This window comes from Lepus europaeus, chromosome 7 (genome assembly GCF_033115175.1).
Source record: "Lepus europaeus isolate LE1 chromosome 7, mLepTim1.pri, whole genome shotgun sequence".
Lineage (NCBI taxonomy): Eukaryota > Metazoa > Chordata > Mammalia > Lagomorpha > Leporidae > Lepus > Lepus europaeus.
The window spans coordinates 119,777,147-119,890,480 of NC_084833.1; the positions used below are offsets into that span (position 1 = coordinate 119,777,147).

At 47.7% G+C, this 113,334-nt stretch overlaps 1 protein-coding gene across 3 annotated transcripts; it reads left to right on the forward strand.

Annotated features, from left to right (window-relative positions):
• Positions 1-22,580: 22,580 nt before the first annotated feature.
• APLP2 (amyloid beta precursor like protein 2) lies at positions 22,581-95,238 on the forward strand. 3 transcript variants are annotated; one of them, XM_062197358.1, is made up of 18 exons: positions 22,581-22,764; positions 58,820-58,993; positions 60,187-60,310; positions 72,015-72,127; positions 73,146-73,312; positions 73,695-73,909; positions 74,859-75,026; positions 77,691-77,821; positions 79,019-79,093; positions 80,182-80,340; positions 81,444-81,572; positions 83,955-84,054; positions 85,701-85,853; positions 87,298-87,333; positions 90,353-90,438; positions 91,762-91,836; positions 92,192-92,347; positions 93,891-95,238. In XM_062197358.1, the coding sequence occupies exons 1-18, from the start codon at positions 22,666-22,668 to the stop codon at positions 93,990-93,992; spliced, it is 2,262 nt and encodes a 753-aa protein (XP_062053342.1). In that variant the 5' UTR covers positions 22,581-22,665; the 3' UTR covers positions 93,993-95,238. The 3 variants fall into 3 exon arrangements, with proteins under 3 accessions (XP_062053342.1, XP_062053340.1, XP_062053341.1); XM_062197356.1 differs by lacking the exon at positions 87,298-87,333 and having other exon boundaries at positions 22,582-22,764; XM_062197357.1 differs by lacking the exons at positions 74,859-75,026; positions 87,298-87,333 and having other exon boundaries at positions 22,583-22,764.
• Positions 95,239-113,334: the final 18,096 nt, after the last annotated feature.

Consider the following 113,334-nt stretch of genomic DNA (forward strand, 5'->3'; position numbering starts at 1 on the left):
ACCTATAAAGTATTTATTATTTCAATTAATAAAAGCATGTCCTTTGCAATAATTGCCATGGGCCATAAATACAAAGTTAGAAACATTCTGTAAGTTATGTAAAACTATAAAAGCCTTCAGCAATGACAAATGTGTTCTTTAGGTTTTAAACCATTTTAAATTATTTTAAAGTAGCTTTCATAAAATTCTCCTATGGAGAGGCAAGCTGAAGAAAGGTAAATGTTGGCCCAATCCTGAAAGAAGCTTAGCAAGAGTTAAAGATTTATTTATTTGAAAGGCAGAGAGAGAAAGAAAAATATATTCCGTCTACTGGTTCTCTCTTCAAATGTCCATAACAGCCAGGGCTGGGTGAGGCCAAACTCAGCAGCCAAGAACTCCATCCAGGTCTCCCATGTGGGTGCAGGGGCCCCAAGCCCTTGAGCCATAGTTGCTGTCTCCCAGGATGCATTAATGGGAAACTGGATAGGAAGTGGAGGAGCCAGGACTGAAACTGGCACTCTGGTATGGGATGCTGGCATCATAAGCAGCAGCTTAACCCCTGCACCCCAATGCCCACCGCTACCATTTTTGTTTTATTTAATTTTTAATGTGAGAGGCACCGAGACACAGAACCGCTACCTGCTGGTTCACCCCCGCCCCTCCCATATGCTCACAGTGGCAAGCGGGCTGGAGCTGGGGGACCAGATCTCTGCTGTTTTTTATTGTTGTTGTGCTCGCTTCTGTGGAGGGAGCTGGGGACCTGGAAGTCACTGTACCAGGTCTCTAATGGCTACAGCATGGCAGAGGGAGAAGGCAGTCACTAGGTGACCAAATCTCAAACCACCTGAGTCTTTAATAGACAAGGTCAACACTTGAACTTCTCCTTGGACGCAAATAGGCAGCTGTTCAGGCTCCCCTCCCCAAAGACACATTTAATCTCACGCTTTCAGAGTGTCAGAGGTAAAGGACATAAATCTGATTCGTTGAAATTTAATTGTATATCTTCTTCTGGATGCCAGGCAAATAAATACAGCAGGGTGTGCCGTCCTCTCTGGCTTCCCCTCACTCACTAGGGGCTAATCATTGCTCTCAGCTCCGTGTCTTGGCCTCTTTGTACTAACAATAATGAGCCTGAAAAATAGGTTCTGAGAAGACTGATTTAATCAACCTCACAGAATTACTGGTTACAAATGATCTCATTTGTTGTTGAACATATGAAGGCACTTCAAAAAGTTCATAGAAAAATGAAATAGAAAGATAAATTGGGTGCAAAATATTTTGAAATCCATGCACGGAAGTGGTCTTTAAAAGGTTCCTGGAAAATGCATATTATGACAACACTTTGCAAGAATTACAAATTTTTTTCAAAATAAGCTTACCTTTATTTCCATTTTCCATGAACTTTTTGAACTCTCCTTGTATTTTTTAATGTTTGCCTTATTTGTTTTTAATTGTTTGAAAGGCAGAGTGACAGAGGATGAGAGAGATGGCATCAGGGAGAGAGGTCTGGGGGAATCTTCCATCTGCTGGTCAGTCCCCAAATGCCTACAACAGTAGAGGATGGGACAGGTCAAAGCCAAGAGACAAGAACTAAATCTAGGTCACCCACATGTGTGGCAGTGACCCAAGTACTTGGGTCATCATCTCTTGCCTCCAAGGGTGTGCAATGGAAGGAAGCCGGACCAGGAGTGTAGATGAGACTCAAACCCAGACACTCTAGTATGAGATGTGGATGTCTCACGTGGCTCATTAAACTCTATCACAATGCTGGCCACCCTCCCTATCATTTAGGCAGTGCTCAGATAGCCTGTCAAAGAACAGCTCCACAAAAAAACAAATAGCCATATGCTCATAAAAAGGGATATTTCTAGGCTCCATCTAAGACCCAGTGAATCCAGATCTTTAGAGATGTGCCAGGAGGGGGCTGGCACTGTGGCATAATGGATAAAGCTGCTGCCTGTGGCACCTGTTGCCCATATGGGTGCCAGTTCAGGTCCAGGATGCTCCACTTCTGATCCAGCTCTCTGCTATGGCCTGGGAAAGCAGTAGAGCATGTCCCTCGGGCCCCTGCATGTATGTGGGAGACCTGGAGGAAGCTCCTGGCTCCTGGCTTTGGATCTGTCCAGCTCCAGCTGTTGCGGCCATTTGGGGGAGTGAACCAGCAGATGGAAGACTTCTCTCTCTCTCTCGTAACTCTCCCTTTCAAATAAATAAATCAATCTTTTTTTTTTTAAAGAGAAATGTGCCAGGAATCTGCATGTTAATATTTGTGATTCTTACACACATTGAAATTTAAGATTGGGGCAGGGTAGGCATTTGGCCTAGTGGTTAAGCTACCTGTTGGATGTCTCCATTCCACATTAGAGGACCTGGGTTCAATTCCCATCTCCAGCACCTGACTCCAGTTTCCTGCTAATGCAGACCCTGGGAAGCTTCGGTGGTGACTTAAGTAACGGGTTCCTGCCACCCACATGGGAGACCTGGATTGCATTCCAGGCTCCCAGCTTTGGCCCCAGCTGTTGTAGGCCTTTGGGGAGTGAGTCAATGATGGAAGTTCTCTCCCCTAGCTCCTCTTAATTTTTTTTTAAAGTTTTTTTCTTTGATTTAGGATTGAACGAATGGAAGGTACAAAAAGGTTTTATATGCCTTTTACTATGAAGAAACAAGGTAAGTCAGAAATTCAGCTAAAGCTTTGGACCAGAATACAGAAAAATTAACAATTGAGAAAGAAGTAAGGCAAAGAGCAGAAGCGGATGACTTAACACAGGGACGTTCCTCTAGGAGCGCAGTGACTCAGCGAGCCTTTGCAATCACAATGCCTTTCACTTCTCAAGCCAGCTCCAGCGTCAAATCCTGAGTTCTGGAGGCCTGAAATGTTCATCTTCTCTTTATCTCCCTTTCTCCCTTTGAAATGCAAACCGAAGTTTTTGTCCTGTCTACCACGTTTTGATCAGGATGCATCTAATGAGTTTATATGAGTGTGTGTGAAAGCCGTGTGCAGCTCTGAAGTGCTCTGTAACCACTATGAAGTCTGAGGATTAGTGAATTCTATCCTTCTTTCATGGACTCATTCTTTGTCATGTCGGGGGAAAATTAAAACAAAAACAAAAACAAAAACAAAAAAAACCAGCTACTAATTCAATCTTCAGTTTTGTGAGTTAGGGCTGTGTCTTTGAATGGTGAGTGAATTACACTGTGGCACAACCGGTTTGTTCATTGTTTGCCTTTGCAGGTATTGTCTACTGATTGTGGAGATACTCAGATAAGATGCTTAAGCTAGGGCTCCTCATAAGTAGGGGTGCAATTTAAATCCTCATCCCTCTCACCATTCTTCTTCATTTTACTTTTCTTTCTGGTGTTCATTTAAAGTTATTTCATTCAAAAATATTGTTTATTTATTTGAAGTCAAGGAAACAGAGAGAGACAAAAAGAGTACATGGCAATCAAACCTACCCACTTTGATACAGGGTGCAGGCATCCCAGCCAATGTCTTAACTGCTGTGCCAAATGCCTACCCCATTATTTGTTTTTCTTTTTAAGATTTCTTTATTTATTTGGAAGTCAGAATTACACATAGAGAGAAGGAGAGGCAGAGACAAAGAGAGAGGTCTTCCATCCATGGGTTCACTCCCCATTTGGCCGTAACGGCCAGAGCTGCACCGATCCAAAGCCAGGAGCCAGGAGCTTCTTCCGGGTCTCCCACGTGGGTGCAGGGGCCCAAGGGTCATCTTCTACTGCTTTCCCAGGCCACAGCAGAGAGCTGGATGGGAAGTGGAGCAGCTGGGACTAGAACCGGCACCCATATGGGATGCAGGCATTGCAGGTGGCAGCTTTTGGTTTTTAAAATAGGGAAGATATTTAAAAGAGTAAGAGATGTGCATTGCAGTGCAGCGGGTTAAGCTACGGCTTGGCACGCCTGCACCCTTATTGGAGCGCCTGGGATCTAGTCCCACCTTCACTTCCAAGCCAGCTTCTTGCTAATGCACAACGGGAGGCAGCAGGTGATGGGTCCCTGCCACTTTTGTCGGCAACCCAGATTGAGTTCTGGGCTCCTGGCTTCAGCTTGGCCAGATCCTGGCTGTTGTATTTGGGAGTGAGCCAGTGGATGAAGGATTCTCTCTCTCTCTCTCTCTCTCTCTCTCTCTCTCTCTCTCTCTTTGTGCTTTTCAAATAAAATGAAAGTCAACAATTTTTTTAAATAAAAAAATGAAAATTTTAAAAATAAGTGTCAGGGCCGGTGCTTTGGTGGATTGGGTAAAGTTGCCGCCTGCAGTGCCGGCATCCCATATGGGCACCAGTTCAAGTCTTGGCTGCTCCACTTCCTATCCAGCTCTCTGCTGTGGACTGAGAAGGCAGTAGAAGATGGCCCAGGTCCTTGGGCCCTGGCACCCACATGGGAGACCCGGAAGAAGCTCCTGGCTCCTGGCTTCGAATGACTGCAGCTCCAGCCGTTGCAGCCAATTGGGGAGTGAACCGGCAGATGGAAGACCTCTCTCTTTGTCTCTACCTCTCCTTTTCTCTCTGTTTAACTCTGACTTTCAAATAAAGAAATGTTTAAAAAATAAATAATAAAAATAAGTCTCTTTACCCTCCATCACTGAGTCACATTGTGACCCCCTACCCTTTATAGGCAATCTCTGCTGCTGACTTCATAATGCAGGGATTATTTTCATTTATATGAAGCATATATAAGCGTGTAAAACTCCTCTTTTACTTTTTATTTTTTAAGATTTATTTATTTATTTGAAAGTGCTTGGGCTCCTGCAACCCACATGAGAGTCCCTGACCTGGCCCAACTTTGGCCTTTGAGACCATCTGGGGGATAAACCAGAGGATGGAAGCCTCACCCTGTCTCTCCTTCTCCCTCTGCAACTCTCACTTTCAAATAAATAAATAAATCTTGGGGGAAAAAAGAAACCTATGCATTTCTTCATGATCTGCATTTTCCACACATCATGAAAAAATTACACTAAAATAAACATACTTTCAATTCCATTTTTCCACAAAATTCAAGGTACCCTTGAATTATTTATAATAGCAAAACATTGGAATCCATCCAAAATTTCATTAATATGAGACTTGCTAAATGAACATTTAGCATCTTCTGCTGCTTTTCCCAGACCATTAGCAGCGAGCTGGATCAGAAGTGGAGCAGCCGGGACATGAACCAGGGTTCATATGGGACATTTACATTGCAGGCAGTGGCTTCACCCCCTATGCCACAACACTGGCCTCAAGGCATGAAATTCAAACAATTTTTGCACCAAAACTCATATTTTTTGAAGAAACACCGTCCTCTCATAATGAATAAACTTAAGCGTTCATTGTTTCCTGTTTGTATATCTGTAGGATAAATTCCATATGGCTTATTTTCTAGCCTCTGAATGTTTCGGTTGATTTTTTCGGGGACTATTCCAAAGTTGTGCACATCTTGCTTCAATTAGGGAAACCAACATTGTACACAGTACTCTAAGAATAATCTTCCCAGAGTTGAAAAGAGCAGAAATTGCTCTTCGCTCTTTTTGTTCTTGCAATTCAGATCTGCCTGAATTGTAAACCATTTTTTTTCAAAATGCCTAATAACTGTTCTAAAAAATGCAATGTATTAAAAATAATATTGCTAAAACTGCTGAAGAACATTAAATATCTCAGCACCATGGTTTCCACATTATTTTACTGCTATTTAACTTTAGACTTTTAAAAAAAGATTTTATTTATGTATTTATTGTTTAAAGATTTATTTATTTATTTGAAAGGCAGAGTTACAGAGAGGCAGAGGCAGAGGCAGAGAGAGAGAGAGAGAGAGGTCTTCCACCTGCTGGTTCACTCCACAGTTGGCTGCAACGGCTAGAGCTATGAGGGTCAGAAGCCAGGAGCCAGGAGCTTCTTTTAGGTCTCCCATGTGAGTGCAGGGGCCCAAGGATTTGGACCATCCTCTATTGCTTTCCCAGACTACAGCAGGGAGCTGGATCAGAAGTGGTGCAGCTGGGACTCGAACCAGCGCCCGCATAGGATGCCAGCGCTGAAGGTGGAGGCTTTACCTGCTATACCACAGCTCCAGCCCCTTAGACTTCTTTTCCTCTGTAACATGTTATCTGCTTTGGTCCCATCTTTTTTAATGGAAATATATCCTTGCTCTGCTAATTATCCTTATTTTGAGTATTCAGAGAGTGAAACAGTGGATGCAATCTCTCTCTCTCTCTCTCTCTCTCTCTCTCTCTCTCTCTTTCTCCCTCTTTCTTTGTCTCTGCCTTTCAAATGGATAAATAAATAAATCAACTTAAAAGTGGAACTTAAATTAACCAATTGTCTCCCCAAGATCTTTTCCTCCCTCTCAAATATCCTTTGGCCAGAAATTACTCAAGCAGGAATAGCAGGAATTTAAGAAAAAAAAAAATCTTTCTTTGTATTTCCTCAAGGGAATGGCTCAACTGAGGGTTAGCAGTTTGAGAAACTAAGACAGAGTTCTTGGGCAAGTAGATGGTTGGTGGAGAGCTGCCTTTGGTTTTCATCAGACTCATCTTAAGGTTCATTAGAATGGACATATAGCATAGCTGAGTGATCGAAAACAAAACTGAGAATTGAATACCCAAAACATTTTGTCGAGGACTAAGCAAACTGGAGTGCAGGAAGAATCAGATGAAAGTTGTTTACCTCCTGCGGAAGGCAGAAATCCTTAGCTCTGCCTGCATTGCACCCTTTATCACTGTAAATTCAACCTCATAGATCCTGAAAGCTTCAACCTCAATCTATCTGGGGCAGCAGCCAAGTGCAAAAGATTAAAAAAAAAATCACTGCAAGAATCACTTCTTGCAAGGAAAGGTTATTGCCCTATACATCAGTCCTTATGAGCTGAAACGGTTGCTACCTCGTAGTTTGTGCCGGTAACTTGGTCTTGTGATATTTGGTGTCACTAACCCTTACCTAACCTGTCAGTTCTTGATCCAGGTGCCTTAGCAGTTTACCCTTACAGTCCTTTGTGCACGTCAGTGGAAATGGCTTCTGTCAGACCTCAAACACTGACCATGTAGTCAAATCTCAGTGCTTCAAGTAAGAGGTATGCATTGTTAATTACTTGTGTCACTATTCATTTCTACCTGCCTGTCAAAGTCTTCTCCTTTATTTATTTGAAAGACTGACACAGAGAGATCTTCCACCTGCTGGTTCTCTCCCCCAAAAGGCCACAATGGCTGGGGCTGCACCAGGCCAAAACCAGGAAGCTGGAACTCCATCTAAATGTCCCATGTGGGTAACAGGGCCCAAGTACCTGGGCCATCATCAGTCCTCTTCCCAGACACATTAGCAGGGAGCAGCAGGGGCTTGAACTGGTGTTCATATGGGATGCTGGCGTCATATAAGGCAGCCTAACCCACTGTATGACAATATAGGCCCCTCAGAGTCTGCCCCTATAGAAGCAACCTCTTACTCTTCAGTTTTGTCTCTAAGTGCTTTTTAAGTATGACTCCTAACACAGTTTGTCCCCCAAGGGGTCATGTGCCGGAGCCTTGGTCTGCAGGGTGGCCACATGAGAAGTGGTGGGACAGTTAGGACATTTGGGGACAGTAGGAGTTGGTTGGGTCACTGGGGGTGCTGTGCTCAGAAGGGATTAAGGTAGTTCCTGTGGGACCCTGAGTGTTATAAAGGGTCCCTCTCCTCACTTTGGCTGCCTGTCACCCCATGTGATCCCTCTTGCTCTCGTGATGCCATCTGCACAAAGCCAAGGAGACATCAGTGCCATGACCTTGAACCTCCAGAACTGTGAGCTAAATAAGCCTCCTTTCTTTATGAACTTACCCAGCTTCAGGTGTTTCATTATAGTAACAGAAAACAGATTAATACAGATCCCCATGGACAAAAAGGCTATTTTATCACCTAGCAACAACATATTCTCATGTCTAACAAATTCGATAAAAATTCTCAAGATGAGTCATAATCCCATAATATTTCACCACGGCTGTATAATGTACAGTGTGAACACTGGCAAGGTGCAGCGGCAACCACTCTGCTTTTCTGGAAAGATAGTCAGCAGCTCTGGCCATTCCATCAGCAGCGACATCTGAAGGCATTACGGTGGCGTTAGTCACCACATTGTGACGAATGCCTTGTCTAATCTGCAACTCCCCAAACAGGAGGGAAACACAGCTTTCCTGTAGTGGATCTGGAAGCAACTCAAATATTCAGCAGCCTTCATCATGTAAAATGTAACAAGGGATTTAAGAGCTGATGTTAGAATATGTTTCTGGGCTGCTGGAAGCAGAACCCTTTTTATCTCAAAATAGTACAGACATCATCAAAAGTCCCTGTAGGGCAGGCATCCAGGGGCTGCTTTGATTGCCGCTGACTGTGCTTTTAAAGAGGTGTGCCAGAAAATGTGATGCAAGAAGCAGGCAGGGGAGAGCGAGCCACAGAGGGGGCCTGCGGAGCTGGAGGCTCTCGCTGTTCTGAGAGCGGAGCTGCTGAGAGTGAGCACATGGTTTTTTCAAGTAGTCATCTGTGGAAGTAATTATTTCCAACAAATGGACAGTAGATAGTGGGCGGTGTTTGAGCAGTACGTGTCTAGTCCTGTAGGGAAGAAAGGCCGTCTGGAAAGGGGCGGACCTGGGCTCAGATCTTTTTGTCTCCACCTACTTTCTATGGAAAGTGGAGCAAAGTACTCGGGCTTGCCAAACCCCAGAGTTGTTGACAAGCATGAAATGAAATCAAGTAATTTAATCAGTTGCTTTGATATTGGCAAGGATGTTCCCCAAATAGCTAGTATGAGTATTTTGGTCTCCTGAAATTGACAATTCCATTGTTAATTGATCAATTCCTTTAGCTCTGCACGGCAATCTCTCCTGATTTTGGCTACGTTGACTTAGCAAGATTTCCCACTTGCAAAACAGAGGACAACCAGAAATTCCACTTTTATATGCTCACAAGAGAAGTAAACACGTTTTGCCATACAACAACTCTTGCACAAATATCCGCAATAGAATTATCTCTAATAGCCAAAAAATGGAAACAATCCAAACATCCCTCATCTGCTGAATGGATAAATAACATGTGATACAGTATTTGGCAATAAAAAAAGGAATTAAATACTGATATATGCTGCGACATGGTTGAATCTTAAAAATTGTATGCATAAGGAAAGAAGTCAGGGGCCAGCACCACGGCTCACTAGGCCAATCCTCTGCCTGCGGCGCCGGCACACTGGGTTCTAGTCCCGATCGGGGCGCCGGATTCTATCCCGGTTGTTCCTCTTCCAGTCCAGCTCTCTGCTGTGGCCCGAGAAGGCAGTGGAGGATGGCCCAAGTGCTTGGTCCCTGCACCCGCATGGGAGACCAAGAGAAGCACCTGGCTCCTGGCTTTGGATCAGTGCGGTGCGCCGGCCGCAGTGGCCATTGTGAGGTGAACCAACGGCAAAGGAAGACCTTTCTCTCTGTCTCTCTCTCTCACTGTCCACTCTGTCAAAAAAAAAAAAAAAAAAAAGTCAGGTGCAAAGACCATATGTTCTACAATTCTGTTTATATGAAATGTCACGAGATGACATGACTATAGATCCGGAGTAAGTCAGTGGTTACCTACCACTAGGAGTGACTCCCACTGGGTGTGACACTCTTTTTTTGGTGTAATTAAAATATTCTAAAATTGAGGTGGTGATGGTTACACAACTCTTTGTATTAAAACTCTTGAGGGGCTGGCACTGTGGTATAGCGGGTTGTCACCTGTAGTATTAGCATCCCATATGAGTACCAGTTCGAGTCCTGGAGGCTCCACTTTTGATCCAGCTGCCTGCTAATGGCCTGGGAAAGCAGTGGAAGATAGCCCAAGTCCTTGGGCACCTGCACCTGAGTGGGAGCCCTGGAAGAAGCTCCTGGCTCCTGGCTTTGGATTGAGCTCAGCTCTGGCCAAGCAGATGGGAGGTCTCCCTCTCTCTGACTTCTCTCTCTCTCTCTGTAACTCTATCTTTCAAATAAATAGATCTTTTTTTAAAAAAAGCCCTTCAATTATACACTCCAAACATGTGAATTCTATGTGAACTATATCTCAATAAGGCTGTTATTTTAAAAATAAACAACAAACCGGAAATAAACCCTTGGGTTCCCCTTCCCTCTCTTATTCTGGGAGGTTCTGAGAAGCTAGTTGGTTTCTCTCTCTCTCTCTCTCTCTCTTTCTCTCTCTCTCTCTTTAAGAGACAGAGACAGATAGAGCTCCCTTCTGTTGGTTCACTCTCCCCAAGTGCTCAAAAGAGCTGGAACTGTGGCTGAGAGCAGGGAACGCAATCCAGGTCTCTGAGATATGTGGCAGGACCTCAATTTCTTGAGTCATCCCCACGGCCTCCTGGGGTGTGCATTATCCGGAAGCTGAAGTCAGGAGCCAGAGCTGGTGGGATGTTGGCATTTTAACTGCTAGACCAAATGCCTGCTCCCTCTGATACTTTTTAATTAAAACAACAAACACTGTCATTGTAAGCCAAAGGAAAATCCGACCTATTAGCTTGTTCTGCATCTTACCTTCAGCTCGAAGCTTTCAAATGTATTTCTAATTTCAAAATGATTTAAAGCTGAGAGGTTTCATTGACTACTTTATCAGTATACATTTAATGAAGCAGAGGGTAACAAATATAGAGAACCAAAAACTAAGGGCACCAGGAAGGACCTTCGGGAAGCAGGAAAGATGAAACTCTGGGCTTGCCTGGCAGTAAGACCCGAATTCAACTGAATGTTGAGAAATAGAACAGGGAATACTATCTGTTGTCTACTTAGCATCCTTTCCTCAATACCCTCGTCCTGGGGCTGGTGTTTGGTGCAACAGGTTAAGGTACTGCTTGTGATGCCTGCATCCCAATTCAAGCACTGATTCGAGTCCCAGCTGCTCGTTTCCTATCCAGCGCCCTGCTAATGTTCCTGGGAAAGCAGTTGACAACGGTCCGAGTGCTTGGGTCCCTGCCTCCCACGTAGGATACCCAGATGGAGTTCCAGGCAGGCCCAACCCTGGTCATGCAGCCATTTAGGGAGTGAACCAGCGGATAGAGGATCTTTTTCTGTCACTGACTTTCAAATACATAAATAAGTCAATAAATAAATAAATCTTAAAAAAAAAAAAAACTACCCTCTTCCCCTTGGATGTTCATTCAGTTATCCACCCCTCTCCCACACTGCCCCTAACTCCACGTCCTTGGCTTCAGACAGGCACACATTTTATTGGCACCCTCGCCTTCCAGCACATTCCCTAGTGACTGCTTCAGGGGTGGGGATGTGACCTCAGCTGTTCCAGCAGTTGATAGAACTGGGCAGATGCTACCTTTTCTTCTGGGCAATTTCCTGTGCAGATGTAGGATAAGACCGAGAACTGTCACAAAGGATGGCCCTGCCAGCCTGCAAATGAGGCTGCCCTGTGAGGAGCACCAGGAGAATCAGAGTCAGGAAGTGAGATCCTGATCAGAACTGTGCCTCATCTCCACCCCTTCACCTCCACACCGTCCAGTCGTCTAAGTCAATCAATAGTATTTTTGTTTAAGTTGCTTTCGGTAGGCATTTCTATTATTTATGGCCAAAAGAATCCTAACGAGACAAGGACCATCTATAATTCTATCAAATTCATTGTAAGTGAGTTAACACTGCCTAAGACACTTAGGACAACGCCTCACATGTAGGAACTGTTAGTAAGAGTGGGTTGTGGTTGTTATTATGGATAGAAGTGTTAGTATTGTAAGATGGAGAGAGCAGGCAGGCCACAGCAATTTTCCCCCATTTAGTGTACATCTGAAAACAACCACAGGAGAAGTGTTTGAAGGAAATTAAAATGCTGATTACCCTACTTTGATGTTACACATGGTATACATACATGGAATTATCATATTGTTCCTCATAAATATCATAAAGCAATTTGAAAATTGAAAAAAAATCTTACATAGAGATAATAATGACTACCCTGTCTGCTTAACAAGACATTATAAATAAGACAAAGAAAAACATGAGGCCGGCACTGTGGCATAATAGGTTAAGCCTCCGCCTACGGCACCAGCATCCCATATCCAGCTCGCTGCTAATGGCCTGGGACAGCAGCAGAAGATGCCTCAAGTGCTGGGACCCCTGCACCCACGTGGGAGACCTGGAAGAAGCTCCTGGCTTCTGGTTTCTAATCGGCCCAGTTCTGACTGTTGTAGCCATTTGGGAGTGAACCAGAGGATGGTAGATCTCTCTCTTGTCTCTCCCTCTCTCTGTAGCTCTGTCTTTCAAATAAATAAATAAATCTTTAAAAAAGAAGGAAAACAAAAGCTAAGTGGACCATTTCTCCCTTCATTACAAAAGTAATACATATTCATTAGAGAAAATTCAAAAACACAGAAATGTGGTAAACAGAATAAAGCAACTATTTATAATCCTACAATCCTGAAAAAAAAATAATTTGTTGGTTTATTTTCTTCCAGTTGGCTTTAAAAGGGATCATTAAAATTATTCTATCTATGCAATTTGTATTGTGTTTTTTAGAAAACTATCATCTCATACACATTTTCCATGATTTAGTCTCACTTTGGATAATTTTCCTAGTTTGGAGTCCTGGAAATACAGTAAGTGAGACTTACACTCATGTTTTGAATATGAAATGAGAGAAGGGAAACAAGAAATTTGAAAACTGAAAACTGTAGAGTGTGAGCTCCTGTTGTGACATCCTCACATCTTCTCCTCAATAAACCACCACCACCATACACCACTGAGCAGCTGCGCCGTGCTGACCGCTTATCACCTGCTGCGCTCAACAGGTGAGCACTTTACCCGTGCGTCCTCCCAGTCTTTACCAGAGCCCCTCCGAAACAGTTGTCTCCTCTGGCTTCACACAGGGTCTACAGTAGGGCAGCTAAGGCTACACAGCTGGGGCTGGTACCCAGGGATTCTAACTCTGAACTGCCTTAACCACCATGATATTTGTCCCCCTTCTTTGCTTTCCTCGAGTGTGCTTGTCTTCTGTGTCCCTAACCACGAGGAGTGGGGCAGTCTTGAGGTTCTGATTCCTCTGTCCTGGTGCAGGCTCTCCTGGGGTTACTGCAGCCATCTCTTCATCTGTCCTCCTGCTCGCAAGATCACTGTGTCTGGCCACTGCTTAGTGTTACCATAGCGGTCAAGATCACTGTGTCTGGCCATCACTTAGTGTTACCATAGCGGTCAAGATCACTGTGTCTGGCCATCACTTAGTGTTCCCATAGCGGTCAAGATCACTGTGTCTGGCCACCGCTTAGTGTTCCCATAGCAGTCAAGATCACTGTGTCTGGCCATCACTTAGTGTTCCCATAGCGGTCAAGATCACTGTGTCTGGCCATCGCTTAGTGTTCCCATAGTGGTCAAGATGAAGGGAAAGAGCCCTTGTCCCTCAAGGTTGTTCTTTTCCCTTGTCGTCCCCATATGGTTATCATGCTGCTCCATCGTCCGTGTCGACACTCAGGTGCCACTGTTTGGCTGAACACCTGCTAGTTAGAGCCACCTTCTTTGTCCAGGCGACTCATATCTTTTCAAGCTCAGAGCATTTGCTCCATGGGGGAATGTTCCCTATTATCTTTTAAACTTTGAACTTGGAGCCTTTCTTTATTTAACAAATTGAGAACAAAGATATATCTTAATTAACTTCATACCCCAAGCAAAGTACCTGGTCCATTGTTGGTGCTAAATAAATATCTGCTGAGTGAATTCCTGGGTGGCTTTGCTGCAGCTGTCTCTTCATGAAGTGCTGGTTGCTCTGCTAATAAAATACAGACTGTCCAGAGAAAGGACCTGTTTTCTGGACACTATGTTTTTAGCATGCAAAGTACTGTGCTTAGTTTTCTTTCTTTTTTTAAACAGCTTCAATTTGCTTTATTTTCTTGTGTAAAGCCTTATATCGTAGCCACAGCTGGAGCCTGGGTCGTCTTGTGCTTGGCTCTGAATTCTTCATTTTCAGAGGCTGATTGGTAAGGCGGAGTCTATACAGAGATGTAAGGATGGTAGGATGTCTGGACACATCACAAGTAGAATTGATAAGGAAATGAGTCTGTCTGCAGCACGGAAAAGACTTGTGGGTTTACCACTGTGGCGCAGTGGGTTAAGCCACTGCTCGCCAAGCCGGCATCGATATTGTGTTGTTGTGCTGGTTTGAGTCCTGCTTCTAATCCAACCCTCTGCTAACGCACTTGGGAGGCAGCAGCTGCTGACGCAAGTACTTGGGTCCCTGCCACCCATGTGGGAGACTAGGATAGAGTTCCTGGCTCCTAGTTTTGGCCTGGCACTCTCTGGCTGTTGCAAGCATTTGGAGAGTGAAACAGCAGATGGAAGATCTCTCTCCCCACCCACTTCCCCAACCCCCAGCACGACTCTGCCTTTCAAACAAATGCATCTTTGAAAAAAGAAAAAAATGTGTGGGGAGCAGTGTGGGGCATGACAGCCATCTTCAAATATGTGATAAAAATTAGCTCAACAAAAAGACAAAATTCCTATCCAATAAAGCTGTACATCTCTCCATCCTTCAATTCCATTGTCCTAGAAAGGGCTTCTTCTCAGGGCAGAAAGATGACTCAAATACTGCAGGCTCTTGTTTTGGGATGCCTCAAGTTGAATAGTTTCACACCAGCTTTTTGGAAAAGCAAATACCATATAGAAATCACCAGCAATACAATCTTTCAGTGTAGGCAGCTCCCAGCATGGAGTAGTTTTTAGTTTTTTATTATCATTTTATATTTCCTGCACTGAAGGCAGAGGAAATCATTCCAAAAAAAAAAAAAAAAAGACCAAGCAAGAGCCCTAAAAAATGTGGCATCACGCACCATGGGCAGCTGAGACAGCGGCCGCAGCATAGAGGCAGAATAAACCAACCGACGTACAAGGAATGGAATGGCTTCTTTCAAATAAGACTCAGGAACAACAATAAATTAAAAAAGCAAAATTGGCAGGGACACATACTATTGCAGCCTCTCCAAAAGTGATCTGTAGCCAGAGGCAGATTTTCTGCAGAGCTAATGAAGATTAAGCTTCAAGGCCACTCTCGCCCCAGGATTTCACAGCCCTGGTAGGTACCCTAGCATCTTAAGCAGGAACCTAAGGTTGCTTAAGTTTTAAGCCTTGGAAAACCTCTTTGCATCAAGTCTGCAAACCTGTCTTATGGCAAAACAAAACTTAGAATATACCTGGTGTGCTTGAAAGGTTGTTTTTTTTTTTTTCCCCCTCAAGCATTTGATTCCAGACAGGCCTAAATTATGAGCAGTTTAATCAATATTGTCTTTAAAAACAAAGATATTTGCATGCATACTCTAGGGTCAGATTCTCCCCTCTATCTAGACCCAGCTTTAGAATTAAATGGGGAGGTTGTTTATTGATTTGAAATACTTAGTATTTTTTTTTACTTGACTTGTTCAATAAAACCAGATCTTTGTTTTTAGTGTGGAAGACCATGAGAGGTCAAAGAAAGTCTTTATAAGTTAAAATGTTTAAATCTTAATTACCTGTTCAGGTGGTAAAAGTGCCGATCATGGAAGGTCATCGCTCTTCTGCTTGGAGCAACTGAGCGGTTTCCCTCTGAGACGTCATTCCACCTGCTGAGCATCAGTGACGGACAGAACACAGGCTGGAAGCGAGCTGAGCAGGAAACAAAGATGTGACAGGTAGATAACTCTCTGACTCAGCTGCAGTCATGTTTTGTTTTTAATTTTCGTCCTATTTATTTGAAGGAGACAGAGAGAAACAGAGACAGGCAGAGATCTTCTACCCGCTGGTCCACTCCCGGAATGCCTGCAATAGATGGGGCTGAGCCAGGACCTCAGTCTGAGCCTGCCACATGGGTGGCAGGGATCTAAGTACTTGAAGCATCACTGCTGCCTCTCAGGGTTTGCATTAGCAGGAAGCTGGAATCAGAAGCAGATCCAGGGGGCCGGCATCATGGTACAGTGGGTAAAGCCGCCTGCTGTGCCTGCATTGCTTATGGGCACCGTTTTGAGTCCTAGCTGCTTCCACTTCTGATTCAGCTCCCTGCTAATGTACCTGGGAAAACAGTGAAAGATGGCCAAAGTTCATGGGCTCCTGCACCCATGTGAGACATTTGGAAGAAGTTCCTATCTTCTGGCTTCAGATTGGCCTAGCTCCAGCTGTTGGGGTCATTTGGGGAGTGTTTGAGGAGATGGTCATATGTATATACTTTGGAACATTACACAATGTATAGATGTGTTACTTTTCATTACTATAATGAACTATCTGAGCAGGCTTCTCCTGAAGGGAAGAGGTTTATTTTGCACATGGTTCTGGAGTTCTGGAGGTTCCCTGTCCAAGACTGAGTGGCCTCATTAGTTGATCATCTGGTGCCGGTGTTCCTGTTGGCAGCCTAGAGCATCAAATGACAAGGGAGCAGGTGTGTCTGCAGGGGCTCTTATGAAGCCACATGGATTGCATAATGGGGTCTCCATGCTAAATGTCCAGTCGAATCCAATCGCCTTCTAAAGGCCCCATCTACAAACAATGTAAATAGATTAAGTTACCACTTTAGGGACTGGTGCTGTGGCACAGTGAGTTAAGCTGCTGTCTGCCATGCTGACATCCCCTGTGGCGCTGATTTGAGTCCCGGCTGCTCCACTTCCAATCCAGCTCCCTGCAGATGGCTTGGGAAGGCACCACAAGATGGCCCAGGTCCTTGGGCCCCTTCACCTATGCGGGAGACCCAGAAGAAGCTCCTGGCTCCAGAGTTCGGGGCCCGGCTCTGACCATTGTGGCCATTTAGGAAGTGAACCAGTGGATGGAAGATCTCTCTCCCTCTCTCCTCTCTCTTTATATCTCTGACTTTCAAGTAAAAAATATACATATATTTTTAAGATTTATTTATTTATTTGAAAGCCAGAGTTACACAGAGAGGAGAGGCAGAGAGAGAGAGGTCTTCCATCCTCTGGTTCACTCCCCAATTGGCAATGGCCATAGCTGTGCTGATCTGAAGCCAGGAGCCAGGAGCCTTTTCCGGGTCTCCCACATGGATACAGGGGCCCAAGGACGTGAGCCATCTTCCACAGCTTTCCCAGACCATAGCAGAGAGCTGGATCGGAAGAGGAGCTGCTGGGACTAGAACCGGAGCCCATATGGGATGCCGGCACTCCAGGCCAGGGCATTAACCTGCTGTGCCACAGCACCGGACCCAATAAAAAATACTTTTTAAAGAAGTTACCACCCTCTTAGTATTGTTAACATAATACTTTGGGGACCAAACTTTTAATATATGGATCTTTAGGGGGCATTCAGCATCCAAATTAATACACAAAACATAGCAATACATGTAGCAAAAAGAACTACATAAATATGTACAATTTTTATGTATGAGTTAATACATACATAATTAATAAAGTTAAAAATGTTTTGGTGATTTAAAATTTTATTAATTTATTTTCATTTTATTTGAAAGGAAGAGAGAGAAATAAGTAGAGAAAGAGAGAGCGATATCTTCAATTTACTGCTTTATTCCCCAAATGCTTATAACAACCAAGGCTGAGCTGGGCCAAAGCCAGGAGCCCGGAACTCTCTGTGGGTCTCTCAGAAGTATGGCAGGGACCCAAGCACTTGAGCCGTCATCTGCTGCCTCCCTGGATGTGCCCTCAAGGAGGCTGGATATCATACGGTTTACAGGCATCCCAAGTGGCAAGGCTCTAAGGAATTCTAGTGGACTACACAGTTCTCCTAGGAGAGCTTTAAAAAATGTACACAGTTGTCGCTCAGTGTGTGCGGTAGCTACTACATCACCTGGCAGATACCACAATCTGCCAGTGCTCAAGTGCCTGATAGAGGATGGTGTAGTGTTCCCAAATCACCCACATACATCCTCTGTACATGTCAGATCATCTCTAGGTTACTCACACTACAGAACACAATGTAAATGCTATATAAATAGTTATTATACTGTTTTATTTAGGGAGTAATGCCAAGAAGAAAATGTCTGTATACATGCACTAAAGGCATAGTTTGTCTTTGATTTTTTTTTCTTTCAATAATATTTTGGCCCACAGTTGATTAAACTCAAGGATGCAGAACCCACAAATGTGGGCAGTCAACTGTACTGATCCTCTTGGGTCCCTGTTGCTTTACAGATTTAGAATTTCTTTTTCTTTTTTTTAAAGATTTATTTTATTTATTTCAAAGACAGAGTTACAGAAAGAGGTAGAGACAGAGAGAGAGGTCTTCCATTCACTGGTTCACACCCAAATGGCTGCAACGGCTGGAGCCAAGCCAATCTGAAGTCAGGAGCCAGGAGCTTCTTCTGGGTCTCCTATGCAAGTGCAGGGGCCCAAGGACTTGGGCCATCTTCTACTGCTTTCCTGGCCCATAGCAGTGAGCTGGATCGAAGAAGAGCAGCTGGGACTAGAACTGGTGCCCATGTGGGATGCTGGCGCTTCAGGCCAGGACTTTATAACCCACTGTGCCACAGCATCGACCCCCTAGAATTTCTGAGGTTGAGGCTTAAGAGTTTGCTTTACAAAAAATAAACTTCCTTGTTGCTTCTGAAAAGCATCTTGATTTGGGAGCAATTATCCTTACCCAGTTTTCCCCACCGCCAAATAGGTGTTAGATAAATGAACATCATATGAATGAGAGGATTTAGCTTGTGTTAGTTTACATTGAGGAATATAAACTTTGCTTTTTTTCCAACAGAGAAATGCGCATTTTTTACAAAAGATTTTTTTTTTATTTGAAAGGCATAGTGACAACGAGGGAGTGTGTGTGTGTGTGTGAGAGAGAGAGAGAGAGAGAGAGAGAGAGAGAGGGCTTCCATTTGCTAGTTTACTTCCCAAAGGCTGGGGCCTTGGCTTCCCAGGCCAAGGCCAGAAGTCTGGAACTCCATCCAGGTCTCCCACATAGTTGATAAGGGCCCAAGCACTCGGGCCATCTTCCACTGCTTTCCCAGGCACATTACCAGGGAGCTGCATTGGAAGCTGAAGATCTGGGACTTGAATCAAACCCGTGCTCAACTATGAGATGCCAGCATCTCAGGTAGTGGTCCAACCCATAGCACCACATGGTGGCCCCCAGGGCCTTCTACTTCTGTGCACACAAGATTAAAAAAAAAAAAAAAAAAAGGCATATCACTCTCAACGTTGGTCGCTGACATGAGCATAATTGGCCTGAAAAATTATCGAGAATTGCAAAGTATGTTTTCGACAGTGTCATTTAATAAACAGAGTTCCAGAACACTGATGAATGGGGCAACCCAGTCTTACTGGTGCCCTGAAAATATAAGTAAAATTCTTTGAGGATTTAATTGTAGATTGAAGATTCTCTAAAGCATTTTCCAAAATGTCCTTGTCCTACCCCATGTTATATCTTAGTCTTTATTTTCATATATACAGTTTTTTTTTAAAGATTTATTTATTTATTTGAAAGTCAGAGTTTCGCAGAGAGAGAAAGAGAGGCAGAGAGAGATAGAGAGACGTCTTCCATCCATTGGTTCACTCCCTAAATAGTCGCAATGGCCGAAGCTGGGCTGATCCAAAGCCAGGAGCCACGAGCTTCTTCTGGGTCTCCCATGCGGGTGCAGGGCCCAAGCACTTGGGCCATCCTCCACTGCCTTCCAGCTCTCTGGGCTGGAAGCGGAGCAGCCAAGACATGAACCGGCGCCCATATGGGATGCCGGCACTGCAGGCGGCTTTACCCGCTATGCCACAGCACAGGCTCCATATGTTAGTCTTGAACATGCAGTCCCCAAAGCAGGAAGATCCAGGCCACTGCTCTGAACTCAGATAATTTCACTCATTTTTCTGTGAACACTGACATTCTAATAAATTGAGCAACCCCCAAGTTCAAGTTCCTAATTTTATGGGCAAGAAAACAGGCCTAAGAGGGCCTTTCACAAGGTTTTAAACAGAACTGGAACTTATGCAGTCACTTGACCATTCTTTCATAAACACTGTACTTTAAGAAATAAAAAAGTATGCACTTATTTGAAAGGCAGAATGACAGAGAGGGAGAGACAGAGAGAGATCTTCCATCTGCTGATTCACTCCCCTTATGGCCACAATGGCCATGTTTGGGCCAGGCTAATGCTAGGAGCCTGGAACCCCATCTGGGTCTCCTATGTGGGTAGCAGGGGCAGAAGTAGTTGGTCATTTTTCCACTGCTTTCCCAGGCACATTAGCAGGGAGCTGGATTGAAAGTGGAGCGGCAGTGGGACTGGAATTGGTGTGCATATGGAATGCCGGCTTTGCAAAAGGCAGTTTATTCCACCGCACCACAACACTGTACTCAACAACTCACACTTTGTAATAGGTTGCTTTACCTGCCTTCTGCTCCTGTATTTAAGATTCTTCATGCGTTTCCTTGTGGAACAGTCATATTTCACGGAATACCAGAAGCTGGTAGACCAAGACAGATTTTTAACATTCACTCTTGACAAAGAAAAACAACAACAACAACAAAGAGTCGGGCGCCGTGGCGCACTTGGTTAATCCTCTACCTGCGGCACTGGCAGCCCCTATGGGGGTCGGTTCTAGTCCCGGTTGCTCCTCTTCCAGGTCAGCTCTCTGCTGTGGCCCGGGAAGGCAGTGGAGGATGGCCCAAGTGCTTGGGCCCTGCACCTGCATGGGAGACCAGGAGGAAGCACCTGGCTCCTGGCTTCGGATTGGCACCGTGCTGGCCTCGGCGGCCATTAGGGGGGTGAACCAATGAAAGGAAGACCTTTCTCTCTGTCTCTCTCTCTCTCTCACTGTCTAACTCTGCCTGTCAAAAAAATAAATAAAAGAGTCCCAAGGGGTGAAGAAACTTTCTCTTGATCACACAGCTGTTAGCAGACCTTCAATGGCAGGAATTCCTCTGTCCCAGTGCTGGAGGTTGTGCAGGGTGCTGACTGGGTTCTGAGCTTACCTCGAAGGAACAGATTGAAAGAAAGGTGGGGGAGAGTGGGGAGGGAGCAAGATTTCTGGGGTCTTTTTGGTAAGGGCACTAATCCCACCATGAGACTCCCCATCTAGATCTAAGCACACCCCAAAGGCTCATTCACAAATACCATCACACTGGTGTTGAGGATTTCAACAGAGGGATTTGAGGGCTAGGGGGACAAAATGCAGCCCATAGCCAGAGCCAGATTTATGGCAGTTCCAGAACCGGAACCAGCACCCGGGATAACTGGGTTCAGTAACACTGGCCATTCATATACTGAGGTCACCACCCCCACCCAAGTCTCGCCAGTGGCCCAGGAGAGGTATGGGGTATGGAAATACACGATGAGGGTGCTTCAGAGAGTTTGCAGAAACAGGAAACTCAAATATAAGTTTCTTTTGGAACACATTTGTTTTTGAAACGCATGCATACTGTTTTCATGATTTGCATTTTCCACGAACTTTTTGAAGGCCCCTGGTAACTAGGGGAGCTAAAGTCGCAGCGGGAAGCAGCCCTCTGAGCATCCAGTTGAGCAGAGAAAGAGTGAACAGGCTTCCAGCCGGCAGACATCAGAGAGGATCCTGCAGGCACGGGAACAGGAGGGCAGGGCTCCCTGACGAAAGGGGAAGGCGCCGGTTGTCTTTGGGGACTGGGGCAGAGCCAGAGCAACGGGGAACTGGGCACGCAGGGAGCCGCACGGAACAAAGCTGCAAAGTCCAGGCTCTGTCCGCTTTGTGGATGTTGTCTGCCTTTCTCTGAGTTTCCTGGGAGTGGGGACCCCGCTCTACACTGAAATACTTGAATCTAAGGGGACTTGGTCCAGGTCTCCGCAGGAGGTGGTACATAAATCACAGAGCACTTAGAGGACACAAAGCCAAGCCGAGCCCCCGCGGTGCCGGTGGTGAAATGGGACAGTAGCAGGCTTTCCCAGGCAAATGGGAACGCCGTGGAGGACGAAGGCAGAGGAGAGCAGGTCTCCTGCCAGCGACGCGAACAAGAAAGCAACATCTTTTCTTAGACCCCGCAAGGGAGCGGGCCTGGTCTCTGAGGTCGGCGTGGTCCCCAAGGGTCTGGGGCGCCCCTGGGAAACCAGGGCAGGGATGAGGCCTAAGGACCAGGGGTCGCAGGGATGAGGCCTAAGGACCAGGGGTCGCGGCCGCTTTCGGAGGCGGGGGGTTGGCAGCAGCGCGCGCGCGCTAAGGGCGCGCCCTGCACCGGGGCTCGCGGGTGGAGGCGGGCTGCCTCGCTGAGTCCTTCCCCGAGCCTTGCGGGGCGGCCCTCGGCACCCCAGGACTCCCGACGATTCATCCCGTTCGTGCCAAAACCCATTTCCAGAACCAAAGAGGGCGGTACCCGCAGGAATCTAAAAAATACCCCGCAGGGGCGGGGGAGCACGGCAGAGCGGCGAGCTCTCAGCGGGAGGCTGCAGGCCGCCCGGGCAGCGCAGCGCGATCCGAGGCGCGCAGGGTGCCGGAGGCCCGAGGGAGTCCCACCCCCGCCGAGTTGCGGCCCCCGACCCACCCCGCGCACACCCGCGCGCCTCCCGGCCACAGGGTCTGCACGGGGGCGGGGAGAGCAGGCTGGGGGCGGGGCCTGGCGCGGGCTGTTCCGTGCCTTGATTGGGTGTGGGCGCAGCAGGGGGCGGTACCTTGGGAGGTTCCTAGGACCGCCATTGGGCGCCGCGGGAGGAGGCGTGGTCTGTTGAAGTCAGTTCCGGTCGGGGTAAAACCCCCGGGGCGGCGGCGAACGGGGCTCAGATGCTTCTGGGTCGCGGCGGCTGGAGCAGTGTGGTCCGTGCGTTTCAGCTTGAGCGCCTAGAGCCGGAGCACCCCGACGAGGGATGGCGGCCACCGGGACCGCCGCGGCCACGGGCAGGCTCCTCATCCTGCTGTTGCTCGGGCTCACGGCGCCCGCCGCGGCGTTAGCCGGCTACATCGAGGTAGGGACCGGGCGGGCGCCCGAGCGCCGTGTCGCGCTCCCGGGAGGCGCGGCCTTGGGGGCGGGCGGCGGGGCTGGGGGCGCGGCGCGGGGGTTCCGGCGCTGCGGCGGGGCTGGCGCGTCCTCCCCCGCCCGGCCCTGCTTGGCGCAGTACTCGGCGCTGGAGGTCGGGCCGCCGCCGCAGAGGCCAGATGAAAGGCGGCGGGGGGCGGCGGGCCGCCCCATCCTGCGGGGGACCCCCGCGCCGGGCAGCCGCCCGCCCGGCCCTCCCCCGGGGCGGTGCGACGCCTCCCGTGCGTCCTGCCGGCCCGGCCCTCGGTGCAGCTGGGGCCCCTCCGCGGACCCCGCTCGCTGGCCGGGTGCGGCGGCGGGCGCAGGCTCGGACGAGCGGGTGCCCTTGCCCGTGGGGATGCGGCTCGGGGCCGCGGCCGCGCGCGGGGAGCGGGGTGCCGGCTGCTGCGCCCCGGGGGCTCAGTCCAGCTCTCCGCCCGAGTGGAGGGGAGTCGGGGGGAGCCCTCCGGGCGGGGTCCCCACTGCCTCCTCTCCGGGGGCTTCGGCCCCGAGGGGAGGGTACCCGTGAATCGGTGTGGAAACTCCTCCACACCGTACTTTCTGGCGCCAGGATCTCGGTGGTCGGGCCCGGGGGGACCCCGCGCGCATCCGTGTGCGGCCCCGGGGCGCTTGGCGGGAGCTGAGGCGGCTGGGGGAGGCGAGCGGGCCCGGGGTCGCCCCGCCGCCCTGCGGGGACCCGTGTGCCGCCGAGGGAGTCGTGGGGCACCGGCAGGAGTGTTTCTGCCGTAGTTAAATTCTTATCCCCGATCGCCGCTTTAAAAACTACAACTGGTTTTCTGCGTTATTTAGCTCATTGAGGGAGGGAGACCCGAGACTGGATTTGACTAAAAAGGCATGGAGAGAGCTTACTGATAATGATTTTTAAAATAAAAATACAGAACAATCCGAAGAATGCATTCGCTTCCACAGGATGTTGCGGCCGCAAACCTCGTATTCATCCTGCTTGGAGCTGTGACTCTGGGAGAGAGAGAAAAAAGCTAAGCCTTCCGTAGGAACTGTTTATACACACAGGCTCTTAAATTACGGTGTTAGTCCCCACACCACGGTAGAGCCGTCCATCTGTGATCCCCAGGAAGATGTCGCCTGAGGCCGGGCTGGGGCAGTGGGCTGGGAGGAGGAGAGCGCGGGTTTTCTGTGGAGGACGGGGCTTCCGTGGGCCGCGGTGTCAGAGCCTGGCTGCAGATCCGTGTGGCATGGGTCCCTGCGGGCGCCGGTGAATTCCGGAGACAGGGTTCCCAGCTGTCAACAGTGTGGAATCCGCACGCCCGCCCTGCGGGGCTCACGCTGCGGGAGAAGACAGTAGCAGAGTTAGGACTGGGTCTGATTGTTAGCCAGAACATTGTTCAGTTGGAAAGGGGAACAGAAAGTAGGAGTGGAGCGTTTCTGCGGGGTGGATTTTAAATGCTGTTATGGTAACTCCTGTTCTTTGTCCGTGTATTTTTTTTTTCCCTACACCTAATAAAATTCCCTTTCAGGCGGGCTTCCTTTTTATCAAGCTGTCAGAATTTTATTCACAGGTGCAGAATTTGACTTCTGTGTATCTGCCGTCAGACGATTGCGGCAGAAGCCTTAATTGAGACAAGAATGGCCTCAATCAAAATGTCTGTGGGTAGGCCCTGACTGCGATTAGCCGAAGGGATTCTGGCCAAATCCCTGATCAAGTTGCTTGGCACAGGGTTATTGATTGGCGAATTTTTAGTGTTGCTTGGTGTTGACTGAATTAATCTCTTGCACCTGTTCAGAAGAACAAGGCCCACCTCTGTTGGCGGGGTCACTTCCTCTCTGGAACCCGAGATAAGTCCTCAGTGTGTGCGTACTGCGTCTGAGAATCAGGACGGCACAGATTTGCGTGGAATCCCTGGACCCCGTCAATGCATGTTTGCGTTTTTGAGAGCCAGAACTTGAGTTCATTCGGCCGCATTTGAAAGTAAGCGGCTCACTTGGGTGCCGATTTTCAGGACACTGGACCCGCATTAAAATATGACAACCGAGGCACAGGAGAGAAGGCTTTGTGTGGGTCCTTCTGGAAGGCAGGGTGGGAGTTTCTGACTATTTTAGGGAGATCCATTGGTGGTGCTTCTGTTAGGGAATCCATCGTTATTTCTTCTTAACTGCTAAAAAAAAAAAAAAAAAAAAAAAAAAAAAACAACCCTCAGTTTCATAAACAGTGAATCGTGTTCTCAATTCCTTCTTTTGGGGAGGGCATTGGCTATGTTTGCATTCAAAGCTGGACTGTGCCTTAAGTCTAGTCACACGTGGCCATTGAGTTTGCAGTGTGACTGAGAGATGAATTTTTCGTTTTTAATTGAGTTTACATCTAAAAACTGATCCAGTAATTAGAAATCTTTTAACTGGAAACAACTTGGTTTTGTGAATCTCCTGTTTTAACTGCACATTTTATGAAATCTAAATGCAGATCAAGTATTTCCTCTGAAAATTTAGCTTCTGAATTGAGATGTACCGGTAGCGTAAAGTACACATCAGCTTTTGAAGAGTTTGTGTATTTGTAATATGTTGACTTTTTTATTGATTCCATTGAAATGACAGTATTTCAGACATTAGGCTAAGTAGGTTGTGCTAAAATCAATTTCATCTATTTTTTTTTTTAAGGGTGGCTACGAGAAAATTTAATACCAGGTGTGTGGCTTACATTCTGTTTCAGTTGGATAGTGCTGATTTAAAGGCTTGCTTTAAGTTGATTGTGCTTGTTTTTATTAGCACAACGTTTGACTACTTATGTTTCCTAATAAAGTCTTACATGAAGTTGATCTAGCATGATCTTGTTAGGACAATTTTGAGTATGTTAATTTTTTGTTACCTTTTTTGGTTACTTTAATTTTTTGTTACTTTATTCAATTAAAAATTTTTGTCTTGAAATAACTTCAAGCTTAAAAACCACAAGCATTGTAGACAACTCTTGTACCCTTTACCCAGAGTCAGCGATTGTTAACAGCTCCCCTGCTCAGCTTGCTTTATCACTTATTCTGTTATCATTATTGTGGGTTTTTTGCTGAAGTACTTGAGAGTAAGTGGGAGACTTCCTCCCCTTTACCCCGAGTAAACTCAAGAGTGTGTTTCCTAGGAACCCAAGGTGTTCTCTCACATAATATCAGGACAGTTGTCACCTTAAAGAAATTTAACATTGACACAACACTTGAATTAAATCTGTCAGATGACTACTTAGTGTATTTTATGTCATTTGAAAATGTGATTTTTTTAAACCAAAGAGCTTGTTGGCAGTAGTAGACGATAGGTTAATTTTTTTTCCCCAAATATAAGATTCTTATCTGATGTTGTTTGGACTTTGGAAAAGCATAAGACAACTTACCAAAATTCTTTGTTCTTTACCTTTACTGAATTCTCAGGCTTTTGTATATTTTATGTATATAAAAGGTGGCACATATTATTTTGTGCATGTAGGTGGCACATATTATTTGTGAAAAGTAAGAAAAAAAAAGTGCAAATAAACAATAAGAAATGGAGCATCCCCTGAAGTCGTATCCTCCAGGGAAATGTCCCTGCAGGCATTTTGGTCATATATGTGAGTTTTATTAAGTGAGCAAATACTGCACGCTGAAGCTGGTGTGCAGCAGTTATGGTTTTGAATTGTCCTACAAGGAACCACTGAAAGAAGATAATATGTTCTGTGTGACAGGAAGTAGGAGTCAATCTTTGTACTGAAATTGTAGTTGCTATGGAGGGGCTAGTAGAGAGAATTCTAAATTGCCTGTAATTCAATTTTGAAGCGTTGTTTTTTTAGTGAGATAAACTAGATTACCTTGGAGTTTAATTAAATTTAGTATATTGCACCTTGATTTATGGCCTATGATGGAAAGTGGACCATGTAAGGTGCATTCAAATAGAAATGGGTTCCAGTCCTTTGTATCAAGTACAACTGATTATTACTTTTGCTAAGGTGATTTTTCTTATGTGAGCATCATGTAATCTTTTTTTAGGTCATTTTAAACATAATGTAATCTATATTTTGAAATATGAAGATTGGAAAACTCGCCGACGTTTCATTTGTTACTCATCCTAGTATGTGTTGAACCCCATATGTAGTAGATCCTAACAATGCATTAGTAAAAACAGATGTGGCAAGGGCTTTTCACTGCACAGAAATGCTTGCTTTGAACTTCAGGCCCCACCCCTGGACATTCTCATTGAGTACATCTGGGATGCTCAGTATTACAAGCTCCCCAGGTGATCTGATATGCAGGTAAGAAAATACCACACTCATTTGGTCCGTTATGTGCACACGCCCCCAGCAGTCTGGTGGAGTGACGGTTCCTATTCCCACCTGAAAAGGGAGGGGTTGGAGGGCACACAGCTTGGCCAGAGAGTGACTCTGTCCATCTGTTCCTAAGTCATCTACGCTTTATTTCCTCTCTGCCACGATGTTTTATGTTTCCCTTTTGGTTGAAGATTTCTTTCTTCTTCTTTTTTTTTTTTTTTTTTGGACAGGCAGAGTTAGACAGAGAGAAACAGAGAGAAAGGTCTTACTTTTTCCGTTGGTTTACCCCCAAAATGGCCGCTATGGCTGGCATGCTGTGCCAATCCGAAGCCAGGAGCCAGGTGCTTCCTCCTGGTCTCCGATGCGGGTGCAGGGCCCAAGCACTTGGGCCATCCTCCACTGCCTTCCCAGGCCACAGCAGAGAGCTGGACTGGAAGAGGAGCAACCGGGACTAGAACCCAGGGTGCCGGCGCCACAGGTGGAGGATTAGCCAAATGAGCCATGGCGAGGATTAGCCAAATGAGCCATGGCGCTGGCTCATTTTTCATTTTTAAAGATTTATTTATTTATTTGATAGGCAGAGTTACAAAGAGAAGTGGGGGAGAGAGAGAGAGAGGGAGGGAGGGAGGGAGGGAGGGAGAGAGAAAGCAAGCGCACAGGTGCGAATGAGCACTTCCATCTGCTGGTTCACTCCTCAAATGGCCACAATAGCTGGGACTGGGCTAGGCTGAAGCCAGGAGCCCCATTTGGGTCTCACATGGCTGACAGGGGCCCAAGCTCTTGCTTCCTCAAGTGCATTAGCAGGGAGCTGAATTGGAAGTGCAGCAGCTGGGACTCATTGGATGCTGGTGTTGCAGGCAATGGCTGGCCCCATGGATTTCTTTCTACTTTTGTCTGCCTGTCTTTACCACTACCCAAAACCTGATAGGAATATTTTCTTTAAAAGGAACTAATTTCACACAGGTTACAGTATGTCATGATCCAGTAAGATATGAAAATGTTAAGTGACTCTTTGAAGGATTTAATTACAGAGGACCTTGCCTATTTATTTTTCATTTAAAAAAAACTTGCGCCTTCTATATAATGTGCAAGTTCTCTCTGTCTGTCTGTCTGTCGCTCTCTCTTTCTGGTAGTTAGTTGTTTCATCCTTGCCAGAATACAGAAAAGATAAGAAATTAGGAGGCAGGGGGGTATTTGGAAGAGAAAGGCTGCTGGCTCCCGATTCGCAGTCACCGCAGCCACTGGCTCGTGAGCGGTGTGCCTGGGTGAGGCTGTGGTCAGTGAGAAAAGCTGCCGAGTGTGTGAGTGGGGTACCTGTAAGCGTGAGTTCCGCAGCTCACCACAGCCTTTCCCGGGCTGCCTCTCCCGTGGTCGCAGAGGACATGGTCTACTCCGACAGTGTGCACAGGAAGAAGACACCGTTCTCAGGCCACGGCACAAGATTCCTGGTGTTCACTGGACGAAATGGTCAGCTGCTGTAGCCACAGGAAGCCTCGGCAGGGGTGACGGTTCCACCGGGAAAGGCTTAGACTCCTCGGGACCTGCGTTCTGTGGTTGGGCCTGTCTGGGAAGTGATGGCTGTGTTAGTAACTACTCAGGGTGTACTACAGGCTGTTCTCCATGTCGGAAGTCGATAGCTGAGCTGGCTGAAAGAGGAAGAGGTGACTCCTTCCTACCTGAGGCACCTGTGGGTTACAAGCCAGCTGGTGAAATGGAGATGATGTAGAAAGCTCTCTCACCGTGCGTGAGAGTGTGTGAGGTACTGGTACTTCATTTTGGAGGGATGATGCCATCTGGAACAGAATGGCTGGAAGTTTGCCATGACACATGGCAAACATGGATACAGTAACGGAGATACGCAGCCCCGGCAAGAAGATGGGGGATTTCACCGTGGTAAAGAACATAAATATTTTCAAAACGGTCATGTTTAATGATGGGGATCCAAGAAACACGTCCTTAGGCAGTTTTGTCTGGTGGACATGCTTAGACAACGTGGACTAGGTGATGCAGTTGTGTGGCGCTGCTGTTGTGTATGTGATCTGTAGTTGGCCCGAACATCCTTACACAGTGCCTGGCCGTATCGTGTTCTGTGTCTGAACAGATGACATGGCGAGGCTGAAGCGGGGCTTTGCCTGATGAGATGTGCTGTCAGGATCCTCTTTTGTTTTACCACCTTTAATCGCATTTGCAACACAGTGTAGCTAAATATGTAAAACACAACACCCTCTACCCCTTCTTATGCCATCTTCACACTTCTCACGTTTGCTTTACCCTTAAAAACACACATACCACAGACCCAAGATATTACAAATAAAGGCCTCATTTACATGTTCCGGAAGTAACAATTATCTTCAGTTGGGAATTTGGCATTCTCATTTGTAATTTTCATGAAACTTGCTCAGGCTCTTTTTATATTTGAAATAGATATTTACTATAGGCAGTGTTGTTTGAGCATGTGTGGATACTTTAAAAAGTTTATGAAAAACAATTTAAAAATTTGGTGAAAAAAATTATGAAATCCACACATATGAAGGTCTGTAAAAAGTCATGGAAAATGTGTACTATGAAAAAACTATGCACAGATTTCAAGGTTTTTTGAACTAAAGCCAGTTTATCTTTAAGGTTCATTTTTCCACAAACTTCTAGAGTACCCTCATATCATGTTGATATTAGAAGGTGTATATGGGAGCTAAAATTGGAAAACTTCAGTGTGAATACAGAGTGTTGATTACTAGAGGCTGGGAGGGGTGGAGTAATAAAAAGAGTTTGGCAAAAAAAACATATATAGGGGAAGCTGGGTGTGGTTCATTAATTGTGATAAATACTAATATGGGATGTTAGTAGGGAATGGGAGGAGGGTATGTATTACTATCTTACACTTTTGTAGATTTAAAACTGTTCTGAAAATAGAATGTTATTAATAAAAGGCAAATATTTGAACTGACATTAAGGATAACCCCATACTCATGGAGATACTAAGCACCCTTGCTGCCCTTCCTAACATTGAAAACTCTTACTTGCTTGAGCCTTAAAAATTTTTTTTTGAGCTTTTTAAAACTTAAAAGTACATAAAAGGAAATAGCTCAGTGTATTTCCATAAATCAGCTCTTGTGTGACCACCACCAAGGCTGAGATTGGGAACATCGCCAGCATTCCCCTTCTCTCCCCCAGGAGTAACTGTTACCCTGACTTTCATGCTAACCACTTCTTGCCCTTTTTTTGTCGTTCTGCTGCCTAAATATTTGCTCATGAGCACAATATAGGTTTTCAGCTTTGTCTGCATGGTTTCCTTCAATATGTATTACTATGTATTTGGTGTCTAAGTATGTGTCTGAGAGTCATTTGTATTGAGTACAGTTGTGGTTCATTCATTTTCTTTGCTGTATGGTGTTCCATTGTATGAATAAGCCAGTTTGTTAGTGATTATTTGAGCTGTTTCCATTTTGAGGTTATTCAGATAATGGTGTTCTTGGATGTGGCTTACCTTTTCACTCTCAGTGATGTCTTTTGAAGATGTTCTTGATTTAAATGTCTATTCTTTTCATTTTTTCCTTTGTTTAAAGAAAAACCTTCGGTGCTTTTTGTGTCCTGTTCCAGAAGTCCTTTCCTACCCTGAGGACATAAAGATATCCTCTGTATGTCTTATTAGGAGCTGCATTGCCTTCCTTTTCACATTTGGAACTGTAGTTCATGTGGAACTGGTTTTTGTGAAGAGTAGGAGTCTTTTTAAGATTTATTTATTTTAAAAGAGTTGGAGAGGAGAGGGATCTTCCATTCACTGGTTCAGTCTTCAGATGGCCACAATGGCTGGCGCTGGGCCAGGCTAAAGCCAGGACCTGGGAGCTTCATCTAGGTCTCCCATGTGGGTGGCAGGGCCCCAGATACTTGGGCCATCCTCTACTGCCTTTCCCAGGCCCTTAGCAGCGAGCTGGATTGGAAGTGGAGCAGCCGGGACACAAACCGGCGCCCGTTTGGGATGCTGGCGTTGCAGGTGGCAACTTTACCTACTGTGCCACAGTGCTGCCCAGGAGTCTTTGTTTCTGTTTTTTCCATATGAGGATCCAGCGGCACCATTTACTGCCCAGGTCGTCCTTTCCCTCTGTTCTGCAGCTGCTTTTATGAACCACATATCACTAAATGGTGGATCTGTGTCTGGCCTCTCTATTGCATTGATCTTCATACTTAAAAGGCAGAGCGACACAGAGAGAGAGAGAGACAGACAGACGTATATCCATCTTCCATCCGCTGGTTCACTCCCCAAATGTCTGCAACAGGTGGGGCTGGGCCTGAAACACATCTGGGTCTCTCACATGGGTAGCAGGGACAGAAGTACTTGAACCATCAGTTTCTGCCTCCTAGGTGCGTTCTTGGGAAGTTGGATTGGAGGTGAAGTTAACAAGGACTGGAACCAGGCATTTGGACATGAGTTGCAGGTGTCCCAAGTGGTGGTCTAACCTGTTGTGCCTCAATTCTTGCTCCAACCACTGGGTTTTTTAAAATAAGATTTTAAATAAGGTGTTTAAATAAGGTTAGTAGAACAAGCCATTCTATTTTGGTTGTTTTGAATAGTGTATTGGTTATTTCTTAATCCTTTTTTTTTTTAAAGATTCATTTATTTAAAAGACAGAGAAATTGAGGTATCTTCCATCTGCTGATTTACACCCCAACTGATCTCAATGGCCAGGGCTGGACCAGGCTGAAGCCAGGAGCCAGGAGCCAGGAGCTTCATCTGTCTCCCTTGTGGGTGGCAGGGGCCCAGGCATTTGGCCATCTGCTGCTGCTTTTCCCAGGCATATTAGCAGGGAGCTGGATCAGAAGTGGAATCAAACCAGAGCCTATATGGGATGCTGGTGTTGCAGGTGGCAGCTTAACTTGTTAGGCCACAACACTGGCCCCAATCTTTTTTATTCAAAATAAATTTGCCACGTTTCACCAGAAACAACTACCTTTTGGAATTTTGACTGGGAATGCATTAAGTCTGTAGTGCAGTTGGAGGGAAACTGACATTTTTGTAAGGTTGAGTCTTCAAACCAGGAACAGGGCATTGATCTTTATTTGGGTCCTGTCTGGCTGGCGGAGGACTCGAGTCAGGAGCTGGAGTGGGCATTGAACCTGAGATCCTCTGGTACAGCAGGCAGGCATCTTCGCTGCTAGGCCAGACGTTTGCCCCAGTTCACAAGTTTTGATATACAACGTTTTCATCATCATTCATTGAAAAATTGGTTTTCTGTTGTGATTCTGAGGTTTTGACCCATTAATTACATAAACGTACATTTCTTAATTTCCAAATATGTGGACATTTTTTGTGTTTTTGTTATTTATTTCAAGCTTAATTACTGTGTGGTCTGAGAATTAGTCTGTGTGACTGTTCTTTTGAAGTTAAAACATACATGGCCAAGTTGACGGCAGAATTTTCCTGTGTCCCCGAAATGTACATTATGCAGTTGTTTCTGTTTATATTTGTTCTGATCATAATGCCTTCATGTTATGTTAATTACTGAGAAAGGAGTGTTTGACATCCCACTGTGATTTTAGTTTTTTCTCCTTGTTTATTTCGATGAGGCTACGTTATCTCGTGTATAAAAACTTAGATTTCTGTTTCCCTGAAGCAGTCAACCTTGTAGAATTAAAATTTCTTTATCCTAAGTAATATTTTTAGTTTTATCAACACTTTGTATAAAATTTCCATTTTTGTATTTTCATTTTTTAAAAAGTACAGTCTTTGTCTTTTAATTGGAATATTTGATCTATTTCCATTTAATCTGACTACTGATACTATTCGGTTTTTATCTACTTTTTAAAGATTTATTTATTTATCTGAGAGACAAAGTTACAGACAGAGGGAGAGACAGAGAGAGAGGTCTTCCATCTGCTGGTTTGCTCCCCAAATGGCCGCAACGGCCAGAGCTAGGCCAATCCATAACCAGGAGCCAGGAGTTTCCTCTGGGTTTCCCACACAAGTGCAGAGGCCCAAGGACTTGAGCCATCTTCCACTGCTTTCCCAGGCCATAAGCAGAGAGCTGGATCAGAAGAGGAATGCGACATGAACCAGCACCCACCATGGATGCTGGCACCTCAGGCAGAGGCTTAGCCTACTATGCCACAGTGCCAGCCCCTCTTTCATCATGTTAAAGATTCCATTCCTGATCTTGAATGTTGTTGATATTTTGATAGTGAATATCATCATTAGTTAATGGAGTTCGTTATCAGTATAATTTTTCTTGTGAAGATGTCCCTTTTCTGTTGGCTACTTTTAAGCTTTTCTTGTTGAATCTAGTTTTCAGGAATTTTATGTAACTAGGCGTGAGTTTTTAAAGATGCATTTTCCTTGTAAAACTCCTTGAATGACTTGCAGTCTTTCATTTGTTTCAGAAAGTCCTTAGTCACTATCTCTTTAGATATTTAAGTGTCTATTTAAATATTACTTCTGCCTAGTTCTTTCCTTCTGGTGTTCCAAAAAAGAACATCGTAGACATTGTCACGGCACCCTGTCTCCTTGCCTCCTTTGATTGCTGTCTTCTGATCCATCTTCCTGCTTACTGATACTTTCTTCAGCTATATCTAATCTACCATTAAATCAGACCAGTATATTCTTAATTTCATGATTGAAGTTTTCAGTTTCATAATTTAAAATTGGTTATTTTCATTCTCTACAGATCATAGCTGAAATTCTCAACCTGTTTTTTCTTTTTCTTTTTTATATCGTTGAACATGAAGAATAGTTAGAAAATCTGTGTCTTGGGGCTGGTGCTGTGGTGCAGTGGGTTAAGCACAGCCTGCGCCACCAACATCCCGTATGAGCACTGGTTCGAGTCCCAGTTGTCCCAGTTGCTCCACTTCTGATCCAGCTCCCAGCTAATGCGCCTGGGAAAGCAGTGGAGGATGGCGCAAGTGCTTGGACCCCTGCACCCATGTGGGAAACAAAATGGAAACTCCCAGCTGCCGTCTGGCCCAGCCCCAGTTGTTACGGCCATTTGGGGAGTAAACCATCAGATGGAAGATCTCTGTCTCTGTAACTCTGCCTTTCAAATAAATAAACAAATCTTTAAAAAAAAAATAAGATTCTGTATTCCTGGCTAGCATATGGCTGGCAGTTGAGACACTGGCTGAGATGTCTGTGCCCCATCTCAGAGTGAATTTGATACCTGGCTCTGGCTCCTGGAGCCCACTTCCTGATACTGTAGTCCCAGGAAGGGAGCGGGGATGGCTCACGTACCAGAGGTTCTGCCACCTGCACTGGAGACATGGATTGTGAACCAGCTGAGGGGAGAGCCCTCTTTCTCATTCTCTTCCTCTCCCTCTCAGATGAATACAGAAAAATATATCTTAAAAATCTGTGTCTTAGTAATTCTAGTGTCTGCTGTCCCTGTGAATATTTTCCTGTTTTCTTTTTCTGCTGATTTTCATTCAGGTTACTTTTGTCTCCTTGTTTGCCAAATTATTTTTTATTATGTGCAAGGCATTTTATTTATTCAGCTGCTGATGGAGTCATTGGAAGCCTAGGCTCATGTTCTGCCCCGGGGACTGGTTTTCATTTGCTTCCGACTGGAGTTTGAGGACACTGGCAGTGCGGCTCTCCTTCCGCTCACCTGGACTGAGATGCCTGGAAGCTGAGCCGCCTTCCCTTGCACTCCTGTCAGTGTCTGCTGTGCCTCAGTAGGGGTCAGTCCGATCTGGGGCGGCAACTCTAAACCTTAACATTTTTCAGCTATGCTCCCCTTAGCCCTGTCTCCAGGCTGCTTCCCCTTAAGGACTGCTGGGCTGCTGTCTTCAGAATCTTTAGCATTGCCAAAGAAAAAAGCCCTGTAAGTTGTTCTCATCCCTTACAGGTGTCATTAAAAATCACCTTGAGATTCTATCTTGGATTTTTACAAATGATTTTTTTTTTTTTTGTAGTTCTTAACTGTGCATCCTGTGTTAAACAGACATATTTGATCATTGTGAAAAATTTAGAAAATGTAGGGGCCAGTGCTGTGGCGCAGTGGGTTAAAGCTCTAGCCTGCAGTACCGGCATCCCATATGGGCACTGGTTTGAATCCTGGCTGCTCCACTTCTGATCCAGGCCCCTGCTAATGTGCCTGGAAAAGCAGTGGGGGATGACCCAAGTGCTTGGGACCCTGCACCCATGAGGGAGACCAGGAAGAACCTCCTGGCTCCTGGCTTCAGATCAGTTCATCTCCAGCCATTGCAGCCATTTGGGGAGTGAACTAGTGGATGGCCTGCCTCTCTCTCTCTCTCTTTCTCTTAAAAAAAAAAAAATTAGAAAATATAGATAGCAAAAAATAATTAACTGTAATTTACTGTTCAGATAAATATTTTTTGTGTCTTTACTTTTCAAAGGGTAGATTCATTCTTAAATGTTTATAGCCCATTTTCCCTCCGTTTAACATAATAAATTTGTAGGCCATTAAATATTTTATAACATCACTTTTAATTGAATTATCCTTCATGGTTTTGACTTTTGAACTCTCTACAATTTTAAATCCACAGAATCCACCCCTCCAAATATCCCTTCATACCCTGAATTTGGATCTGGGAACTTACACTATTGACTAAACATTTTGAGCTACTGAACGAGGATATTGCCTGACAGCCAGTGGTTGGATGTGCAGCATATTGAAACTGTTATTTGAATATTGTACTGCATGGTGCCCTCATTTTATAAGAGTGAGTGAAAAACCTGGGAGGGAAGTTCTTAGTTTATTGATAAGCACATGGTTTGATAGTGTATTTATTAATATGGTGCTTCTCGGTAATAGGTTCTTTGAGCTTAAGTGAATGCTCAGTGGACTCAATTATGTGGGAATGTTTTTAAAAGGGTGGAAATAAATTTTTAAGTATTTTTTTCCTCTATACCATTGGAAGTAATTGAGATTTGATAAATGTTAGTGTGCTGGTAGCAAGCTCCCCAGATAACATGCATATCTTTATAACTTGCCTGTGTTTACAGAAATTTCGTTATGTGTAGATGCAGGGGACTGCGTGGTCTATAATTTATTTGATTCCTTTATAATTGGACATGTGTATGTCTGATTTTTCTCTAATGGTAACAGCATGCAGTCAATACATTTAGAAAAAAATCCTTTAGCCATATCCCAAAGTGATATTTAAGAGAATCTCAAGGTGAAGCTTGTTTAAAATCTAGGACTTGATCATTGGAGTTCTTTGTAGTCGTCATCACTAGCAGATGGGCTCTGTGACCGAACAAATAGCCCTGTGACCGAAGGTGCTAGCTCGTTCCAAAGCCGATAAGTGAACGGCGCTTTGTAGGTTGTTGGGAACGTGGCCGTCAGTACTTGTGCAGTCTTGTGATGTAGATTATTTTCATCTACCTTGTCTGTTTTCTTCACCAGTGTACAGGGCTTGCTTCCAGATCATTTACGTTATGTCAGCCACATGATACAAAACTTTTCTAAATTGTGCAACTCCAGATTCACAGATTTTTCTTGTGTGTATATGGTAAAATATACAAATCATTTAATTTACCATTTTAGCTATTTAAAAAAATGTGAAATCTAGCCTGTAAAATTTTTAAGTGCACTACACACTGTTATAACTGCGGGAACGGGGTTGCACAGCAGATCCCTAGACTGACTTGTCTGTGTCATGGAACTTCCATACCCGACCCACAGCGATGCCCCTCTCCCCGGCTCCCTGCTCCTGGCAGCCTCGGCTCTGTGGGCTTGACTGTGGATTTGGCTGTTTTGGACGCCCTGTGCGAGGCGACCTGTGCAGATGAGCCTTTGTCCTCTGTGCCTGACTCATTTTCTGAGCGCGGTGTCCTTCAGACGGCAGAGTTTCCATCTCCTTTAAGGCTGAACAATACTCCATTTTTATTTAATAAGTATCATTTATTCATCGGTTGGTGACATTTAGGTTGTTCTCATAATCTTTGCTATCCTGAGGAATTTTGTAATAAACATGGGTGTGCAGGTGTCTCCTTGAGGTCAAGATCTCAGTTCTTTTGCATACATACCAAGAAGTAAGATTGCTGGGTTACATAGTAATTCTGATTTTTTGAGGAACCTCTCTGCTGTTTACAGAGATTATACCACAGCAGTTTACATTCCTGCTAACAATTGTACTGAGGTTCTGTATCCTTGCCAACACTTCTTAAAAAATATGGGACTGGGATTGTGGTGCATAGGGTTAAGCTGTGGCTTATGATGTCAGCATCCCAATCCGAGTGCCAGTTGAAGTCCCAGCTACTCTGCTTCTAATGTAGCTTTCTACTCATGTGCCTAGGAAGGCAACGAAGGTGATCCAAGTGTTTGGGCTCCTGCCACACCCATGTGGGAGGCCAGGATGGGATTTCTTTTTTTTTTTTTTTTTAAGATTTATTTAATTTATTTAAAAGACAGTTACAGAGAGGTGGAGCTGGAGAGAGAGATGTCTTCCATTCCGCTGGTTCACTCCCCAAATGACCGCAGCAGCCAGAGTTGAGCTGTTCCGAAGCTTCTTCCGGTTTTCCCTTGTGGGTGCAGGGGCCCAAGGATTTGAGCCATCTTCCACTGCTTTCCCAGGCCATAGCAGAGAGCTGGGTCGTAAGTGGAGCAGCCCAGACTAGAACCAGCACCCATATGGGATGCCAGTGCTGCAGGCTGGGGCTTTAACCCCCTGCACCACAGCACCAGCCCCTGAATGGAATTTCTGGCTCCTGGCTTCTTCAGTCTGGCCCAGACTTGGTTGTTTTGGTCATTTGGGGGGTGAACCCTTGCTCCCTCCCTCCTCCTGCCTTTCCCTCTGTCTCCCCCTCCCTCTGACACTCTGCCTTTCAAATAAGTCGATAAATAAAAAGTATAGGCATCTTCGTAGTTGTGAGAAGATACCTCATGATTTTAATTTGCAGTTCCCTCTCATGAGTGATGTTGAACGTCTCTGCTCTTGTTGGTCATTGCTATGTCTTATTTGTAGCAATGTCTAGTCAAGTCCTTTGCTCATTTCTAAAATTAGACTATGCATATATTTATTAAGCTTTTGAGCTACAGGCGTTCTTTGCATATTATTTTTCAGGTGTTAACTCCTTATCAGCTAAGGGCTGGGAAATATTTTCTCATGCTGTGAGTCGCCTTTTCATCCTGTTGACCATTTCCTTCGCTGTGTTTCAGTTTGATGTCACACTATTTGCTTTTGCTTTGTTTCCTTGTGTTTTTAATATCATCTCAAGAAACCACTGCCAGATAACCCAAAAACGTGGTGCTTCTGCTTTTCATCTAGCACCTTCACAGTTTGAGGTCTTACGTGTAAGTATTTATTGATTTATTTGAGAGACAGAAGGACAGAGAGCGCGAGACACAGAGAGTGAGTCCCCATCCACTGGTTCACTCCCTTGACAGCTGGGGCTGGGAACCAGGAACTCAATCCAGCTCTCCTAAATGGTATCAGAAACCATTAGCAAGAGGACACGGAACCCAGGCACACTGGTAAGGGATGTGGGTGTCTTGATTTTTTAGGTTCACTTATTTACTTGTTTGAAAGGCAAAGTAACACACAGGGAGAGGTATCTTCCACCAGCAGGTTGTTCCTCAAATGCCCACAATAGTCGGCTATGGCCAGGCTGAAGCCCAGGAGTCTGGAACTCTATCCAGGTTCCCGAGAGAGAGAGAGAGAGAGAGAGAGAGAGAGAGAGAGAGAGAGAGAGAGGGAGAGAGAGGGAGGGAGAGAGAGAGAGCGAGCGAGCCAGAGCTCCTTCCGCGAGCGAGCCAGAGCTCCTTCCGGCTCTCCCCCATGAGTGCAGGGGCCTAAGCACTTGGGCCATCCTCTGCTGCTTTCCCAGGCCATCAGCAGGGAGCTGGATCAGAAGTGGAGCAGGCGGCAGGCACTAGAACCGGCACTCATATGGGATGCCAGTGCCGCCGGCAGTGGCTTTACCTGCTTTGCCACAGTGCTGGCCTGGATTTTATTGCATTTTAAATTCAAAGTTAGCATATCCATTTCCAAACAGTATGAGTTTCAGTGTAAAAATCCTCTCCCGGTTTTGAAGAAACTGGAAGATAGGAAGTAGAGGAAAGGCAGCGAAAGGCCCCCTCTGGTTGGTGAGAGACCCTGTCGTGTCCCTGAGGAAGGCTGAGTGCGCCGTGCCAGCTCTGTCTTGTGCGCCCATCTGCTCCTGTTCCTGTCTGTTACGTGTGTGCAGTGGACTCTTCAACTTTATTGAAAAGGAGGAAAAGAGAGTTGAATTGAAATGATCTCTTGAATTTTTATTACCCAGGGCAGATTTTAGGTGAACTAAAATTCACATTTTGTAACAGTCTGGTTGGGTTGGTACGATTCTGCCCTGCCCCCATCCTTATTTGAAGAGGATTTCTGCTTATTGCTCTGTGAATATTTTGCCTTTTATAGCAACTCTTCCTTCCCCTCCCCTACAGCAGCTATTAGGAAAATGATGGAGGGTTGATTAGCTTTTGGATTAATCAGATATCCTGCCGGGCTATCATTTGAAAGGTTAATCTTATGAATTGATAGAAGTCGTTGAAACTGGATGTTTATTAGTGTTGTTTTTAAACAGTCAGATAGTATTCAAGACAGATTAAAATCAGATTAAAATATTTTAACTATTGTTCTTAAAAGCTTAAATACAAAGCATGGATTCTGACCTCAGAAGCTCCTAGCTGCGCAGTACTTGGGGTTTTGCTTACCTCTAGGTGGTGAGCGAAGCCGCCCAAGCTGGCGCAGAGTGTGGATGTAAAATGTTGCTGTGGTCGTCTGCTTTTTCTTCTCTCATTTTCTCTGAAAGGAGGAGAGGGAGAGAGGAATCTTTCACCCACTGACCCACTCCGAGTGTCTGCAGCAGACAAGGCGGGGCCACACGGAAGCAGGTGGCCAGAACACCGTCTGGGTCTCCCGCGGGAGTGACAGGGACCAAGTACTCATCAGCTGCCTCGCAGGGTGTGCATTGGCAGGAAGCTGGCTCAGAAGCACGGAGGAGCCAGGACTTGAACCAGGCACTCTTACATGCTGTGCCAGATACCTGCTTTATTGGAAGCAGCTTCTGTAATTGATTGAGGTAATGATGGCTATCTCAGTACCAGTGGAAGGAGGTAGTATTAGGTGTGTATCAACCTTTCTTGTTTTTTTTTTTTTCTTTATAATTTATGAAGGTGAATTATTTTCTTTTTTATGGATAGCATAACAGTTCTGCATCAGTGCTTATTTCATTTTTGGGTTTTATGGGATTAAATTTTTCAGAAGAAAATAAACTTATATATAGACCAGCAAGTGGTCAGAAAGGTAAACAATGTCATGAAAATCTAAGTTACGATTACATCATTTTATGCTAGGGTAGGAAGAGTTTATTGTTGGTCAGGTAAAATTTTATTGTGTGAAATATTACTGAGATACAGCTTTTGTGAAGCTGTGTAGGGTAACCAAGAGTCACATGTACTCCTGGAAATATTCGAAAAACACTGTTTTCATAGGGCCAAAAGAATTATTTTAACCTCATATGAACAATTGGTTATTTTTTTTAATAAATTGAGAGTGTTTTCCTTCTGACATTAAATACTAGAAATGAGTTGCAAACATTTTTCCAAGGGTGGGTGTTTGGCACACTGGTTAAGACCCTGCTTGGACGCTGGTGTAGTGGCATTGCAGGTTAAGTCACCATCTGCAGCACCAGCATCCCGTATGTGTGCTGGTTCAAGTCCTGGCTGCTCCACTTCTGGTCCAGATCCCTTCTGATGTGCCTGGGAAATCGGTGGAAGGGCTCCTGCATCCAGGAGGGAGACCCAGTTGGAGTTCCAGGCTCCTAGCTTCAATCTGGCCTGGCTTCGACCTGACCCAGACCTCACTGTTGCAGCCATTTGGGAAGTGAACCAGTGGATGGAAGATCTCACTTTCTCTCAAGTAAATTAAAAAAATAAATAAATAATAAATACTGACCTCACTTCTTGAATGACTAAACTGGAAACTTAAAAAAAAAGACCCTGCTTGGGGACACTCAGCTTCCTATACAGAGTCTGAGTTCAAATCCTAGCTCCTCTTCTGACTCCAGCTTCCTGCTACTGTGCATCCTGGGAGGGAGACGTGGATTCAGTTTCCAGCTCCTGGCTTCCACTTGGTCCAGCCCTGGGAGGCATTTGGGGAGTGAACCAGTGAGAGATACCTATTTCTCTCTCTCCCTCTCCCTCCCTCCCCCTCCCTCTCTCCCTCCCTCTCCCCCCCCCCCTTTCCCCTTCTCCCCTTTCCCCCCTACTCCTCCTCCTCCCTCTCTCTCTCTCTGCCTTTCAAATAATTTTTTTTTTTTTACTTCTTCCACTGAAGTGGCTTCCTAATTGACCTCTGTCTCTATATCTACTTTCCAAACCCCACCGCCTAAAGTATGCCTAACAAGGCCCTGCACGTGCTGGGAGAGAGCCCAAGCCCTCTTCCTCTAATAGCTGTTTGTCATCTGTGCCAAGCCTCGTGCAGGCCTCTGTTACAGCCCTTCTTGTATTACAGTACGGTTTCTGTTTCTGCTTCTCACCTCTCATGGTGTATGCACTGTTCTGTAATTTCTGTGAGTCGGGGGTGACAGCTTTCCTCTCTCAAAACAACAAAAACCCAAAACCAGCCAGTCATACTGGATTAGAGGCCCTTGCCACTCCAATATGACCTCATCTTAACTAATTATATTTCCAGTGAACTTTTCCCAAATAGTCATATTTGGAGGCAGTTAGGACTTTGGTATTCACATTTTGGAGCCATATTCACCCATAAAATCCAGTAACTACTATGTTGACTATAGCATAATTATAAAACGATCAAATAATCTTTGAGTAAAGGATCAGAACTGTTTTCTTTTTTAAGGTTTATTTATTTTGAAAGGCCGGGTTACTGGGAGAGAGAAAGAGGTCTTCCGTCTGCTGGTTCACTCTCCAGATGGCCTCAGTAGCCAGCATTGGGCTAGGTGGAAGCCAGGAGCATCATCTGGGTCTCCCACCGGGTGGCAGGGGTCCAAGAACCTGGGCCATCTTCTTCTGCTTTTCCCAGGCCATTAGCAGGAAGCGGGATTGGAAGTGGAGCAGCTGGAACAGGAACCAGTGCCCATAAATGGGATGCATGTGTCACAGGTGGTGGTCTTACCTGCTGTGCCACAACACCCGCCCTGGGATCAGAATTTGAAGAGGAGTATTTCAGTGATCAAAAATAAACCTTTTGATCATGTGACTACTTTCCCATTTTTTTGCTTTGTATTATGTTCATAGCAGCTCTCAAGTTACTGCGTCTCAAAAAATGCTGGTTGAGGGTTTTAATTGTTGTAGCTCTGTCCTGTTGAGACGGTGCCACTTCGTTTTTGATACACTGAATATGTGAATAGACCAACACAGGGCAGAAAGGCAGATCCTGTATAATCTTGAAGATAAGAAGCAGATGGACCTGGAACTGAGCCAGAAAATCAGGAACAGCTGAGGCTTCGGCTGGGCTGGGGATGGGGTTGGTTTAGCAGTGACTCCCACGTCCCCTGTTGGAGTGCCTGGGCTTTCTACCTGACTCTGGCTCCTGACTCCAGCTTCCTGCTGCTGTGCACCTGCGAGGCAGCGGTGATGGCTCAAGTAATTGAGGTCCTGCTACCCCGTGTGGGAGGCCTGGATTTAGTTCCTGGCTCCCAGCTTAGGCTCTGACTGGGCCATTTGGGAAGTGAACCAGGGAATGGGAGCTCACCTGCTTTCTCTTGTCTCTTAAACAAAAAGCCTTGAGGGAGGAGGCAACTGGAAGCAAACTGATGGGACAGCAGGACAGGGTGAGACCAGGTCCTCAGTCCCCTCCACTCTTGACACGTCCTTCCCATGTACAGAAAATGTCCGGCCAGCCTTTCAGTCTTCCCATCTTCAGTAGGGGGCTGATAGCGTAGGACCACCAGCATTTCAGGAGAGCCTTGGGTGGGATCAAGAAGAAAACACAAAAGCAACTTGGAAACAGCGCAGGGATAGCAAGTGACCTCATTTCTTAATATTCACCTCAGGGAACATTAAGAGGGCGTTACACCTATGCAATAATAGTTTGAGAGCCTAGAGACATTCAGAGGACAAGGAAGAGTTCTTGGGAATTAGAAAAATGATAGCAGAATTTTAAAAATCCAATAGGAGGCCGGCGCCGTGGCTCAATAGGCTAATCCTCCACCTTGCAGCGCCGGCACACCTGGTTCTAGTCCTGGTCAGGGCGCTGGATTCTGTCCCGGTTGCCCCTCTTCCAGGCCAGCTCTCTGCTGTGGCCCGGGAGTGCAGTGGAGGATGGCCCAAGTGCTTGGGCGCTGCACCCGCATGGGAGACCAGGAGAAGCACCTGGCTCCTGGCTTTGGATCAGCGCAGTGCGCCGGGCTGCAGCGCGCCGGCCGCGGTGGCCATTGGAGGGTGAACCAACGGCAAAGGAAGACCTTTCTCTCTGTCTCTCTCTCTCTCTCACTGTCCACTCTGCCTGTCAAAAAAAAAAAAAAAAAATCCAATGGAATCTTTCAGATGGAGAGAACATAAAGAAGCTAGTAAGGAGAACAGGTGAGAAAAATGGAGGATCAATTTAGGAAATCCAACATGCAACTAACAGGAATTCCTGCAAGAACAGTAGAAACACAGGCCTGTGGCCAACTGAGCACTTAGGCCACTGAGTGACAGAAAGACCCACCAAGGCACGTTTTGTTGGAAATTTCCAAATACCGGCTTTTGGAAAGGTCTTGGAATTTACTTCTGCGTGGAGAAAAACCAGGTCTGCAGGAAGGGTTAGCAATCACACTGGCTCTAGATTTGTCAGCCGCAGTACTGGAAGCAGAAGACCTTCAGTTTTGAGGGCAGGTTATTTCCAGCCCACAGTTTATCCTCATCTAAATTCTCCATAAAGCATGCACGTAAAATAAAACTTTTTTGGAGACCCGTCATTTTTTAAGTTTACCATTCATACATCCTTTCTCAGGAAGCTGTGGGAAGCCATGAGCCCCTAAAACAGGAAGTAAATCAAGGAGGAGGAAACCTGAGGGGGGGGGGGGGGAGGAATTTTCAGGACAGATGACAGCTGTGCGCAGGCCGAGAACATAATGGGTCCTGATGAAGAGGAGCGGAGGGCGGGAGGAGGGAAATCTTCACGAAGGAGAGAAAAACCAGTGAGTCCCCTAGAGCGACTCACTGCTTCCGCGATCAGATCAGATGAGAGCGGGTGCGTTCAGGGTGGTGTGGCCGGAGACCAGAGCACCTAACTGCATGCAAGGGAGCTTTATGCAGATCATTTCGACAGTCCGGGAGAGTTAGTGAGCAGTCCATGTGAGACTAAGCGTGTCAAGGAAAAGACACAGTTGCTCACTCTAAGGGGGGAAGAGGTGTCTAAGACAGGAATTGCAATCACAGTACACATTTATGTTATAATGGAAATAGAGAGTATTTGGTTTGAGTAAGGGGGCAAGTGAGTGCATGGGTGTCAGGTGTGATCATTTAAGAGTTTAAACCCGCTTAATGGGAAGTTGATGGACATTGTCTGTACTGAACAGCTACAGAAGTGCAGCCTGTTGTTTAGAAGAGCGGTGGGAACCAGCAGGTAGGTCTCACAGCCCCTTTCAGAAACATGCTGGCGCTGGCTGAAGAGCTGTCCTGGCACCTCGTATATATTCCAGCCTCATGCCTTGTGGCTGTTCAAACTGTATGTGGAGTCACTTGGCAAACACACTGTAGCTCATAAGTACATGCAATTATGTGTCAATTAAAAATAAAACATTTTGAAAATTAAAAATAATGAAACTTGCCATCCTGCTTATGCTTTTTTCTCTGTTGGCATAAAGACTAGTACAGTATTGATTTAGAAATCACCACTGAGTTAATACCTGGTAATTGGTAACAACCAGTTCAGCTCAATGCCTTTGAAAAAAAGAAAAACAACAAACCTGAGCGCAGACTGTAGTCAGTCATTTGGGTATAGTGATTGCCTATTTCTGGTGCCGTTGCCAGATAGGGAGGTTAGAAGCCATAGATAAGGATCGTACATTCTCTTGGTGGGAAATGGACACTGCCAGGGAGCAAAGTAGCTTCAGGTTGCTGGAGGGAATGAGTTGGTGGTTAAATCCGATGGTCAGAATTCCAGCGGAGACCTGAAAAAGCGAGAACATTCTTGTTCAACGGAAGAGAGTTCTGGGTGGAGAGCCTTGAAGTGAGACATGCTGGCTCATGTGTGACGCCCAAGGGTGGTGGTAGAGCAGGGTCAGGGTGCTGGGATGAGACAGGGACTGTGCCTTGAATGGGCCTTGTAGACCACGTGAGGACTTTGAATCTGTTGGCACAAAAGAGTGGTGTGTGGGGTTTAAAATGCTTTTTTATTTTTAAATTTTATTTTTAATTTTTTTTATTTTCTGAGAGAGAGACAGTGTTTGTGTACAAGTAGCAGCTCCCAACTGCTAATTCCTTCCCCTGAATAGCTTGTGATGGAGCTGAAGTTAGGGGCCAGGAATACAAGCCAGGTCTCCGGAGTGGGTGGCAGGAGCCCAACTGCCCACTGCATCCCCACTGCCTCCCAGGGTCTGCGTTACCAGCAGCATGCTGAATCAGGAGCTGGAGCCCGGTGTCAGACCCAGGTGCTCTGATAATGGGACCTGGGTGTCTCAGCCACTAAGCTGGGTGCCCCAGAGTGGTTTGTTCAGACTTGAGGTAATTCACAGTGCTGGGTGGAGACTGGATCCCAGAGGGCAGGAGCTGGCATAGCTCCCTGGGGTGTGTCTGACAAGCAGAACAAAAGGACTGTTGTACTTTCCACGGCAGGGTGTGTGTTCATGTGTGTTCATACACAAGTTCACATCCTTCTTATTCATGCTTTTTATTTGAGTGTTGCCTTCCAGCTGTCCTTCTGCATTTATTTAATAGTTGGATGGCTTGAGCCCAGGAAAGCTAATGGCCAGTGCAGCAAGCAGTAAACATTCTGACTAGTGGCTCTTACTAGCTTTATTATTTTAAAAATTGCTGATAATTACAATAATGTACATGGGCATGGATCCAAGACAGGAAGAATTATTGTCTGCGAGCAGATCTGGTGTGAGCTGATAACACAGTCTCTATTTACTTTTAAATTTAGATGCTACATAAATCATAGGAAAAGATGTCTTTAGACTTGCTTTGAACTTGGAGGGAGTGGAGCACTTTCATATTTCTGTTACTTTCACAGTTTTCATTATTTTATTTCAAAGGCCAAGTTACAGAGAGGAAGAGGACAGATTTCTTACATCTGCTAGTTTGTTCCCCAAAAGACCACAGTGGCTATGTCTGGGCCAGATCGAAGCCGGGAGCCTAGAACTCCATCCAGGTCTCCTGTGTGAATGGCCAGGGGCCCAAGTAGTTGGCCATCTTCTGCTGCTTTCCCAGGCACATTAGCAGGGAGCTGGATTGGAAGTGGAGCAGCCGGGACACAAGCTGACACTCGTGTTGGATGCTGGTGTTGGCAGGCACTGGCTTAACCCACTGTACCACAGCACCTGCACCCACAGTTGTTGTTTTTCCATTTAAGATTTATTGTATTTATTTGAAAGGCACAGAGAAAGAGAAATTTTTCACCTGCTGCTTCACTCCCCAAATTGCCTGCAACAACCAGGCCGAAGCCAGGGGTTCAGAACTGTACCTGGGTCTTTGTGGATGGCCCGCCCGAGCACTTGAGCTACTGTCTGCTACTTCCCAGGAGCATTGGCAGGGAACTGGATTGGAAATAGAGTGGCGGGGACTCAAACTGGCCCTCTAGTACGGGATGCAGGTGTCCCAAGTGTTGGCCCAACCTGCATTGCCACAGTGCCCACCCCAAATTTCACAGTTGTAATGGATATTAGAAGCTAAAGTGCTGTTTTACATCAAGATTGGTATCTGAATATTGCTTGTACCTAGCAAATGTGTAGCAGAATAACGGATACAAATTGCTATTTGTGTTTTAAAATGTGCATTTCTTCTCTCCCAGCCCTCTAAAAGATCATCTTGGCACATTGTCATATTTTTAGTTATGAACAAAAATGCTGGTTACTCATTGATAAATTTCTTGCCTTTGCGCATCACAAAACCTTAAAGAGCTTAATATGATTTCCAGTATTTGATTTTCATGGAATAGTGAACCGAAGAAAAAACTGCCAGAAGTTTCATTGCACAATAGTAGAAAAATATTTATCTAAAAAACCACCTAATTCATTTAGTTTTGCTGTCACTTTATGGAAAAAAAATTTTAAGATTGATTTTTATTTATTCGAAAGTCAAAGTTACACAGAGGAGAGGCAGAGAGAGAGAGAGAGAGAGAGATCGATCTTCCATCTGCTGGTTCACTTCCTAATTGGCTGCAGTGGCCAGAGCTGCGCTGATCCGAAGCCAGAAGCCAGGAGCTTCTTCCAGGTCTCCCACGCAGGTGCAGGGGCCCAAGGACTTGGACCATCTTCTACTGCTTTCCCAGGCCACAGCAGAGAGCTGGATTGGAAGTGGAGCGGCCGGGACTCGAACTGGTGCCCATATGGGCTGCCGGCACTGCAGGCAGTGACTTTATCCACTATGCCACAGCGCTGGCCCTGGAAAAAAATTTAATAACAAAAGTTACAACAAAGATAGTCTTGGAATTTGGGCAGGTAGCAGTTCTATGCCCTTACACACCTGTGTGCACGTTCAGACTCAGCAGATCTTTCTTAGGTTCTCATTTTCCAGGAGGCCACTGGAAACCTATTATAGACTCTGTTAGCCCCTAGTAGCTATTTTAAGGAACCTCTTTAAAACACTGGTAAAAGCAGTTATGTATATTAAAATATAAGAATGTTAACAGTTGCATGGATTTGCATCAATTTTACTTTTTATTTTTAAATTTACTCATTATTTATTTGAAAGAAAGAGTTAGAGATCTTCCATCCTCATGGCTACAATGGCTGGAGCCGTGCCAGTCCAAGGCCAGGAGCCCAGAGTTGCTTCTGAGTCTCCCACATGGGTGCAGGGGCCCAAGCACTTGGACCATCCTCTGCTGCTGTCCCAGGCACATTAGCTGGAAGCCGGTCGGAAGTGGAGCAGCTGGGTCTCAGATGGCATGCGTGTTGTAAGCAGTGACTAACCCACTACACCACAGTGCTGGCCCCCTCAATTCCATGTTTTCCACACTGGCTGATTAAATGGTTTTAATACTGTGAAGTCAGTTGAATAGTGTTTCAGTCAAAGCTCACATGCTGGATAATTTCTTGACTTACTTTGATAAAATCAGTAGATGGGGTATTTGTTTTAGCAAAATTGGCCAAAGAATAGATACGACAAGTACTCAAAATATGCTTAAAATTACCTAATTTTTAATGACTGTGATTTAACATATATAAAAATAAAGTTCATAGAGGATCATATCAGCCAATTTCTGAGAGTACTGCCAGGTGTGTTCTGGAATATTCTGCAGAAAACCCTCCATCATTTATTTGTATTTCTGTATTCTCTGAGTCAAAAAGATGGATTTGGGATGAGCATATTTCATTATTAATATTTGATGAGAAGAGCTTCTAGGTGTTTATTACTTGAAATCATTTCACCCTTTTAAGGTTTAGGAAACACATCCCTGTACCTTCCCCACATCTGCATGTTCTGTTTAGCACACTCTTAATAAAGTAACTTCCTAAGTGATGCTGGCCACGGAGGGTAAGTCCAAGTTCACACCATGTTGATAATCTTGTATTACTCAAACCACCTCCTTGCTGACCTTGGCAATTAGCTTGCCTTGCAAAGTGTGACAAATGACTGCCTTTAGTGAGTTCTGATTCTTTGAGGAAACTTTGTTTCCAAGCTGTGTTTCTCAGGCATTCAGAATTCTAGGAAAGTAGATTCCTGTCTGTTGTAGTGTGAACCAAAGTCCAAAGTTAATATTGTAGGTGTCTCGCTTATTGTAATAACTAAAATTTGGGTAACACTTATTTGCACAAAAATGAAAAGGTTAGAAATTAAATACCTTCTATGAGGTTCCATAGCTAGTAAGAAGGAATGTCCATCAAGAAAACAAATCTAGAAAAATAATCCACACAGTGCTCTTTTGATTGTAGGAATGCCTTGTTAGTAACTGTAGTTTCATCTCTTTTAAAAAACATTTTTTTGAAAGGCAGAATTAGGCCGGCGCCGTGGCTCAATAGACTAATCCTCCACCTTGTGGCGCTGGCACACTGGGTTCTAGTCCCAGTCGGGGCACCGGATTCTGTCCCGGTTGCCCCTCTTCCAGGCCAGCTCTCTGCTGTGGCCCGGGAGTGCAGTGGAGGATGGCCCAAGTCTTTGGGCCCTGTACCCGCAAGGGAGGCCAGGAGAAGCACCTGGTTCCTGGCTTCGGATCAGCACAATATGCCGGCCGCGGTGGCCATTGGAGGGTGAACCAACAGCAAAAGGAAGATCTTTCTCTCTCTCTCTCACTGTCCACTCTGCCTGTCCAAAAAAAAAAAAAAAAAAGGCAGAATTAGGGAGAGGAGGAGAGAGAGAGAGAGAGAGAGAGAGAAATTTCGTCTGCTGGTTTACTCTCCAAATGTCTCCAGTGGCTGGGGCTGAGCCAGACTGAAGCCAAGAGCCAGGAGCTTCTTCCCATTCCCCCATGTGGATGCAGGGGCCCAAGGACTTGGGCCATCTTCTGCTGCTTTCCCAGGTGAATTAGCAGGGAGCTGTATTGGAAGTAGAACAGGCAGGACTCAAACCACCACCCATATGAGATGTCAGCCACTATAGTTTCATCTTGACTTCATTTTTTTTTTTTTTAAGATTTATTTATTTTATTTGAAAGAGTTATGCAGAGAGAGAGAGACAGAGGTGCTCCATCTGCTGGTTTACTCCCCAACTGGCTGCAACAGCCGGAGCTGTGCCAATCCAAAGCTGGCAGCCAGGAGTTTCCTCCAGGTCTCTCACGCGGTTGCAGGGGACCAAGGGGGCCCAAGGACTTGGGCCATACTCTGCTACTTTCCCAGGCCACAGCAGAGAGCTGGCTCGGAAGTGGAGCAGCCGGGAGCGGAACCGGCGCCCAATGGGATGCGGGCACTACAGGCGGCAGCTCCACCTGCTATGCCACAGTGCTGGCCCCTTGACCTCATTTCTGAGCCAGCTGTAAGTTTGGGCCAGAGCCAGGAAGCAAGAAATCTTGGCAACTTTAATTGATATTAGTTTTCATCACATCTGAAAGATATAGAGATCTTTCATCCTCTTGGTTCTGTCCCCCAAATGCCTACAACAGCCAAGTTGGTCCAGGCCAAAGCCAGGAGCCCAGAACTTCCAGCAGGGGCCCAAGCACTTGAGCCATCATCTGCTTTCCAGGATGCACTAGTAGGAAACTGGATCTGACAGAAGAGCTAGGAATGCAGCATACTAAGTGTCAACCTAACCCACTGCACCACAACACTCACCCTTGCTTTTCTTCTAAATAATGGCTGAATTAAATTGTTCATGTAAACCTTTGCTGACTGAATTCCCACAAAATAAAATATGGAGCATTAATGCAACTTGGTTTTTGCATGCCCAGATTTAATAGGTAAGGAAGGAATGCACAGCCTTTTAAACCCATTTCATGCCAGCCTGGATTTGTGAAGGATGGCTGGTCACATGGGGATTTAATGTGCTTTTCCCTTGTGCACCCATGGTTTTAAGCCCCAGCCCTGTGTAATTGCAACTGGAGAGAATTAAATCTTCAGGAGCCAGCCTGATGATGATAATGCTAGCATCTGAGTGCTTGCTCTGTAGCGGGCATTGTGCTCAGTGCTTCTGTGCATTATCTTAATTTAATCCCCACAAAAGGCCTGGGAGGAATTGGTCCGTTACTAGCCCTGTTTTACAAATAAGGAAATCTAAAGTCTGATAATAGCCACTAATGCTTGACAAACTCCTTCTGTGGGACAATGACTATTTCAAACACTTCATGTGTATTAAATTTAAATCTCGAAACAGCACTATGTGTATTTACTTTTTTTTTTTTTTTAAAGATTTAGTTATTTGAAAGGCAGAGTGACAGAAGTCTGAATTGGGGGGTGGGGGAGAATAAGATAGCTTCCATCTGCTAGTTCACTCCTGAAATGAGCGCTGGGTCTGGGCAGGGCCGGGCCGGAGTTCAGGACCCAGGAACTCCATCCTGCTCTCCCACATGGGTGGCAGGGGCTAAGTACTTGGACTTCTGCTGCCTTCCCAGGTGCATTAGCAGGGAGCTGGGTGGCAAACAGAGTAGTCAGAACTCAAACTGGCACCCTCCTAGGGGATGCAGGTGAGGCTTAACCTTCTGTGCCACAGTGCCAGTCCCTGTATTGACTATAATTTTATACATGAGGACTCCGAGGCCCGAAGAGGTTAGGTGACCTGCCAGATGTGGCACAGTGGGTCGGAGATGGGGCTGGGACTCAGTCACGGTTTATAAAACTGTTCAGCTGAAATCTGCTCTTGGCTCCCACCTCACACGCTTCGCCTGAAGAAAGGAGCACGACCAGTAGGATGGCCAAGGCAAGTCCCTGGTGTCTCCAAGCCCCGGGAAGTCAGTTTGCAATCGGGAAGAAACACAGGGAGCGGTGAGGAGCCTGACCACGTGAGACGTTTCCGCCCCTAAACATGTGCATCTTTTTAAAAATGTAAGAATATTTTCGTACTTGTGTATTTTCAGTTATTTCCTTCATTAAAGACTTTAGCTCTCAGAGAAAGGTGCTGAAAGACAGACCTCTAAATCCTGGTGCTTGGATCCTTATTGTAATCCAGATGGACAAATTGCCATGTTACTATAAAAAGCCTTGGAGACAGTCTCAACCACTTTCAATCTTGGAAGCAATACCTCATTTATGCTTTAATATTTAAAGCTCTAATAAAAGCAAGGGTTATTTGTATAAATTACCGCCTATGAAAATAATACCCAACAGCTGGTGTATGTCAGCATAAGAATAATGGCCTTTTCTACTTGGAGGTTTTTCCTCCATCCAATTTCACTAGTTTCTAATTAGAATTAAGTTCAAATGTAAAAAGAGGCCAAGATTTTTCAACTGCTGTAATGCAAACTATCACTTTTAAGAACAGGTTTTCTCATTCTGCTAAAGCCAAAGGATGCTTAACAGGAGTCCTGCTATTTTATTGAATAGTGGGTTGGAGTAGTTGAAGCGTGGATTTTTTAAAATTCAAAGCTTCACTTCTCTACTGCTGAAAAAGATGTTCTAAAAAGGTTCCACATGATAGTCACCCTTTGACAGTAACAAAAGTGGAATTCCTTATGTGTTACGTTCTGAGAACTACGACAGTCCTCCCATTGCAGAGAAATAAATTACTATATGAACCCCACGTGACTTTACTACATTAGGATGGGTGCTCTACTACATTAGAATGTGTTTGGAATAAATAATATACTTTTCAGGTATTGAGCTTGCTTTGGTTGTACTTAGTAGTTGCCCTGCCTAAAAGTGTTTTCTTTTTCTTCTTTTTTTTTTTAGACCGATTATGCTAAAGATTGAAACTATGCAAACCAGGTTGAAATGCAGGCAGGCAATGAACAGATTAAAAACAAAAACACTTTGGGTTGGGTTTTTGTCAAAGCAGTTAAGATGCTGCTTGGGACACCTACATTCTATCTGAGTGCCTGGGTTCAAGTCCCAGCTCTGCTCCGCTTTTCAGCTTCCTGTTAAAACTCCCCTTGGGAGGCAGCAAATAATGGTCCAAGTGTTTGGGTCCTTGCCACCTACGTGGGAGACTGGGATATTGGTCTCCTGACTTTGGCCTGGCCCTGCCCTGGCTATTGCAGGTATTGGGAGAGTGAACCAGTGGGTGGGAGATCCCTCTGTGTGTCTGAACCTCTCCGTCTCTGCCTTTCAAATAAGTATAAATAAGTACATAAAATGCAGTAAAACAAATGACTTCATTTTAAACTAGTTTTGGACTTCTTTTTAAAGTGTTCAAGTATTAGAGTTCTCCTATGGACTTACCCCGATTCCCTTAATGTTGACATTTTCTGCAACCCAGGGTGCAGTTACCAGAACCAGATTTGTGTGGGTCCAGTACTGCAAACTTACAGACCTTAATTCAAATAAGCTGTGCTTTTTCCACTAATGTCCTTTTCCTCTGCGGATCCTGTCCCCCACATTGCACTTCCTGTCATTTCTGCTTAGTCTCAATCTGTAGCAGTGCCAGTGTCTAGTGGCTGGTGAAGTCAGCGTTGTCTGATGAGTGTCTCCACTCGGAAGGAACTGTCTTTTGTAGCTAATAAATATCTTGTGGAGGTGACTTGAAGTATGCCACAAACAGGATTTGTTAGGCTTTGTTAGGTTACTCTTTGGTGATGGTTTGTTCAGACTTAAGACGTTTAATGAAGTGACAGTCAGCCCTTGAATAAGGATGAAAGTGGTATATAGGATTTTTGAACATTTTAATAGATTGCCATTTTACTGACTTTCTAAAAAAAAAAATACTCATTGAGTAAGAGTGTTGTAGCTTTCCCTGTCACTAGCATGCCAGGTGCTTACCAGGTGTTAACCAGAGGCCTGCCTGGCTCAGCACTGAGTAGAGCCAGGATGTGTGAACTCACCTTCACACAGTCTATGTGTCTGTAGAGCAGTGCCTCCCCAGTAAAGGTCAGAACTCTGCTCTTGGGAAGATGTTCTTTGTACAGCAGGTGCTCTCACAGAGCCTGGAGCCAGGTCGTATTTTCCAGCAGTAGCTCTAGTGAGGAAAGAAGGTGGCTTGCCTGTTTGCTTTGGGAGATTGGGGTGTGGTCGGAGGTGGGGGTGGTGGGGATACCTTTGTCCTGGGCTGCTCTGTGGAAGGAGAGGGGGCTTAGATGGCTTCGTGAATTGCATCTCTTAGCGTGATGATTAAAGGCCCTGCTTTGTCGAAGTGGGCTGACATTTAGATGTATTTATAGTTATGTGTTCATTACTTTAAGCCATTTTCAGTTTTCAACCAGGTTACTAGAAGCATTTTTACCAAGTTGAATTTCTGTCCTAGGATAGCTCAACTCTTTTCCCCAAGCCAAATTAATAAAATGGAATTTCTTATTAAGAATGAATTATTAAGTAAAGTAGAGGCACTGGGCTAGGAAAGCAATTGATGCAATTTGTTTTCAAAGCCCTAAAAGTGCTGCAGTGTGCATAGATCACAAGGACTGGCTTAAGTGCCAACACATGGGGCATTAATTTTCCTCGATGAGTCCAGGTTCACAGGATATTGGAAGTGCTGACTTGGCAGTGAAATCCCATTGGTAACATGTTAGATTAGGAAACAGATTGATTTATATGTTGATGTAATGGATCAAGGCACAGTCTGTGCTGAAGAAAATGGAGAGCACATTAAATAAGAGCGTTTTCAAAGCAAAGAAGCACCAACGTTACAGAGAACAATTTCCCTGCAGGACCCTAGGTGGGGTAGGGGTATGTTTGATTAGTTGATTCCTAGACACAGTCTGCAGAGGCTTTTTATATTTCAGATGATACCTTCTTGAGAGTCTCTCATGACCACAAGGATTAATCTTTCTGAACTCACAAGTGAATCACGGCAGCATATTAGCTGTCTGGATTGATTCCAGGTGCTCCACTTTCTCTGTGTGGTAAGTGATGGGAGGATCTGTTGCTCAGCTGCCTCTTCCTGTTGCTTTAACCTTTGGTATCTTAGATTCTCTTTAGGGAGGGTAGTGCTGACCATCTCAGCACCGAGATCAAATGCACTTACCACCGATGTGTTGACCTCAGTGGTTGACCCATAAACTGAACATGTGTACGCTTGGAGCTCCTGTGGTCTTCTAGCCGACAACCATATTGAGTAACGTGTGGAAAGGAGTCGTTGGTGCTGATGGATGGCTGCCTACACTCAAATTGAACACTCCAGGCTGTGGCTTGGGAGAGTTCGCATAACCAATTGACAATTTCTTAGTTGTGTTCATTTTTGGAATGAATACAGCTCTCCTGCATGCTTGTGAAAGATTAGAAACCAAACCTTCTCTTTGCTTAATAGCTGCTGTAACGTTAAAATATACAAGTCTGTAATGGAGAATTGAAGCCACTCTGCTCAGAGTCCTCCTGATGGAAGTGGGGTGATTTGTTTGCAGTAGGTTTGGAAGCAGGAGCCTTCTGACCTGCCAGTTTGACCTTCCTATTTCCACATTTATCACATCTTCCTGAATTTTCTTCATGTATCTCTAGCTGAGCTCTTGAATTAAGGTGCAAGAAATTTGGGGGGAACACTTTTTTGGTTTTTTAGAGATTTATAGTGAGAGAGAAAGAGACCTTCCATCTGTGGATTTCACTCCCCAGATGGCCACAACAGCTAGGGTTGGGCCAGGCCGAAGCCAGGAGCTTTATCCAGGGCTCCTACGTAGGTTCAGGGGCCCAAACACTTGGGCCATCTTCTGCTGCTTTTCCAGGCCGTTAGCAGGGAGCTGGATTGGAAGTGGAGCAGCTGGGACCCCAGTCAGTGCCCATGTGGGACGCTGGCATCACAGGCCATGGCTTTACGTGCTGTGTCACAACGCTGGCCCCAAGAGCATTGGTGTTGGTATACAAAAGTGTCCCTGATACTTCTTGCCTTTATCTCCACCTATACCAGTTTTCCTCCTTATCATAAGTTTCTAGCCATAATCACAACAGGAATGTGGCCAAAAGAAGGGGCTTTTGGGAATACATCTTGAACTTAGTGTGAAAACTAAGCACATTTATCTGTGCATCCTGTGTACTTTTTAATGATTTGTTTGAATTAAACTTTTAAAGTATTAACTATGAATATGTGTTCCTTTCTACAGATACCTATAAATGCTTCTTTGGAAGAGTCAGAAATTAACATTTGTCTGCAGCTTCATCTGCAACTCTTAAGGCATAGGCCTTTTACTCTAATCAGTGATTATTTGTCATAGCAGGGCTACAATCAGTTTTAGTTGATAAAAGTACTAATTGTTCCTTGGATTTAATTGAGGTGTTTTTTCAACCCTGATAGACCTAATTTTTATTTGATTTTATTATTTTTTGTTCTTTAAAGATTTATTTATTTGAAAGTCAGCTACACAGAGAAAGAGAGGCAGAGAGAGAGAGGCCTTTCATCTCCTGGTTCACTCCCCAGTTGGCCGCAACGGCCAGAGCTGCGCTGATCAGAAGCCAGGAGCAAGGAACTTCCTCCGGGTCTTCCCATGTGGGTGCAGGGGCCTGAGGACTTGGGCCATCTTCTACTACTTTCCCAGGCCATAACAGAGAGCTGGATCGGAAGTGGAGCAGCTGGGATTCAAACCGGCGTCCATATGAGATGCAGGCACTGCAGGCAGCGGCTTTACCTGCTTCGCCACAGCACTGGCCCCAGCCCTGATAGATCTTGGCAATATCTTTTTTTTTTTTTTTTTTTGACAGGCAGAGTTAGAAAGTTAGAAAGGTCTTCCTTCCGTTGGTTCACCCCCCAAATGGCAGCTATAGCCGGCACGCTGCGCTGATCAGAAACCAGGAGCCAGGTGCTTCCTCCTGGTCTCCCAGGCGGGTGCAGGGACCAAGGAACTAGGCCATCCTCCACTGCCTCCCGGGCCACAGCAGAGAGCTGGACTGAGAGAGGAGCAACTGGGGCGGAATCCGGTGCCCCAACCAGGACTAGAACCTGGGGTGCCAGCACCGCAGGCAGAGGATTAGCCTATTGAGCCGCGGCGCCGGCCAGCAATATCTTATTTAATTTCAAATTAACTTCCTTCTAGCTAAGCCAGAAGCATTTGTGCTTCCTTCTCTTGTGCTGGTAAAAAACAGGCTAATTTTAGTAAACTCCTAAGCAAAACGCCTATATGATGGTTTAAGCTTGTCATAGAAAAAGATCATAATGTATTTCAAAATCAAATTTAAGTTTCTGGTGGGAAGCAGTACTCAGGTTTGTGTAGCTCATCAGAACAAATAAGTGAAAGGTGCATAGAATAGCGTGCATTTTTCATATATTGTAAAAGTCAAAACTATCTTTCCTTGTTAAGAAAACCATTTTATGTTTATGCTCTTAAAAAGATGTAATAGACCATATAATCTAACCATCTCCCACACATTTTAAAAAGCTGTTTTAAATTTTTATCATGGGAGCCACTGTTGTGATATAACGGGTAAAGCTGCTGCCTGTGATGCCGGCTTCCCATATGGATGCCGGTTCGTGTCCCAGCTGCTCTACTTCCGATCCAGCTCCCTACTAAAGGCCTGGGAAAAGCAGCGGAACATGGCCCAAGTGTTTGGGCCCCTGCCCTGAGGTGGGAGACCCAGGCAAAGCTCCCGGCTTTGGCCTGTCCTAGCCCTTTTTAGGGAATGAACTAGGGGCTGAAAGATCTCCCGATCTCTGTAACTCTTTCAAATAAATAAATCTTTAAAAAAAAAAAAAAAAAAAAAAACCTTGTGGAAGAACTTCCCCATTAAGGAAGAATAGGAAAATTGGATATGGATATAGCGATGACAGTGGCAGCGGCATATTAATAGGTGCATAGGAGCTGGTGCTCTCAAGTGTGCTGGACTTTGTGGTAGCCTTACTGTGATGCCTAAACGCTGTTTCTCACCAGACATGTGCATGGTTAACATGTGTTTGCCAACAGAAGAAAAGAGGTTGGGGGCGGGGGTGGATGCTGATCATCAAAAGACGTTATGGTATAGTTGATTATTTTTTCATGGCATGGGGTGAGCTTGTTCATGAAATCCTTTTAGTGTTCTGTGTCCATGAATGATGCCACGCTTGATGTCTTCCCCATGCTCCATGGTGAACGTGCCTCCGAGCCTTGCGTGTTTGACTCTTTATGGTCTCTTCAATCTCTTCACAACGCCGGGTTAGCCAAGCTACCACTGCCTCTCTTGGACTGCAACTGCAGATCCCGGAGCTATTTCCTTGCATACACAGTTGCTTCCTTTCAATCCTGGTTTTATTTTATTTACTTGAAAGGCAGAGTTACAGAGAGAGAGCTCTTCCATCTGCTGATTCATTCCCCAAATGGCCACAGTAGCCAGCGCTGAGCCAGGAGCTTCATCCAGGATTCCCATGCAGGTGCAGGGGCTCAAGGACTTCGCTGCTTTTGGATCGGAGGTAGAGCAGCCAGGACTTGAACAGTGCTCATATGGAATGCTGGCATTGCAGGTGGTGGCTCAGCCCCTGGCGCCACAACACCTGCCTCCTCAACCCTTCTCCCTACAGCCAGAAAACGCATCAGAGCTGCATTTAGGAAATAGTAACTTTGTACTTAAATTTCTCCACACTTCCAGTAATGAAGACACACCCTCTCTCCCGAAGACTACCCAGTGGCGTGACTGCATGCCTCCCTGACAAAGTCCTACCCCAATGTCACTGGCCAGGAAGCTTTCTGGTGGCCTCCTTACCGAATCCTGGTCGGACTCCTTTCTAATATGCTGTCTCCGGCTGTGATCTTTTCCTTTTTACAGTGTCAGGAATGTAATCCCGCTTTTTTGTCTCTGTGTTGACTCCTCCCTTAGTCTGGATTCCAGTGAGGGCGGGGCCAGGGCTTTTTGCTCATCCTTGCTGTCTAAGCATTTAGCACCTTTTGCTTTGCCAGAGTAGTTGCTCAATAAGCTTTTGTTGTGCACGTGAATTAAGTAAGGTCATTGTAACTTCAGCCGTTCTTCCATGACTTGGTTTGGAAGGATGGAAGATAGATTTGCTTGAAGAGCAGACTACAGTCGTGTTAGAAGTATCCCACCCGGGAAGGTGGGGTTTCCAGTAACCTTTCACTTTGAACATGTATATCCTTAGATTATTTTTCATTCTGACCTGGCTCCTGGGAAAAGGATTGGTTTATGAAGATACAAACGAAGGTTTTTAGATCAGTCTTGTCACAAGCTACTGTGTGACTGCCTTTCTGCCAGCCTGTTTGGAGTAAACTTGGATTTTTTTTTTCTCTGTAGGCTCTTGCAGCCAATGCCGGAACTGGATTTGCTGTTGCTGAGCCTCAAATTGCAATGTTTTGTGGGAAGTTAAACATGCATGTGAACATTCAGACTGGGAAGTGGGAACCTGACCCAACGGGCACCAAGAGCTGCTTAGGAAGAAAAGAAGAAGTTCTTCAGTACTGTCAGGAGGTAAGAAGGTGGCCAGAAAGTTCAGACCCCTTTTTCTCTGGGTCAGGGGAGTCTGTTTACCTGTCATTCTTCTCTTGACCTGAGACCAAGATGCGGGTGGCTGGAGCTCATGCCTTTGCTTCTAGATCTGAGGTGAGACAGACTTCTCCAAGGCTTGGCTTGTCTGTCTTGTGAGCTCTCACTTCTTTTAGTAAGGGGTACAGTTGTCTCTCAGTATCCATGTGGGATTGGTTCCAGGACTCTGTATGTTCAAGTCCTTTATGTAAAGTGGTGTAGAATGTACGTATAACATTGGCACATCCTCCCGTATACTTTAAATCATCCTGGTTTGCCTACAATACCTAATACAATGTGCATGCTATGTAAATAGTTGACACGGGAATAATGATTAGCTCTTGGGAAGAAGGCCAGAGAAAAATCTGTGTATGTGCAGCACAGGTGCATTTTTCCCCACCCAGCGATGTTCAGCCTTTGGCTGGTTGAATCCACGGATGCGGAAGCTGCAATTAGGGGGGTGATTCAGAAGCTTGGCGAGTGCCACGGGATCGCAGCCTGGTTCTCGGCTTCCCACTTAACATGTTATGTGTGTGAGTGCCTTTTCCACGTTGTGGTGCAAAGCTATCAATATTGTAAATGCTCATCTCAGGTCTGGTTCAGTTTACCTTTTGGATCAAATACAAGAGGATATGAGATGTCTTAATGCTTACTAAGACTAGCATGTAGGGCCAGAGGTGAGGTGTTGTCATGTGATTTCATTGACATTCCCATAGACTTGCCTCTTAAATGTTCTACTTCATGAAATTGACAACTAATACGTATCTACAAATGAGCTTGATACCTAATGGATTTGTTTGGGCCTGAAAACTTACTGGTTTTGTTTGTCCTTAAATTAAAATTTCTATTTATTTATTTAAACAGAGAATGCTTGCAAGTGTCATAAGTCTAACCTGCCTCTCTACCCTACGCCATCCCCCCCCCCCCCCAAAAAAAAAAAAAAAAAGCAAAACCGTGGTAGTTCCATTATCCTTGTGCTGGATGACTTCAGTTGCAACCAGAGTGGGGTAGAAACTTGAGATTTGTGTAGGAGGAGGTGGAGACTGAGTGAACTTGAATCCTTACCTTTACTTGCAAGTGAATGTCTGTTTGCAGGGTGATTTACTGTGTGTGTATGCGTGTGTTCTGTTCCTTAACAGATGTATCCAGAGCTGCAGATCACAAACGTGATGGAAGCAAACCAGCCAGTCAGCATTGACAACTGGTGCCGAAAGGACAAGAAACCATGCAAGAGTCACATCGTTATCCCTTTCAAGTGTCTTGGTGAGAGCTCTGGGTTACTTTTCATGAAGTGCACCTTCCCACCCCACCCCCATTTTTAAATCAAATTTTCTCTTGGCTCCTAGTGAGACATCTTCATCCAAGTGTTGCAGGAATTTATTGGGGGAAATGTGTCTTTTGGGTATTTCCTGGCCAGCTTCCTTCTGGTGGTTACTGTCTCTGCCTCTTCCGTGGTGGATGCCCTTCTGTCTACTGAAGACGAACGTTTCCCAAGGCGCCACGTAGCCTGCTCCTCACCGAGCACTCCGGCACCACCCTCCTGGCCACAGTTTGAAATGAGAGTTGTACATTGATAGCAGTGAAGTGATATGAGAAAGAAGAGTCTTCCAGCCCCCTCACTTCATCCTATATGCGTGTGCACCGTTGGTGAGAGAAACGTGACTTTCAGCAACCTGTCCACAGTCAGGGTGCCAGGGCCGCCATGGTGGGACTTTTCATCCAGGAGGATTTGCGGCTGTTGCTGGGGTCAGCATTTGGAGCCAACCTGAGTAGACCTGTTGATTACCCAGATGCAAGTTGTTGCTTCAGATGCTCAGTGAATGTATTGATCGTAACCATTCATCGGCACACATGTCTGGGATCTACTCACAGATCTGTGAATTGGGAACAGATTTGGTTGTAGACACAGAAAAGGGCAAAATAACTGATGTTAGATTACCTATGATAGGATGAACATAGGTATCTTCAGTTCTGTAGGTATATCTGATGTGATAACTCACTCCCCTCCCTGCCCTCATTAAAACTCTTCCTTAAATTGTGGACAGTGGCAAAATGGAAGGCATGGCGAGGGAACCACGGCCGAATAATAGGAGGAGTCATCATCTGAACCATGTGGCAGTTAGCTGTGCTGTAATTCTGTGTTCTGTAGCAGGAAAGAGGGGCATTGTGCATGAAAACAGCATCTCCCAGGACTGTGAAACTTAAAAATGTTGTGTGATGTGGCTCACCGATGTTCTTGTGTCCTTTTGAGCATTAGAAACCCCTGGCTCTGAGGTTCCATTCATGCTCCAAAATAGAACTCAAACTCTAAGTGACACAACAGATAGAAAGTACTTGAACTTTTCTTCCTTTTCTTAAAGGTTTTGCAATCTGATCTTCCCTCACCTCTTGTTTGGTCTTGTCACTTGTTAGCTCCACTTCCCACCCAGACATGAGTGAGACCTGAGACCTGGTCTGTTACCGCTCATCTCTCCCAGCCTGATACCAAGCCATTCTGATATTGTACCTCTTAAACATGGCTTAGATCCGTAATTCCCAAACTGTGGGTCCTCTTCCTTCATCTTATGTGTGGACTGTGATAGTTTCCCGTGCATTTCTCAGGTCTGTTACTGTCTCCTGCCCTTGATGATCCAAGGCGAGGATTGAGTTGTTCTCTTCCATGCGTAAAACCCTTTACCCAAACAAAGTGATGTTGAAGCTCCTTAGTGTGGCTTCAAAACCCCACCCTGTGGACCTTGCTGTGTCTTCTGGGCCTCCTGCTTCGGCCTCACACTCCATCCGCATCAGAATCCTTGGCTCCCGGCTGTAAACCTGCTGCTCCTCAGCGTTCGGAGCGCCTTCCCTCCAGCTGTTTCTCTTGGGAGCTTTCACAGCACTTACATCACAGATGCTTCCTTTAAAGGCAGCCTGTTCTCTGGTCTGATTTTCTACCCAGATAGTCAGATCTCTGTAATAGTCCTCGTTAGTGTCATCGCAGTGGTCATACTGTACCAAGAATGTCCATTTATAGCTCTTTCTCCAGCTACTCTGTAATCGGGGGCACTGTTTTAGTTTATATGTCCCCTCAGCACCTGACAGTGCCTAGAACATAGAATATACTATTTATAGTCGACCTTCAACAGAACGTTTATTTTTATTGCTTTATTGTTTCAAATGCTGTAGTTTCAAGTGTTTAATATGTTACGAGATCAAGTGGTAGAATGGTAATTGTCATTGACATTGTACATAAAAGGCAGTCTGGCCATAAACCATTCAGGACCTGCTTTGTTCTGTGGGACCTAGATGAAACATTGTACAGTCTTCGGTGGTCCTTAATTCAGACAGGTAACCATGTCTACCTCATCATCCATTTGGACAACGTCTTAACTGTAGTAGAGCTATGCAGCAGTATTTTTAAATGAGTACAGTTGCCCGAGCCTAGGGTAGTAGGGTACTAGGTGACTGGAGTTTCAGAGAGGAAGTAGACACATTGCCAATTCTCCCTTATCATTTAAGAAGATTTTAGCATACCTGCTCCCTCTGTCGTCAGCATTCCTTCAGGCAGCACTGGCATTGGTTAATAAACAGCACCACTTTATTCTTTTCCATAGACTCCTAGAAATTCTTCAGTGATAGTATTTTAAAGTTGCTGTTACTGTTTTATGAAAAATAACTTCAAATTTACAGAATGGTACAATTTACAAAATGGTACAAATAGAGACTATATACCCTTCACCCAGAATTCAGATTTTCCAGCTGTTAACGTTTGATTGATGTGGTAAAATTAATCTTATTTCTCACCCCTAACTGTCCCTGCTGGATTCTCGATTATTTTCTGACTCACTTGATAAGTTGCAGACATGATGTCGTTATGTCTTATTATTAAAGATTTATTTATTTATTTATTTATTTATTTATTTATTTATTTGAAAGGCAGAGTTAGAGGGAGGGAGGCAGAGCAAGCACCTGGTTCACTCCCCAGGTGGCCTCAACAGCCAAGGCTGGGCCAGGCTGAAGCCAGGAGCTTCATCTGGGTCTCCTACCTGAGTAGCCAGGGCCCAGACACTTAGGCCATCTTCTGCTGTTTTTCCCAGGCACATTAGCAAGGAGCTGGAATGGAAGTAGAGCAGCTGGGACACAAACCTCTGCCCATTGGCATTGCAGGCAGTGGCTTTACCTGCTGCGCCACAATACCAGCCCCTATTTCAGTGTTTTTAAGACAAATAAGGGCATTCTCCAATATAACCACAGCACAATCATCAAACTCAAGAACTTATTAGTGATCTAATATCTAATTTACAGACCTTGCTCAAGTATTGCTTGTTGTTTCAATAACACCCAGGATCACATGTTGCATTTAATATTTCCTTGCCTTTATGACCATGACAGTTTTAAAAACGACAAGCCAGTTGCTTTGTAGAATGCCTTATAATTTGAGTTTGTCAGTGGACCTTTGGTTTGCACAGTTTTGAGGGAACTGTCACAGAAATGCTCTCATTGCATCCTGACTGGGAGTTGTGTCATGTCAGTTTCATTAGTGGTGACAACTTTCATCACATGACTACATGATGTCTGCATCATTCATTCATTAGGTGCTCATTGTCCAGACTTGGCCAGTGGGAGCCCCTTTATCTGGCTCTGGTGTCCTTTTAACATGTTCTTATCCCCCCCACATCCTCCAAAAAACAAGGAAAACCAAGAAACGTGTTCCTATCATTCTCTGAGGAATTCCATACTTTCCAGTGCAGAAGGTGCTGTATTGTCTTACCCTACTCTTGGTGTCGGCCATTTCTCTAAGAAGCTGTGATTTTTCTTAGTGGGGAATGGTCTGCAGAGCCCAGGATCTGGCATTAGGTGTACTGACTGCTGTGAGGATGTTACTTTCTTTAGACCCATTGAGTGAACAGAGTTTACAAATCCTCTCCTTACACACACAGGTATATAAATCTATATTACTATGTCAGTCTCCGTGTGCATATTAAAAATAGTGAGCTGTGGTGGTATCTCCGGTTCTGCTCTCCTCGGTATATTTACTTCTTTGCTCAGTATCCGTTGTAAATAACCAGTCTCTACTTTTTAAAAACAAGTTGCTGGGATACAACTTATGTACTGTGCAGCTTGCCCATTTAAAAGTATACAGTTTAATGTTTTACGGTGTTGTTCGCTTAGTTGTGCAGTCATACACAACTCTTTAAACCTGCAGACTGTACTAAAATTGAAAGTAAAAACGGAGAGCCTGTGCACTTGATGTACCAGAAGTAACCATGGTTTGTCCTTTCGTCTGTCCTGGGGTGCATACCACATGTTGGAGACATGTAGTATGTTTGGCTTCAGCCCTGAAACTCTAAGATCTTGCTGCTCAGCCAACCCAGAGCCTAGACAAGGCCAGATGAAAGGTGAGGAGGAGGGGGAAAGGAGAAAACAGCCCGTGTGTTGTTGATCGGGTGTCTGTCACGTCGATTGGTTTGCTTCTCCCAGGTGCTTACCTCTGTCCCCAGGTTTTGCTTGTTTCTTGTTGTTTCTGTAAGGTGGAGGGCAAGAGTAAAGTCTCGCTCCCTACGCTTGCAAGCAAGTAGAGAGCGCACAGTAGGCCGCTGGCAGTGTTTGCGTCAGCTCAGGGGCCGCACAGCCTGCAGGTGGCCGTGGTCCTCACTCCACTCAGCTGCCCTGTTCTAAGAGTGTGCTTCATTGCCCATCGGTCTGACACACTTTTTTTAATTTTCAAAATTGTGACTCCTTTAAACTAGCGTTTGGTATATTTAGTGAGAAGTTATAGTTTAATCCCCTCCTTAAGATGAACCTTTATATCTTAAATACTAATTGTATCCTGATTATCCATAAAAATTTTATGTAATAAGGGTGACTCTAGGACAGAGTTTGCAATAAGGAGCAAAACTACAGCTGTTTTGGGGGGAATGGGGCGATTTTAGTCATCTCTGAGGTTTATATATATAGACTGGCTCTAGTGCCAAAATAACTTGGTGAACCCATGACTGTTTTTGTTTTGATCATTTTGGATGGAGAGTTGGGCCGAGAGCGTTACTGTGATGTGAAAACTAGGAGATTCTCAGTTAATATCTGTTTTAAAGTGGAAGCTAATCTCAGCAGCTGTGGAAGCACCTCCAGCAGTGGTGTCTCAGTATGCCAGAGCAGCTCATTTGGCCACGTCAGGTGCCCCTCTGCGGATTGTCTAGCCTCTGAATTCTTGATAGCTCAGCCCCAATTCACCGTGGTTTCTAGTGTGGACCCTGTGCAAGAGAATGTTTGTTTTAGATCCTTCTCAGAGCCTTCTTAACCTCACAGACAGGGGCAGCTAGCTCCCAGTTCCCATTACATATGGCTGTTTCCTCCCACCTGAGTCCAGCACCCAGGACTCCCTGACTGATGCAGCTGTGGAGTGCTTTGGTGGTAGGTTTATTTATACACATGGGTATTGGTGACGGCGCTTCCCCAAATGGGTTAACAGCCTCTGTTACTCTGAAAGGAATTCCATCAACTCTGTAAACCTGGAAGGCTGCTGTGGCCCAGCTGGAGGGAGGAGATCTGAGTAAACTCTGCAGTTTAATGTTTTACACATAGTCAGTGATGCAGCCATACCCAGCTCTTTAAGCACACAGGGAGTGAACAGAGGCTGGAGATGGTAACTGCCAGCCCAAGTGAAATCTCGTGGGTTAGATTTTGCTCTCTTGCCCTAATCCTTGATTAGTAGACACCGTGGAGTTCTATGTTCATTCAGTGACTTGGAAATCATGCTCACTATGTTGTACTGCAGTTGATTAAATTGACGATTGTTACAAGCTTGATGTAAACGTTTAAAGTGAGACCAGACCATTTTGTTGTTGTATAAAAGAGTGACACTGGTCTGCCTAGATAAGTTTTTTTTTTTTCTCTCTCATAGAAGCTTCTGATAAACAATGGCAACAAAGGCCAAAGGTAGTAATGAAATGATAGAACGGATGCGGGGATGAAATGTGCTTCCTCTTTCAGTTTACTTTCTTAAAAGTTTATGTTCCCATGAAACAGCTTTGCAGTGGGATCAGGGAGTAAAAACAGTCATTTCTAGTTTTTGCACTCAGTTAACCATGCTTTAGCAATTTGGTGTATAGAGAAATATACCAAATATCTTTGGGTATTCATGATGCTTTAAAATTTCTTTTTCTTTTTTTAAGATTTATTTATTTGAAAGACAGAGTACAGAGAGAAAGAGAGAGACAGAGAGAGAGGTCTTCCATCCACTGGTTTACTCCCCAGATGGCTGCAACGGCTGGAGCTGCGCCGATCCGAAGCCAGGAGCCAAGAGCTTCATCCGGGTCTCCTATATGGGTGCCGGGGCCCAAGGACTTGGGCCATCTTCCACTGCTTTTTCAGGCCATAGCGGAGAACTGGATTGGAAGAGGAGCAACCAGGACTAGAACCGGCACCCATATGGGATGCCAGTGCTTCAGGCCAGGGCTTTAACCCACTGTACCACAGTGCTGGCTCCCTAAAATTTCTTTTTCTAAATGGGATCATTCTATATATACCTTTTAAAAAAAATTTATTCGGCTCACTAGGCTAATCCTCCGCCTTGTGGCACCGGCACACCGGGTTCTAGTCCCGGTCGGGGTGCTGGATTCTATCCTGGTTGCCCCTCTTCCAGGCCAGCTCTCTGCTGTGGCCCGGGAAGGCAGTGGAGGATGGCCCAAGTGCTTGGGCCCTGCACCCCATGGGAGACCAGGATAAGCACCTGGCTCCTGCCATCGGATCAGCGCGGTGCGCCGGCCGCAGCGCGCCTACCGCAGCGGCCATTGGAAGGTGAACCAACGGCAAAAGGAAGACCTTTCTCTCTGTCTCTCTCTTTCACTGTCCACTCTGCCTGTCAAAAAAAAAAGAAAGAAAAAAAATTTATTTATTTATTTATTTGAAAGGCAGTTGCAGAGAGAGAGAGAGAGAGAATCTTCCATCCACTGGTTCACTCCTCAAATGGTTGCAACAGCTGGAGCTGAGCCTATCCAAAGCCAGGATCCAGGAGCTTCTTCCAGGTCTCCCATGTGGATGCTGGGGCCCAAGCACTTGGGCCATCTTCCACTGCTTTCCAGGCCATAGCAGAGAGCTGGATTGGAAGTAGAGCAGCCGGGACTTGAACCGGTACCCATATGGGATGCACACTGCAGGTGGTGGCTTTACCTGCTATGCCACAGTGCTGGCCCCAATGCTACATAAACTTTTTAAGTTGACATACATTGAGCATTTGCTATGTGCTACTCTGAGGGGTTCATACATCTTTGAATAAAAGATAAATTTGGCCTTAACTAGCTTTAAGGAAGAGGGGTTAGGAGTATTGGGGGTGCTTATTGCTTTTGTTTGTTTGCTTCATGGATTTTTTAAAATTATCAAACCATCATGGAAAGTTTTCCATGTCAGGCATAAACATAAGCCATATTTCTTATGACCCTGTGGTAGTCTATTGAATACAGGTACCCTCATTTAGCTAATTCTCTTTTGGTGGCTATTTAGGTTGGTCCTGTTTTTTTGATGTTAATAATAACACTGTTAACAAATATCTTTGTTCACTTGCTTTGTTATTTCCTTAGGGTATATTTTTAGAATTGGATTTGCTGGAATCAAAGAGGTTTTTTGTTTGTTTTTGAAGATTTTATTTTTATATTTAATTTTATTTTTATATTTAGTGTTGTCAATCCTTTTCTGGTTTTGTGGAAGTCAGATTGATCCAATCATGAATAAGTTGGTGGCATTCAGCATGGAGTTAATTATTTAATTTCTGGAATTTATAAAAGGTGCTTTGATCCTAAGTTCCATTTTAACCATGAAATATTTCAAGCCTCTTGGAAAATTGAGACATAAGGTGATGGGCACCCGTGGCCTCCCCATGTGGATTTCAGTTCCTCACTGCCCCGTCTGGAGGCGACCACCTCCCGGTGTGCCTGTGTCCTTCTCAGGTGTGTTTCTGAGCTCTGCCACTTGTGGATGTTGTCTGTGAGTCGCTTGCAGCTGTCTTCAGACACACGAGTGGGGTTCTGTACTTGACTTTTTACAATTCAGTTGCACTTTACATGATTTTGGAGTTTTTTCGAGGTATTATATATACATACATACATATACATATATATAATTCGTTTTAAGCTGCTCTGTAGTATTCCATTATCAAAAAAAAGTTTTAACATTTCTGAAGAACACATACTCAATAGTGAAATTTCTATTTAAATTCTTTCCTTGTTAGAATTGTACAAACAGAAATGAGATTTTACAAATTAAAGTGCATTAACTGCTTTTTCATTATAGATTGCTTTGTAACTTTGGTTATATGGTTTCTACAAAGCTGGTTACACTAGACTTTATAATAAAGTATTAATGTCCACCATTAAGAGCCAACACCTGAGTAGTGCCCACCGTTGACCAGTTTCTGTTCTGAGCTTCTCATATGTTGTGTGCAGTAGATCATTAAGTCCTTACAATAGCAAGATAAGGAAACTTAGGCACAGAATGTCGGGGAACTTGCCTGAGATCTCCTTGCTAGTAGACGACAGTGCCGAGGCTAAACCCTGGTATTGTCATCGTATATACACTTGAGATGCTTTTTGTCATAAATTAACAAGTGTAAAAATTGCCCACTTCGTACAGAATAGTCACATTAAGCCATGTAAGTTGGTGGCTGGATTCAGAATCGGACTAGTTTCTACTTATCAGGGTTATGTTCACCAGTAGAGGCGGATCCTAGTGTCCCAGGGCGGTCTTTGGTACTGTTAAGTACTGATTGTAAGTCCAGCTGACTGGAAAGCTTGTGGGTGGAGCCTTTAGGCTCCTCAGGGGGCAGTGCTGTGTCTAACTGACCTCAGGTTTCCTGTGTTAATCTTAGGTGGAGCTGGATCAGCTGGTGCTGACACCCGAGTGCCCTGTGTAGCGCTGTTTGCATGTGGGGAGACTGTGTGGCCTGTAACACCAGGAGCTCATCTCCCTGCTGAGCAGCTCCCTCTCTCCTACCCCTTGCACTGACCTCTGCCACAGCCAAGGATACAGCCATGACAGTGCGGTTCTGCAGAGACCTTGTGCTAGCTGAGCCCTAAGACCTTTTGCAGACACATCTCTGTCTTACACCTTCCTTGTAAAAAAGCTGGCGTTGTGGCATAGCGCAGTGCAGCGGGATCCCGTGTGAGTGCCAGTTGGGAGTTGTAGCTGCTCCACTTCCTATCCAGCTCCCTAGATGTCCCTGGGAAAGCAGCAGAAGGTGGCCCACGTACTTGGTTCCTTGTCATTCACGTTGGGAGGCCTGGGTGGAATTCTGGGACCCTGGCCCCTGGCTCCTGACTTTGCCTGGCCCAGCCCTGACCTTGTGACCATTTGGAGAGTGAACCAGTGGCCTGATGATTGATCAGTCCTTCGATCTCTCGAGATCAGACGAGATCTGGCACATTTAGGGTGGTATGGCTGTAGGCAGATCTATCTATCTTTATCTCTCCCTCTCTCCGTGTCACTCTGCCTTTCAAATAAACAAATCTTGAAAGAAAGAAAAAAAAAAAACCTCAGAGGTTCTGCTGCCTACAGTCTCCTTCCCTTGTCCCTGCTCAGTGTGTCTCGGAGCTGGGTGCACTTTCCCCATGTTCTCTCACTCCTGAGACCCTGTGTGGAGCACTGGGCTGTGCATTAAAAAATCACTTGGGGTGCTTGTTCAGCACAAACTGCTGAGTCTCACTGGATGCTGCTGAGTCAGAATCGGGGTGAGAGTCCAGTGATAGACATATATTTTTAACTTTTTATTATGGAAAGTTACAAGCATATCCAAACATAGTGACAGTTGTACAATTAAGCCCCTGTGTCCCCATTGCCTGGGTGTTTAACGGTCATCAGCTTGAAAGCCTGTCTTACTTCATCTCTGGCCCTACTCCTATCCATTGCAACCCCTGATTATTTGGAAACAGATGAGGGACCATTTTTTTTTCTCACGAATAATAGCTATGTGTGTTTTTCTCCCACTTTTTTTATTTTTGAAAAAGTTGGACCCAAAGAAAAAAAAGAGTGAGTGTTTCCTTAGCTTCTCCAGTCTTGTCTGATTTATCTCAGGGAGGATGGAAGGATGGGGGAGATACCTTTTTTGGTTTCTAAACCATTGGAAAGTCAGTTGGGGCATCATAACCGCTCAGTTCTAAATGCCTCAGCTTGTTTCTCCGAAGAGTAGGACATTCCCCTGGGTAATAACAATACAGTTGTCACACTTTGGAAATTTCCCTGAAAATTCCACACTTTGGAATGTCCAAATAACGTTCTCTTTAGACTCCTTTGTAAAGGTTCACACATTATGTTTGCTTTTATTTTTTTAAAGATTTATTTATTTGAAAGGCAGAGAGAGAGGTATGTCTTCTGTCTGCTGGTTCACTCCCCAAATAGCCACAATGGCTAGGGCTGGTTTGATCTGAAGCCAGGAGCCTGGAGCTTCCTCCAGGTCACCCACATGGGTACAGGGGCCCAAGGACTTGGGCCATCTTCTACTGCTTTCCTAGGCCATAGCAGGGAGCTGGATCGGAAGTGGAGCAGCCAGGACTTGAACCAGTGCCCATATGGGATGCCAGCACTGCAGGTGGCAGCTCTACCTGCTACACCACAGCACCAGCACCTCACACATTATATTTGATCTAGAACGCTTTCTGAATCTCTTTAAAGAAATCTTTGAAGACTGATTTTTTTTTTTTTTAACAGGCAGAGTGGACAGTGAGAGAGAGGAACAGAGAGAAAGGTCTTCCTTTGCCATTGGTTCACCCCCTCAATGGCCACTGCAGCTGGCGCGCCGCGGCCGGCGCACCGCGCTGATCCGAAGGCAGGAGCCAGGTGCTTCTCCTGGTCTCCCATGGGGTGCAGGGCCCAAGGACTTGGGCCATCCTCCACTGCACTCCCGGGCCACAGCAGAGAGCTGGCCTGGAAGAGGGGCAACCGGGACAGAATCCGGTGCCTCGACTGGGACTAGAACCCGGTGTGCCGGCGCCGCAGGTGGAGGGTTAGCCTAGTGAGCTGCAGCGCCAGCCTGAAGACTGATTTTCTTAAGAGTCCTTGCCATACTGTTTTCAACAGAGTATGTGTAAATTTGGATTTATTTGGGCAGAAATAGCATGTAGGTGATATGTTCACGTAGGGTCCAGTACTGTAGCGAAGCAGGTTAAAGCCCTTGCATGCAGTGCCTGCATTCCATATGGGTGCTGGTTCGAGTCCCGGCTGCTCTGATCTAGCACCCTGCTACTGCACCTGGGAAAGCATCAGAAGATGGCCCAAGTCCTTGGGCCCCTGCACCCATGTGGGAGGCCTGGAGGAAGTTCCTGGCTCCTGGCTTCAGCCTGGTCCAGCCCGAGTCTTTGCGGCCATTTGGAGAGTGAAACAGCGAAGGGAAAACCTGTTTTTCTTTGCCTCTACTTCTCTGTAACTCCAGCTTTTAAATAAATAAAAGGATAATTAAAAGAAGACATCACATGTATTAGTTTTGTCCATTGTAGATGATGTTAAGCTGATCACTTGGTGAAGGTAGTTCTTGCTAGGGTTTCCCATATTAAGGACAGTGTGCTCCTTTGTAATGGTGGCTTACCTGAAGAAAGATTCGTGAGTACTGTAGAGTTTCCTGGGTACTTTGTTATTAAAACAATAGGTGCGACCTTTCTCTCTGTCTCTCTCACTGTCTATAACTCTACCTGTCAAATAAAAAAAAAAAAACAATGGGTGCAAGCAGTGATATTTACATGAGTGCGGAGGTCGTGGGGAGTAGCTCTGTGTGTTGGAGGTGGTCGTGGAGGGGGGTCCTCGTTCTATTCCCATCATGTGATGCTGTTGCCCTGGAATGAGAATGTAAAGGATTGTGGGCAGGGAAGCCTTAGGACAGTTCCTGGCATCCTGGCTCTGAAGGAATGGTGTGTTGTTACAGCTGGATGGCCAACACGACAGCCTACAGTGAGGGTCATTGTCACCTTGAATCACGATCAGATTTGCTTCTGACAAAAGTTCTCTTTTCCAGTGGGTGAATTTGTCAGTGATGTTCTGCTAGTTCCGGAAAAGTGCCAGTTTTTCCACAAAGAACGAGTGGAGGTGTGCGAGAACCACCAGCACTGGCACACTGTAGTCAAGGAGGTAAGGGAATGCCGGGGAGAAGTCAGATGTTTCCGGTGAGGTGAGAAGGGAGCATTCGGCTCCAGATCTCTGTGCGCATGCGTTTAGCGTTCGTATTTCCTCTCTGTCTCCTTGAAGTTTGCAGTTCCTTCGCTCTCCTATACTAGAAATACTTGGGAGAGGTTTCTGTAGGGACATTGAGTGTTTAGCCAGCACCTGAAGGATGTTGAGCAAGGACACTGGGTGCTGGAGGCAGGCAAGGACTGGCCAGAACCAGCCTCGTGGCACAGCCACTTGTCGCAGCTGCTTGTGACTTCTGCATCCGCATCAAAGTGCCAGTTGATCCCGGCTGCTCCACTTCCAGCCCAGCTCCCTGGGAAAGCAGCGGCTAATGGCTGGACCACCTGGTTCCCTGCCACTCGTGTTGGAGAACCAGATGGAGTTTGTGGCGCCTGATGTGGGCCTGGCCCGGCCCCAGTGGTTTCGGCCATTCGGGAAGTGGACCAGCAGATTCTCTGTGTCACTCTGCCTTTCATGTAAACCAGTAAGTCGTGGAAGACAAAAAAGAGAGAAGTAGCTGGCTACAGAAAACCCAGGTCTGGACTCACCCAGAGAAGGATGGCACGGCATTTTGTTCTTCTGGTGGAGAAAAACACCCTTTGTTGCTGTTGTCTTCTGAGGTTGGGTTGGTTTCTGGGCAGCAGGTGAATTCTGAAACAGTACTTGCACCAGTGGTGCAGGTAAACTAGTGCTGACCACCTTCCACTGGGGCTGATGATCCCCCGGGAGCAGCTCCCTTCTCCTTCATTTTTTTTTTCCAGTTTGGGCTTTCAGTGTTTCTGGCTCAGATGGTATTTCCCCCATTGTAAGTTAAGTCCAATTTATAAATCTTAAAATAGCCTCACATAAGCTTGTCCATACGAGGCAGTATTCCCTGGTGATTTGATGAGGGTTTCTTGGGGACGAAGCCAGGGGTCTGGGAGTATTGGACAGATTTACTGCGGAGCGTGTTCTGAGGTGGTGTGTGGCTCTCTTGCAGGCATGTCTGACTCAGGGAATGACCTTATATAGCTATGGCATGCTGCTGCCTTGTGGGGTAGACCAGTTCCACGGCACTGAATACGTGTGCTGCCCTCAAACAAAAGAGGAGGAGGAGGAGGAGGAGGAAGAGGAAGAGGAAGAGGAAGACTATGATATTTATAAAAGGTGAACTCTTGTCCTGAGCTATGAAACTGTTTTGTCCGGCTTAGCCCTGTCGTAAAAGCAGATCCAGCGGGCATTCCCTCGCTAGGCTGGCGTCCATTCAGCCGACAGTTCATTGCAGCCCTAGTGAATCCCAGGAGCCCCTGGGACTTTTGGCTTTCCGTCATTCGGGGCCACATTATTTTCTGCAGAATCATGCAGTCTGTGTTTGTTAACTCTCGCCTTTTGCTGATGGGGCTGGGCTGGGCTGGGCTGGGCTGCAGGGCACAGCTGAATCGAGCTGAGCTTATTTCCTGTCTGTGTGCCAGAAGAGGGAAGGGAAGTGTGTTGCGCTTTGTGCATGGGAGTTGGTGCTAACCTTCCCTGTTCCTCCTGTGGCCTTCAGCGAATTTCCTACTGAAGCAGATTTGGAAGACTTCACAGAAGCAGCTGTGGACGACGACGACGAGGACGACGACGATGAGGAAGGGGAGGACGTGGTGGAAGACCGCGATTACTACTACGACACCTTTAAAGGGGAAGACTACAACGAGGAGAGCCCAACCGAGCCGGGCGGCGAGAGCACCGTCCCCGACAAGGAGGTCACTCACGATGTCAAAGGTAACCACGTGGTTTCTGTTCACCTCGGTGTCTGTAGTGCGTTCCCCACAGGTAAGTCCTGGAGGGCAAGGTGGTGTCTCAGCACGGAAGGGCGGCTCCACGCAGGCCAGGCACGTCCAGAACAGGGAGCAGGGGGGAAGGGACAGCCCAGCCCAGCGCTGGGCAGAGTTCTTCCCTTCAGCCGGGCGTTCTCGCCCCAAGAGGAGCTCCCCTCTGCAGTGCTGCTCAGGTCCCGGCTTCTCGCCACACCTGGTGTGTGCTGCAGTCTGCAGGCTGCCCTGTTTGTCCAGATGGTTGTCGCCGAGGGGGTGGAGTCTGCTGACCTGCTGGCATCGTACTGGGATGGCCCGCTTTCCCGTCTTTCCAATTTAACAAAGAAGAGCTTGTGATAGTCCAGAGCCGTGCACACACAGCCTCCTGTTGGTGTGTGTTTCCAACCAGTTAGAGGCCGAGACGCCATTTAGGACCTATTCAGGGGAAATGACTTCGTCGACGTAGAAGTTTCTGATGGACTTTTGGAGAACAAAACAGAAAGCACACGCCCTTTGCTTGTGCTTCAGTATTTACTGTGGTGATTGTTGCCACTTCCAATGGCCTTGCCAACTGCATAGTCTCCTTGGCTCCTTGAGACCCCAAAATGGACACGTTAGGGCGATATCTCCCCTGATCCATAGACAGGAGCCTTGCGGAGCTGTGAGGGAATTCCTGTGTGTCAACCTGTGTATCAGTCTAGACTCCAGACATGAAGGGGAAAAAAGTGATTTCACTCCCTAAAATGCCTGCCTTACCTGGGGAGTAGACTGTGTGCCCAGAATGCCTGATGTATGGTGACTTAGGTTGGCCACGGTGTCCAGGCTGGAACAGTCCTGCCCGTGGCTGGCCCAGAGCACTAGAAAACATTTGAAGCGACTGCCTCTGTCCTGCTGACGCTCTGACCATTTCCACACAGCTGTCTGCTCCCAGGAGGCCATGACGGGGCCCTGCCGGGCCGTGATGCCTCGTTGGTACTTCGACGTCTCCAAGGGAAAGTGCATGCGCTTTATATATGGCGGCTGCGGCGGCAACAGGAACAATTTTGAGTCTGAGGATTATTGTATGGCTGTGTGTAAAGCGATGAGTAAGTCCCGCCTTGCACTGGCCCTGCGCAGCGGCGCTGTCCTGTCCAGCCTTCTGTCCTCCCTGGCCGTCCTCGTGACCACATCTGTGTCGTGTGCCCGCCGACTCAGGTGTTTGCTGTCAGTCGTTTCTCCCTTCATCCTTGTGCTTTCTAGATCTAGGCTTTGCTTGCCTGTGGGAAGCTCAGTTCTCTGTGTCCCGTGCTCACCGTGTGTCTGGTGGTGGTGCTGTGCCCCCTTTCTGGTGCAGGGGCGGCCTGGCCGGGGTCTTGTTCTTTTTCAGCTGGTGGCAGCCGCAGGCTTCCAGGGTGTGTTAGTGTCCGTTGGGGAGGCAGCCAGCTGTCGGCTGCCTGTGGTTGAAAGGCTCCCTGTGTGTGCTCAGGTCCTGGCTCTGCCTCTCGTTCTTGTCTTTGAACTGTCTTGTTGTTGACTCCTGTGGTGCATGTCCCCCGATGGGATGCCTGCCCTCAAAAGGAGTGGCAGCAGAAATACAGGGAGAGTCTAGAAAATGCAGATATTTTGCGTTAGGCACTCCAGGGACAGAGACTGCAGCCAAGGGGGCAGCGACTCCATTTCTCCAGTAATTGGGAGGCACCAGCTCATGCAGGCCTGCAGGAAGTGTGGGACTGGCAGGCCCATGGTTCAGTTGAGTCGGGTTTATGGTAGACAGAGGTTGGAGAAGAACTCTCCACTTACTTTTGAAGCCCCCACCCCCATCCCCCACCCTGCGTTAGGCACCCGTATGTTGGGAAAATTCCCAGGCCATATGGTTTTCCTTGGATCCTACTCTGGGCTTCATCAGAATAACGAATTTCTCCCTGTTCCTTGTGGATGCTCAGAAGGTTTTTGGCTGTAGCTTTTGACGATTGTTCATTCAGATACCTCCACGTTCCCTTTCTTCTGTCCACTGGAAGATTTTTAAATCATAACAAGCTGTGAGTGTATCTGCTCCAGCTGCTGTGCAGAGGAAGGGCTGTTTTTATTTGATACAGTTGGAAAGGTAAAACAAGTCCTTAGGGAACTTAGGCGAATAGACCATTCATTCCAGAAAGGTAGAGAAACTATCGTGATATTTATCACTATGTAAAACTGCTCGAAGTAAGCATCAACAAGCACCGGTTTGAGCTGAAAGATCTCACTGAACACGGAGGTGGTGGTTCTACCCAAAAGGATCAGCCAGAGAGTGCTACGGGAGGGGAGGTCCGTTCCGCTGGCGGGGAGAAGCAGTCGGGGTCGCCGGCTGGAGGACTCCTAGGAGCATCAGGGTTTCTTTGAGGCACAGAGGCGGTCAGGTGGGCTGGCCTTGTGAGCCAGCCAGAAGCGTGTTGTTCTGGCCTGTGCACGCTCGCCTACCCTGTTTCCAGCGTGTGTTCTGCACTGTTTGTCTAGCCCATGATGGCCAGCAGCAGCCATCCACAGCACATGCGCGTTTACACTCGAGGTTTATGGCCCTGATGGTGACGTGTGCAGTGGCACGGTGGACTTCAGGGCTGGAGGATTCTCCTTGGCTCATCTTCCGAGTGTCTTGGGGAAGGTGGTTTGCTAAGCTGTGTATTCCGATTTAGTTCTTCTGAAAGCTGGATATTGAGATCCTTTTTAGATTTAGGTAGGACTCCGGGAGTCTTCACAAGATTTTAGTTGTAGCTTTTAGGTTTATTAAATAAGAGGGGCCAAAGAAAAGACGCTTCTGACAGAAAAATTTTGGTGTGATTGGGAAATTTGTAGCTTTAGTTGCAAGTTGTATGGTTGTTTTGAATGTATTAAAATTATGCAGTTTGGACTTGAGTTTGTTTCTGAAGTAAAAATTAGTTGAATCTTGGGATTTGCACGCCACGTAACTCTAATATTATGTATGACGCACTAAGCAGTTACACATGCTTCCTCTTCAGGTAGGCAAGTCGCGAGTGAAATGGGCTAGTAAGTGCTTCCGTGGGTACTGTGGCAAAGGGAGCCTTGTAGGCCTGAGGTCCCACATGTCCCAGACCCGCAGGGAGGTGGCCTTGAGCTCTGGGAGACACCTGGGAAGGCCAGGGGGTCAGTGTCGAGGGTTAGGAAGCTCAGAATGTGCCCCCGCAGCAGGCGGTGTTTGGTCGGACACCGAGGTTAGCTAGCCTGCCCTCTGTGCTGGAACTGGGTGACGAGTGCTCAGAAACGTAGCGAGAGTGATTTTTGACTTTCTCCTCGCAGGCCCTCTGCAAAGGACGTTGAGTTGAACCTGTTTCCCAGCATAAGTTAGCTCTAAAGATGAGCAGGAGAGAGGAAGGGGGCTGACCGCCGGTTCCTTCGCAGTGGCCGTGGGCTGCCTCTGGGAGGCCTGCCTGCAGCCCCGCGTCCGCCGGGCGCTGGCGGTGAGCAGCAATAAGCCAGCTCCTCTTCAGGTTTTAGGCACCGAAGGGGAGGTGCAGAAAAGGCCATGTCTTTTCATGCTGATGATACCAGCAGTGAGCTGTGAGGCGAGTGCCACGTTAGCGTGCCCGACATGGTTGATGAAAAAATACTAGGTAAGGAAGGTTGGCGCTGTCATGAACCAAGTGAAGACTTCCACGGTCCCACAAGATACACTGAGTCCGTCCTGCAGGCCCTGAGCGTGGTCTCCCCAGAGCACAGTGCAGCTCGGGCAGCGTGCCTGACCCTCAAAGAGGACCCTGTCTGCCACTCTGTTTCAGTTCCCCCGACTCCTCTGCCCACCAATGACGTGGACGTGTACTTCGAGACCTCTGCCGACGACAACGAACATGCCCGCTTCCAGAAGGCTAAGGAGCAGCTGGAAATTCGGCACCGCAATCGAATGGACAGGGTAACCTTGGCACTTCCCTTGGCTTCTTGGTGTATGGCATTGGGCAGCTCGGCTTTCACAGCTGAAGAAAGTGACACCATCTCCCTGGAGGGTCCTGCTCACCGGGTGAGGCCAGGGGTGCCGCCCTGCCCTCCCCCAACTCCGCGGTAATAGGGTCGCCCTGGGGCGCTTACCCTGCTTTAGAGGCTGGGGAGTAGTTGGTTATGCACTGGTTACTTTCCTTTGCCGTCATCCTGCTTTCAAGTTTTTTTTTCTAACTTTAAAGAAGGAAACTTGATATTCTGTCATAGATAGAATGGTATAAATAGTATCATTTGCCATGAGAAGAAAGTAGCTGTAAAAATATGTTAGAGGACACATCTACTAATCCATTCTAGCCAGATACTATTGCCTGCTTGAAATGTCTGTCTGAGGAAGCTGCTTTTCCGTTTAAAGGGGTGTTAAGTGTTTGAGCAGCAGGAGCACCAAAGGGCAGCTTTCTTCTAGTTTAGGGTTTGGAGGAAAATGGAAAAGGGAATGCCTTGTAGGCCTGAGGGCCCACATGTCACCAGCACTGGGCTTATACTTTGAGAAGTGCTCATTGTTTTATCCATATCCGTTCTTTAAAAGACTCAGTAATTTTGAAAGTCAGATTTACAGAGAGAGAAGGGAGAGTGACATCTTCATATGCAGGTTCACTCCCCAGCTGGCTGCAATGGCCAGCACTGAGCCAGACCAAAGCCAAGAGCTTCATCCGGGTCCCCCATGTGGGTGGCAGGGGCCCCAACACTTGAGCCATCTTCTGCTGCTTTTCTCAGGCCATTATCAGGGCCTGGAATGGAAGTGGAGAAGCCAGAACATGAACTGGTACCCAGATGAGAAGCCAGTGTCATGGGCAGTGGCTTTACCTGCAACCCAAAATGCTGGCCCCATCGGTTCTGAGAATTAGGTATTGACCTCATTTTTTTTGGTGAGGAGACAAAGGCACAGAGACTTTAGAAAAAGAGGGAGGAGGTCATGGAATTGAAGGTGCATTTGGGGTCAGCTGAGGCCCAGAACCTTCTGGGACAGTAACGCCTTGAGTTCCTAGAGATTCTGGGACGGTTTTCTTCTACCCAGTTTCTAACATCAGGTTCAGGGCCTGGCAGAACTGTCAGAGAACGGAGGGTTATCTCGGGATTGCTCTCTGGTGATAGTGGTTTTTGACCTTTGTTCCAGGTAAAGAAGGAATGGGAAGAGGCAGAGCTTCAAGCCAAGAACCTCCCCAAAGCAGAGAGGCAGACGCTCATTCAGGTACGAGTCTTCCTCAGGGACAAAGCTGTCAGCGCAACCTGACACATGGCCAGAGCCCAGCTCCCAGGAATTCAGCCTCAGCACCACCTTTCCGGGGAAGGCCCGAGTCACAAGGAAGTAATAAGCGGCCCTGTGTTTGTTGTTCCTCTCTGGTATCACTCACCTGTGGCAGAAGGAAACAGGACACTGGGACACACCCAGTTCACCCTGGAAGGAACCTTGGCTCGGCTGCCACGTTAGTTCTGCTTGCCTGGCAGGAGCTGTCTCTTGTCTTTGTTCTTAGTCTGTGCCTGGTTTTCCAGCAGTCCTGACCCGTTCTGTCTTTGTGGGCTAGTTAAAAGTCCAAGAGGCAGGAAGCACAGGTTTCTGATGCACGCTGAAGCCTTTCCGTGGTGGCAGCGAGCTGCGTTCTGCTTCATGGAGGACGCAGCGTCGCTAGGAGGATGGATAGCAATTTAAAAGATGCATTTGGCTTTGGAACGCTTCGCTACATTTTAAATTGGAACTGAAATCTTTCTTAGGATGTTATTGACACGTTAGTGGAAGACCTGTGTTGTTTTGTTTTGTTTCACTAACTCAAAGAAAATCTAAGTTTTAATGCCTGCATAAGCCAGTGTTGATATTTAGTTCAACAGCCTTGAACTCTAGCTGTGAACCTGGCCAGATGCTTCTCAGGTAGCTTGCCCTTCATGACTTCACAGAGTGACCCAGCATCCCCCACAACACTGCTGGGCGATGTTTCAAACCATTACCCTTGAAATCGGCCCCTTGCCACCCTGTGAAAAGGACAGCATCCTTTTCCTGTAGCCCACGTGGTGAAACCAGGCGTTGGGCTTGCAGCAGTAGTGCCCTCAGTTACAGAAATACTAAGGCGTCTTTGGAACACTGAGACGGAGCGTGTTCCCCGTGGGTTAGGAAGCGATCACCCCGACGGGAAGCAGATCCTTTGATCGCACTCTTGTTCCCCTCTGGGTCTGCTACAGACCCGCCCAGACACGGGCCGAGGGGAAGCATCGGGCCCGAGGTTGCTTCTTGGACCCGCTTCTGGTGCCGCATCGTGGTATGTTGCTCCTCCTGTCTTGGCCTAGCATTTCCAAGCCATGGTGAAAGCCTTAGAGAAGGAAGCAGCGAGCGAGAAGCAGCAGCTGGTGGAGACGCACCTGGCTCGGGTGGAAGCCATGCTGAACGACCGCCGGCGGATGGCTCTGGAGAATTACCTGGCCGCCCTGCAGTCCGACCCGCCACGGGTGAGTCATTGTCGCCTGTCCTCGAGCGGCCCACGTGAGGAGCCAGCGTGACACACAGGTTGTAAACACTGTATTTTATGACAGATTTAGGCAAAGCTGAAGGTAAGGAGAGATTAGGGACGGCGAAGACGTTATGTTCTGGTCGCTGCCCCTCGGAGCTTAGCAGTACATCACGGTGAGCCTGCGTAGACCTGTGATGTGAAGTCTTTTATGCTAGAAAAGCATAACCTCGGGGTATTGTTTGGTAATTATCCAATTATTGACTTTTCTGTGGTAGCTGTTCAAAGAATGAAACATGCCTTCTATGAATGGAGGCCTTTGAACCAGTTCCATCCTAAAATAAGATTATGAATAAAAGCATAAGGTAATTTATATTGAACCTTTTATGCGAGTGGTCTTGAGCTTTTTCCATGGCTGAGCTCTGACCTGCCGGTAGAAAGGATTAGAAAGGAGGATGTTGGTGTGCAGTGAGGTCTGCCCTTTGGGTTTTGCCGGAGACCGCCTGGCCCGTAACAGGGGTCGGAGGCTGCGCCAGGAAGCAGGCTAGAGCAGCTTGGCAGCGGGCTGGGGATTATCAAGGAACCAGTGTAACTCTGGAACATAGATTTTGTTACTTTATTTAGAAAACTAGTTTCTTGTTACTTGGTAACCTAAAAAAAAGGCTCTCATTCTTGTGTCTAACTGAACTGTACATTCTTTCTTTAAAAAATTATTTACTTGAAAAGCAGAGACAGACGCAATTCTCATCTGCTGGGTCACTCTGCCAAGGCTTGCAACAGTCAGGGCTGGGCCAGGCCCAAGCCAGGAGCCAGACATTCAATCCTGGTCCCGCATGTGGGTGGCAGCAGCTCAGCTACGTTAGCTGTCGTCTCCTGCTACCTTCAGGGTGCACGTTACCAGGAAGCTGGGAACTGAAGCACAGGCCAGGCACGCCAACGTGGGACGCTGGTGTCCCACGCAGTGTCTAACTGCTGTGCCAGTGCTCGTGCCGTGAACTCGTGGAGCTTTTCTTTTTTTGAGATCCAGTTTTTTTCTGGAGCTTTTTCCTGCCTGTTTTCAATTTTCTAGTCTCTGGGTGGTAAAACAACTGTTCTACCTTGCAGCCATATCGCATCCTCCACGCCTTGCGGCGGTATGTCCGTGCCGAGAACAAAGATCGCCTGCATACCATCCGTCATTACCAGCATGTGCTGGCTGTTGACCCAGAAAAGGCCGCCCAGATGAAATCACAGGTACACCAGACAGAGTGTGTTCTCGTGGAGAGATGCGGCCTTGGCCGTGGTCGGACAGCATGGCTAGTTATGCTTGGAAAATGGTATTTGATAGTTGGTTATTGCAAAGCTGCAAACTTCAAACATATCTTTCCATATTTATTTATTTTAAAGGTTTATGTATCTGTTTGAAAGGCAGGGCATCAGAGGGAAAGACAAGTCTTCCGTCCTCTGCTTCACTCCCTAAGTGGCTGCAGTAGCCAGGGCTGAGCCAGGAACCAGGAGCTCTTATCTGGGTCTCCTACGTGGGTGGCAGGGATCCAGGTACCTGGGCCTCCTCCAGATGCATTAGGGAGCTGGTTCAGAAAGGGAGCAACTGGAACTCAAACCAGCACTCTGATACGGGAACGCCAGTGGGGTCGCAAGCTGTAGCTTAACCTGGTGCACCACAATGCTGGCCCCTCCATACCTTTTTATATTAAGTACTTCCATGCTTAAGTTTCAGAAATGCATGATTATATTGAAGAAATAAATCTATTTCTAAATTGGTTTTTATGACAGCCTATTTCTGATTTAGAAAATGACCAGAATTAATACTTAAAATCCTTTTCTAGATAAATGTATGAAGTAGGTCTTAAAAGCTTGTCTCCTGGTGTTGTGCCTTTCGGTGTGTGTTTAGGTAGACACCTCTTGTATTCCTGGGTTATGTCCCATGCTGGATCCAGCTTTGCTTCTCAACCCTCTCTAGAGATTTGGTTTTGGTTCTTCTTTCTCATTTTACGATTGTCCATATTTTAGCTTGAATTTTACTTTTTTTCTTGCATTCATAGAAAATGAACTTGCCTGCAGGGCTGCTGGCTTCCTTGTAAACTCAGCCTACTAGTTTTCCTAGAGGGGCTTTATAATACGACATCACCATTCCTATTTTATTTCTCCCATATTGTAAGCACAGTGAGTGCAGTGCTGACTGTGAGGGCCAGCGTATGTGGGCTACACTGACGGCCATGGTTGCTTGCCATTCTCCTGGGAGTTCCTGTGTGTATTGTGACTGGTGGGGACACCCAGCTCTGCTGCGTGCTATTTAGGATCTGCTCTCAGCCACTAGTTCTGCCATAGCTTGGCTGCTGAGTGATAGTATCCTGTTGTGTGTTCCCTGTTCTGTCATTTAAACCTTGGAAAAATCTGAAGATATTCAGCCTTCAGCAACTTGTGCCCTGTGTGGTTGCCTGGATACCAGTGATAAGATGCTCTTACCCTCACAGGATACTCTAATTGCTAGTATTCCACCCCGTGGCTCCTGCCATCCTCTGGGTACCAGCCATCCTCTCTCAGATGGCCCCTTAATCATCCAGGAAGTATAACAGTGTCAGCGCAGGCTGGGACTGAGCGGTGCAGCGCAGCTCCATATGCGTTTTTTCTCCAAGGCCCCTCATTCTTGGGCTTTCCCATCAATTTGCTTGATTGATAGAATGGCAAATATAAAATTAAATTGCTTTCATCCTTGCTTTTAAAGGTCAGAAAGACATCAATCTGTAATAAAAGCATCTTTCCATTTAACTTTTTTTTTTCGTTTTGATCCTTCATGTTAATGGCTTCAAGCTCGTGTTAACTAATCCAGTGGCTTACAGCACCCTCTTTAGGAAATGCTCAGTAACTGCAAGTGTAGCTTGGCTTAGAGGAGCTGATGTGAGCAACAAACATACTGTTGCCTCTCTCTGCCATTGACATGACGTTAGCTCAGATCTCGCTTCAAAGCCACTCTGAAAAGCTTTAAAAATAAGTGATCACTTTCACTGGCTTTTTTGGGGTTGTGCTAGTGGAACTTGTGTTCAGAAAAGGTGGCTTTGATATGAGCCATGATAGATAGGTCTCCTCTAACACCCCTTTGGGTCAGATTTGTTCATATACGGCATGAGTTTTTCAGAGAGTAGCTTAGCAATAGGAGGAAATTGGTTCTGTTCTTGACACTATACTGGTTTTAGGCAGTTGCTTCACTAAGCAAAATCCATCAGTGGTCCTCCTCTACCCAGCATGCACCTGTAATCAGAGTTCCAGTCTTTGCATCCCTTTAATCTGACCAGTGGCAAAAATTAACTCTTCACTGAGCAGAACTCTCTTGAGCGTGCAGCATTGTACAAAGTAGGGTTCTTTCTGACTCAGTACAGTTAAACAGTAGGTACCCCGTACGAAAATCAAAGCAGAAAGTGGCTAGTGGACCTTCTTTGTTTTAACTCAGAGCAGCCTCTGTCGGTGAATTCTTGCATAACCTGGTGGTGTTATATTCAGTCAGAACATATCTGTAAACTTAGAGAGAGAGAGAGTGTGTCTGTCTTTGCAAGCTCCCCCTGGCCCCGGCCTGGTTGTTTTCAGTGACAAGACCTCTGCACCGTAACTTGCTTCCAGGTGATGACACATCTCCATGTGATTGAAGAAAGGAGGAACCAAAGCCTCTCCCTGCTCTACAAAGTACCTTACGTCGCCCAGGAAATTCAAGAGGAAATCGGTGGGTACTGACTGTCTCAGGGTCAGCTGGGACTCCTTGCTGAGGCCAAGGGTGGTGGCCAGGCAGGCTTTGAGGTGCGGGGAGCAAGTGAGCCAGCCTGGTGAAGTTGGGCGTTAGCACGCCAGGGTTTCCAAGGTCTGGAAGTCCGCAGGCGCCTGGCCAGGTCGGGAATCGGCAAGGACAGATGCACTGGCCGGGAGCCACAGAGCCTCGAGTTTCACTGACCTTCACCATTAGCGGAAGAAAATCTGGAGTGTGAAATTGCAAGGGGTGGGGAAGCTTCCTGTTTCCACCCTCCCCAAACTGCTGGGGTACCTCAAAGCATGCTGTCGGACACAAATTCTCGTCTCCTGTCCCTCTCCCAGTCCTGATCTTCCTCATTTATTCAGCAGATGCTGTTGTGTGTACTGTGTGTCACAGGGTAAGATGGTGTGCCGGCAGACAGCATCTGCTGGAGTCCCTATTACAGCCGGAGGAAACCGGTGTGACACACACACACACACACACACAGCCGCATGGGGTTGGGGGAGTGGCCAGAGGCCAGGGCTGCCGCCTCTGCAAGGAGGTAACCTGATTCTGAGTGATACGCGGAGCCACCCATGCAGCCGTCCCGAGGGATGCGCACCCTTAGCCGAGGAGGGAACTGCCACTCTGAAAGAGCGGAAGCAGGCGGCACCTCTGAGTTGTTGTGTGACAGGGAAATGAAATCAAGGCGTTGGAGTTTTGTTCCAGGCTGATGAGAAGCTGCTGAAGGGCTTTAAGCTGAGCAATGATTAGATCTAGAATATTTTTAAAAAAGAACATGAGTTGGTGGGCAAAAAAAAAGATGGCTTGGCTGCTGTGGGGAGAGTTGATTAAAACTGGAAAGCAGCCAGGAAGCAATTAAACCAACCCAGGCGCGAGGCGAGGTGGTGTGCCTGGAGAAGGTAGCCCGGAGCTGGCTCTGCAGGGCACATGCTGCGGGGTGGGGCTGGGGGCGGAGGGACGAGTGTCCAGACTGGCGCTCAGGCAGCTGGGGGCGGGGGGTGCCACCTTTCCCGAGGCGGGGAAGAGAATCGGGAGTTCTGATGTTTGCTGTTGGGCGTGGTGGGGAGGTCTAGCGCCGGCTGATGGAGGCACGAGGCAGAAGGCAGGTGGTAGGCATGGGACGCACGTCTGGGGGTGCTGGAGTCTGGGTGGCGTTTAAAACTGGCGTTGGGGAGAAAGCACCTGAAGCAGCGGTTCCGTGGGATGAGTGGTCTGGAGTGTGCAGACGACAGGCATGCTGTTGGTTTGGGGTACTGACCGTTTGCTAGTTGGGGATGTTAGGTGTTCTTTCCAGTAGGGAGAAGTTGGGAGAGAGGGTGATGGGTGTATCCATCTGCGTGGCTATAGCGGTCCTGTCACTATGCATATGGCTATCAAAACACCACGTGGTACTCAAATACATGTTGAAAAAATAAACCTGGCATTGAAGGAGACCCCTGGGGGTGTTGCTGTGGGAGGGGGTCAAGGGGTCAGCTGAAGTTTGTGGGCTGCCAGGACCCTGTCCTTAGCAGATCTCGCGCCCTCGGAGGACAAGCCCTGACCCTATCAGACCGCTGGCCTGGGGCCCGGACGCCAGTCCTGAAAGCTGCCTTGTCGGTTCCCCACTGTGCCTTTGTCAGATGAGCTCCTCCAGGAACAGCGTGCGGACATGGACCAGTTCACGGCCTCCATCTCCGAGAGCCCAGTGGATGTCCGGGTGAGCTCCGAGGAGAGCGAGGAGATCCCGCCGTTCTACCCCTTCCACCCCTTCCCGGCCTTGCCTGAGAACGAAGGTACGTGTGACTCAGTGCCGCTTCTTTGGCCGTGGGGTGGGAGAAGACCACACGAGGACATGGAAGTCCCTTTGGTAAAGCCGGCTTGAGCTGGGGGGTTGTGCCCATGGTAAGGTCTCGGGGAAGGGGACTGGGTTCACGGGCTCCAGCTGTGTGCAGCATCCTGCAGCTGCCCGCAGGTGGCAGGTGTCACCTGGAAGTTCGAACTGTTCGGCCATTCTATAGATGGGTTGCCTCCAGCCTGCTGTTCTTCAGCTGAGTGATGCCCTCTGTGTGCAGGTCACTTTGCAGCTCAGATAGCACCTTCGTGGTATGTCCCCGGAGGGGTAGCGGAGACCTGGAGCAGGTGCCGTGACTGGCTGCAGGTCCCATCTCTGGACATAAGATGGCGTGAGACGCGCTGTGTCCTCTGGTTCTGTCAGGCCTGTTTCCTCTGTTCCCTGGCTGGCCCTTGATATCTCAGAGTATCTCCACGTGCTGTGAGTCTGCGAACAAGCCGCTGAGAGCAGTCGGTGTAATCAGACCCTATGCTGCGGGGCGGCTAATGGCAGGAGAGATAAAAGTGGCTCACCTCCGCGGAGTCCATGCCGTAGCCAGCTTAGCTAAGCCTCTCACACGGGTGGGCTCCCTCAAGCCTCAGGATAACCCTCTAAGGTAGGCACTTTGGTGCCTGTGTCTGGGGATCCTATGGTGTAAGGAGGTGAAATTACTTGGCCAGGCCCACGCAGCTTGTGGGTGGAGAGCAGGGGTTTGAACTTGGACTCCTGCAGTCGTTACAGGACACTCCCTCACCACTCCCCCCGACTCCGTGTGGCCCCGAGACAGGCCGCAGAGGGTGCTGAGGAAGGGTAGCATGTGTCCCCCGTAGCCCTCAGCTTCTAACAGGCCTGTCAGCCCCGCCTTCTCGGAGGTCCGTACCCAGGGCATGTGACCCTCCAGCAGGAAGAGCAGACCAGCAAACGTAGCCGCTGCATAGGTGTGGAAGGAAGCACCATGCATGCCCTAGGCCTGCTCTCACAAATCCCAGGCCTCAGCGGGACCAGGCCTGGGAGCTACCTGTGTGTTGGGGTCAGAGCATCTTGGACAGAGCTGAACTCCAGGAGGACCTAGCCCCCTTGTCCCCAAACCACAGTCGATGCTAACTATAGTTTGTTAAGAAACACAATTTTGTGGGCAGAGCTGAAAAATTTGGACATCTTCCAAAATTTCCCTCGAAAGGCCCAAAACACACCTACTCCTTTTTTCTCCCTTACCAAGGATACCTTCCAGTGATTCACTGTGGATCTTACGGCTGGTTTGTTTGTGGGATGTTTCAGGCATGGTCTGTTATACAGGAAGAAAATTTTTTGTTCACTTTATAGCTAGGAATTTTGAAAGAAGCCATTTTCTTTCTTAATCTCCTCTTGTGCTGTTTTGTTTTCTTTATTGTTTTTCTTTCTGCTAGACACTCAGCCGGAGTTGTACCACCCAATGAAAAAAGGTTGGTTTGTCCAAGACGCTCCCTGTGAGCCCTTCATTCCTTTTCACTTCCCCAGTGTGTCAGAAGTTTCATTTTCTGTTTCATGCCATCACCTGATTTTTGTCCGCCTCATTTTCTTCAGCCGTGGCTGTGAGTAGAGCCAGCGTAGTCCTCCTTCCGCGTGCTAACACACTGCCCTCACTGCCCAGCACTGAGTCCAGTGCCAGGGGTGTGGCTCACCGTGTAGCCATCCCGGGCTTTCCTTCTGAGATGCCCGGAGAACGCACAGTCACTCAAGTAGATGCTTTCGTACAGAGATTCCCGTAATCTGGACAGGTCTCTAAGGCGCATCCACTTGAAACAGCCTGACGGTGCATCGCTTGCATATATTAGAGTATGCTTAAGTTACACTCAGATGCAGTCAGCCTTTCACCCCTTCGTTTTCCTCTGCTAGCCCCACTTAACATCTGTCCCCTTTCCATTCAGCTACCCTTGCCCTCTGTCTGTGCCAGCTGTCTCTTGTCCCCGGAGCTGTAGCATTCCCTAGAACCTTGGAAGCTGATGGGTGAAGCAGGTGGATACTGTGAATTCTGGCTGCAGTGAGTGTCCAGTGTTCAAAAACAGTCACCGTTGTAAAAGGCCCTGGGCCAGACGCTTTGTATGCTTGATCTCGCCTAGCCCTCTGGTCGTTTCTGTGGGCTAGGGTCTTCAGCTCTATTTTATAGATCAGATAATCAAAGAACCCTCTGAGATGACACAACTTAGTCCGAACTGTGAGTTTAAGAAGGGGAGGAATGAGGCTTTGACCCCAGTTCTGTGTCCCCAAAGCCCTAGCGATTTCTGTTACGTTAGCCGCAGAGTCCTCCCGGGTGTCTGGGTGGTCCAGCCTCTAGAGCTGTCCTAAGCAGTCACTTCATGTTCTGACTTTGGCAGACTGATGACGGACGGGCCAAGCGGTGTTCCCTGGCCAAGAATTTGGGGTTCTGGTTTCTGCCCCCAGCTTGTTGCCAGAATATAAAAATGTATTTGGAGTCTTCTGAAAATCACTTTTGTGTAAAATCTTTACTTTGTGTTACTTAGTTATGCCTCTTCTTGGAGATCACTGTGCTCACATTCCTCTCGGCGGCACCGTGTAGATGTTATAGATAAAGAGGAACTCGGAGTTTAGCTGGATCTTTGCCTTCATGCTTTAGCCATTAACTCTGGGTTTCTGGAAGTCACTTGTTTAATCATTTTATTTATCATTATTATTATTTATTTATTTGAAAGGCAGAGAAAACTCCTGTCTTGCTGGTTTGCTCCCCAAATGTCTGCAATGGCTGGGGCAGAGCCAGGAGTCAGATACACTCTGAGGTCTCCCATGTGGATGGCAGGAACCCAGTTACTGGAGCTGTCACCCACTTATCTCCCAGGATCTACACTGGCAAGAAGTTAGAACAAGGGTTGAGCCCAAGCGGTCTGATGTGGAATGTGGGTGCTGAGCTGGTCTCTTCACTGTCAGGCCAGGTGCCCACCCCAGTCCTAAACATTCTGGAAAACCAAAGGAGTTCTGCTCAGTGTCAGAAATACGTAGGGGCTGTACCATCAACAACAGTATTACAACAGTCTGGACTGGCCGTAGGACTTCAGTTAGTTATTTCAATGCCACGCTAATTTTCAGATAGATTCCTGCCCTTGTGATCTTTAAAATTCTGAGCAAGAGAAAGGAGAAAGCTCCAAACTCGGATTCACTGAGCTTGGTCATAAGCATCCTCACTTCAGGGTTCCTGCTTTCAAACAGTCAGCATGCAGTATCTCTGTTTCATTGGCATTTTGACGCTACAAAAGCCCCCCCTAATTAACTACGGTGAAGTTATACAGTTCTTCTTCAGTGAAAGCTTTGGAAAGAAATTGCATCATTTTTGGCTGCATTGTAAGAAGTTAATGCATTAGCCAGTTTGCAAGTTCAGCAGCTGTAATAGCTCTTATTAATTGCTCCGTGTTAAGGACAGATCTACTTGTGAGCAGGAATGCTTCGCTGTGGAAAGACCCAGGGAGAGCTGTGCTTGGTGTGTACGGGTCGTTCCCAAGCGTGCTGTCAGCTTGACCTCTGTGTAAACGCTTCAAGTCATAGACTTGTATGTAGAACCGTATATGTTTTATTAATAAGAAACTCTGTGTGGTACTAGGGACCACATACACTGAAAGTGAGAATAAAGAGGGTTTTTTCCTCAGAGTTCTCTTCTCTCGGTCTCTGCTGGACCCAGTCACTGGGAGTGTTTGGAGTCTGTCATTCGAGCGCCACGCACCGGTGACGTTGGCTCGGGCCACGTCTGACCTTGGCAAGAGGAGAGTTGCTATTCTCGCTCTGCGTAGAGAAAGGTGCCCTCCACCGTGGTGTCAGGCGCTCCCTCTGCTGAGGGAACACGTGCTTCCCGTGCATGCTTTCAGAACTGTTTGCTGTGTGACCATCATGATCTGGGCACTGAGGGGCGACAGCCTACTGGGAGAGACCCATGGCGGTCCATTGCAAACTGTGATTTTTTTTTCAGTGCTGTAGCCCGAGAATGTCTCCCACAAGGAGCTGCATCCCAGGGGACAAATTGAAGTGGTTAAGGTGGGGGAGGAAATTTCAGGCAGAAAAGAATTGCCTGTGGGATAAACAGCCATGCTCGAGGCAAACGTGCCAGTCGTGGCTGTGGAGGGTTCTCCACGCGGGAGGACCCAGGAGCTGGCAGAACAGGTGTGGGGTTGCAGGTGCTCAGTAGTGTCTCGGGCGAGGGCGGTACGTGCTTTCGTGCTGGAATGCCCCGGACACGTCTGCTGGGTAGCCCACAGACGTCGTCACTGAAGGCCGGCGTTCCATTTTTTCAAGTCGGAGAGGCAAGTAAGCACTCCCTGCTCGTCCATCCTCCCCATCGGTTCTCTGACCGTGCTTGTGTCATTCATCCTTAGGCACAGTGCATCTTCCACGTGTGAATACAGTGGCGTATGGAGCCGGGGCGGGGTGGCACAAGGTCAGCCATCCTTGGACGCTCAGCTCAACTTTCTCTCCACACAGGATCTGGAGTGGCAGAGCAGGACGGGGCACTGATTGGTGCGGAAGAGAAAGTGATTAACAGTAAGAATAAAGTGGAGGAACATATGGTGAGCCCATTTCACTTTTGAGAGTGTCTAGAGCCCGTGGCCTCGTGTCACTTCCGCGTGGTGGAAGATGGAGGGACTCCACCCGCTGCAAGGCTGGCTGCCTTGTGAAGCCGGTGCACAGGAGAGAAGTTTATATTTTATTTTATTATTATTATTATTTTTTTTTTTTGGACAGGCTGAGTGGACAGTGAGAGAGACAGAGAGAAAGGTCTTCCTTTTTGCCATTGGTTCACCCTCCAATGGCCGGCCAGCGCACCGCGCTGATCCGAAGGCAGGAGCCAGGTGCTTCTCCTGGTCTCCCATGGAGTGCAGGGCCTAAGGACTTGGGCCATCCTCCACTGCACTCCCGGGCCACGGCAGAGAGCTGGCCTGAAAGAGGGGCAACCAGGATAGAATCAGGTGCCCCAACCGGGACTAGAACCCTGTGTGCCGGCGCCACAGGCAGGGGATTAGCCTATTGAGCTGCGGCACCGGCCAAGGAGAGAAGATTAAAGACCTGGTGTTCATCAGTGGCTCATCTCTTGCTATATAGTAGGGAATTGGGTTTATTACTAAAGATGCACAGAACACGCTAGAAGCTATTTCAGTGGAGTAGAGACTTAAGAACTTGAAAGTAGATTTTGATTCTTACACTGCCTTAGGTTTACTCTCCCTTTTATTCTTCTAGCATTTTCTTTTTTCTTTTTCTTTTTCTTTTCTTTCTTTTTTTTTTTTTTTTTTACAGGCAGAGTGGATAGTGAGAGAGAGACAGAGAGAAAGGTCTTCCTTTTTGCCGTTGGTTCACCCTCCAATGGCCGCTGCTGCCGGCGTACTACGCCGATCCGAAGCCAGGAGCCAGGTGCTTCTCCTGGTCTCCCATGTGGGTGCAGGGCCCAAGGACCTGGGCCATCCTCCACTGCCTTCCCGGGCCATAGCAGAGAGCTGGCCTGGAAGAGGGGCAACCGGGATAGAATCAGGTGCCCCAACCGGGACTAGAACCCGGTGTGCCGGCACTGCAAGGCGGAGGATTAGCCTGTTGAGCCATGGCGCTGGCCTCTTCTAGCATTTTCTATTACTTATATTTCTTAATTGAGTTTGATATGTAAGTGTTTTTTTGTTAATCTGTTACCCCAGGTGCAAATCCTATAGGATCCACACTCACCCCTCATTTGGAGGTTTGGGGCGTGGTTTTGGACGAGTGTGACAGAACCGCCTGGTTAGTGGGTGGCCAGCAGACATCTGCTCTCCTCCCCAAAATGATGCAGGGGTAGAGAGAAGCCATGATGTCTCCACTGGAGCTCCCCTTTACCTGCTCGCTAGTCTGATGTTTCCTGACTGTTGCAGGTCATCGACGAGACCCTGGATGTTAAGGAAATGATTTTCAATGCCGAGAGGGTCGGAGGCCTTGAGGAGGAGCCGGTACGTGTTCAGCTGCAGGACCTTAGGCCAGCTTCAAGTCTGTCTTGGCTGCTTCTCTCTTTTCTTCTTAGTTCAAGTACAAGCAGGCGAGATGCCTGGTGCTGTAAGTCCCGTGTCCAGGGAAGCTAAAGTTAAAATCTCCATGGAGATCGGAAAAAGTGGGCGTTCTCCCATGTGGATGCCCACCTGCACGGCAGCATCTTGGTGCCTCGTTGGGTCTCAGAGACCCAGCTTCTGAGGCACGTAGCCCTCCCTGAGTTACCGGGTCACGATGGCGTAGCCCTCCTTGAGTTACCGGGTCACGATGGCCAGGCGGTCGCCGGGACTCTGGTCCATGTCTGCTTTGTCACCGTAGGAATCCACGGGGCCTCTGCGAGAGGACTTCAGCCTGAGCAGCAGTGCCCTCATCGGCCTGCTGGTCATTGCAGTGGCCATCGCCACAGTCATCGTCATCAGCCTGGTGATGCTGAGGAAGCGGCAGTACGGCACCATCAGCCACGGGATCGTGGAGGTGAGGAACTGGGCGTTCTGACTTGGTCCTGAGCTGGCGTTGCCGGCCCCAGGGCTGGTGGCGCCGGTAGAAATTGTGTGATGCAAACATCTTAACCGCCCGAGTAGTGGATGTGCTGCTCTCCTCGGTTTAATTTCTCACTGGGTTATTAGGCCCCGTTTTGGAAGCCGGCCACAACTGAATTACGTTGATCCCGTTACAGTGGGCTGCTGCCCACTGTCAGCATTCATCCGGGCCTTGACTGCGAACGGGGAGAGCGCTAGGAACGTTCTCTGGTCCGTCTGCTTTCCTCAGCATGTTAGATCCGTGAGCGTCCAGGGCTGCTGCCCCTGCTCTGTCTCCCACGGGACAGTCGCCTTTACTTATTTACTGATTTCTCTGTGTGTTTGCCTCTTATTTGGAAGGCAGGGACAGAGATCTCCCATCTTTTGGTTCACTCCCGCAAATGCCCACAACAGCCAAAGCCAGGAACTCAGAATTCAATCCAGGTCTCCAAGACGGGTGGCAGGGACCCAGCACCAACACCTGCCACATGCTCCCCTTCCCCCTCGCACCCCCGCCCCAGCCACACGCCCCGTGTGTATTAGCGGGGAGCTAGAATTGGGAGCACAGCTGAGCCTCAAACCAGGTGCCCACTGTTGCTCGCAGGCATCCCGAGTAGCATCTTAGACTGCTGGACCAGATGCCCCGCCCCCTCGCCATTCTTTTTTGTTGGCATTGTTGTTCAGATTTATGCGTTTGAAAGGCAGAGTGGCACAGCGAGACGGAGGGACAGATCTCCCATCCACTCCGTTCACTGCCCAAATCCATGCCAGCAGCAGGTGGGGCGGGGCCTGGCCAGAGTTGGGATCTCTGCTGCCTTCCCAGGAAGGTGGTTCAGCAGCGAGGCAGCCAGGGCTCATACCAGCGCTCTGCAACGGGACGCGGGTACCCCCAGCGGCAGCCTAACCCGCTGCGCCACAGCGCGCCTCGCTCCCCTCCCTGACTCTCCTTAATGGGGAGGAAAAAGCCAAAGACCGGCAGGCGGTCTAGAAAGGCGCAGGCAGGGGTGTCCGTCCTGGCTTCTGCTCGCTTGTACTCGGAACTTCTGGCCTCTCAGTTTTTGGCGGCTGGTGGGAGTGCCCAGCCTCTCGACTTCAGAAGAAAAATTCCAGTATGTTCTTGGAAGTCGTTCAGACGCGTGTCTTAGTTTATTTGATTTTATCTCCTCTGGAGCCTGGCCTGGGGATAGAACTTCAGAGCTAGAAAAGGCCAGCGATCACACGGCCGTGCTCCTTGTTTCGTAGCTGAGAGTTAGGCGAGCGGCTTGCCTCTGGCAGACGATGGCTCGCCCGTCCCTGTGGTGCACTGCCTTCTCCCGCTCGGGCTGCGCCCTCAGGACTCCGGCCCGAGGAACCTCCCTCTCTGGCCCCCTTCTTTTCTTTCTCCTCCTCCTGCACCCCCACCCACAGAATTGGGACACTGGGCTGCTTTTGGTCTCTGGGCCCAAACAGCTCAGGCCTGCCCTGGGCCCTGCAGTGACCCCCGACCTTTGTTCTCCCAGGTGGACCCCATGCTGACCCCAGAAGAGCGTCACCTGAACAAGATGCAGAACCACGGATATGAGAACCCAACCTACAAGTACCTGGAACAGATGCAGATTTAAGTGACAGGGCCGTGGCCCCCTGGCCGGAGCGGGGTGGTGCAGGTGGGCCGGAAGAGGCCCAACTTCGGGCTCGACACCGACCAGCAGCCGCTGCCCGAGGGCTTCGGCTGCCATCCTGACCTCCCGTGTCGTTAAGACTATGAAGTACTACTGTAGAATTGCAATTCCATTCTTTTAAATGGGTGAAAAAATGTTAATATAACAGTATATGATATATAAACCTTAAGTGAAATGGAAAGATCTATTACAGATATTTGACTGATGCCGTTTTCTTTTTAAATTAATCAGAAGAAAACCCACTTCTCTTGTATCGTCTCTCACATGCGCTGTCTCTATGGAAACTGTTGATTTTCATCTGTAGACTGTATACGCAGACCGTTTGTTCCAGTTGCATTGTACACGCCGACTCTCTAGGCCCCTTCACTGTCCTGGTTTTTATTAGGGGAAACACAAGACCAGCAGGAGAGAAGGCAGCACTGTCTCTTAAAAATGCGCTCCGAAAGCTGCCGAGAACGGGAGTGGAACCAGGGACCTGCCGACCGCCCCTGCGGCTCCCGACGCCCTCTGAGTGGTGTTAGAGGACCGGTGCGACTGCTGTGTGGCCGGCGAGGTTCAAGGCCTGGCGCCCAGCATCTCAGAGCCGGGCCCGCCGCTGCTTTCCTTCCAAATCCAGTTCTTCCACGGAGCAAGCCGCCAGCGTGTGTCCGCTCCCGCCGCCGGCTGCCTGTAGCTCTTTACCCTTCACCTCCCCTCCCACGTCCACCCACGCGTGTGGTCTCTTCCCTCCTCGGACGTTTCCCACCCACGGCACCGGCTCCTGGCCCTCTGCCAGTCCCTCGGAGAAGACCCCAGGACGCGGGCGGCCGGCGGCGGAGGACGTGGGCGGTGTGTTGCTGCGGCGTGGGCGGAGTGCGGGCAGTGCGTGAAGCGGCCGTGTGGGCGCCGCCGAGAGCCTGGCAGGTTTTGTTCCCTTCACGAGTCTTTGTAAAGCTTGTATAGTTGACGCTGACGCTCACGGCTCCTTCCTTTCTTTTTTCTTCTTTTTAATATGAAGGTTCTGGTAACCTGTGGTGTATTTTTGTTTTGCTTTCCTGTGACTTTTTTTTTTTTTTCTCCTTCCTCTCCTTTGACCCCATCCATGTCTCTTCCCACTATGCACAGATTAAACTTCACCTGCAAACTCCTTAATCTGATCTGTGGAGAATGTACAGCGTTTAAACACATCAATAAAATACTTTAACTTCCACCGAGCCTCCGCCTCTTACTGACCGTGCCCTTGACCTGTGGCGAGACTGTGCCCCGCCCACCGTCAGGTTCACGGGCGTCTTCCTCAGAGGGGCCTCGGGGGGCATAAATCCACTCAGGTCTCCATTCTTGCGTTTGAATGCTGTTTTTCATTTCTTTCAAAAAAATAAATAAATAAAAACAGAAGGAAAGTCTGCCACAGCACTGGCCCGGCGAGGTTGAAGGCACCAATACTTATTACCGCGCAGCTCTCCTTACTGATACGGGGAACAAGGTCCAGGGTGGACGGCTGCATTCTGAACGAAGCGTTTGCAGCCTCCATGTCCGAGTCTCTGCAGTACCTGCCTCTGGGAGGCTGTGTCTCCTCATTGCAGGGGTGGAGCTGGGTCGTTGGCCTGAAGCCTCCTGCTAGGTGGGGGCGGTGTCCGCGTGTGGCCTACGTCTCTATGCTTGGCTGCACGGAGGAGGGTAAAGTTGGAGGCTCATCTCAGACTGCCCGCCCCAGTGCGGCAGAGCGCAGTTTGGAGAGATGGAGCACTTAAGGCCTCAAGCGCGTAGACGGGCACATGTGCGTGTGTGCCCGAGGGACTCTTCTCTAGTATACTGGAGTAGGAAGAGAGCGTTCTGTGAGCCCCAGCCGGGAGGCAGCTCGGTGTGCGAGCCGGCTCAGCAGGCTGGTTCTTCAGCCCCTCCTGCGGAGGCCACATTGGCCGCTCGCGTTGCTGCCAGGAGACTCGCAAGGAAGTAGGGGATGGAAGGACAGATTTTGAAGCCAGTTTCTCCCCGAGTGCTGTGAAGCGTTGTCCCCTCGCCCCCACGACACACCAGCTGGGCGCAGTGAGGTGCAATTTCTTGGTCCAAGTGCGTGTTAGCAGACCAGCCGCACATATCTGAGTGCCTGCTGTCTGCTTGCAGTCTCACACACAATGCCTCATCTAATTGTCACCATTGGGGACACAGTGCAGGTGTTCTGGCCTCCAGGAAACTCAGATACGTCCAGTGTCTTGATGTCTGGAATGTCTGAAGGGTCGGGACTGCCCAGTGGCCTCGCCCTAGACTGGCTCCGCTCAGCTCCTCGGTGGCACAGCCACCTGGGTACTGGGAGAAACTTACCTCCTGGTTTCTGCCTAGTGACTCAGCTGTGACCTCTGGGGAATGTGGCCCTGCCCACATTGCCATCAGCCTCAGGTGCTGGCTGTGCCCGCGGCTGACTTGGGGCGAAGGTCTTCCTGCCTGCCTGTCTGCTCTGAGGTGCAGCTGAGGTCTGCATGAGTCTCGGGTGTCGCGTTGATCTGCTCCAGTTTTGGGTGCTGTGACCATGAGGGGGTGCAGATTGGGTCGTAACGAGCCCCTCAGATTTGAGCAGGCCAGGGTCCACTCACAGGAGTGTATTGTCTTACTCGTGAGAAGGCCCGGGCCTGGGCAAACTGGATGGAAGGAACTAGAAGGGACCTGATGACTCGCTCTCTCCTTTCACAGTTGGGACATGGCCACAGGTCACAGGCTGGTGGCCAGTGGCAGAGCCTGGGTCTCTTTATCTGGGACAAAGAGGAGTAGTCCTGAGACAAGGAGAAGAGTATGAGGCCTTGTTCCCTGCTGTGAGCTGGGGAAGTGCTGCCTGTCCTGTCCGCTGGGGGTACTTAGTTTTTTTTTTTTTTTTTAAAGGTTTATTTATTTGAAAGTCAAAGTTACACAGAGAGAGGAGAGGCAGAGAGAGAGAGAGACAGGTCTTCCATCCGCTGGTTCACTCCCCAATTGGCCGCAATGGCTGGAGCTGTGCCAATCCGAAGCCAGGAGCCAGGTGTTTCTTCCAGGTCTCCCACGCAGGTGCAGGGGCCCAAGGACCCAGGCCATAGCAGAGAGCTGGATCAGAAGTGGAGCAGCTGGGTCTCAAACCAGCGCCCATGTGGGATGCTGGCACTTCAGGCCAGGGTGTTAACCCACTGCACCACAGCACCGGCCTCGGTACTTAGTTTTTGACAGGCAGTCACAACCACAGGCTATATTGGTGCAGCCAGGGTGGAGCTGTCGGGCTGTCCAGGAAACAGAACCAGACTCAGGCTGGGTGGTGACTTTTCCACTAGAGAATCCTCAAGATGGATGGGGTGCAAAATGATTGAGGAACTTGCTGGAATACCGCGGCCAGGACCACCCCCATCTCGTTCAACCTAAAACACTGCAGTCACAGCCTATCATTAGGGCAGTGGCATCCACTCAACACAATTTCTTTTTTGAAGATTTTATTTATTCATTTGACAGAGTTACAGACAGTGAGAGGGAGAGACAGAGAGAGAGGTCTTCCATCCGCTGGTTCACTCCCCAACTGGCCACAATGACTGGAGCTGCGCCAATCCAAAGCCAGGAGCCAGGAGCTTCCTCCTGGTCTCCCACACAGGTACAGGGGCCCAAGGACTTGAGCCATCTTCCACTGCTTTCCCAGGCCACAGCAGAGAGCTGGATCGGAAGAGGAGCAGCCAGGACTAGAACCGGGCCCATATGGGATGCTGGCATCACAGGTGGAGGATTAACCTACTGCACCACTGCGCCAGCCCCTCAACACAAATTTTTAAAAATTTGTTTTATGTATTTGAAAGGCAGAGCTACAGAGAGGGGGAGAGCGCCCCTCTATCCGTTGGTTTACTTCCCAGATGCTTGCATGCGGCAGTCACTGCTGGCCCAGGCTGAAGCCAGGAGCCCGGAACTCCATCCAGCTCTCCCACGTGGTGGCAGGGACCCAAGTACTCTAGCTACAGCCGCTGCCTCTTGGGGTGCATGTGAGCAGGGAGCTGGATTGGAAACGGATTAACCCATTGGACCACAACACCTGACTCAAAAAAGCATCAGTAATTACGTGCCATGTATATAAGGATGTGTGGTACGTGGGAAGTATAAATACTGTTTTAAGCTCCGCAGAATTGCTTAAAAACTATACCTGTGCTATCATAAAACAAATTTGGAGAGCATTTAAAGATTTTTATTTGTTTGAGAGGTAGAGTTACAGACAGTGAGGGAGAGACAGAGAAAGTTCTTCCCTCCATTGGTTCACTCCCTAAATGGCCACAACGGCTGGTGCACCGCGCTGATCCGAAGCCAGGAGCCAGGCGCTTCCTTCTGGTCTCCCATGCGGGTGCAGGGCCCAAGCACTTGGGCCATCTTCCACTGACTTCCCGGGCCACAGCAGGGAGCTGGACTGGAAGAGGCGCAGCCGGGGTTAGAACCAGCGCCCATAGGGATGCTGGCACCACAGGCGAAGGATTAATCTACTGCGCTATGGCGCCGGCCCTAGTAGATGAAGTAACTTTTCCAAGTACGAAGGATCCAGAAGCCTTTGGAGTCTGGTAAAATATTACCAGTTTCAGTACAAGAAAGTGATTGCTTTAACCCAGTCTTGCCCTTAACTAAAACCCATAGTCGATTGTGATTTCCTTAGTTTTTTACCTGGTGTCCTTTTCTGTCCCGGGACACCACACTATATTTAGGTGTCAGCCGTTGAGGCTTCTCTTGACAGACAGTCTCTCATACATTCCCTGTTTTGATGATCTTGAGTTTGGGGGAGAACAGGTCAGGTGCTTTATACGATGGCCCACGACTGGGGTTTGTCTGGTGTTTTGCTCTCAAGACCTTAAGGTTGGTGCTGTCGTGGCGCAGTGGGGTTGAGCTGCTGCTTGCAATGCTGGCACCTTGGATGGGCACTGGTTCAAGTCCCGGGTGCTCTGCTTCCAATCGTGCTCCCTGCTAATAGCCTGGGAAGGCAGCAGAAGATGGCTCAAGTCCTTGGGTTCCTGCACCCACATGGGAGAGACCAGACGGAGTTCCTGGCTCCTGGCTTCGTTCTGGTCAGCCTTGACCATTGCAGCCATTTGGGGAGTGAACCAGCAGATGGAAGTTCTCCTCTCTGACTCTAACTCTGCCTTTCTAATAAGTAAATCTCAAAATGAATAAATCTTAAAGAAAAAGACACTGGTGTTATGTTACGTACAGATGAGAGGAAGACCACAAGGCACAGCTGTCAGCACAACTCAGTCACCTTGATGTTGACCTTGGTCACCTGGCTGAGGTGGGGTTTGTCAGGTACGTACACTCTGAAGTTCATCTGTCCCCTCCCCCCACACTCCAGGAGCAGAGTTGTGCTCTCCCGTATCTCTCTTTTTTTTTTTTTTTTTTTTAATTAACACTGAAATAAGCAATGAGAAAGCGGTTCTAAATTCAGGTTGTTGACACCATCAAAACTGAAAGAGCTCTTGGCTGTTAGGATTTCACAGGTTGCTATATGTGTCAAAACCGATCAGATTGGACACTTTTTTCTTTGTAAAGATTTATGTATTTGAAAAGACAGAGAGGGAGAGGTAGAAGCAGAGAGAGAGAATCTTCCATCTGTTGCTTCACTACCCAAATGGCTGCAACTGCCAGGGCTGTGCCGGACTGAAGCCAGGAGTCAGGAGCTTCCTCGGGGTCTTCCACTTGGGTGCAGAAGCCCAAGTACCTGAGCCATCCTCTGCTACCCTCCCAGGTGCATCAGCAGGGAGCTGGATCAGAAGTGGAGCAGGGGCCGGTGCTGTGGCATAGCAGGTAAACCCGCCACCTGCAGTGCCGGCATCCCATACGGGCGCCGGTTTGAGACCCAGCTGTTCCACTTCCGATACAGCTCTCTGCTATGGCCTGGGAAAGCAGTGGCAGATGGCCCAAATGCTTGGGCCCCTGCACCCATGTGGGAGACCTGGAAGAAGCTCCTGGCTACTGGCTTCGGACCGGCACAGCTCTGGCCATTGTGGCCAATTGGGGAGTGAACCAGCGAATGGAAGACTCTGTCTCCCCCTCTCCTTCTCTCTCTGTGTAACTCTGCCTTTCAAATAAATAAATAAATCTTTAAAAAAAAAAAAAGTATAGCAGCTGGGGACTGCAACCCGGTACCCATACGGGATACCTACACTGCAGACAGCTTAACCCACTGCACCACAGAATCAGGAGATTAGACACTTTAAATATGTGTGGTTTATTGAAGATCGGTTACATCTCAATAAAGCTATTAAAAACAATTCCCTTGCTCTCACCTGCCTCTGCCTTCTCGGCCATCAATACTAGAGATGGGAGGAGACTGGGGGAAGACAACAGTGGTGACAGCAGAGACGGAGGTCGGCGTGGAAGAGAACAGGTTGGGGACAAGTGCTGGTACTGGAGCATTTTGCATGAATTAACCTGTGCAGCTGCTTAGGAACAAAAAGGGTCTGCGCGTGTGCCAGTAATTTTAACTTCTAATATTATTGGAGACGTGTGCCTCCCATTTGAAAAGTGCATGTTCATTATTGTGAAAATGGATTTACTTGAGAGGCAGCCAGAACTCATCCATGGGTTCACTCCCCAGATGCCCGTAACTGGGGGTGGACTGGGCCCGGAGCCAAGAGCAGGGAATGCAGTGAGATCTGCCACGTGGGTGGCAGGTGCCCAGTCACTTGGGCCGTCTTGGTTGCCTCCAGGGTCTAGCATCAGCAGGAAGCTGGATCCAGGAGCGGAGCTGCACTCCAGTGTGAACAGAGGCTCCCTAGCTCATAGCCAAACAACCCCTCCACTTACACCAAAGTAACTTTACACGGTATTGATTTTTCCCCCTGAAATCCCAGAGACACCTGGCTTAGGGGAGGCGCACAGGGTTCAGTGGCCGCGCGGTGGAGAGCAGTCCTCTGCCAGGTCCATTTCTGGAAGTACAACTGTCTCAGGTGAGGCAGCAATCTATAGAGAGCAAAGTGACCTGGTGACAGAACCTCCCAGACACCTGTTCTCAGAGTTCTCCGGGGCATGAATCTCCTTACAGAACGCACATTGGAGCAGGTGTCTTCCATTTAAAAACCAAAACAAAACGTGGGACGGCTGTAAGTTCAACAACTCCATGCCTTGCCAGAAAATGAATCTAGCAGGAAATGTCCGCTTGGTCCCTCCCTGTCTTACCACCATAGATAGCAAAGATTCTACTGTATTTTTAAAGTTGTAGCTTCTTATCAGAGTAAGGACTGAAGGCATTTTGTAGCTCTTTAAGTACTCAGGGTTCCTGTGGGAGCTAGCACCAGGCCCTTACCTGGAACCAGGGGGGCACGGAACGATTTCTGGGAAAATGGAGTTAAAGGATAAGTTGACATTTTCATTTAGTTGGGGACTTTTCTATGAAGTTCTTTTAGAGCATTTTCCATAAAGTACAAATGAAATGTGAGAGGCAGCAGTAATAATAAAAGCTGGAGTTGGGAGACCAAACTGCTCCTTCTCTTTCTAATCTGGCCCCTCCCTGGTTGGTGGATCCAGAGTAAGTGTCCTAACTGCTCTGTGCCTTAGTCTCTCCATCTGAAAAATGGAGGTAGTGACAGTACTTACTTCACTGGGTTAGGGGTAAGCGCCTAACCGTGGTGTGATGTCCAGCACAGAGTAAGTGCCCAGGGAATACAAGGGAATATTTTCAACTGTTGAAAGCGTATCTTCTCCATGCCATTGGACTCCCTGAGACAAAATTAGCTTTCATGTATTTCGTGGTCCAAATCTACCATACACTGAGCTATAATGGAAACATCTGTTCTCATCCGAACCTTCCACATTCTGAGGTTGTTGTTTTTGCTTATTTCTCTCCCTCTCTCTTTTTTTTTAAGATTTTATTTTATTTAATTGAAAGAGTTACAGAGAGGTAGAACCAGAGAGAGGGAGAGGTCTTCCACCTGCTGGTTCACTCTCCAAATGATTGCAACGGCTGGAGCTGGACTGATCCTAAGCCAGGAGCAAGGAGCTTCTTCCAGGGACTCTGTAATGCTTTATGACTTTTTGTCCTTGGCTTTTAATACAGAACCTGAAGCTGCACATTCAGCATCCTTAATGGAATCTTGCAAACGGCCAAATGGAGTGTTTGCATGGCAACGCGTGGAAGGAGGTGTGTTGGCTTGTCTTCAGGCGCTGGACGCTTACTTTTCAATTCTCATTCATCACATTGGCCTCGTCAAACTAGATAATACCTCAAGATTCATGGAAAAGTGGAATTAAAAACTGAGTTTAATTTGGTGCAAAAAACTTTGAAATCTGTACCCAGTTTGTTCATAAGAGATTTTTAGGAACTTTTAGAAGACCACCCCCATTATGCCCGCATTTCAACATTTTCTGCCACCAAAATAAACTTATCTTTTTAAAAAAAAGATTTATGTATTTATTTAAAAGGTAGAGTTACAGAGAGAAGGAGAGACAGAGAGAGGAAGAAGAGACTAGTTCATCCCCCAAATGGCCGTAACGGCCAGGACTGGGCCAGGCCAAAGCCAGGAGCTTCTTCTGGCTCTCCCATGTGGGTGCAGGGGCCCAAGCACTTGGGGCATTCTCTGCTGCTTTCCCAGGTGCATTAGCAGGGAGCTGGATCAGAAGAGGAGAAGCCAGGACTTGAACCAGAGCCCATGTGGGATGCCAGGATCGCAGGCAATGGCTTTACTTGCTACGCCTCTTAATTCCGTTTCCTTAAGCTTCTTGAGATACCCATGTACACTTAGAGTGAAGAGCAGCAGTATTAATTGTACATGTAAATCCATGGTCTTGATAATTCAAACTTTTTTTCAGTCTCTTTTAAGGATTTATCTTTTTTAAAAAAGATTTATTTATTTATGTGAAAGGCAGAGTTACAGATAGAGAGAGAGCCTGAGACTCTTTGTCCACTGATTCACTCCCCAAATGGCCACAATGGCCGGAACTGCGCCTATCCCAAGCCAGGAGCCAGGAGCTTTATCTGGGTCTCCCATGTGGGTGCAGGGGCCCAAGCACTTGAGCCATCCTCCATTGCCTTCCCAGGCACATTAGCAGGGAGCTGAATCAGAAGTGGAGCAGCCGGGACTTGAATGGGTACCCATATGGGATGCTGGCTCTGCAGGTGGCAGCTTTACCTGCTATGCCACAGTGCCAGCCCCCATAATTAAAAATTCTGTTTGCCAACTTCTTATCAAGTGATCGTTATTTATAGCATGGAAGCAAATGAGCCAGTGGACTTTGACTGTCATAAAACCCACGGAGACCCCAGGAAGCACCACAGGTCAGGGAGTAGCTGAGCCATTGCTGCCTCACATGGGAGGAGGGGTGATCTCGGCTGTGCTTGTGCTGGTGATGTAGCCAGGCTGGGGGAAGTCAGAGAGAGAGAGGGAGAGAGGGAGAGGGAGAGAGGGAGAGGGAGAAGGAGAGAGAGGGAGAGGGAGAGAGGGAGAGGGAGAAGGAGGGAGAGGGAGAAGGAGGGAGAGGGAGAAGGAGAGAGAGGGAGAGGGAGAGAGGGAGAGGGAGGGGGAGAGAGAGGGAGAGAGGAGAGAGGGAGAGGGAGAGGGAGGGAGAGAAAGAGAGAGGGAGAGAGGGAGAGGGAGAGAGGGAGAGAGGGAGAGACGGAGAGGGAGAGAGGGAGAGGCAGAGAGGGAGGGAGAGGGAGAGAGAGGGAGAGGGAGGGAGGGAGAGAGAAGAGAGGAGAGAGGGAGAGGGAGAAGGAGAGAGGGAGAGAGAGGGAGGGAGAGAGAGAGGGAGAGGGAGAGAGGGAGAGAGGGAGAGACGGAGAGGGAGAGGGAGGGAGAGAGAGAGGGAGAGAGGAGAGAGGGAGAGGGAGAGGGAGAAGGAGAGAGGGAGAGGGAGGGAGAGAGGGAGGGAGAGGAAGAGAGAGGGAGAGAGGGAGAGGGAGAGAGAGAGAGAGAGGGAGAGAGAGGGAGAGAGGGAGAGGGAGAGGGGGAGAAGGAGGGAACGAGAACCCAGCAAGTCCCTGGGGTGGAGTGCTTTTCCAGAATGGCTCTCCGTGCCTCTGCACTGACCCAGTTCATGGACACCAGTGTCTCGGGCCGTCCTCCCACACACTGGGAGCTTCTGGTTTATGAGTCTGTCTACCTAAGGCAGCGGCAACCAGAACTGGCCTTCTCAGCTTGCAGGTGCATAACCCAGGGTCTAATGAGATGCACCCACAAGGGACTCATTCAGGAGGAAACAAAGGAGGAGGGCCTGGGCTGCAGGGAATGAGCAGAGGCTTCGGGCTTGCAGGCAGCAGGGCCCAGGGCCTGGAGTGCAGGGGCCCTGGGAGGAGCTGCGCTGGTGTCTCCCTGGGTAGCAGCAGGGCCCAGGGCCTGGAGTGTAGGGGCCCTGGGAGGAGCTGCACTGGTGTCTCCCTGGGTAGCAGCAGCCGGGCTTCCCCTGCAGCCCGCACTGAGCCCAGGCCTCCCTCCTGCCTCCCCTCTTACCTCTCTCGCCCTCCCAGACTCTCTGTGAGCCGCCCAATGGCCCTTCTGATGTTTTTGCTCAGATTGGCAGTGTATGCTGGTGTTTGTAAGCTGGCAAGCTGACAACAGCTCCGTCAAGGGCAAATCCACTGAACCCTCATGGGAAAATTGTGCCTGATGCCTTCATTTAATGAGTTAAGAACAAGGCTTCCCAGTGTGGAAAACGAAACTGCAGATGGCATAAGACAAAATAAGCTAATACACTGTGGTCCTAAATTAGAATTGGATGTGTCCATATGAATATGATAGGTATTTGATCCCATTCAAGAATTCTTAGCTTTGTCCCCCAGAAGGTCCCAGAAACAATACCAAGTAGACAGTAATGAGCCCTTGAGCCCAAGTATGGCTTCCAATACCATTTTTCACTAAGAGACTTGAGGATGTGGATAAAAATGTCAATGCACCAAAACCTGCCCGATGTGGTGGAATCCAAGAATTTGTCACAAACAAGAGCAGACAGAGAACATTATTTTGAGTGAGCTAAATAAAGGGAATGTTGAGCAATTTCACTTTAGGGCCATCACAGCGAGTTAAGCTGCCCCCTGTGGTGCTGGCCTCCCACGCTGCTCTGCTCTGATGCTGCTTCCTGCCGATGTGTGGGAGGCAGTGGGAGGGGCTGAAGTGCTTGGGTCCCTGCCACCCACGTGGAAGACCAACATGGAGTTCCCGGCTCCTGGCTTTGGCTTCGTCTGTTGTGGCTATTTGTGAAGCAAACCACTGGATGGAAGTTCTCACTGGCTCGCTCTCTCTCTCTGCCTTTCAAAAAAAAAAAAAAAAAATCTGCCGGCGCCGCGGCTCAATAGGCTAATCCTCCGCCTAGCGGCACCGGCACACCGGGTTCTAGTCCCGGTCAGGGCACCGATCCTGTCCCGGTTGCCCCTCTTCCAGGCCAGCTCTCTGCTGTGGCCAGGGAGTGCAGTGGAGGATGGCCCAAGCCCTTGGGCCCTGCACCCCATGGGAGACCAGGATAAACACCTGGCTCCTGCCATCGGATCAGCGCGGTGCGCCGGCTGCAGCGCGCTCCCGCGGCGGCCATTGGAGGGTGAACCAACGGCAAAAGGAAGACCTTTCTCTCTGTCTCTGTCTCTCACTGTCCACTCTGCCTGTCAAAAAAAAAAAAAAAATCTTAAGGAAATTTCACTTTATAGACATAATCTAATAAATAAACAAGGATAATAAAATACAAGAGAACTTCAAAAAGTTCACAGCAATGGAATGAAAAGGGAAACTTTTTTTATTTTTCAAGATTTATTTTATTTATTTGAAAGACAGAGTTATAGACAGAGGTAGAGCCAGAGAGAGAGAGAGAGAGGTCATCCATCCGCTGGTTCACTCCCCAAATGACTACAACGGCTGGAGCTGTGCCAGTCTGAAGCCAGGAGCCAGGAGCTTCCTCCAGGTCTCCCATACGGGTACAGGGGCCCGAGGACTTGGGCCATCTTCTACTGCTTTCCCAGGCCATAGCAGAGAGCTGGATCAGAAGTGGAGCAGCTGGGACTTGAACCAGTGCCCATATGAGATGCTGGTGTTGCAGGCCAGGGCTTTAACCTGCTGTGCCACAGCACTAGCCCCAAGATAAACATATTTTTATTTTTATTTATTTATTTATTTTTGACAGGCAGAGTGGATAGTGAGAGAGAGACAGAGAGAAAGGTCTTCCTTTTCCGTTGGTTCACCCTCCAATGGCCGCGGCGGCTGGCGCATCTCGCTGATCCGAAGCCAGGAGCCAGGTGCTTCTCCTAGTTTCCCATGCGGGTGCAGGGCCCAAGGACTTGGGCCATCCTCCACTGCCTTCCCGGGCCATAGCAGAGAGCTGGCCTGGAAGAGGGGCAACCGGGATAGAATCCGGTGCCCCAACTGGGACTAGAACCCGGTGTGCTGGCGCCGCAAGGCGGAGGATTAGCCTGTTAAGCCACGGCGCCGGCCAAGATAAACATATTTTTAAAAACGGAGTTTATTTTTCAACATACATCTTGTCTGGTTGACGACGCCTGTGTGAGCCATGGGACCACCCGGTATGCCTGCTTAAAGAACCCTGGGACCATACCCGTGTCAGTGCTGCCTCTGTACACTACGAACTGAAGAGGAATGGGTGCCCTGTAAAGATGTTTAAAAAATATTATTTATTTTCATTTTATTTAAAATACATACAGAGAGAGAGAGAGAGAGAGAGAGATCTTCTGTTGACTGGTTCATGCCTCACAATAGCCAGAGCTTGGCGAGGCTGAAGCCAGGAGCTCAATCCAAGTTCCAAGTCTCACGTGGAAGGTGGTGGTTGGGCCTCATGCACTTGAGCCCTCACCTGCCGCCTTCCCAGGGTGCGCATTAGCAGGAAGCTGGAGGGGAAGTGGAGCCAGGACCTGAACCAGGCTCTCGGATATGGATGTGAACTTCCCATGCGGCAGCTTAGGCTCTCCCCTAAAGATATGTTCTCTCTCTCTCTCTCTCTCTCTCTCTCTCTCTGTCTTTTCCCACATGGGATGCCAGCCCTGCAGGCAGAGGCTTTACCCTCTATGCCACAGCACCGTCTCCTCTCTCTCTCTCTTATTTTTTTTTTTTTATTTTTGTTGAAAATTGTTTAGGATTAGGAAATAGAAGGAAGTCAGAAGGAGCCACATTTAGGACTGAAAGGTGGGGGCCTCATGCTTCCCCCCCGGAGACTTGCAAGAAGGCCCTTGTTTGATCAGAGAGGTGAACAGGAGCGTGCTCAAGGTGTGGAGCCACTCTCTGGAAAAGCTGGCCCAGTGTTTTTCTGCAAAAGCTTTGGCAAACTTTTCAGAGCGCTTTCCTAACACACTGCTGTGGCTGTTCTCTGGCTTCCCAGAAAGTCCACAGACGACCTTGAGCATTGCCCCCAAAACTCTGGCCACGCCCTTTGCTCGTGGCCAGTCTGCTTTTGGTTACACCATGTCCCCCCTTGCCGAGTTTCAGCTCCTATGACCAGTCTTTGAAGACATGCTTTGGGATCTCGAGCCTCCCAGTTTAAATTTTCCGCTGGAAGCTCTGTTCTTGTCTGCAGCTGAGTTGGGTGCAGCAGTGTTGGGACCCATCGCGCAGAAATTTCTCTGTGTAATTTTGCAGTCAGATGCTGTAAGCTGAGCCAGGTGAGATGGCCGTGGTTTCTGCTGTTACCATTGGTCCTCTTCAATTAGGGCAAACCAGAGCGATGGCTTTGCTATTGTTTTTTTCCCTCAGCAATTGTGGTGGGTGATCTTCCTCTGCAGGCTTCCTCTTCTCATTTGCAAACTACTAATTTCTTTGAAATTTGTGTGATGCATCAATGATTTCACCATCCTTCCAACCAAGCTGCACCGCCAATTTGGTGTTGCTCCTTGCTTCAGCCGTGGTTGGGGCACTTTCCAAACTTGACCTTGTGTCACTATCATCTCTCATTAGGTTCTGTTAGCCTATGCCATAACAAGGAAGTGTGAGTTTATTGTGGTCAAAACAAATTTTTGACATCCTCATGTAATATGCATTTTCTACGATGCTCTTGAATACTACACACAATATAGCGCCCAGTTCCTAATGATTTAGAATGCAAGCATGGAGCCTAAAACATGAACAAGAGACCACCAGACATTTGCTTCATCTCGAAGATCACACCACCTCTGAACTAATCTTCCCTCCAAAACCAGAAGACGTGTGTATCCCAGGGTATATGCTGCCGCTCAGCTCCATATTAGCAGGAAGCTGGAGTCGCATGCTGGAGCCAGGCATTGAACCCAGCACTCTGATGCAACACTTGGGCATCCTAACTCCCACGTCAACTCCTAGGCCAAACGCCCTCCCTAGAATGTCGTCTTTTTTATTTTTTAATTTTATTTATTTAAAATGCAGAGTTACAAACAGAGGGAGAGACAGAGCAAGAGAGAAACAGAGAGAGAATCTTCCTTTTGCTGGTTCACTACCCAAAAGACCATCATGGCCAAAACTGGGCCAGACCGAAACCAGGAGATGGGAGCTCCTTCCAGGTCTCCCATGTGGGTGCTGGGACTCAACCATTTGGGTCAGCTCCTGCTGATTTCCCAGGCCACCAGCAGGGAGCTGGATTGAAAGTGGAGTAGCTGGAACACAAACCGGTGCCCAAAGGGGATGCCGGTGTCACAGGGGACGGCTTTACTTGCTATGCCACAAAGCCAGCCCCTAAAATGTCACCCTTTATCTCAGAATCAGATGAGTGGCCCACAGAAGGCTCTGATCCTATCACTGGAATGCAACACACATGCAAGGCATTTCCTGCGACCCGGATGAAGAGAAGGAGATACAGGTAAAGGCCCTGTCTTTTGTTGGTGTTAAGCCTGTATCCTGTATTAGAGTGCTGGTTTGAGTCCCAGTCCCTCAGGTTCCAATCTATCTTACTGCTAACGCACCAGGGAGGCAGCAGATGATGGCCCAAGTCCTTGGGTCCCTAATATTTACATGGGAGACCTGGATGGAACTCCTGGCTCCTGGCTTCAGCCTGGCCCAGCCCCAGCTGTTGCAAGTATTTGGGGAGTGAATCAGCAGACGGAGGATCTCTCTCTCTCTCTCTCTCTCTCTCTCTCTCTCCCTCTCTGTTTCTGGAGGGGCCTTTTCAAAAACATTTTTTAAAAGATTTATTTACTGGGGCCAGCATTGGGTGCAGTGGGTTAGGCTACTTCCAGCAGTGCCAGCATTCTGTATGGGTGCCAGTTTGTGTCTGGCTGCTCTACTTCCAATCCAGCTCCCCACTCGTGCAACTAGCAAGGCAGCTGAAGATGGCCCCTGCACCCACATGGGAGACCTGGAAGAAGCTCCTGGCTCCTGGCTTCCACCTGGCCCAGCCCTAGTCATTGTGACCATTTGGGGAATGAAGATTTCTCTCTCTGTCTATCCCTTTCTCTCTCTGTAACTCTGCCTGTCAAATAAATAAGAGTAAAAAAAAATAAAAAAGAAAAGGAAAGGCCCTGCCCGTCGGATCGTGGTGTCATGAATTACTGAAGGCATACTGTGTGCATGACAGAGAAAGTTGGTGGCCATTTGTGACTATGCTAAACCCATTTGGTTTAATCCTCATAAAATTATGATATGTGAGAAAGTGCTTTTGTTCCTAACTTGCAGGGGGTCAACCCAGTGGTTTCATGGACTGTCCTCACTCATTCTTTCTTGCAAGAACATTTTGAGAGTGCAGCAGGAAATCAAAACACACTGTTGTCTAAGCTGCCATTGAGCCGTGTAGAGAGCCGTGTGGAGATGGATCCTGTCTGGGGCTGGTTTCACAGAGGTGATATTGAAGCTGACTTTGGATCTCACCCAGGGAACCAAAGACAGAGCCAGTGGCTGGGGTGAAGCGAGGAAGGGCTGTGGGCAACCAGAGTGGCAGGTCAGGGGGGTGGGGGCTGTGCAGGGATGAGGCGGAGCCACCCCGTCCACAAAGCCCCTTCCACCGGAGTCAGATCGGATACATGACCTTTGCTGTCCCAGGAGAATTAAACCCATTTCTGAGTGATGCCGGCTCCCTAACTGGTTCCTTCTGCTTTATTCTGTTCAGCCGGAGCCTCCCCCATACCTCGTGCTGCGTGCATGCTCTTCCTGCTCCTGAAAGAGTGCCAGTTTGCCCGCAGGCCTGGCACAGGCTGCTCCGGCTGGCTTTGCCCCCTGCTCTCACCCTCTTGGTGATTTTGAACTTGGCCTAGGTCTGCTAACGTGGCCCCAGCCGCCTCCCACATTGTCTCCAGCTAATGCCAGTATTTAGCTGGTGCTCAGGGCCACCCTGGCACAACCCTCAAGTGGCCCAGGCCCTGAGGACATGGGGGACAGTTGGAGAGACTCTTCAGTGGGATGCCAAAGACACAAATGCAGCAGGCAGAGTCCCAGGTCAGGACGGGGAGGACTCGCAGCACTGTTGACAGTGGTGGGACGCTGCTTGGAGGCGGGGAGGGGCGTGGTGGTGCAGGTGAAAAAGTTGGTGGTGAGTCACCCCTCTAGCAGAGAAATGACGTGGGCCTGGGGCTGAAATCTGGGTTTCAGCTGGATTTCCTCCTGCGAGCGAGCGAGAGAAGCTGGCCATGTCCTGTCGGCTCTCTGCCTCTGGGTTTCCTCTCTTCTAATTTAGGAACAGAAGCACTTATCTTACATATCGTAAATTCAGGGGGGATTAAGCCTAATGGGTTTAGCGTGGTGACACGAGGCCGTGTGTCTTCCTCTGTCACGCACATAGTGTGCACTCGGAAAGCTGGCGGGACACAGTGGGCAGGGGCCAGCGTCTCTTTCTCTTCACCTGGGCGTTTGGTAAACGCATTGCCTGGGTTTTGCATTCTGATGGTGGCGTGAGAGCCTTCTGTAGCTACACATTACTGAGCTCTCCAAGGTGAGATGGACCTCTTGGGACCTGAGCCCATCCTCTCTCCCTCCCTTCTTTCCTTCCTTTCTAATTGATTGATCTGAAAGGCAGAGTTACAGAGGGAGAGGCCGAGAGAGAGAGAGAGAGAGAGAGAGAGAGAGAATCTCCCATCTGCTGGTTCACTACCCACATGGCTGGGCCAGGCAGAATGAAGCCAGGAGCCAGGAGCTTCTTGCAGGTCTCTCACATGGGTGCAGGGGCCCAAGCACTTGGGCCATTTTTTGCTGCCTTCCCAGGCCATTAGCAGGCAGCTAGATTGGAAGTGGAGCAGCCAGGACTCGAACCGGCATCCATATGGGATGCCGGCACTGCAGACAGTGGCTTTACTTGCCATTCCACAGTGCTAGTTCCCCATTATTTTAACATTATGTGTTTATTTGAAAGGCAGAGTTTCAGAGGAAGAAGGCAAGAGAGAAAGAGAGACAGAGGTATTTTCCATCTGCTACTTTACTTCTCAAAATGGCCGTGTCAGGGCTAGGTCAGGCTGAAGCCCGGAGCCAGGAACCCCATCTGAGACTCTCACATGGATAGCAGGTGCCCAAGCACTTGTGTCATCTTCTGCTGCTTTGCCCAGGCCATTAGCAGGGAGCTGGATCCGAAGTGGAATAGTTGGGAGTTGAACTGGTGCTCATACAGGATCTGGTGTCACAGGCAGCAGCTTAACCCACTATGCACAACACCAGCCCGAGTCACATCTTCTACAGGGTTGTGGGCTGGGGGACCAGGTGCACCCTCTGATTTATCATGTCACTTTGGATCCGGTTTGCTTTCAGTTATTCCCACTAATTGAAGGGTGTGGTGCCATTGGCAATCCAAAGTGGCAAATTAATTCCTTAAAAGTTGTTAATTAATTAACTAATTAAAAAGGAGGCATCAGGGGCTGGCACCATGGCTCACTTGGTTAATCCTCTGCCTGCGGCGCCAGCATCCTATATGGGCACTGGATTCTGTCCCGGTTGCTCCTCTTCCAGTCCAGCTCACTGCTGTGGCCTGGGAAGGCAGTGGAGGATGGCCCAGGTGCTTGGGCCCCTGCATCCGCATGGGAGACCAGCAGGAAGCACCTGGCTCCTGGCTTCGAATAGGTGCAGCACTGGCCATAGCGGCCATTTGGGGGGTGAACCAACGGAAGGAAGACCTTTCTCTCTGTCTCTCTCACTAACTCTATCTGTCAAATTAAAAAAAAATAAATAAAAAGGAGTCATCACACACACACACACACACACAGAGAGAAACAGAGAGACAGAGAGAGAGAGAGAGATTTTCTATCCACTGGTTCACTTCCCAGATGGCTGCAAAAGCCAGGTCTGGGCCAGGCTAAGACCAAGAGCCAGGAACTCCATCCTGACCTCCTATGCCCACGTATTTGAGCCGTCTTCTGTTGCCTTCCCAAGTGCATCCGCAGAGAGCTGCTGGCTCAGACGTGGAGCAGCCAGGATTTGAAGCAGCACTCTGAAGGGGATGCTGGCATCCTAAGTGGCAGCTTAACCTGCTGTACCACAACACTAGCCTGGACAATTCTTTTTTGATATCACCTGTTTAGCTTTGGAATGCTTTATAAAGTGCAAGGTGGTTGATTTATTTTTCTGGAGTACTTATTACATTGATGGTCTATTGCTCAGAGAAATCAAAACTGAGTAAGACACAGAGAGAAATACGCCATGAAAAACTCCCGGTTGCATGATAGAGGTACAAAGAGACCTTGTTCTGGCTTTGAAACAAGGGAATCTCCCACTGGTGGTCAGGATGGGCTAGGGCAGCAGCAACAGTGAGCGGCCGCCAACTCCACATGCTTCATCGTTACACATGCTACAGTGCACACCTGCCTCCTAGGACCACAGACGGACAGAGGCTTCATTCCAGAAGAAAGCACTGGGATTGTGCGTGTGAACCCTCTCTCGTTCGAGTTTCCTCGGTCACAGATAGCCCCATGGCCGTCCACACTTAACTCTACAGGGAAGGGCACGCAGTCCTAGCCTTCGGGAGCAAACCAACCACTCCAGTGGTGATCTAGGTCCAAAATGCAGAGGTGAGCATGAAGGAGAAGGGGTTCTTGGAGGACAGGGAGCATCAGGGATGGCGCCAAGTTGGAAAAGTGGCTGATGAGAAGTCCAGATAGGAAATGCAGGTGGTGTGGCTACCAGGGAGGGCAGATCAGAGTGCGATGCCATGCCACGGGGGTTGGATTTGGTTTCAAAGAGACTGTGGTTTTAGAAGGTGAAACTGACAGCCATGTGCAGCCGAGATCAGAGCGTGGCAGATGGGAGGCAGGAGACCTCTTTGCATCTGACACAAAACCAGGCAAAGGATGATGAGGGCTGGATTAGGGGGTTCTCTAAATGGAGGTGAAAGAAAGGGGTATGTACATTTGTAGTTTTTTTAAAGATTTATTTATTTATTTGGAAGTCAGATTTACACAGAGAAGGAGAGGCAGAGAGAGAGAGAGAGAGAGAGAGGAAGAGAGAGAGAGAGAGGGAGAGAGAGAGAG

Excerpts from the sequence above, each read along its gene's own strand:
- APLP2 (XM_062197358.1), top strand. The coding sequence starts at position 22,666 with ATGGCGGCCACCGGGACCGCCGCGGCCACGGGCAGGCTCCTCATCCTG. Across the intron at positions 58,994-60,186 it reads TTCTTCAGTACTGTCAGGAG|ATGTATCCAGAGCTGCAGAT; the intron begins GTAAGAAGGTGG and ends GTTCCTTAACAG. Across the intron at positions 87,334-90,352 it reads GTACCACCCAATGAAAAAAG|GATCTGGAGTGGCAGAGCAG; the intron begins GTTGGTTTGTCC and ends CTCTCCACACAG.